General features: G+C 31.6%; 5 protein-coding genes and 1 long non-coding RNA gene across 13 annotated transcripts; 1 reads left to right on the plus strand and 5 right to left on the minus strand.

The window, feature by feature from the left end:
* Positions 1–6,063: 6,063 nt before the first annotated feature.
* Positions 6,064–17,501, minus strand: LOC134687303 (uncharacterized). Its single transcript, XR_010101760.1, has 4 exons — positions 17,362–17,501; positions 8,610–8,748; positions 7,261–7,310; positions 6,064–6,261 (listed from the first exon to the last, which is right to left on the minus strand). It is a non-coding gene; the product is annotated as an uncharacterized LOC134687303 (long non-coding RNA).
* An 8,443-nt stretch (positions 17,502–25,944) lies between these two features.
* On the plus strand, positions 25,945–77,818 carry LOC134687315 (voltage-dependent calcium channel subunit alpha-2/delta-2-like). 6 transcript variants are annotated; one of them, XM_063547506.1, is made up of 38 exons: positions 25,945–26,062; positions 33,443–33,536; positions 33,978–34,094; positions 34,806–34,865; positions 35,471–35,606; positions 36,058–36,189; positions 36,713–36,773; positions 37,061–37,111; positions 37,494–37,593; positions 38,843–38,911; positions 39,513–39,602; positions 40,399–40,518; positions 41,380–41,464; positions 41,745–41,794; positions 42,601–42,684; positions 47,716–47,781; positions 48,751–48,828; positions 49,470–49,544; positions 49,734–49,802; positions 50,503–50,523; positions 58,985–59,056; positions 59,711–59,772; positions 60,576–60,643; positions 62,221–62,278; positions 63,756–63,850; positions 64,453–64,540; positions 65,070–65,126; positions 65,631–65,740; positions 66,167–66,408; positions 67,306–67,376; positions 67,736–67,811; positions 68,517–68,578; positions 69,433–69,459; positions 69,987–70,015; positions 70,529–70,643; positions 71,391–71,530; positions 71,856–71,932; positions 73,609–77,818. In XM_063547506.1, the coding sequence occupies exons 1-38, from the start codon at positions 25,956–25,958 to the stop codon at positions 73,705–73,707; spliced, it is 3,213 nt and encodes a 1,070-aa protein (XP_063403576.1). In that variant the 5' UTR covers positions 25,945–25,955; the 3' UTR covers positions 73,708–77,818. The 6 variants fall into 6 exon arrangements, with proteins under 6 accessions (XP_063403576.1, XP_063403596.1, XP_063403587.1 ...); XM_063547526.1 differs by lacking the exon at positions 42,601–42,684 and adding an exon at positions 44,426–44,500; XM_063547517.1 differs by lacking the exon at positions 42,601–42,684 and adding an exon at positions 45,710–45,790.
* A 2,899-nt stretch (positions 77,819–80,717) lies between these two features.
* LOC134687342 (zinc finger and BTB domain-containing protein 49-like) lies at positions 80,718–92,320 on the minus strand. Of its 3 annotated transcripts, none has more exons than XM_063547581.1 (4): positions 92,261–92,320; positions 86,332–86,787; positions 84,946–85,165; positions 80,718–83,829 (listed from the first exon to the last, which is right to left on the minus strand). In XM_063547581.1, exons 2-4 carry the CDS (start codon positions 86,734–86,736, stop codon positions 82,886–82,888), a joined length of 1,569 nt encoding a protein of 522 aa, XP_063403651.1. In that variant the 5' UTR covers positions 86,737–86,787; positions 92,261–92,320; the 3' UTR covers positions 80,718–82,885. The 3 variants fall into 3 exon arrangements, with proteins under 3 accessions (XP_063403651.1, XP_063403641.1, XP_063403634.1); XM_063547571.1 differs by having other exon boundaries at positions 92,186–92,296; XM_063547564.1 differs by having other exon boundaries at positions 92,159–92,289.
* Positions 92,321–94,613: 2,293 nt separating this feature from the next.
* On the minus strand, positions 94,614–96,256 carry LOC134710520 (toll-like receptor 2). Its single transcript, XM_063570894.1, has one exon. The coding sequence runs from the start codon at positions 95,764–95,766 to the stop codon at positions 94,726–94,728; it is 1,041 nt and encodes a 346-aa protein (XP_063426964.1). The 5' UTR covers positions 95,767–96,256; the 3' UTR covers positions 94,614–94,725.
* A 14,378-nt stretch (positions 96,257–110,634) lies between these two features.
* On the minus strand, positions 110,635–115,493 carry LOC134710530 (toll-like receptor 3). Its single transcript, XM_063570904.1, has 2 exons — positions 115,397–115,493; positions 110,635–113,327 (listed from the first exon to the last, which is right to left on the minus strand). Exon 2 carries the CDS (start codon positions 113,296–113,298, stop codon positions 110,926–110,928), a length of 2,373 nt encoding a protein of 790 aa, XP_063426974.1. The 5' UTR covers positions 113,299–113,327; positions 115,397–115,493; the 3' UTR covers positions 110,635–110,925.
* A 4,881-nt stretch (positions 115,494–120,374) lies between these two features.
* LOC134687356 (toll-like receptor 2 type-1) lies at positions 120,375–124,708 on the minus strand. The gene is made up of 2 exons (XM_063547595.1): positions 124,527–124,708; positions 120,375–123,181 (listed from the first exon to the last, which is right to left on the minus strand). The coding sequence occupies exon 2, from the start codon at positions 122,415–122,417 to the stop codon at positions 120,771–120,773; it is 1,647 nt and encodes a 548-aa protein (XP_063403665.1). The 5' UTR covers positions 122,418–123,181; positions 124,527–124,708; the 3' UTR covers positions 120,375–120,770.
* Between the last annotated feature and the right edge of the window lie 19,471 nt (positions 124,709–144,179).

A 144,179-nucleotide genomic window follows, 5' to 3' on the forward strand; every position in this document is an offset into this window, starting at 1 on the left:
TGAAGTACATTAGTAAGGATCAAATCTTTCCATAAACCTTTATGCAGTAGGCTGCAAGCGTTCATATTTGAGATAGATAATCTACCATCCTTCATACACATTTTGTATTTTACTAACTACAAGACATATAAAAAAACAAATATGAAATATTTCCAGGAAAATTATAAAGCTGTGGTTTGTGCTCATAGTTGAAGGCAGTATGGTGACCTTAAGTTGTTATTTTCTGTGTCGATTTGGTCTCTTGTGGAGAGTTGTCTCATTGACAATCATACCATATCTTCTTTTTTTTTATAATTAGGAGGATGTAAGTGTTGAGAAGGAACATCTACAATCCTTCATATATAGATATAACAAGATGTGATATGAGACAAATCTCAATTCAAGTCCAAAGTTGAAGAGTAACCAATTATAACATGTTTAAGTCAAAGTTCGGGCTTCAACACAGAGTTTTGGCGCACACCGAACGGCAAGCTATATAGGGCCCAAACTCATTAGTGTGAACCATTCAAATGGGAACACAAACGAATTTATCTAAATGAAAAAACGAGAAACACTTATGAACCACGTTAACAAACAACAACCACTGAACATCAGGTACCTAATGAGGACAGGCGAATAACAAATGCAGCGGAATTATTTTTTTTGATAGGTACCAAGCTTAACCCTTAACTTAACAACAGTGTTACATCACAACATAGAAAGACTCACTATGAAATATGAATTAAAATGGGTTAACTTAATCAAAAGACATATAACCACAAACTTGAATGTATACACTGAACGAATGAGTTTGATATATGCCACAATGATAATACAAAATCATTATAATAAGGGATTATATGTTAAACAATTTCACATGGATAACCATAACCTTTATTGTAAAGGATCACTGTTGGGAGTTTACCGACTACAGGAGCTATATAGATACTTGGGTATAACTGAAATCTATCAATGTACATTTATACAGTAGGCAGTATGTGCTTGAATTCGAAAAACAACACCTACAATCCTTTGAGTACATTTGATATAATACAAATTGCAGGATAATGGTCAGAATTTGTACAGTAGGCAGTATGAGCTTGAATTCGAGAAACAACACCTATAATCCTTTGAGTACATTTGATATAATACAAATTGCAGGATTATGGTCATAATTTGTGAATCTGCACAAACTATCGTATCGTTTATGTTGGCACCACCCAAAAAACGTAAATCGTTAGTTCTTTATCTGTAATTTTATCTTCAAGTTGTCTTTGTGTTTACTTTTGTAGGACATGTATCTGCTCATTATATTACTCGTTGTAATTGTCACCATCTACTCTAAAACTCCTAACCGAAATGAAATAATCTTTTGGCATAATGTTAACTTTCTAATGGTGTAGTGCAATTTATATTGTAGTAGATTTTTCGGTCAGCATTGTATGTGGGTTCCATTACCGAAGCATGAACGTATTTTACAATTATAGGTTTATTTGAGAGATACACAGTGTTAAGGATTTGTATAGTGAGAAGGATTTTGCGGTTTATACACATTCTTGCCAATATTTATCCAAAAATTCTGAAAACCCTTTATTACAATAAGTTATACCTTCTCATAATCTTAACCATCTTACCATATAATCTTTAAGCATCTCATTCTTTTATCAGATTTTTATAGCGTATACTTTATGCACTTGGAGAAACACTTATATTCCCATGAAAAGCCTGAAATTAACAGATACGCAAGCTCAAAATATAATTGTAGTTATCTTTAAGGTAAATTCGTTTTGGCATGACTTATATCTCAATTATTATATAAATTAGGTTAAATCTTAAGTAGTTAATATACAGTTACACGAACGGCTGTTCTCTCAGTCGTATTGATTTAAATCAAGAAAGGATTTGTCTTCAGAATAACCGATATTGCTTCAATTTAATACGCCGTTTCAGACTGTGTTCCTTTTTTGAATAGCAGGTACACTTGTTCCAAGGTGGGGAGTAATTTTTAATCAATTATGCGACAGTTATATCAGTTGTCTATATAGTACTTAACCCTTTTTCACCATGGTATTGAAAAAGTCCAACATTATAGGTGTAAATCATATGTTAGCTGGTGTTCGCACATCAAACTTCAAGATCATTTAAGATCGACAGGTTATAGTTTTTAAAGTATCATCATTCATCGAAACATTTAACAGAGTGTTGTAAGCAATTAAGATATTTTCTTCATTCCATTGTAAAATATGTTATAAATCTGAACATCGGACAGACGCTAAATTTAATTTTTAGTCAAACAAATGTGTTAATGCTATACCTCCATTTCTATGATTACTGATAGAATAACTGAATGCAAACAAACAGAAAAATATATTGAAAACTTCTTCAAATCTTGTATCTTGTATGTTTTAACAAATAACAAAGTTTATTCATATATTTTTTTTAAAGTTTATTCACATGTATCATGACAAATGTACACGTATCAAGTTCAACTTCTAACTAATTTTACTACTGACTTCTGTGCGTGAAAGATTCGTCGCTGGGCGTTGACCATTTATTCTAAAAACAGTTGTTGGCATGACACGTATTGAAAATGCCTGTACCAAGTCAGGAATATGGCAGTTCTTGTCCATTCGTTTTTGATGCGTTTTGTTATTTGATTTTGCCATGTGATTATGGACTTTACTAATTGATTTTCCTCTGAGTTCAGTATTTTTGTGATTTTACTTTTTATGTTCTTCTCATATATGTTATGATGGTATGATACTAAACCCCTTACGGGAAGGATTGTGCCTGATGTTCATATGATGAAATCATAATCATTCAGTCAGTTTAATCGAAGTCTGGAACTGGGATGTCAGTTAACTGCTAGTAGTCTGTGGTTATTTATGTATTATTGTCATTTTGTTTATTTTCTTTGGTTACATCTTCTGACATCAGACTCGGACTTCTCTTGAACTGAATTTTAATGTGCGTATTGTTATGCGTTTACTTTTCTACATTGGTTACAGATATAGGGGAGGGTTGAGATCTCACAAACATGTTTAATCCCGCCGCATTTTTGCGCCTGTCCCAAGTCAGGAGCGTCTGACCTTTGTTAGTCTTGTATTACTAGTATTTTAATTTTAGTTTCTTGTGTACGATTTGGAAATTAGTATGGCGTTCATTATCACTGGACTAGTATACATTTGTTTAGGGGCCAGCTGAAGGACGCCTCCGGGTGCTGGAATTTCTCGCTACATTGAAGACCTGTTGGTGACCTTCTGGTGTTGTTTTTTATTTTGTCGGGTTGTTGTCTCTTTGACACATTCCCCATTTCCATTCTCAATTTTATGCAACAGGAATCAATCAATATATATACCATAAAAAAAATCAAGTACTCAGAAAACGTGGAAAAGTTGTTCCAGCGAATGATTTAGTAACAAACAAATATGGTAGTCGGAAGAGGTAATACTTAATTAAATTCCATAAGAGTGAAATTATCTTCATTCAATAGCAAGTTACCTCTGTTAAGTAATTTTATATCACAACCAGATCTGAGCTTAAATCATGCCTTGAACATTCAACGATCCGTGTATATGAGAGAGTCGACAATTTGCTTAAATAAAATGACTATCTTCAGTTAAAAACCAAATCCTCTAGATATTTGCGGCTTCTGGTTGGTACTCCACAACATATATATTTTTTTTATCTTTTTATCTTCATCTCTATTATTAACAAATATCAGTCTTTTTCAATAATTCTAAACCACCCACGGAGAAAGATATGTTTAGAAAAGATTTTTGGTGTGGTTTGTGTTGCTAAGTCTTTAGGTTTTTTATGTTTTTTTTAAACTGTTGTTTGTGTTTGTGATTTGGTCTTTTTCTTTTTTATCTCTGGCGTTGTCCCTTTATTTTCTACTTCTCAGTTTGTAAGTCCCTTTGGTATCGATCGCCTCTCTTAAGCTTAACTTCTGCGAGGTTTTGAATAACTGCATCTGCTGTATGTTCCCTTCAAATCGATTGATAGTTGTGACTTTTTGAATCGCTATACTACTTTTTCAATCAAATGGTAGAAGTTTGTTTTTTTATAAATAGCCATTTATTATCAGCAACTAATAATAGCATGTCCTCTTCGGTCAGGAAAATGATGAATACGGCATATATACGTGTAAAGAACTATGACGAAATCATCTTAGCTTTATATTTTCTCCATAAAACTGTATATTAATGTTCGGCAAATAAGTTAAAATGCATGACTGTAGTTTTTCGTATTTTTCGCCAGTGTCCATAGATTTGTTCGTGTGTTGTGAACAAAAGTGTATTATCAAGACATTTTCTTCATGAAAACTGTATATCAATGTTCGGCAAATAAAGTTAAAAACGCATGACTGTAGTTTTTTGTATTTTTTTCCAAATTACCCTTAGATTTGTTCGTGTACATGTGTTATGAACAAACGTGTATTATCAAAAGACAGCAAAGACCGTGTAGATTCCATTAACTACAAACAAGTTAAAAATATCTACCGGTACCTTTATGATTTTTTTGCTTTGAATAATTAAGACTTGATTTTCTCAATGCTAGTATGAAGAGATCAACTCTTTCGACTAATGTCTTTCTGGATTAGATATTTCACCTTATAATAAATTTCCAAGTATTACCCAAATCATGAAATAACGTCTTTTGAGTAACAAACAAGTTTTAACTAATTAACTGTGTAAATTCTTCAATGGTTTCAGTACATACAAATATACAAAAAAATACTGAGAACCACGGCTGATACAAACTGGTTCCTAGAATTCGGAACAATACCAACTGCCTATATCTCATAACCATAAACAAAACATATACAGACTGTATATGGGATTCACAGACAATAAAAAGACTAGATGTATCTTACAACCACAGAAATACAAAGACTGTTTTAAAAACCACAGACTATTTACATTCAGATAACTTTAAAGAACCAAAGACAATACATTCACGTACCTAACAATTAGACAATACTTAAGAATACATGCAGCGCTATAAAACCAGGTTAAATCCACCATTTTCTGCATTTGAGAATGCAGGTACGACATCAGGAATATAACCGTTGTTGTTTATTCATTTGATGTATTTCATCATTTGATTTTGCCATTTGATTGCTTTCCTTTTTGAATTTTCTTCGGAGTTCAGTATTTATTTATTTCACCTCCTATGCATTATGTTTGATGTGTTTGAGCTTTTGATTTTGCCTTTGATCAGGGACGTTCCATTTCTGCTTTTCCTAGGAGCTCTGTAATTTTTTATTTTACTTCATACAAATCAAGCATATTCTTTTTGCTCTGCATGTTCTTTTTTTGTGTCATGGAAGAATACCCATATCATGTGTTATTCTAATACATGAAGAAAATCTTGAAGTAATCTTTCAATTAAACATTGTTTCACACATGCTTAGGACTTAAAAACTTGAAATGTGGTATGATTATCAAGAAGATAACTATCCAATGGAGACTTTCAACAATGGCAAAACACACACCATATTGTATAATGTAGTTCAAAAGGAGAAAACCAACCATGTCATTAGTGTAGACAACACATTCAGAAAGTGAGTAGGTTAAAATCAATCCAGTTTAGTCTGATGTATAATCATTCTGTAATTGCCAAAAGTGCATTTGATATAAAACATGTATAAGGCAATTTCCTATAAAAATTTTATTTCCAAGGGACATTACTCATGGTGAAATAGTGGATTTGAAATGAATTTCAATCTAACCCTAATACTTGCTAAGATAAACCTTCAATATAAATTTCGTAGCAATCCTATGAAAGATGTAGATTTGAAAAGGCTTTCCATGCAATTTTTCGTATAATTTATATTTCCAAGGGGAATAGCTCCTTCAATAATAATTGTTTGGCACTGAATATGACTCCCCTATAAAAGGAATACTAAACACTAACTTTCCTAGGAGCTACATTACGTTTAAGGGTTATCAAGTATAAAGGTATATTAAAACTGCTTCTGAATTTACTAGTTGTTACAGATACACATGTTAGAAAAAGGTTAAAAAAGATATGCATGTGTCACTTTACTAAGAGTATCCCATGTTACCAAAGAACCCCAAGCATGAGAAGGAGAATTGACATAAAGTATTTTTAAAAGAACATAATATAACAGGATTTTTTGTACATAACTCTTTAATACTAATTGAATATAACTAAAACACAAATCTAAGTGCAGTACAAATAATCTCCTCTGTTCTGTAAACATTCTTGCCTCTAATTCTTTCTTAATTGTGTGGCAGGCACTAAATCTTGTTTAACCTAAAACATAACAATATGGTTCAGTTGGATAAATAATTATTCAAAACAATACAAAATTTAAAAGCCCTAAAAAGTTGTTATTTGTTTTCCATCTAAGGACAAATAGGAGTGTTTTATCCTTGCAATGGCAGAATCCCAAGACAATATCAAAATGTAAAACTTATAGAAATAAAATTCATTTGTGATACCAATCATTTAAATGAAAAGTTCAAATCATTTTTTTCTTGGGTAATTACTTTTCTTTGCTTTACAACTGTGATGATTAAAATATAATGTGTGGTGATAGACAACAATAGAGTGGTGAGAGACAAACATAGTGTGGTGATAGACAAACGTAGTGTGGTGATAGACAAAGATAGTGTGGTGATAGACAAACAGTGTGGTGATAGACAAACATAGTGTGGTGATAGACAAACATAGTGTGGTGATAGACAAACATAGTGTGGTGATAGACAATAGTGTGGTGATAAACAATAGTGTGGTGATAGACAAACATAATGTGGTGATAGATGTACACAGTATGTTGATTGATTATGTGTGGCGGTAGATATATTATATGTGGTCATAATTATGTAATGTGTGGCAGTTGATACATAATATGTGGTGGTATATACATTATGTGTGTGCCAGCAGATGTATACTGTAGACAATGCTACAAGTGCAATAACACTGAAACAATATATTTATAAGGTTTACACATTTTGAATGTCACAATCATTGACCCACAGTTAGTATATCATATTTGCTACTTTTATTGAAAAGATACCTGACATGATATTTACATAAAATATTGCATGCCATGTTGGAGCGGTTATACTTTAAAAAACATTTCTTTTAAAATATTTCATTTCAACCAGGATTGTTTAATTGCTTATTAACTCTTTACATACATATGTATAATACTTTGCTACCTAACTCTTTACATACATATGTATAATACTTTGCTAATTAACTCTTAACATACATATGTATAATACTTTAAATTTCAATGAAGATTACCTTTTCCTTTTCTCCTATTTTCTATCTATCAAAAATCTTTTTTCACTTTTCTGAAGAAAAAAAATAATAACAATGATAGGTGTCACATTGAGTCATTTTAAGTTTAAAATCTAAATTAACATAAACAGATTTCTGTACAGAAACATGGATTATTATCGTACTCATATCCATTTTCAAGTTGGAATAAATAGGCATTTGAGAGATATACCCAGTGGTGTGAAAGACATAATGTATAAATTGAGGTGAAAATATTAACAGTGAACTGATAGATATTCTGAGTGAGGTGATACATATGAAATGAGCAATTGATTTACAAAGTGAGGTTATTGGTATTTCCAGTAAGGTGATATGGTATATTGTGTGGAGATATACATAGAGAATTTTGGGTAAATATAGAGAGAATGGAGATATATATAGAGAGTATGTGGTGATTGATATATGTAGTGAGGTGATTGATAAATAAAGTAAGGTGATAGGTGTTTATAATGTGGTCATAAACATAGAAACTGTGGGGATAGATATGGAAAGTATGGGAATATATATAGAGAGTGTGTGGTGATTGATATATAAAGTGAGGTGATTGAAAAATAAAGTAAGGTGATAGTTGTTTATTGTGTGGAAATATATACAGAGAGACTTTTGAGGCAGATAAAGAGAGTTGGGGATATATATATAGAGTATGGTGATTGATACATAAAGTGAGGTGATTGATAAATAAAGTAAGGTGATAGTTGTTTATTGTGTGGAAATATATACAGAGAGACTTTTGAGGCAGATATAGAGAGTTGGGGATATATATATAGAGTGTGGTGATTGATACATAAAGTGAGGTGATTGATAAATAATGTATGGTAATCTAAGGTGTTTATTATGTGGAGATATACTGAGAGACTTTTGGGGTAGACATAGAGAGTATGGGGATATATATAGAGAGTGTGGTGATTGATATATAAAGTGAGGTGATTGATAAATAAAGTAAAGGGGAAGCTTTTGTATTATCCTGATATATATATAGAGACTATTATGATATATACATAATGACTGTTGGCATCTGAATGGAGAGTGTAGTGATAGATAATCATAGTATGGGGATAGCTATTGAGACTGTAGTGATAGATAATCATAGTATGGGTATAGCTATTGAGACTGTAGTGATAGATAATCATAGTATGGGGGTAGATATTGAGACTGTAGTGATAGATGGTCATAGTATTGGGGTACCTATTGAGACTGTTGGGATATATATGGAGAGTGTGGTGATGAATGCAGCGACTGTAGCAATGGAGGAATATATAAACCACCACACTGTATATATCTTTTTTGAGTATAATTTTATAAAAATACTTTACCATCACTATTGCTGAGTGCTGCTTGGTTGTTAATTATTCAACTATTCTTGTTATTTCATTTAAAATTAGATGTACCCATTTCCTTTCTTCCTTTTTCACTAATGACCTCTAAATCCCTGCAAAATGTTGTTTGGTATTTCTGTAAGAAGAACACAAATATAAATAATCAATTTGATAATTGCTACATGATAAGTATGCAAGCTTATACAAACATATCTCAGTGGACATTGCATATCTGCATATCTCCTTCCACTGTAAATTATACAATGACCAGTACATTTCTCTGACTTATAGGAGATACAACAAGTTATAGTATACAGTCTTGTGAAAAAAAGATAAAGAATGATGATAGATATAATCATTGTGTTACTATAAATATGATATGATGGTGATATATAGATATAGATAGGTGATAAGTGTGGACTGGGGTTATGTGTATATACAGTGAGGTAAAGGATCCACTGAATAGTATAAAGATATATTACAGTGTGATGATATATAAACCAAAGGATGATATATATATATATACATACTGTGTGGTGACATATATATCAATGGTGTTGTGATTGATTGATTTAAGCAGTGTATTTAGTTAAAAGATACATATGTGGAGGGGATACATATATAAAATATGGTGAAAAATTATCAACAGTGAGGTAAAAAAAATATTTTCAGGGATGTCATATATATATAAAATGAGGAAATAGATATATAAATTAAGGTGAAAGATATATTAAGTGAGGTGATAGATATATAAGGTGTGGTAATGTGTATAAGGTGTGGTGATGTATATATAATGTGTGGTGACAGATATAAAAAGTGAGGTGAAAATTTATATAAAGTGTGGAGACAGATATATAAAGTGGGGTGACATATATATATAAAGTATGGTGACATTTATATAAGGTTTGGTGATATAAAAAGTGTGGTGATAGATAAATAAAGTGTGGTGACAGATAAATAAGGTGTGGTGATAGATACATAAAGTCTGGTGACAGATATATAAGGTGTGGTGACAGATATATAAAGTGTAGTGACAGATAAATAAAGTGTGGTGATAGATATATAAAGTCTGGTGACAGATATATAAGGTGTGGTCACAGATATATAAAGTGTGGTGACAGATATATAAAGTGTGGTGACAGATATTTTAAATGTAGGGATAGATATTTAAAGTCTGGTGACAGATATATAAAGTGTAGTGATAGATATATAAAGTGAGGTGATAGATATATATATAGTAACGTGATGGATATATAATGTCTGGTGATGGATATATAAGGTGTGGTGACAGATATATATAGAATGGTGATAGATTTAAAAAGTCTGGTGACAGATATATAAGGTGTTGTGATAGATATAAAAAGTATGGTGACAGTTATATAAGGTGTGGTGACAGATATATAAAGTATGGTGACAGATATATAAAGTCTGATGATGAATATGTTAAGTGTGGTGACAGATATATATATAGTGAGGTGATTGATATATAAAGTCTGGTGACAGATATATACAGTAAGGTGATGGATATATAAAGTCTGGTGACAGATATATATAGTGAGGTGATTGATATATAAAGTGTGGTGATGGACATGTTAAGTGTGGTGACAGATATATTAAGTCTGGTGACAGACATATAAAGTGTGGTGATGGACATGTTAAGTGTGGTGACAGATATATTAAGTCTGGTGACAGACATATAAAGTGTGGAGATGGATATATATAGTGAGGTTATTGATATATAAAGTGTGGTGATGGATATGTTAAGTGTATTGACAAAAATATAAAGTCTGGTGACAGATATATAAAGTATGGTGGCAGATATATATAGTGAGGTGATGGATATATAAAGTATGGTGACAGATATATAGTGAGGTGATGGATAAATAAAGTGTGGGATAGATTTATAGTCTTGTGACAGATATATAAAGAGTAGTGATAGATATATAAAGTGAGGTGATAGATATATATATAGTGAGGTGATGGATATATAAAGTGTGGTGATGGATATGTGAAGTGTAATGACAGATTTTTAAAGTATAGTGACAGATATATAAAGTATGGTGACAGATATATTTAGTGAGGTGATGGATATATAAAGTGTGGTGACATATATATAAAGTATGATGACAGATATATATAGTGAGATGATTGATTTATAAAGTGATCAGGTTATAGATATATATAGTGAGGTGATTGATATATAAAGTGTGGTGATGGATTTGTTAAGTGTATTGACAGAAATATTAAGTCTGGTGAAAGATATGTTAAGTATGGTGACAGATATATATAGTGAGGTGATGGATATATAAAGTATGGTGACAGATATATAGTGAGGTGATGGATATATAAAGTGTGGGATAGATTTATAGTCTTGTGACAGATATATAAAGAGTAGTGATAGATATATAAAGTGAGGTGATAGATATATATAGTGAGGTGATGGATATATAAAGTGTGATGATGGATATGTGAAGTGTAATGACAGATTTTTAAAGTATAGTGACAGATATATAAAGTATGGTGACAGATATATAAAGTGAGGTGAGATATATATATATAGTAACGTGATGGATATATAATGTCTGGTGATGGATAAATAAGGTGTGGTGATAGATAGATATAGAATGGTGATAGATATAAAAAGTCTGGTGACAGATATATAAGGTGTGGTGATAGATATAAAAAGTATGGTGACAGTTATATAAGGTGTGGTGACAGATATATAAAGTATGGTGACAGATATATAAAGTCTGATGATGAATATGTTAAGTGTGGTGACAGATATATATAGTGAGGTGATTGATTTATAAAGTCTGGTGACAGATATATATAGTGAGGTGATTGATATATAAAGTCTGGTGACAGATATATATAGTAAGTTGATGGATATATAAAGTATGGTGACAGATATATATAGTGAGATGATTGATTTATAAAGTGATCAGGTTATAGATATATATAGTGAGGTGATTGATATATAAAGTGTGGTGATGGATTTGTTAAGTGTATTGACAGAAATATTAAGTCTGGTGAAAGATATGTTAAGTATGGTGACAGATATATATAGTGAGGTGATGGATATATAAAGTATGGTGACAGATATATAGTGAGGTGATGGATATATAAAGTGTGGGATAGATTTATAGTCTTGTGACAGATATATAAAGAGTAGTGATAGATATATAAAGTGAGGTGATAGATATATATAGTGAAGTGATGGATATATAAAGTGTGATGATGGATATGTGAAGTGTAATGACAGATTTTTAAAGTATAGTGACAGATATATAAAGTATGGTGACAGATATATAAAGTGAGGTGAGATATATATATATAGTAACGTGATGGATATATAATGTCTGGTGATGGATAAATAAGGTGTGGTGATAGATAGATATAGAATGGTGATAGATATAAAAAGTCTGGTGACAGATATATAAGGTGTGGTGATAGATATAAAAAGTATGGTGACAGTTATATAAGGTGTGGTGACAGATATATAAAGTATGGTGACAGATATATAAAGTCTGATAGTGAAGTGTGGTGACAGATATATATATAGTGAGGTGATTGATATATAAAGTCTGGTGACAGATATATATAGTAAGTTGATGGATATATAAAGTCTGGTGACAGATATATATAGTGAGGTGATTGATATATAAAGTGTGATGATGGACATGTTAAGTGTGGTGACAGATATATTAAGTCAGGTGACAGACATATAAAGTGTGGTGATGGACATGTTTAATGTGGTGTCAGATATATTAAGTCTGGTGACAGACATATAAAGTGTGGAGATGGATATATATAGTGAGGTTATTGATATATAAAGTGTGGTGATGGATATGTTAAGTGTATTGACAAAAATATAAAGTCTGGTGACAGATATATAAAGTATGGTGGCAGATATATATAGTGAGGTGATGGATATATAAAGTATGGTGACAGATATATAGTGAGGTGATGGATATATAAAGTGTGGGATAGATTTATAGTCTTGTGACAGATATATAAAGAGTAGTGATAGCTATATAAAGTGAGGTGATAGATATATATAGTGAGGTGATGGATATATAAAGTGTGGTGATGGATATGTGAAGTGTAATGACAGATTTTTAAAGTATAGTGACAGATATATAAAGTATGATGACAGATATATATAGTGAGGTGATGGATATATAAAGTGTGGTGACATATATATAAAGTATGGTGACAGATATATATAGTGAGATGATTGATTTATAAAGTGATCAGGTTATAGATATATATAGTGAGGTGATTGATATATAAAGTGTGGTGATGGATTTGTTAAGTGTATTGACAGAAATATTAAGTCTGGTGAAAGATATGTTAAGTATGGTGACAGATATATAAAGTATAGTGACAGATATATAAAGTATGGTGACAGATATATAAAGTATGGTGACAGATATATATAGTGAGGTGATGGATATATAAAGTGTTATGACAGATATATAAAGTATAGTGACAGATATATAAAGTATGGTGACAGATATATAAAGTGAGGTGATAGATATATATAGTGAGGTGATCGATATATAAAGTGTGGTGATGGACATGTAAAGTGTAGTGACAGATATATAAAGACTAGTGACAGACATATAAAGTGTGGTGATTGATATATATAGTGATTTTCCCTCTGGTTTATATGATCCGTTCATCCTATATTGACTCTTAAAATTCAAGAGTTATCAAAAAATGAGGGTACTTTTTCTAAAAATGAGGGTACTGTTGATATGGCCTTCCAAGTACCGTTTTGAAACATAACATCACTGAAGAGACATTTATTGTCGAAAACCGGATCTGGTGTACTAAGGAAATATTGACACCATATGTTTGTGGCACAACATCTTGGCCACAAGTTAACAAATTTTTTTTCTGTTTAGTATTATATTTATATTAAGATCCATTTTGTTACATCATGTGATCAATTTTATTTGGCAATCGCCAATGGCAGTCAGCAGGGTTAAAGAACATCAGTTGTTCGACCTGTTAGTCAAATGCATTTTGTTTAAATATACTTTTTCACTGTTTTGGTCTTTTGGAAAATGTTGTTTGTGCTGTTTTTAGACCCTTCTACAACGAAATTTGTTTGACATGCACACCTATAAAAATTGTGGTTTTTATCCAACGCAATCATAGGTTTGAAGGTAGCTTTCAATTTAGACTCGTTTATATTTTTTGTTTGGGCATGTATCATATTTTCCCTCCGGTTTATATGATCCGTTCATCCTATATTGACTCTTAAAATTCAAGAGTTATTAAAAAAATTAGGGTATTTTTTCTAAAAATGAGGGAACTGTTGAAATGGCCTTCCAAATACCGTTTCGATCCCCAACATCACTGAAGAGACATTTATTGTCGAAATCCGGATCTGGTGTACTAAAGAAATATTGACACCATATGTTTGTAGCACAACATCTTGGCCACAAGTTAACAAAAAAAATTTCTGTTTAGTATTAAATTTATATTAAGATCCATTTTGTTACATCTTGTGATCAATTTAATTTGACAATCGCCAATGGCAGTCAGCAGGGTAAAAGAACATCAGTTGTTCGACCTGTTAGTTAAATGCGTTTTGTTTAAATATACTTTTTCACTTTTTTGGTGTTTTTGTTTGTTGTTTGTGCTGTTTTTAGACCATTATACAACAAAATTTGTTTGACATACACACATATAAAAATTGCGGTTTGATAATGACAAAAATATAAAGTCTGGTGACAGATATATAAAGTATGGTGACAGATATATAGTGAGGTGATGGATATATAAAGTGTGGGGATAGATATATAAAGTCTGGTGACAGATATATAAAGTATAGTGATAGATATATAAAGTGAGGTGACAGTTATATATAGTGAGGTGACAGATATATAAAGTGTGGTGACAGATATATAAAGTATGGTGACAGATATATAATGTATGGTGACAGATATATAAAGTATGGTGACAGATATATAAAGTATGGTGACAGATATATAAAGTATGGTGACAGATAAATAAAGTCTGGTGACAGATATATAAAGTATGTTGACAGATATATAAAGTATGGTGACAGATAAATAAAGTCTGGTGACAGATATATATAGTTTGATGACAGTTATATATAGTGAGGTGACAGATATATAAAGTGTGGTGAAGGATATACATAGTGAGGTGACAGATATATAAATAGATATAGGAAGATGTGGTGTGAGTGCCAATGAGACAGCTCTCCATCCAAATAACAATTTAAAAAGTAAACCATTATAGGTTAAAGTACAGCCTTCAACACGGAGCCTCGGCTCACACCGAACAACAAGCTATAAAGGGCCCCAAAATTACTAGTGTAAAACCATTCAAACGGGAAAACCAACGGTCTAATCTATATAAACAAAACAAGAAAAGAGAAACACATATATATTACATAAACAAACGACAACTACTGTACATCAGATTCCTGACTTAGGACAGGTGCAAACATTTGCAGCGAGATTAAACGTTTTAATGGATCCAAACCTTCTCCCTTTTTCTGAAACAATAGCATAACATCACAACATAGAAAAACACACGATAAAATATCAATTTGCAGACTTAACTCAATAAAAAAACGTATGATTACACAATGAATATATAAAGTATTGTGACAGATATATAAAGTATGGTGACAGATATATAAAGTATAGTGACAGATAAATAAAGTCTGGTGACATATATATATAAAGTATGGTGACAGATATATAGTGAGGTGATGAATATATAAAGTGTGGGGATAGATATATAGTCTGGTGACAGATATATAAAGAGAAGTGATAGATATATAAAGTGAGGTGATAGATATATATAGTGAGGTGATGGATATATAAAGTGTGGTGATGGATATGTTAAGTGTAATGACAGATATATAAAGTATGGTGACAGATATATAAAGTATGGTGACAGATAAATAAAGTCTGGTGACATATATATAAAGTATGGTGACAGATATATAGTGAGGTGATGAATATATAAAGTGTGGGGATAGATATATAGTCTGGTGACAGATATATAAAGAGTAGTGATAGATATATAAAGTGAGGTGATAGATATATATAGTGAGGTGATGGATATATAAAGTGTGGTGAAGGATATGTTAAGTGTAATGACAGATATATAAAGTATGGTGACAGATATATAAAGTATGGTGACAGATATATATAGTGAGGTGACATATATATTAAGTGTGGTGACATATATATAAAGTATGGTGGCAGATATATATAGTGAGGTGATTGATATATAAATAGATCAGGTGATAGATATATATAGCCAAGTGATTGATATATAAAGTGTGGTGATGGATATGTTAAGTGTATTGACAGAAATACTAAGTCTGGTGACAGATATATAAAGTATGGTGACAGAATATATATACAGCCTTTTACAGAGTGGTGATAAATACAGAATGGTGATAAATATATACAGCGGTTTTAAATATAAACATATGTTGATAGATTTATAGAGTGGTGATAAACATATAGCATGGTGATAGATATATACAGTGTTGTACAAAGTGGTGATTAATACAGAATGGTGATAAATATATAGCATGGTGATAGAGATATACAGTGTTGTACAAAGTGGTGATTGATACAGAATGGTGATTATTATACAGTGTGTTGATAGATTTTTAGTGTTGATAAATATACAGAGTGATGTTAGATATATTCAGTTTCGAGATTTTAGTATATTGGTAATATATAGTGCAGTGATAAATAAAGTGAGGTGATAGATATTTATATTGGTGATATATATAAAAACAGTAGGATGATAGATATATACACTGGTGATAGATGTTTGTAATGGTGATATATATATACAATGGTGATATATGTTTACATTGGTGATAAAAAATAAATATTTTTTTTACTATGAAGATTTTTTTAACTCGTTTTATGGCATTCCCGACCTGATGATTATTTTCATTTAATCTAGGTGTGGTTAGTTTGATCTTAGTTGTTCATTGGTCAATATTTGATTATGACGTCAAATTTTCAGGCTATTATCTGAAATTCCCATTGTGACGACATGAAGACAGAGAAACAGATTTCACCACATAATCTTTTGCAATACGATATTTATCCACTCTAGACAGTGTCAAAATTAATTGATTTTGATATCACCTAAAGGAATGTGTACTTTTTTATAGTCATGCACCAAAAATTACTGTTATAAACGTCATTTGCCAATTTTTTCTAACGGTTATTTGTGATTTCCCGATTTCCCAGGGATTACAAGTATCACCCTCATACATGACCAGGGGTAGGAGGGGTCCTGATCCCTTCAACATGAAATCCCGAATTTAAATAAATTTAAATTCTGACATCCAGTACTAGTAATTCAAAAAAAGAATTCCTGTATCTCTTAATAGATCCCGAAACCCTGAGCCTAAAAACACCAGATCCTGGAGTCCTGATAAAGGCCCTATCCCCCCTCATACATGCACGATCCATAACAATATTTTTAAGACTTTCTTGACGCCGCAAGAAATCATTTGGTCACCTCCTATGCACACTGACATGATAAATACACATAAAAAGAATTTATTGTCGGACTCTTTTGAACCAAATCACATTTTTTAGTTGGAAAAGGAAAAGAAGGGGGGGGGGGGGGGGGGGGTTAGCCTCCTTTCCTAGTTTTAAATGTTATTTTGCATTTAAAGTTGATCATGTATGTTTTCATTGCTACAATGCATTATTTTGCAAACCTTTCACATGTTTTTTTTTACGTTTTAGACGTTATGTGTGCTCTGAAGTACTGGGAAGAAAGCCACTTCAACAACTGAGCACGACGTGTATTTTCTTTCGCAGATAAATGTAAATAAAAGCGTACAAATCTATCTCCACATAGGAGATTTTTTTCAAAAAGTGAAAGTGGAAATTAACGGATCCGCCCAGTACCGGTCGCGCATGCGCACAAATACAAGGTTATAGTCCGGGTTACAATATCTATAACCTTGTATATTATATACCTCGCCGGGCTTCTTATTGCCGGATGTAGCAATAGTATTAAAAACGTAAACCAAAAACGGAAGGAGACAAGTTTCCGGCGTTGTAAAAAAGGGGGTTCATATATGGCTATCAAAGGAGTTATACCAGAGTCATATAATACATAAACAAATGATAGATCACCGTGCATTTTATCAAGCTACAGGTTGTGACAAAATGACATATTTTGTATTGATTCTACAGGAAAAAACACCATTATGTGATTAGAAGCTAAACCAAATGATAGAATTATAAAATAAAATACGAGAAGATAACTTTTACAAAACTGCTTTGAAAAAATCAAAAGGATTGATATGCCACCGCCCATTTTTTTCCAGCCAAAATACAAAGCAGCAAAATTCCATGTAAGATTCCTTTAGAAAATGCACTATTTCAGAGTTATCTCCCCTCAAAATGTCCATTTAAAAACATTAAAAATTAAGCAAAAAATAAACCTAAAAATGTAAAACTTTTTTTTTGTAAGTTATAATCTTATAAATTTGTTCTTTTAAATGCAAACTCACGTTAGATTTCTGCATTTCTGCATCAAATTTTGGTAATTTGATTGATTTTTTTTTTACCTTAGATTCTCTGTTTTTTACATGGCGAAAGACACCCATACCACCTTTTTATCACAGGCATATGTTATATTAAGGTATATATATAGGATTTTTTTTTTGCCTGAGACACGTGCATGTGCTTATTATGTTTCTGATTTTAATGAACCACAAAATAATCATTCGTTTTGGTTTGTTTGTAGAAACAATCTGACAGATAAAGTTGTGCTTGCAGATTCCAATTGTACTAGTATTATAACATTTGTCAATTCGGCATTAACATGTTCAACGGAGATTAAGTGGTCTAATGAGCCTCTTTCTATTTTTGATTTTTTTCTATCGTTTGAATCCTGTTAGGAATTTTATACAGTAAGCACGATGGAGAACGGCGCCGTTGTTATTGGTGATATTCCTGTAGAGAACCTCCTCGTTGATAAGGAATAAACAGCATGTTAACAGTTATATAGATTACTGTGACCATGGAAGTAATATTTAAATATTACTTCCATGCTGTGACAAATAAAAGTTATAGTTTGTTAAAGATAATATACGATTTGAATGACGTCTACTGTTATGCGACTTGCGCTGCATACGTTTAGTTTAGCTACAATCTAAGTATGCATATATAATATTCATACCCGTATAGATATCATATTTATTTATTAATCAGCCTAGTGAAATCAATTTTATAGATAAAAATTAGCTTGGTCATATAGATATAGGAAGATGTGGTGTGAGTGCCAATGAAACAACTCTCCATCCAAATAACAATTTAAAAAGTTAAGGGCCCCAAAATTACTAGTGTAAAACCATTCAAACGGGAATATGTCTTTTTTATATTTTTTTTCTGAAAATTATATATATATATATATAACGGCTGACATATAATTAAAATGCTTGATTTTATTTTTGATTGAAACCATATGAATAAAATTGAGAAAGGAAATGGGGAATGTGTCAAAGCTACAGAGTAGACAACAGCCAAAGGCCACCAATGAGTCTTCAATGTAGCGTGAAACTCCCGCACCCGGAGGCGTCCTTCAGCTGGCCCCTTAGAAAATATGTATACTAGTACAGTGATAATGGACGTCATACTAAACTCTGAATTATACACAAGAAACTAAAACTAGAAATTATACAAGACTAACAAAGGCCAGATGCCCCTGACTTGGGACAGACGAAAAATTGTGGCGGGGTTAAACATGCTTTTGAGATCTCAACCCTCCACCTATACCTCTAGCCAATGTAGAAAAGTAAACGCGTTACAATACGGACATTACAATTCAGTTCAAGAGAAGTACGAGTCCGATGTCAGAAGATGTAACAAACGAAAATAAATAACAACAGACTACTAGATAAAGATAAGATAAAGATATTTTATTTCCTAATCATAGGGCTCATCATAACAAGCATGTAATCACATAAACGGTAAAAATAAAAAGACTTTCTCTCCCATTAGCATACACTCACGCATACAACTATCGTTCTGATTAAGGATGATTGATTTAACAGTACAACATGTAAATGAAAAAATAATATACAGATAAAAATACAGATACAAATGTATTTTTATTTTTTTATGAGGAGAGTCAGTTGCCTACATTGTATATATTGAACGAAGGATAACTCTTACTGCCTAGAAAAGAAAAATTCAGTATAATGTGACAATGAACTGGTGAAGACTATAAATAAGTTTTATAAGTTTCAGTAAAGCAAATATTTAGTTTCTTAATGTGTAAAATGATGATAGCAATTCACATAATTTATAGTTAGAATGAAGGCTATCGTTTGACATAAACCAAATAAGCAGATTACTATCGGTTATTTGGGATAAATATGGGTATTTTGTAAAGAGTTCATCCAGAAAGTTTTTTCTTTACTTATTATAAAGGATACATTTAAATAAAAAAAAATGTTCTTCGTCTTCAACCGAGTTCATTAAACAAAACTGGCATGTTCTCTCTGATCTTGGCAGTGTAATATTTTTTCCATGTTCATCAATTTTTCGTTCGTAATGGCCTCTCTCTCTATGCGGAGACAATGATTGCTTATTCTAAATCTAGTTAGAATAACTCTATTATATCTGTTCTTTTAAATATTGAAGTAATCTTATAAAGTGAAATTATGTTTAAATTTGAAGTAGTTGCTCAATTTACTGTGATCATCTTTTTTTATTAAGTCTTTTTGATGGCTCCAATATGTTAAAAAATCAGTTTTGATACATTTTCTAAGTAAAATTTTGAATTTAATTTTACTGAGTTTTTTTTTACTAAGGGCTAAATTTAAACCAAGTTTTCATTAAAAAACTTTATGTTTGCATACCACGATTGATTAGCCACAGCTTTATCAGAGGAGCTTTCAATATAAGCATCACTTGAGAGATCAGTTGGCGAGTTTACAAGGTACCAATACATAAACATTTGAATTACTATGTTTATACATAAAGGAAATCTACCTAGCTCTGATACAACTCCAATATTTGTGCAGTTTTTGGAGACACCAAGTACATACTTGCAAAATTTTAGATTTAATGTATCAGGTTCCCAATCTTTGAAGATTTCAAAAAGATGCATTGCTCTTCTTTTTGAAGTCAAATTTAACATACCCCATATTTCACAGCCATATAAAACTATTGGTTTGATGGTGTGATCAAATATATGAAGTTAAGTCTTAATAGATGGAGAACATAACTTAATGTTTTTGTAAAATTTAAAAGAAGCCTTTAGTCTTTTATCATATAGTGTTTTTTTTGCTGCATTAAAATATTTTTTCCAGTATTAGTAAGAACTAATCCTAAGTACTTAAAGAATTTCACACACTCTATTCTGTTTACACCTATAATAAATTCATCTGACAGTAGTCTCCCATTTTTATTTAAGATTATAATAATAATTATTATTATATTTATGTTTTGGGAGGCGACTTTCCTGATAAGGAACTTGCACCCTCCAATTTGAGTTTTCTTTGTGTTTATTTCAAGACACCAGTCATTACAATTTTGGTATAAAATATTAAGTTGGGTTTGTAACCCCTTTTTATTATCTGAAAATAACACCAGGTCATCCGCATAGAGAAGGCAAGGTACACATTTTATTTAATTCTTAACAGTCACATTTGTCAACTAAAGCTTTGGGCAAATCGTTTATGAAAAATTTAAACAGGTTAGGACTTAAAACATCCCCTTGTCGGACTCCAACTTTTGAACTAAAAAAACAGTTATTTTATTATCTACCCTCACACAGAGTCTGTCATTGTTGATCATTGTTATACATTCTATTTAGAATTCTAGAGAAAAAAACATCAATATTTCCCTCTAACAATTTCAACATGATGCCAACGTGAAGCACTTTATCAAAGGCTTTACCAAAGTCCACAAAACATGTATATCGTTTTTTTCTACCACGGTTTAAATATTTATCAATAATGCATTTTAGAACGAAGACATGATCTGAAGTACTGGATTTCTTAGAAAACCCAATTTGAGTTTGATGTATAATCCAGTTTTCAGACAAAAAATTATCGAGTCTGGTGTTTAAAATAATGTTAAACAGTTTGCCAATACTATTATTAATTGCTATGCCTCTATACAGGTTTATTGGGATCTTCAGATTTGTACAAAGGACATGAAAACTTTGAGACCAAGACTTCGGATAGTGACAATATCTAAATATTGCATGGAATAGTTTTAGAAAACATGGGACCATGTGGGATTGTGACACTTTCAACATTGCATAACTTATGTTGTCCAATCCAGGACTCTTTTCCAGATTTGAGCTTTTTCAAAACCTTTTGTAGTTCAGACAAAGAAATTTCAAAATAAAGTGAAATAAAGCTTCCAACATTTTTTCTAATTTCTTTAGTTTTTCTGTAATTTCGTTTACTTTGTTTGACAGATTTGGAGAAACAGATGCTTAATTAGAAAAATATTTGAACCAATTCTCTCCATCTACATTGTTTGTGTTATTATTTTGTTGTTCATCTCTTAAGGAGTTTACCAGAGACCAGTATTCTTTCGGGTTTTCGGTTTCCAAATTGTCCAAGCGATCTAAGATAAGCTGTTTGAATTCATTTTTCTTTTTTTCTCCTTAGTTTTGAGAATTGTTTATTCGTCTTAAAAATAAGCCCCGTACGATTGGGTCTTTTTGAAATTTTGACATCAAATTGCCCCTTTCTGTGACAATTTTTTTTTTAAGTTGCTACAAATCTTGATCAAACCATTTTTTTATTATTTTCTGTGAATTTTCTTTTTTTTTCTTTCTCAATGATGCTTTACATACTTTATCAAAAATCGTGTGGACTTTTAATACTGGTGTATAAATCAATGTTTTCTGGGGTGAGCTCAAGCTTTTCATTAGCAGGATTACAAAATGTTTCTTGAAATTTAATAATACTTTCATGGTCCAATATATCTCTTGTGGGAAAATCAATTGACCCCTTTTGCTTGCGTTCTATTTCAAAGTTGGCTAAGATTTTTAAAGATATTTTACAATGGCAGTCTGATAAACATGGAATGAATTCATTTACATTGATTCATATATAATAATTGTGACAACAATGATTGTGAGACTATAATATAATCGACTTCACTACATCCATTTGGCTTAAAACATGTTAAGTACTATTAACATTACACAACATCTACCATTAACAATTCTTAACTACAAGCAACGGTTAACTGATATGCCAGCTCCAGACCTCAATTAGACTGATCGAAAGATTATGTCTTCATCATATGAATATCAGGCACAATCCCTCCCGTTAGGGGTTTAGTATCATACTATCATACTGAAATATATGAGAAGAACGTAATCCCTGTCATGCCGTTTATACGTGTTTTAAGAGCTATAATAATTCGACATTCCTAACAGCTATACAAAGCCCCGAAATCACAAATGTAAAAAAATCAACCGAGTAAGTTAATGACCTGGTTTATGTACAAAATAATGAACGAAAAACAAGTAAGATATCCAGCAACAAACGAATACCACTGATTAACTGATGTACAGGCTCCTGACTTGACAGACACAAACAGATTGTGGCAGGTTAAGGTTGTTCTTCTAAGAACATTTTTAACACCGCCACCTTCTTGATGTGCCTGTCCAAGTTCATGAAGTGATTGTCGTTGATTCATATCTGTTATATCTATTTTCGTGATTATTATGTTAGAAATTAGGCCGTCTTCTTGAGCTTTCCATTTCAATGTAGTAGAATTGCATCATCGCTTGCATATGGAGTATATATGTCTTCGTTTTCCTATCACATCACGATTTCTTTATCATGAAAGAGAGTTGCTGATAACAAGGATGCCATTGAACCTATAGTTACAAGTTGTAAAATCATTTCGGATGTTTAATTTTAACTAACTTCATCAGGAGTAAGTTAGGTTGACCGTTGTGAATATCTGTATCACAGATCGGCTATCATGACCACGAAGCTCATCGGTTCCAATTGTCGTAGCCACAACTCCGTCCTCATTTGTTCCCAAATATCAAATCGCCAAGATTCATATTCAGTACCATGATCAATGCGTTTGTTTATGGAGCAGGATTTTCTTATTCTTCCAGAGAACCCGAGATGGTGTGCACAGTTTAAAATAAGCCTTTACTTTAGGCCCTTCTGATAAAGTTCATTTTGAGCATAGGAGAAAGATCCAGATGAACAAAAAGTAATGCCAAGATATTTACATTTGGTTACACATTCAACAATTTGTCCATTGTATTTAAAATCATACTTGAGATGTCTGCCTGCCTTATTGAATATAAGCACTTTGGTTTTAGATAAATTTACAGTAAGACACCACTGTTTGCAAAACTTATCTAAAATATCTAGTTATTGTTGAAGACCATGCGATGAGGAAGAGAGCAGAACAATATCATCTGCATTCATCAAACAATGTATAGGCCGAGAGTTTAGTATAATTAGATCTGATGTTTGTTTGAGTAATGAAGGAAGGTCATTAATAAAAGTTTTGAACAAGTTAGGACTTAGGTTGTCGCCTTGCTTAACTCCCAATTTACTATCAAACATTTCAGTGCGAGCAGTGTTACTTGTTTTTATACAAGATTTACTTACAGAATACATATTTTTAATAACATTATGAAATTTAGTACCAACCCCTATTTCTAAGAGTTTAAGTCTTAATCCTGTATGAATAACAGTGTCAAGTGTCATAAGCCTTTCTTAAATCAACAAAGCAGGCAAACACTCTACCATCCTTATGTGAACAATATTTATCAAAAATGCATTTTAATATAAACATATATCTGAGAGTCATCTATTAGATTATGCTTTTTAAAAAAAAATATCCAATCTAGAGTTTAATATGCAATTGAATAATTTGCCAACACCGAGCTGGTGATTGTCAGGCCTCTATAGTTACTTGGTTCATCTTTATCGCCACCTTTATGCAGCGTTTTTGTATATCCTTCCGCCCATGATTTAGGATATAAACCATATAATAAACTGGTACTAAACAATTATATTATACATTTTGTTTAGAAAATTTGGCCACTTTTCAACATGTTGTTGCTAATATGATCTAATCAGCTTTATCCCTTTTTAATCTACCATTAGCAGAATATATTTCTGAGTCCTTTATTGGAAAATCTAGATCATTGAAACATTTTTTGTTTAGCATCTTCTAGCTTTTTATCAAGTTCTCAAGTTTAAACGATCTGTAAATTCTAAATTGAAAGAGTTCAAGTCCTTAAAATGCTTTATCCATTGAGTCGGAGTTATGTTATTCTCTAGATTACATGAACTTTTATTTTGAAGATCGTTTATAAGCTTCCAATACAATTTTGGGTTATTGTCATGTTACCCTTCTAACTCTAAAAGTTAAGATTTTTTAAATTCTTTCTTTTACTTTTCTTGCTCTTGTATATTCACGGTTTAATTTATAAAAGTGATTTCGTACACATGGATCTGTTGGAAATTTGGAATACACTTTTTATAATTGAAAAGATTTATTCTCATTTTTTTAAGATCATTATCAAACCAGTTATTTTGTGGCAGTTGTTTTTTGATATTTTTTTTAAGTCTAGGTTTTATGAAAACGGAGCAGACATAGAATATATTAATCTGTTAAACTAATATATTTTAAAATAAAAATCTTAATTTCAATTTTGCAGTCCACTATACCACTGAAGCATTTGACTGTACTATTAAATAGCAGTCTACCAGTCATTATAAAAACCACCATAAAGTATATTGATGATTGTTTTTTATTGAGAACATCTATATAACCAGAGACATGTCTCTGGTATAACTTAATAATTGTATTTCGTTTAATATGCAACCTAATTTTTTGTTATTGTTTTTTTTAATTGTTCATGAACATTAATAATGTGCTAACTGATGATATTTATAGTCTTTTTCTTTTTCGCCGTGAATACCACTGTCACTCTAATATAATTATAATCAATTTAACTATTGTCAGTTTATTGTCTTAATTTTGTATGCCATAATTCCATCATTTAATCAAGGATTTGTAAAGTCTAACTATACAAATCCTTGATTTTTATATGTAAATGTGTTTGTGCTAATAAAATATTGTCTTTTGTCTATACGTGACATGTCCAGTCTAGTAACAATCTTTCGGTAAATTTATCACAATAATAATGCAAACAAACTGTTTCCACTTCCTTAATTATTAAACTAATTAGTAATTAGCGATAACGATCTGTGTATTCCTTATTTGACATTTTACGCGAAAATAGGTAAATAAAATCCAAAACGAGGTTTGTATACAGAGATCAATGGCGGACATGGGAGATTCAGGTGCCCGCATCGGAATTAAAATTGTGCTTTTCTGTATAGTAGTAATCGAAGTAGGATCCAGTTTTCAACTTCAAAATGTTAAAATGTAAGTCAATGCAAAAAGTCGCCTTTACAGCACCAAAAATATTTATACAAAACAGAAAATTTTCGACACTCAGCATCAGCAGCCAACAAAAAAAGGGGGGAGTGGAACAACACTCTCCCATTAATCTATGAGTTTAGAAACACAATCTTCTTTAATTAATATGTCTTTAGTTGAAAAGCTTTCATATTAATCTTCCTAACCTCACTTTTTCAAGAAATAATAACATAAATTTGTCACATTAGGCTAAGCCATGACACTGACTGAGTAAAATTATCGCAGTTTCGTAAGAAAATAAGTAAGTAAAGGCTTCATTTAAAGAGGGTGACTCAATTAGCTTTCGTATACATTGACATTGTTATATTCAACATGTACTCAAATGTATGATGTTGGCAGTATATTTATATTGTCTCACTCATTATTAGGACTTCTGCTAATACTGATATTGTTGTAATATCATCATGACCATGTAATTTGATATGTAATTATTCCATGTAATGTTAAAATAATCAAAATTACTATATTATAAATATATAGCCATAGGAGGAAGATATGAGTGCCAATGAGACATCTCTCCACTCAAGTTACAATATATAAAAGAAAACCATTATCCATGTACATGTAGGTCAAGGTAAGGCCTTCAACACGGAGCCTTGGCACACACTAAACAGTAAGCCTCAAAGGGCCCCAAAAATTTCTACATTGTAGTTAGGCCCAGAGCCAGGAATTTCAAAAGAGGGGGGTCGTTGGACTCACAAACTCGACTTTAAGTCACAATTTGAACAGAACATTGACTTTAATAGTGCTTATTTGTTTTCAAGGGGGGTTCGTCTGGGGGGGTTCAGACGATGGGGGGGGGGGGGGGGTCGTCCCTTGTCTGAACCCCCTGGCTACGGGTATGGTAGTTAAAAACCATTATGAACATTCAATTTTTCTTCACATCCTTGCATGTAAATTTGCCACAGCCCATTGGCAAAACTAGCAGACTATTTTAATCCAACCAAAAAGTATGTGTAAACTTTTTTTTTGTCTTGAACCTCACAGAAAAACTAATTTCTTTGAATTAGTGTTGCTTCTCATGGTTAACTGGTTAATAACAACCCTTACCTAACCATGCTAACAGAGCAATGCTAGAACAAAAACATTGTGGGAAATTAATTAGATATAATTAAATAACCATCCCTTTTATCCTGGCATCACAAGCAAGAAATAACAGATTGGCCAAAGCCATCAGTATCTATGATCAATTAAATCAATTACCGATATAGAATGATGATAAATACAATTTCACATTGTAATTGATTGATTAACATATATTAATATCAATTTGAGCTTTTCAGGTCTCCAGAAAACAATTAAGCGTTTGTATCAGCAGGCCCGTAGCCAGGAATTTCCAAAGGGGGGTTCGTTTGACTCACAAACTCGACTTTAACAGTCACAATTCGGACAGAGCATCGACTTTAACAGTGCTTATTTGTTTTCAAAGGGGGGTCGTCCGAACCCCCCGAACCCCCCCTGGCTACGGGTATGATCAGAAGACAATACTAGTGGTAAAAATTTTTAATACCATATATAAATGCTTATAAAGTCCATACCGGTTGAATTAAGGGGAAAAAATTTGCTTAAAAAAGTCTTTTGAAACTCCAGTTATTTCAAACCATGTGTGATCATTTGTGATATTTTGATAGAAAAACCTGTTTTCCATTATAAAGAAGTCAAACTCATGAATAAACATATGAGTTGAATATCTAATTTACTGGAAGTTTATATTGCGCACAAAATAAATATGTGAGAATGTGACTCCTGAGGTAATCTGCAGGGCTCACGCTACCAGGCGACTTGGCCGAAGAAGACTCTTTCCCGACCGTCACTTCGCTTTCCCCAACCCCCAAAAGCGAATACAAGTCGCCCTATTGTTTACGATACTCGCTTTCAGTCGCTTCCGTCATCGGACATTTTCAATTTTTACCAAGTTGATGAAACATCAACTTTTTATTAATAATTAAAGAAATTTAGACATAAACAATAAATTATCTTATGACATGAGGTTGAAGCATCGTTTTTGCAGTGTGTAGCAAGTTATTTGATAAAAATACAACTTTTATCACTTCGTGTCCTTCCGAAAGTTCCGGTGCTTGTTACTCGAAAACGTACATCAACCTAACTTTCTGCTGTGAAATAAGTTTGTTACTTCATTTAAACTTGATAATAGTTGCCCCCAGTAAATATTCAATCCATTTATTGCATTAAAAACATCATGATCCTTTCCAAATAACTTGTCAAACATCGTGTATTTTTGTAAATTTTCTTGCAATCGTCCGCCATTGTATGTATGTACAAAATGTATGTACGTGAGTACGAAGATCCCTCAGTGAACGGAGAACCCCTTGATTGCTGCGAGGGTAAAGTGGAATCCGTGTACACTCCCTATCAGGATTAATGGAGACGTGTCACTAACTTATATACAACCCACCACCAGGACAATCCCCAACCCAACACAGAGGGAGTGTTAGGAGACACGGGGAAGTCTTTTATTATGGTGGAGGAAGCTGAAGAACTCGGAGAGAACCACCGGGCCACTCGGTGGAAACAGACAAACCAGAGAGATATCAGAAGATTGATCTCCAGGTCAAAGCAGGGGACAACTTTGACCAACCTAGGCCCCCAAAGTACCCATTCTAGTTTAAACTCGGGTTTGGGTACCAGAGATGTGTGTGAGAGGGTGAAAATTACCCTTCTGATGTACTGATATTTTTAGCACCCCGAGTGAGAATCGAACTCGGGACCTTCAGCACTGTAGCCATCGGTCTTAACCACTAGACCACGAACTCACATTGTCCGATTTTCTTAACTACGGATCGGAAACGGACCAGCTATGACCGAAATCCGTATTTTTACAAAAATTACTACGGACGCACGGATGGAACAGCTGACAGAAGAATATTGATCCCAAAAGGAAAAATTACGCATTCCACATGAATTAAAAGAATTTTGGTTTCATCTAAATAAACTCATCATTAATTGGTGTACAATGTATATAATTCCCTATAATTTATATGGATTGTTGTAAACTATTGTAAAGTTGCTTAACTCTTAGACTATACACCTAATCGCTATTTATTCCATTCCGGATAAGTTCTAAAATTACACAACTTTTTCATCCAGTTGAAGCTATCTGGGACCCTGTTCAAACAATTCCCAATGCATGATACTTTTTAATGAGACCTGTTTAAACTACCGTAAATACTTCAAACAAAATATTTTTTTACTTCAATATCAATTTCGAAAAAAGTGGATCATACCACATCAAAGTTTCTTGATGATCTATGTCTAAAATTTTTCCTCCCTCAGCTCACTGCTGATGACCTCCATTTTCGACCCGCGTGACCTAATCAGGAAGTTGTATAATTGACTGTTTTTCCAGGAATGGACTAAATAGCGATTAGGTGTATTACACTGATATCAATATATCATGGCCCAGCTTACCTTTATATATCTTTTGATGAGAAACAGATTTCATACACAAGATAGTTTTTAATTAAATTGTAATTGATATATTGATTATTATAAATTCTTTACCTTTTAAAATTTTTTTTTTTTTTTTTAGTGCTAGACATTTAGTTGGTATAGTTTCTCACAAGGACCTTAGTAAAATTTAAACAACTTTTAATTTGAAATGTTACTTTAATTGAATACTCAGATATGAATTGAACAATATAAAAAGAACATTATTTACAAATGACGGTTTATACTACTGTAAAATCCAAATATTGTAGCGCACCGCATGAATGAGCACTTCTCTTTCAAATCTCACCACTTCTCCCTATCAGTTTCAAAAAGAAAAGTCACTTCTCCCTATAATTCTGAAGCAGTGTGAGCCCTGAATCTGTACTTAATAGGCATTCACACCACATCTTCCTATATCTTATTACTATACTATGACTAGAACGTTTCAAATTAATTAATATAGCTTAGATACAAAAAATGTATTGTTAGAGCTGCGCTCCCCCGATTGATCTGTCTTTTTTAAAACTGAATTCAGAGACACTATACAGTACATTTACATGTACAAAAACATGTATATCAATAATGAGGTTGTAAATGTTGACTGCCATGTTTCATGACATTTGTAATCAACTACTGTCGACTCTCGTTATCTCGAAGTCAGCAGGACCAGAGAAATATTTCGAGATACATGTAGTTCGACTCAAATGAAAACTAGAAGTTTGACAGAACAAGGGACACAACTCTTGCTGAGCTTGGTAAAGCTAAAATAAATCCTGGTGAATATGGGAAGGGGGTTGATATTCTGGTATCAGATCGATGTACTTATATGTCATGATCTTTACTATACTAACATTCTTTTTACTGATTCAATTGTTTCAGTTTCAATTTTTTCAAATGGCTTTTATACGAGAGAGTAATTGCCAATCAATAGTTTCGTTATTCAGGTCGTTTATAGTTGACAAAATAGTTTGTTCTCGGATACAAGAGATTTTAGAAAATCTAGATTTCTCTTCATTTTGTTTTATCTCACTCTTTCTTTTCAAAACAAAACACAACACAGTGGCGGATCCAGAAATTTTCATAAGTGGGGGCCCACTGCCTGACCTAAGAGGGGCCTGCTCCAGTCACTCTTCAGTGATTCCCTTTATAAGCAACCAATTTTTTCCCCCTTAATCCGCCTCTGCAACAAGATTAAAGACGCCAATTGAGAAGTTTTTACGTGATCATCAACCGAAGTCATAATCCTTACTTTATACACACCCAAGCTCATTAGTTTGAATAACAATTAATTGTTTTGTAAACATTTTAAATACTTTTTCAAGAAAATTAATAATGTATCACTAAATTTATAAAATTCTTTAAAAGATAATCTCAGGTAAACACTTGTGGAAATAGCATGTCATAAATCAAGAGAGTGGTCAGTGACTGGAAATTTAATTACATGTGTATTGTCAGTTAAACTCTTCAATCCATTTAAATGCTGGAGGTCATGTTTTGACATATGTGTATTGGTTCGAGATAAATAATGAATTTTGAATGCTTTTGTTAACTTTGGGATCGTAAAATTTAGTTTGACTCAAACGAAATTTCAACTCATCCAATTTCGACTCATCAGGAGTTGAATTACATACATTTATATGGAACAAAGTTTGGGACCATGTGAAAACTTTGACTCATCTGAAATTTCAAGTCAACCGAGTTTGAGACAACGAAAGTTAACTGTATTGTGTTTTGTCACTTTTCATTACCTAATCATATCAATAAGTAATATTCACAGCCGATTGTATTTTAATGCAGCGGGAAGTGTCGTTGAGCTGGTCAAAGCATGGTGACAAAATTAGTGCATAATAAGCAGAAATGTAATTCTAAAATAGCCTGAGCAGGAAAAAAAGCTGAATTGCTATTTTTTCATAGACATTTAAATTGTGGAAATTCAATCCTTGTTGAATTATGATTAGGAAATGAAAAGTGCTTGTATTTCTGGTTTATTCTCATCAGGTTTTCAGTTTAAATTGTATCATGTTTATAGATTTTTTTGTTATGGGTAATATAATGAACTGTCAAAATTTTTTTTTGTCAGTCTTTATTTTTACATGTAGTTTGTTAATACATTTCAAATTTTGAATAATATTGTTGATTTTCAAGTCTTAAAGAACAAAATGAGTAAAAGTGAGAACAAATAGTTCATAATCTTTCAGTTTGATATGGTTGAAAACACAACACAATTACTGTTTTGTTTGGCCTTAAAAACAGAGAACTTGTTTAACAGGAAAAACTTGTATATTGGAATTATTGTTATTTTGTAATGTTATAAATTATTTATAAATACATGCAATTGTATTTCATTATCCATCCAACTGTAGAGATTTTATATCAGATAAAAACCTTATCAAATTTTGTATGATAAGAAGGTTATCTAAAAAGTTTACATTAAAACCAGATTAAAAAATGACTATATGTAGAGTAAATATATGTTAATCATACACCACCAATCAAAACTCATGCATTAACTACTAAAAACCATGAAAGACAGATCTTTATTGGTAAACATTTTTACCCTGTACATGTAGATAACTGGGGTACAGGTATTGGAACATGTATGTAACCTGTGTGTTTTAATCTTCAGTCTGGCAGTTCAGTGATTTTCCTAGTGTTTAAGGGAAGGGGCCCAGGGCCCATGCAATTGGGAATAGAAGTTCCTGAAATGTTGGATTTGTGGAAAATATATTAGTTCGTTCAAGTTGGTTTCCAAGAAAATTTTGAAAAATTATTAAAGAGCAAAATTCTGCATTCTGAGAAGCTGAGACTACTATAACTGTTATAGTAGTCTCAGTGAGAAGGAATAAGTTATAATTGCATTAATTGTGAATAATTTCAAGAGATTATTTATAAACAAAATACAACATTAAGACACCAACAAAACCTTACAATGATGTCTATATAAACAATTGAGAATTTTAGAGCTGAAAATTGGGAAAAAAGAGCATATTTCTCATTGGGACAGGGGCCCACATTCAGACCCAAATAAGAGGTTGGAAAATCACTACAGTTATCCATAGGGATAACCATTTAGGAGTTTTCCATTTGTAAAAAAACACATTTGGAGACAAAACAACTAGCTACAAAGTCTGATCGGACAGTTTTTTCTCTCAAAATTAATAGAAATATATGTACAACAGAATCTCTCATAAACTCTGTCTCCTATCAATGATTAGAAAATCTCCCATCAATAATTAGTTTAAGCCATCACTGTAAATATTTTATTAATTTGATGTGTATAGCTACAAGAGTAAATTTATTTGAAATATACACATACATGTACAATGTAATAGAAATATTGTAATGGTAGAGTAGACTGCATGTACATGTATAAATCTGTCTCCCTCTCTCGTTTTGATATGTATGGTGCATCCATAAATATCGTTAACACTGGTTGACAATGTAATGGCATGGTATGCTAGGGAGGTACAGTTTATTAATTAGGTTGACTTTAAGGATTTATGCAAAACTTTCACCTAGTAATTGTTATGCACCCCAAGTAATGATGGTACATCTGTCCATCTGTAAGTCCCTAAATTGATTTCTGTTGTCTGACTCTAGTTTGCCTCAACCAAATGTTATGAAACTTATACACAATGCTTAATGCTTAATTTCACAAAACCCTGATATGTACAAATTTAGGTAGGGTCACTTTTTCAGTTCCTGAGTTTTGGGAGTGGAGGGCATCATGGATCTGTGTCCCACATATTTAGATAAGTTATAACATGTACCATCAATAAATTCATATTCTTAAGTTTAATTTATATCGGTCAATTCTTCAATAAAATAAAATATTTGTCACCCACTGTACAGTGTTTTTTTTTCGTTTTTTTTCAGGAGCCAAGCAAAAGAATGGTCAGAGAAAATCAGTATGAAGTTAAATACATCGTCAATGGGGGAATCTATGGGTTTTTCAAATTTCATTGAAGTTGTAAGTACATGTTTTGTTATATATAATTTCCAAACAATATGTCAATCATGTCAATAGTGTTGTACATGCTGTATGCTTTACAGCAAAATACATTGAGTGTGTAGAAAAAGATAATATCTTTGGTTAGCTTTCTTGCTAGCTGGAACCTGAAGTAATTATTTTGGATAGCCATTAGGTATACTACCATTCTTTCAGACTAGTCGTCCAGTTCTACAGGCAGATTGATTTGATAACTTTCAGACTTAGGTCAAACTTTTTCAGATCAGCTTGCAATGATTCATATATTCTCTATGGTTGATTTTATGTTGAAATATGCAATTAATTATTTTGTCCTGTCATGTACAATATAGTGATTTTGCATTTATTAATCAATACACATTCTTGGTTTAACATCATGTTGTGAATAAATGATTTTACATAACTTTATTTTGTTTCAAATAGGAATACAATAAGCCAGAAAGTTACATAACATTTGAAAAGAATAATGGAGTTGAACTTGTGAAAGAGATGGCCACACAACTAGAAAAAATGCTGGGGAAGAAGATGGCAGCTCTGAAGGTTTGTAATTTGGATATAACCCTTGAAGATGGTGGCAGGGTTAACAAATCATGACATAAAAAGTTAAAAAAAAAAGGAGAAATGTAAACAAGTGGAAGCATGTGGTTATTTAAAGCCTAGGGTCAGACCTATAAGTAAGTGCAAAGACAAGTTGCCTCAAAGGCAAAAAACTTTAAAAAGATGAAGAAATGAATAAATGAAAAAAGCAAAACTGATTACTTTTAGAAGTATAAAAACAAACAAACTTGAAAAATATCTGATGCATTAATTGTTATTTAGGATAATTCCTATTAATTATGTACTACATAGATACTGTCAATTCAGAAATCATGGTATACATATATATAATTGCTATCTTTCAAGAATGGAAACAAATGCGAGTTTAGTTTTTGTGATTTTGAAAAAATCTTCATGCATGTCTATGTTTTAGTTATCAGAATGCCAGATATTCACCCAATTGCATTCTTCACATAACAAAAAACTTGCAATAATTACTGAATTTACAGTATGTGTTTTTATAACAAGTCACATCTTTGACAAAACACTATTTCACATTGAATATTATGTAAATTTGTTCTTATGTTTGGATGTCTCATTTATTGTGATGGAAAATTATGTTGTGACATGTTCCTTCAAATCTTCATATGTTTCGATGTCTCATTTATTGTGATGGAAAATTATGTTTTGACATGTTCCTTTAAATCTTTACAGGATTTAGTTAATGCAGCTGAGACTGCAGTGAGAGATCACAAATGGAGGGAGGATATGAGGGTAAGTCAGTGAGAGATCACAAATGGAGGGAGGATATGAGGGTAAGTCAGTGAGAGATCACAAATGGAGGGAGGATATGAGGGTAAGTCAGTGAGAGATCACGAATGGAGGAGGGAGGATATGAGGGTAAGTCAGTGAGAGATCACAAATGGAGGGAGGATATGAGGGTAAGGTAGTGAGAGATCACAAATGGAGGGAGGATATAAGGGTAAGTCAAGTTTAACAAGATATATTTATTTTGAAGAGTAGGCCACATGTTTTGCAGTTATTATTTTACCCTTCACTAGCTATAAAGTTCATAGTTTTTTCCCAGTTTTTTCCCTGTGAAATTTGTGTCTTTCTAAATTGCCTTCTAAACATGTGATGAGCATTTGACATAACATATCCTAGATAAAAACCTTAAACGTGACTCTCATGTCTGTAAACAAGTGGAGAAGATATGTTCTAATTCTTTAAGATTTTAAGATAACCAGGTTCATTATCTAGTTAAGTTTACTGAATAGTATAATATTGAATTAAATGTTAATGTTTAAGTTAAGGTATTGGTATATTTCTACTTTAACAATTCTAATGTTTTAGTTTAGTAAATTAAATTGTAATTTTAGATTGGTGATGTGCAGTATTGGGATGCTAAGAACCACAGTCAACTACATGATATACTTTCATACAATGAAAGATTCCTACAATCTATCAACGAATCTGTATCAACTGTCCACATTCCAGTAGAAATTTACAATGGAAGTAAGTTGACAAAATCTTTAAGTTAGTACATATATATAAAAAAGAAGATGTGGTGTTAGTGCCAATGAGACAATTCTTCACAAGAGACCAAATGACAAAGAAATTTACAAATATAGGTCACCGTACGGCCTTTATCAATGAGTACTGTTTCAGATAAGAGCTCACAGCATGTTTGTAAGGATCGTAACTTTTTTACACATGGACACAGCAAAAACCAAAGTAAAATATTCAAAAGAATTTCTTTAACATGGACAATGAAACACATCATTTATTGAGTTGCCTGGCATAAAACTGAAACACTTGGAATATTGTGAAACTTGGACATAAGCTTTAAGTAGTTTAAAAAATAACATCTGAAATAAAGTTTCCAATTAAAAAAAATCTGTATTTTACTAGCAAATAGATTTAGTTTTTTTACAGTCGTCATGAATCTTACTTATGCTTTTTACAGACATTGACATATTAAATGGTCTAAAGTGGTCCAATGATTTAGACCAGGCATTCCTGAAGAACTATGAAAATGATCCTGACATCCTGTGGCAGTACTTTGGTAGTCAGACAGGGTTTATGAGAACATTTCCAGGTAAAATGCTATATACAGTTTTGTACTTGTCCAAGTTATCTAAAAGATTCCTTCACATATACAATTTGGCAGCTATTGTTACTTTATATATAAACAATTATCTCAATTGTATTGGGTAAAGGACGGTCATCTTGCCCTTTTTTGTCAGCCTCTTTTATTGTTTAGCTTTCTGTTGGTGTATCTTCAGTTTAATTAATCAAGCATCTTTTATGGTTCCTGATTATACAAATAAGAGGAGTGAAGTAAACAAAGAAAATTAGTATTGATAGTTTCATTTTACTACAGTCCTATTATTTTGTTGTTTTTACCAAAAAAATATAAAAAAGTTAATAAGACGCATTTTAGATAGTCTGTTTTATGTTTAAGATTCTTAAAAAATATGCATAATATTATGCTTAAGAATCTTATAAAATATGGATAATAACTGACCTCTGATTTAAAAATATGCTTTGAAAGATATGACTGTGTTTAGATGTCATTATAAATACACTACTAGTTGATGTTCTCATATCTATTTTCACAGGAAGTAAATGGAGTATAAAACATGATGATGTGGATTTGTTTGATGTTAGAAGAAGACCATGGTAAGTACATTATTGTCAAATCTTATATAAAAAAGTTATTATTCAGTTATAAATTCTCTTTTGGATTATTTTCAAGTTTATTGTTTTGATATGCTCTCATTAAAAAAAAAATACCCTTAACATACAGACTTATTAAAAATTTGGATTTATGAAAATGAGAAGATGTGGTATGACTGCCAATGAGACAACTTTTCACAAGACCAAATGACTAGACAGAAATTAACGGCTATAGGTTACACAATAAAACAATAGTAAAGACAAAGTCTATATAAATACTATGTTTGCAGGTATACACAAGGCTCAAGTTCACCAAAAGATATGTTAATCCTCATTGATACGTAAGTAAATCAACTTTTTATGTTGGGCTTCTTTGACTAACTAAGAGATATGTGTTTAATGTGCTACCACAATAGCCACTGAAAAAAACTGAAGAGAGTTGTATAAATAATGTTCTAAGACTTCACTTTTGTATGAACTGGTGTTAATTTCCAGAGAAGCAGTATTTTGTATTAATTTATGGTTAGGACACCATTTACAAGTCCACTATAAGTTCAAGATTGCAACAAGTTTAATTTTCAAGGATCATCAACACAATCTTTTTCCTGGAAACAGCTGTTATAATAAGAAACCTTTTGTGTTCCATGATGAAGTTAAGACTGATAATATATCTTGATAGAAACAATGTTAAATTGTAATATGTTATGTATTTTATAATTGCAGAAGTGGAAGTGTACATGGGCAAGCTTTAAGTTTAATCAAAGTGGCAGTCAAATCTATTCTTGACACACTTGGAGAAAATGATTTTGTCAATATTGCAAATGTAAGAACTGTAGGAAGTACACCACTAATTCATGGTCCCATTGCTTTCTATGTTAAATTCCTCCATTTCAAGCAGGCACACCTCTTTCATTTTAAGTTCAAATAAAGTGGCAATCATTGCATGTTAAAGCAACACTTTATTGTGGTTTGTACTGAAAAAATCAACATACCTTTAATTGCATATAAGAAAGAACTGGTTCCTGTAACTTCGGATGTACCAAAACAGGTACTTCAGATCTGACAAACAGACTAAATGTACCCTCTTTTTAAAATTTGGTGCAGTTTTTTCAATATTCAAAATTTTAAGTCCAAAAGTGTTCTACAATGATCACCAGTCCTTCAGTTTTCATTTGATGCCAAAAATACCTAAATATTCTATATATTTTGAAAGTTACACTCATGCGTAGGAACTATTTTGTGTTAAATATGTACTACTTTCTGGTATGTGCTTTCTTGCCGGGCCCGAATTAGTGGTGTTACACCTGTAACTTAATGACAGCAACAAAAAATAAAACTCACTTTGTTCTTACAACTTTCGATTAAATGTGTTTAATGGATATAAACTTTTAAATATACTATATGTATCATAAATATTTCATTTAAATGTTCTCAACAAAATCTAGAACTATATGTAATGATTAAACTGGAAGAAAATATTCATCAAAATCATCAGTATAATTACCCTTAAAAAGTGTTCTACTTCTTCTACATTAAAACAGCATAAAATCAAACAAATAGTCTTGTTTACATAAATAACAGCTCAATCAATATAAGGTTTTAAAAGGGAAATCACTTTGCAATCGTAAGCAGGCATAGATATTATAATTCCTGGTTTATCTTGTGACATTGTTTAACTGTTAAACATTCAAGTATTTATACAGAAAAAATTACCATGTCATGATTAAGCATATTTCACCATTCACATGATATTCATAACTGTTGAACTTGAATGTTGTTTAGAGTTCATTGTTGTCCTATGTGTTATACAGATTGCACACTCCTATATATATATGCAGTTCTCAGCATATCAGTCGGAAAAGGTTTATGACATATTCTTATTTGTTATCATTTGTTTTAAATATGATCTGATACACACTGATGATTAATTTCAAGATTTTTTTTTATGTATTAAGGAACGTTTGTATCTGTGCATATAAACTTTATACTCAAGACACAAAAATATATACCAGTACTGGGTATGTTATACAATTGTTCCTAATTTAATATGAAATCCAATATTTTATCTTTAGTTTTCCAAAAGTGTGACATTTGTCAGCTGTTTTGAAACATTTGTCCAGGCCAACCACAGAAATAAGAAGGTAAGTGAAAAAAAACTCTTTCATGCTCACCAATCTAGTTTAAAACATAATGTGTATATTATCTTTTTATATTTTATGGATTGTATGGATTTTCTTCCCCAAGAATAGATTACATTAGCTGTAGATTTAAAAAAAGCTATCAGTTTTTGCTATGATACTCACTCTTACATTAGTATCACCAGTTATATCACAACTATTTTGTGAAAAAATGGTAGTGTATTCACCAACTTGTTGACCTTTTTGCTAGCATGCAAAATTTATACTTAATGTTCCATCTAGTACAAAGCAGAGTATGTTCATATCTCGTTTACATTTACTCATTCTAATTATTCTAAATATTATTGAAAAACTTCAAAATCTCGAAACCTACTTTAATTTGTAAATCTTGTCCTTTCTTAGCCGCAGGGAACCACAAAATTCTCATTGGTAACCCAGAAACAATAATATTTTCACACTATTGTATATATCCTTTGTCCACCGGTCAGTCTTCTAGAATCTGTCACTGCATTTGTAGGAACTTATTACAGTTCGTTTTTTTAAAAGTGTTTTTTAGTGATACATATGAAATATTGTATGCTAAATTAATGTTTTATAATTGTAGATCTTAAAGGAAGGAGTTGATGCCTTAACAGCTAAAGATATGGCCAATTATGAGTCTGCTTTAACATTTGCATTTGATGAATTTGACAAGGTAAATATATGTCATAATTAGGGTAAAATTTTAAACCTGTGTCTATATGTCTGCCCAATGTCAGTCCTATGTACCTTTGTCTGTTCCATGAAATGTTTATCTCATTTTTCATAGGAACTGAAAATTGGAGTTTTCTGAAATTCGATGTCAGGTTTCATTTGAGAAAGCTATACTTTATGTATTACACATAAATTGGTTATCAAATCTTGTTTACCGAATACTTATCTATGTTTTCACATAGTGGCCATGTATGAAACTCCTTCTCATTTTTCTCAATCTTGGAATTAAAGAAATATGCAGATCTTACATCAATACAATTAAAGCTTATCTTGATCTTGTAATCTTGCTCTACTATTTACACATCTTTCTTTCTATTTTGATAACTGGAAAATTGTCAACAATCCATCACTCAAAAAACTGATTTACAGCTTTGTCATACCATTAAGAGGTCATTATATTTATTGGTTGACTTTATTGTACTGTAAACGTCTTTCTCAAATCGTTCTAAACAGTTTAGAAAGGAGGATTAAATTCAGGAAGTGGTGGGTTGATCCCCAACATTGTCAACCAAGGAGGGACTGTACAATTGATATTTGCTGCTTTATTAATCATGTGGCAATTAGAAGTAAGACTAACGACAGAACCACCAAGTTAGAAAAGGGGTGATATATCTTACTGTTGACATTGTGACACAGTTTAAAAAATTATACTTTGTGTTCCATCTGGTACAAAGCAGGGTACTATGTTTGTATCTCACTAACATATATTCATTCTAATTATTGATGATATTTTGTAGTTTGACAATTCTAGTGACAGTGGTGCTAAGTGTAACAGAATGATCATGTTGTTGACTGATGGAGGAACGGATGATGCAGAAAAAGTCTTTAATGAAAGGAACTTTAAAAGACCAGATGAGGTTTGTTATATTTATTATTTGAATACTGTAAATTCAGAAATTATTGCAATGTTTTAATCATTGCCAAAAATGCGACAGGATCATAATCTCAAAATTTTTAACATGCATTTTTTTGCAATATCTGTAAAATTAAAATCTCATTTTAGTCTAAAATGATAAAAATCGCATTAATAAATGCATTCAATAATTTCTGAAATTAAGAAAAAACTAAAAATTCTTGCATTTCTATTGGCTTTGGTATTTAGTATTACCCTTTTCCTTCTGTTTGTCTTTCCATCCCAAATGTATTTTCACATTTTTTTGGCAAGCTTGAGCTCAGACACATTCTTCTTTCTTTATTCTCTCACTGCTATACATAGGGGGCAATAATTGTGAAGCTTGACCATCAGTCATTCCATTGTCTTTTGTCCATCACAGAAGTATTTTGACATATTATAAGCAAGCTTGAGCAGTGGCATTTGTGTCCTCAGGCACATTCTTCTTTCTTTATTGTCCCACTGCTATACATAAGGGACAATAATTGTAAAGCTTGACCATTGTTTTTCGTTTGTCCATCACAAAAGTATTTTCATATAAGCAAGCTTGAGCAGTGGCATTTATGTCCTCAGACACATTCTTCTTTAATTTTTTGAATTGTTCAAAAATATGGATTATGAAAATAAAAATGTTCTTTAGTAAGTTGTGATGTGCTTAAAAAACATGTATTTATATTCAAAAACAAATATTTTGATATTTAATTAAATGAATATTCGTTTAAGAAAAACACTATGGGGGTAATGTTTTAAAAAAGAACTTTTAAGATTATCAAACCATAATTGAATATAAAAAGGGCTAGCTAAATAATTAGATAAAATTTTACAGGACCAAGTTAGGGTATTTACATATGCAGTTGGACAAACAGCAAATCCAAATAGAGGTATCAGATGGATGGCTTGTGCAAATCGAGGTAAGATTCACCTAACTGTGCTAAGATTTTAAACTGCTGTAAAAATGCAGATTCATGATGCTAAAGTTAATTTGATGCATGGATGTAGTAGTATCATACACCATGTGCATGTTTAAATAATACGTTAATACTCACTGGTGGTTTGAACGGTATATTGAAAATAATTAGTAGCATCAATTACAAGTTTACAGAATACTTATTTCTGGGGTGTCATTAGTTAGCAACAATTGATCTTGTTTTATTACTGCTTCACTGATAAATGTTTTCTTTTCCATTTTAGGTAAATTTTCAGAGATTCCAGCAATGGGAGCAATCAGAGCAAGAGTACAGGTAAGAATAAGTATTGAATGTTAAAAAGTTTAAACATTCATTTAAAATTTGACTAAAACACATATTAATTTAAGGTAGTATATAGATATAAGAATTTTTCAAGGATACTTTCTTTTATTAATTATAATCAGTAACCAAATCCCTTTTTGTAGAAGTTTATAGAAACTTTGATGTAAGTGGTATTGGTCATTTAGAATATAAATTTTGTTTCTATGGTTTATAAAATTATGAACTGGTTCCATCATACTTACAACTACAAGAAAAATAACTGTAAGGCAAGAAAATTTCAGTATAACTTAACTATCAATTTAAATTGTAGGATTTTTAAAGTCATAGGTTTTTCAAATCAGATGTCACAATAAAAATGAACTCCCTGTGGTGGATGATTGGATGTGCATTGCATCAATTGCTTTATTGCATTAAAATGATTTCTTTTACTTCTCAAATATTTTTGAACCAAAATTCACATTCATTAACAGATTTTTTATTCGCATCTATTATTAGAGTACATAGTACAGGGTATCAAACCTATAACTTAAAGTGAAAACATATAGGGATGCTCTTATATTTAACATAGTAATATCTTGGAACCGGTTCATTTACTTTATATAACCAAATAATTTACAAATTAACCCTGTTAATTAGAGTTTTAGTTCATATTTGTTTCGTTCTGTTCAACTTTTCAAACTTTTTGAAATGGTTATAACAGTATGACAATCAATATAAATAATACTTGTACTTGAGAAGTTTAGCAGTGTGACTATTTATCTAACAAGAGGTGAAAATTTATAAACCAATTCTTACAGGGGTATGTAGATGTAATAGCTCGCCCTGTTGTACTTTCTAATCGACATGATATGAAATGGAATAGCGTGTACCGTGATGGACTGGTACAAATATTTTTTTCAATAAGTAATCACATTAAGATGGTTCCATATTTATTGATTTTCATCATGGCTTCAAGTTTTTTTCCTCTAAAAATAGAAGTATAACAGAAATATTGGACTTCCGTCAGAATATTGATATACCAAGTCAATTCTTCTTGCATGCAAATTGATTTGATGATATTTTAATTTTGTAAAACATTTTGGGGGGTAAAGAGTTAAGTTAATTTTTTTAAACACAACATGTACATGGTACATCTGTGAGTTAGAAAACAATCATGGCATTATAGATAAAATGGGGCAAGAGGTATGCATTAACTTGATTGAATATAAGGATTTGTGAATCATGATGGAATGAAGTTTTATGGAATCACCTTTAGATTGCTTTAATTAATAATTCACATATTTGGTGAAGGATATACAGAGTTGTAATACATATTTCATGTACGACGTAGATTAGATTACGATTTTTTTACAGGTTTAATGCTACATTTATTCATAATTTTATGTCATAGCTAAGATGTGAAATATAGTCTATTAAAATAACTAAACAAAATGTTTAAAAACGGTATCTGTTATTAAACATTTTTTGGTCTACTGCACAGTGACAAATTTCAGACTATTTGAGACAAATAATTTTGCATCATACATCAGGTAATATGCAGTAAGTCTTTTATATAATGCACTAAGGAACAGTTAGTTGCATGTTAAAGTAACTGAAGTCCACTCACCACTTTTGTTAATGGGTTTTCAGAATGTGAAATTTTATTTTATTATTGGGAAATTTTAAATGAAGGGAGATAATTCAGGTCTAATAGTTTTTCATTGAGTCCATCATTTTATCATTTTTAAATCTTTTAATCTTAAAAGATTTTGACTAAATGGTAGCTTTTTAAAAGTCTTGTTTTGATATCTTAGCAATGACATTGTAGAAAATCAGCTTTTCACTGAAGCTTTATCTATTTAAAGGAAACTGAAAATTCAGTTATGCATGAAGCACGGTATAAAGTTTAAACACTTTATATTCTTGTTTTCTTGTAAATTTTTTGGGGTAGAGAAATTTATCTTGTATTCATTAATTCTTTTTTTTTGTAATTTAGCTAAAACTATTGTTGGTATAATTAAAATTTTGTTCTTTTCAGAATTTTTTCATTAAAAAATACCACAAAGCAAAAAAAGAACACCAAACAAACAAACTGCTTATCAATAAACAGAGTTACACAATATGAAAATAACATAGTGCACACTGTAATCCAGAAAAATAATGCAGAAGTTATTTATTTCTGGTGATAGCTGTTATAAATCATTTACTGCTACTGCTGAAGGCTCATTTATACTTTGAAATCAGTCATTGTTTACGAATACAAATGTAGTACAAATTATTTTGAAAGTTTATAATTTCTGAATGATAATAAAAAAGAAGGTATTTAGGATTTTAAACTTCAACTTGATATAGAGGACAAAATTTGTGTGAAAGTGACTGAAAATTTCAAAGTACGAACCAGTCTTTGTATTCTGAATAAGCCCATGTGACAGAGTCCCGACAGATACATACATCCATGTTTAATCAATATAGTTATGCTTATAGCGTGTGGCCTTATCTTAAAAAGTATGCTACATACATATTTACAATAGTACAAATGTATTATAATAAACATTATTATAAGGTAATAAATAAATAGTTGGTGTTTTGGTTCCCATCCATGCACACAACATTCTGTATTATTCTTTTCTTTACTTTTCATAGGAATATACTTTTGTACTTGCCAAAACTTTTAAGCCAGACGGTCCACTCTGGTCAAGAGTGTATCTAGATAAAACGGTATTACTTCATCCCATACATGGGACCTGGCATTAACCTTCAACCCCATGTACTACTGGGATTGTACAAACCAAACAGTCAATTAACATTAACATGAACTGCATTTTTATCTTTGGCATTAATCATATATATATTAGATATACTTAATTCATCTTTTATATAAAAAAAAAAGTTACTTTGTTATAAGCATATTAGATAGCTAACAAAAAATGTATCACAAACCATTTTAAAAACCCTTGCAGTTTTGATTCATACATGATAGGTCAGTTGACTGTTTGTTAATTAGGGACCCACTGTTGGGCTAACAAGAATGTTTCTTATTTCAGCTTTATGTCTCATCTGGTATATTTTCTGCATATCAATTGGCTCTGGGACCTTTATTATTCACAAGTCTTTCAATTTTATTCATCATATTCACTTCATTTTGATTGAAAACGCAGCTAAAAATATTGCACCAAAAATTATACTTCATTTAGATTGAAAAGAAGGGGAAGGAACTTTTGACAAACATTTTCTTGTCCATAGTATGTTTTTGTATAATGAAAGAAACATTCTTTTGCCTTGTGCATCATTTTGGTTTAGCTGTAGCCAACACAGGATTTTCCTAGAATTAATGATAATAGCTATTTATAGGACAAAAATTCACAAACTAGAAATATTGTGTAGTTAAAAATAGATGTCAAACTAACTAATTGTTCCATGTGATATATTTATCCTTTATAATATATTATCATATTAAATAACAGAAAAAATTAGATCCAATAATTATATCTTGAGAGGAGAAAATCTAATACAGAATTAAAGGGGTCATTTTACTTTTCAAATTTCCAGCATTAGTTTGTTTTTATTCAAAATTTTTTGGATGATTTTTTAAATAACCTGCTTATTTACTTTTTGTATATCTTGATTTATATTGATGTACAAATGGATAGATATTTGATTAAAGTTTATGTTAGAAAAACTGTCAGCCTCTGAACACTGCTTTTGAGGTTCAAATGAGTTCAAATCTCTCACCAACCATCTTTTCAAATTGGGAAAGGGACATCTACTACTATAAAATAAATCTTTCAACTAACAAACGTTTACTTCATTCTTTAATTTAGTCTATCACTATGATTTATAATACAATAAGAGGTTACATGTTCAAGCATTTTAAAATTTGGTTTACGATTTATATCATATTGAACAAAATTTATTACTTTTCGACAGGAATATTTGCCCCTTATTATAGAAGAAAAAGCATATCATTACGTTCAAGAATTACAATGGAGTAGTAGAGTAGACCCTTTGGTAAAGAAGCATGGGAGTTTGCAAATTTTGTTTTTACCCCAAAGATGAACTCCCTAAATAATAGCATGCTCTTCCATTTTTTGAAAATTTGCAAAAATTGTCTTTTATGTAAAATGTTTAATTGGCCACATTTGATAGTAAAAGATATTACATTGCAGAGATTAACAGATTGAAGGCATGCTGAAATAAATGTTTGTATAAACAGCAACCCAGTCTTTTTCACTTTTTTGTGTATAACAAATGACCTGAATTTGTATTACTTAACCTTTGACTAACTGGTCTTGTTTGAAGGAATATGTTCCAGTCCTGAGTAGACCCTTGGCTATACAGAATATCCAGACTTTTACATGGTCCAACATCTATTCTGACTTACTGGTATATCCAGTTGAATGGAATAAGTTCTTTGTTGAGAAATTAAGTAGATATAATTGTATCTTCTGTTGTTTACAACTGACCAGCCAAACAGAGAAGTTAAAATTTAAGCCCTTAAGTTTCCTGTTGGTAACTTGTAAAGGAGAAATTATTTTAATTAATTAGATATGCATATGATGTCTTTAAGAATAATTATTTTAAAAATTTAAGAATGAAATCAGAAAACCTTTGATTTTTAATGAAATATGGTACATACAAAGGACATTTTCAAAAGTATAAAAAAAAAATGAATAGAAATAACTTAAAAAAACAAAAGTCAGCTTTGGCAAACTCTTTAAGAAAGTTTATTACAGCAGAATACATTGAGTGTGTAGGTAATATTTTTGGTTAGCTTGCTTGTTAGCTAAATCATGAAGTCATTATTAGGCTCCTTTTGGAATAGTTTAGTCCTACAGACAAAAAGATTATTATCTGTCGGAAAAGTAAATTCTTAAAGAAGGGTAATTAACCTAACTTGATAATAACTTCAATGTTCAGCTAGCAAACAATCTGAAAAAAAATATTACCTTTACCTACACACTCAATGCATTCTGCTTTGATGATATTAAGAGTCAATTATTATAACATATGTAATGTTTGGTTGGTATTATGGTCGGTGTAATCTTTTCTTTTTACTTTTGTCAGTATAAAGAGATAAGTGTTGTATGTGATATTTTAAAATTATATTGACACAACCTTTGTGCCCATTTTGCACCTTTTGGCATACCACAGCCACACGTTTCTACTTATCTTGTTTTACACCTTCTTTACTTATATTCTCTAATTTCCTTAACCTAACCAGAACATAACATCTGATGTTAATTTTGTTTGTTTGTTTAATTCCTGAATTTATTTTTGAATTGAAGTTCTGCATGACAGCATTCGTGTTTAACTGACATTTGTTTTCTGTTGTGTTGTTAAAAATGTACTTATGTTAATTATATTTTTGCAGAACCAATATTGATTTATTATAAAGAAGAATATAAAGATAAAAATATGAAGTAATTGGAGTAATGACAACTGCACACTTGGTTTCGTAATTTATATTTTGTTCAAGTAGATAATTAAAAGCAGAAAGATTAAATTGAATTAACTTAACTATAATTATTCTATTCAGAATATATAGATCTGTAGATAAGATGTTATCATTAATTTATCAGTATCAGTAATAATTTGATAATTTATTGAATTTTTGAAAGGATTTGATAATTATTGATATGATTAATTTTTCTGTAACTTTTATAATTATGTACCTGTTGGTCACAAATAGTAAACATTTTCAATTAAATATACTTTCTTGTAATTATGATGCTCTTTATTTTAAAGAAACTTGTGATATTGAAACTTTCAAATATTGAAAAGTATTTTATGTTAACATTCAATTTATTGGTATTAAGTTAAATTATAGTTGTTAAAATGTTAAACAAAATACATTAAATGGTGCTATAAAGTCATGTTGACCTAAGACAATTATGACGTACCATTGTTACGGTTTATATGTTTTGACTTTGTAGGGTTTAGGGATGATGACAACTGTTACATTACCTGTCTACAACAAGACTGATAATGCTGATCGTCAGGTATGAATACAATTTTCCACTGAAATTTTCTTCAACTAACATGATAATGTCTTGACAAATATGATGTTTTATATTGAGGACAATTAAAAGCAAACTGTTACCGGTATGTCAAATGTTTTAGGTTATATCAACATGTTACATCATATGCTCTCTGACATTGTCAATAGCAGTTCTTCTGATGGAAACAGATAGTGTATAGGCTCCATAGCTTGCAATCAGGGTTTCCCCTGGGTCAATTATTTTTTCGCCACTTCTTTCGTCAAAACAATATATTTTTCGCCACTTTATTATTTTTTTCGCCAAATAATACAAATATATTTTTCTTTTAAAATTTTCCTTTTTTTCAGCCCCCCCTCCCCCACACACACACTAAGTAAGAAGTGGTTTTTACAACAAAACGAAGCATCTTATCACTTGGAATTGATACCTGGTGTAAGGTGTAGTCATTACATTGATGGGTTACTCTCGTGCCAACCTTTTGAATAGATTTCTTCATAACGACAGTTTTCTTTTCTAGACCATCGGAAATAAGTAAAAGTATATGCTTGAAACACGTGTATCACTGAAACGACTTTGAAGTACCCACTCAAATCAATAATCTATATGAAAGTTAAATGATAAAGTTTTAAATCAGAGACCTTTCTTGCCTTTGAACATTTTTCGTCATAACAGCAATTTTCTTTTCTGGACTATCATACAAAACATTTATATCATGATAAATGCATAAGACTGAAGCTATCCTGAAGATATATTGCTTTGGTTATTTGTGCAGAAAAGTTTGAGATAAAACGTAAAGATAAATTAAAGCAGTCACTATAGCATAATGAAATTAAAAGAAATTGGTTTTTCTTGTAAATTTATAACACAATAAAAGTAAGAAAATATTACTAAAAACTAAACAAAAAAGGTTTAACAGTGTTATATCCAGTACATTCAAGTATTCAATCTAATTAATATTTGTATTTCCAGGCTAATCAAACCATACTAGGAGTTATGGGAACTGATGTAACTACAGCTCAGATGGTGAAGTATACTCCTGAATGGAAGGTAAGAAAACTCTGCATCAAAACTTCCTTGAAAGACTTCTTTTTTGTCATACTATATTGACAGTTTGAAGACTGTTGAGCTGTTGAAGCTTTGATGTGGTTTGATTACCAATGCGACAACTATCCACATAGTTCAATTTAAGTGAGATTATCTTAAGAATTATAAGCAGACAGTAAAATGAAATTTAACGTCATTTGTAAAGATCCAAACCTGTAAACAGGACAGGGGCTTTGTACAAACCCCAAACATTTATTAAAGACAATTAAATTAAGGATTTCAGTTTACTTTTGACTTTCAAACACTGAGCATTATGCCTTCAAAAGAGCAGTCTCAGAGATGTCTTGAATATAGGTCTGAAAGCCATCTTGTAGAAATTTATTATAGAAAAAGTCAAATTATGTTAATCCATGGATAATGCTGCTACAGTTCCCGTAAACTAAATGGATTGAAGGAATTATCAAGGCAGCATATGTTTCTTTGAAAATGAGTTAGTATGGTTTTTTTTTTTACATAAAATTTGCAAATTTTGACTGTCAGACAGAAGGAACTTGCATATATTAGGTTAATTTTATTTTATTTTAAAGATATTGACAGCTCACTTTATTATAATGGTTTTGTCAGATTTTTGATTTGTATTTCAGCTTGGTCCTAATGGATACAGCTTTGCTATTAATGCCAATGGTTATGTGATGTTCCATCCTAAGTTAAGAGTTCATGTAAGTTTCATGTGTCTTTTATTTATAAAAACTAGAAATGGAATAGCATCTACATTACATAATATAGGATATAAAAAAATGTATGAATGGGAGTGTTTAGCCAGTCGTATTGTAAAAAAGATTTTGAAAAATGTTTTATTTATCATTTGTTAAATTCAATGACAGAAATCATTTTATTTAATTTTCTAGGATGATTTTAAAGACCCACCAAATATGGATTTCTTGGATATTGAAGTAGAAAATAAGGAGAAGGAAGAGGTAACAATTGTTTTACAACTGTCTAATATTAGACTTAAGTGTGTAAAGATATTTATGTAGACTTTATTAATGAATATTGACTGATACCTTACTAATCAACACAGACTGTAACTTTACCAATCAATATGGACTGAAATTTTACTGATCAATATTGAATGAAATGTTACTATTACTCAGTTACTCAGTATAAACTTGAGACCATAATTCAAGGTCGGTGTGGTTTCTAAGATTAATGAAACATATTTTGACTGATGAAAAGACTGTTTTTTTTAATCACATCAAATGAAAATTAATCAAAATAAATTCAAAAAATGTTAAGTCACATGACAGAATCCTAAAAGTAGGTGTTTGTAACACAAAAGATTTCATTTCAGATTATACAGGTACATATTCATAAGCACACACAACAATCTTAGAGATTCATTTGAGAAGAAAAGAAATCATTGTTAGAAAAACTATTTTTAAGTAAAATATTAACTGCATGTATTAAAAATAGTTCAATTATTAAAATACGTGTCTAAATGCAAAAGGTCAGTAACATATCCCAATAATTTCAAAGTACTTTACACACCTCTTTTTATTAGCTATAAAGGAACAGAGGAACAGTTTAAAAAGATATTGTGTGCATTTATTTAATCATGGTAATTTTGTACTTTAACATCTAACATGTATTATTCATAAAGTATGTCTTGTATTAAAGACTAAATCAGTTGGGAACCAGGTAAAGTTATGCATTTTAACAATAGAACATCTTCAAAAAAGAAAATGAATGAATTCAGAGCACAAATATTCAGTAAATGTTCAGCTGATTTTTAGAATCTGTCTCTACAGTCATTCAAATTAGAGCTTTTGAAGAAGTAAAAAATAGCATAACAGGTTCCAATTGGGTGCCTGTGTTACTCTCAATCAAGATTTACAAGTTTGAGTATTAAGTTTGGCTTTGCCAATTGATTAAGTTGATTATAAACTTGATAAGAGGCAAAATTAGTCGGGGATTGGTAAAAGATGAAAATTCTCAAATAAGGGTGAAAGAGTCCAGTGTCACTTCACATAAAGATTTTAATTAAATGTATTATCTACCTTTCTGTTACGCACAATTTACAAGCTCTAATTTGAAGACTAACAAACACTGACTTCAAACTTTGAAATGCACATTAAGAATTCTTTCTTCCTCTCTTCCACATTTCACAATCTCATTTTTGTCAACTTTGCTAAATACATGTTTTGATGAAATATTTAGTTAAACAAAATATAAACCAACTTTGTAATGTTAGCATTTTGGGGAAATGGGGGCTAAACATTAATATTATTTTTGTTGAGCCTGCAAATTTTGTTGCAGAAAGCTCGACATAGGGATAGTGATCTGGCGGCAGTGTTAGCTAACTTCTTAAAAGCTTTATATTTTAGAAGGTGGGCGACCTGGATGCTTCATACTTTGTATATGGATGCCTCATGTTACGAAGTTTCCGTCAGTCGCATGTCCTATGTCCTTGACCTCATTTTCATAGTTCAGTGACTGTTTGAAATAAAAGTTAAGATTTTTTGTAATGTAAAATTCTCTCTCATTAGAAGTAATAGCATAACTTTATTTGGTATGTTCATATTTTGCAAGGTCCTCATGCCCCTCAGACAGTTTTCACTTGACCTCAACCTCATTTCATGGATCTGTGAACAAGGTTAAGTTTTGGTGGTCAAGTCCATATTTCAGATACTATAAGCAATAGTTATATTCAATGTATGGAAGGACTTTAAGGTGAACATGTCCAACTGGCATGTGTCATCTGACCTTGACCTCATTTTCATGGTTCAGTGGTTATAGTTAAGTTTTTATACGACCGCAAATTTTGAAAAAATTTTCGTCGTATATTGCTATCACGTTGGCGTCGTCGTCGTCGTCGTCGTCGTCGTCGTCGTCGTCGTCGTCGTCGTCGTCCGAATACTTTTAGTTTTCGTACTCTAACTTGAGTAAAAGTGAATATAAATCTATAAAATTTTATCACAAGGTTTATGACCACAAAAGGAAGGTTGGTATTGATTTTGGGAGTTTTGGTCCCAACATTTTAGGAATGAGGGGCCAAAAAGGGCCCAAATAAGCATTTTCTTGGTTTTCGCACTATAACTTTAGTTTAAGTTAATAGAAATCTATGAAATTTTGACACAAGGTTTATGACCACAAAAGAAAGGTTGGGATTGATTTTGGGAGTTTTGGTTTCAATAGTGTAGGAATTAGGGGCCAAAAAAGGGCCCAAATAAGCATTATCCTTGGTTTTCGCACAATAACTTTAGTTTAAGTAAATAGAAAATAATGAAATTTAAACACAATGTTTATGACCACAAAAGGAAGGTTGGTATTGATTTTGGGAGTTTAGGTCCCAACAGTTTAGGAATTAGGGGCTAAAAAGGGACCCAAATAAGCATTTTTCTTGGTTTTCGCACCATAACTTTAGTATAAGTAAATAGAAATCTATGAAATTTAAACACAAGGTTTATAACCATAAAAGGAAGGTGGGTAATGATTTTGGGAGTTTTGGTCCCAACAGTTTAGGAATAAGGGGCCCAAAGGGTCCAAAATTAAACTTTGTTTGATTTCATCAAAATTGAATAATTGGGGTTCTTTGATATGCTGAATCTAACTGTGTATGTAGATTTTTAACTTTTGGTCCCGTTTTCAAATTGGTCTACTACATTAAGGTCCAAAGGGTCCAAAATTAAACTTCGTTTGATTTTGACAAAAAAATAATTGGTTGGGTTCTTTGATATGCTGAATCTAAAAATGTACTTAGATTCTTGATTATCGGCCCAGTTTTCAAGTTTGTCCAAATCGGGGTCCAAAATTAAACTTTGTTTGATTTCATCAAAAATTGAATAAATGGGGTTCTTTGATATGACAAATCTAACTGTGTATGTAGATTCCTCATTTTTGGTCTTGTTTTCAAATTGGTCTACATTAAAGACCAAAGGGTCCAAAATTAAACTTAGTTTGATTTTAACAAAAATTGAAATCTTGGGGTTCTTTGATATGCTGAATCCAAACATGTACTTAGATTTTTGATTCTGGGCCCAGTTTTCAAGTTGGTCCAAATCAGGATTTAAAATTATTATATTAAGTTTTGTGCAAAAGCAAGTCTTTTCAATTGCACAGTATTGCGCAATGGCAAGAAATATCTTATTGCAAAATATTGTGAAATAGCAATTTTGTTTTTAATTAGAGTTATCTTTCTTTGTCCAGAATAGTAAGCAAGAAATATCTAATTGTAAGAATTTTTTTTATTTGGAGTTATCTTTCTTTGTTCAGAATCAACTTAAATCTTTGTTATATATACAATATACAATGTATATTCACTTTTTACTACCAACTGATAAATTAAAATAATCTTTACCATTCAGTGATAACAAGCAGTTTTTTTACATCTTAATATTTTATGATGTATTTAAATGAGTAGTAATTGTTGCAAACTCCATTAGAAATTTTAATTGAGATTAGTTTTGGAATAAGGGAAAGGGGGATGTGATTAAAAAAATTGGGTTCAATTTTCTCATTTGAAATTTCATAAATAAAAAGAAAATTTCTTCAAACATTTTTTTGAGAGGAATAATATTCAACAGCATAGTGAATTGCTCTAAGAGAAAACAAAAATTTTAATTTAATTAGAACACATTCATTCTGTGTCAGAAACCTATGCTGTGTCAACTATTTAATCACAATCCAAATTTAGAGCTGAATCCAGCTTGAATGTTGTGTCCATACTTGCCCCAACCGTTCAGGGTTCAACCTCTGCGGTCGTATAAAGCTTCGCCCTGCGGAGCATCTGGTTGTGTTTTGGTCTGTTTTTATACGACCGCAAATTTTGAAAATTTTTTGTCGTATATTGCTATCACGTTGGCGTCGTCGTCGTCGTCGTCGTCGTCGTCGTCATCCGAATACTTTTAGTTTTCGCACTCTAACTTTAGTAAAAGTGAATAGAAATCTATGAAATTTTAACACAAGGTTTATGACCATAAAAGGAAGGCTGGTATTGATTTTGGGAGTTTTGGTCCCAACATTTTAGGAATTAGGGGCCAAAAAGGGCCCAAATAAGCATTTTCTAGGTTTTCGTACTATAACTTTAGTTTAAGTTAATAGAAATCTATGAAATTTTGACACAAGGTTTATAACCACAAAATAAAGGTTGGGATTGATTTTGGGAGTTTTATTTTCAATAGTTTAGGAATTAGGGGCCAAAAAAGGGCCCAAATAAGCATTATTCTTGGTTTTCGCACAATAACTTTAGTTAAAGTAAATAGAAATCAATGAAATTTAAACACAATGTTTATGACCACAAAAGGAAGGTTGGTATTGATTTTGGGAGTTTCGGTCCCAACAGTTTAAGAATAAGGGGCCAAAAAGGGACCCAAATAAGCATTTTTCTTGGTTTTCACACCATAGCGTTAGTATAAGTAAATAGAAATCTATGAAATTTAAACACAAGGTTTATGACTATAAAAGGAAGGTTGGTATTGATTTTGGAAGTTTTGGTCCCAACAGTTAAGGAAAAAGGGGCCCAAAGGGTCCAAAATTAAACTTTGTTTGATTTCATCAAAATTGAATAATTGGGGTTCTTTAATATGCCGAATCTAACTGTGGATGTAGATTCTTAATTTTTGGTCCCGTTTTCAAATTGGTCTACATTAAGGTCCAAAGGGTCCAAAATTAAACTTCGTTTGATTTTGACAAAAAATTAATCGGTGGGGTTCTTTGATATGCTGAATCTAAAAATGTACTTAGATTTTTGATTATTGGCCCAGTTTTCAAGTTGGCCCAAATTGGGGTCCAAAATTAAACGTTGTTTGATTTCATCAAAAATTGAATAAATGGGGTTCTTTGATATGCCAAATCTAACTGTGTATGTAGATTCTTAATTTTTGGTCCAGTTTTAAAATTGGTCTAAATTAAAGTGCAAAGGGTCCAAAATTAAACTAAGTTTGATTTTAACAAAAATTAAATTCTTAGGCCTCTTTGATATGCTGAATCTAAACATGTACTTAGATTTTTGATTATGGGCCCAGTTTTCAAGTTGATCCAAATCAGGATCTTAAATTATTATAATAAGTATTGTGCAATAGCAAGTCTTTTCAATTGCACAGTATTGTGCAATGGCAAGAAATATCTAATTTCACAATATTGTGAAATAGCAAATTTTTTTTTAATTAAGAGTTATCTTTCTTTGTCCAGTATAGTAAGCAAGAAATATCTGCAAGAATTTTTTTTAATTGGAGTTATCTTTCTTTGTCCAGAATCAACTTAAATCTTTGTTATATACAATATACAATGTATATTCACTTTTTACTACCAAATGATAAATTTAAATAATCTTTACCATTCAGTGATAACAAGCAGTTTTTTTACATCATGTATTTAAATTAGTAGTAATTTTTGCAAACTCCATTAGAATATTTTAATTGAAATTAGTTTTGGAATAAGGGAAAGGGGGATGTGAATAAAAAATTGGGTAAAATTTTTCTCATTTGAAATTTCATAAATAAAAAGAAAATTTCTTCAAACATTTTTTTGAGAGGATTAATATTCAACAGCATAGTGAATTGCTCTAAGAGAAAACAAAAATTTTAAGTTCATTTGAATACATTCATTCTGTGTCAGAAACCTATGCTGTGTCAACTATTTAATCACAATCCAAATTTAGAGCGGAATCCAGCTTGAATGTTGTGTCCATACTTGCCCCAACCGTTCAGGGTTCAACCTCTGCGGTCGTATAAAGCTACGCCCTGCGGAGCATCTGGTTCATATACTGTATGCAATAGGTCTACTATATTTGGTGTATGAAATAAATTGTAAGGTGTACATGTCTAGCTGGCAAGTGTCATCCAACCTTGACCCAGGGCTTCCAAAATTTTTCTGAGCCAGCCGGACATTTTATATCTGATCCGAATTTTAATTCCTAAGACAAAGTCACAAAAGGCAATTATGGTAATCAGATGGCCATCCCAATGATTGACATTCAATTAAAATCGATATTAAACTTTACTTTGATATGATTTGATGTTCTGACATAAACTGTTAAAGTTGGCATTGCATCATTCAAAGTGTGCACATCAGTGTGCTCATATCTGCATTAGACTCTTTATTTGTGCAAAATGAAGTTGTGTAGAACTTTATTTTCGTTTTTAAAGTCACATTTTTCAAAACCGGATGTTGACTTGACAATGGTAAAACATGGACCATAAACGGATACGTAAAATCCGTGTACGTTAACATAGAACTACTGAGCGAAGAAGCTCTTTCCACGTTATTTCTTCAACAAAATACTTGAAATGAACGTTAGATACAGGTATCAATGATAGTTTTAGCATTTTTGAAGAAATGTAGGATGCATAATTGAATTTCCCACCTGTGCACATGCGCACACGTGTTCTTGTTCACACAACGTAGTGCTGACGATTTTTCATTTAAAACCTTTTTAAATGATTTATCAAATCATGTTTATAAATGTATTTATTATATATTTTAAATCGATTAGATACAAGCTGCTGAAATGTACGAAAATAATTGGGAATGGACCGATTAATTTATACAATGTCCGGTACTGAAAATAGTTTACCTGTCACCTGAACAGGTAGTTTTCAGCTGTCCAACAACTAATTAGCCTTGATTAAAATTAGAAAGTATTGAAGTAGGGGTTGTTTTGATAGTAATTAATCATCATGTCACTTTTATGACCGGAAATGTATGGCTGTTAAAGGCAAAATGTTGGGTCAAAAAGATCGTGAATTTATATGTTAAAATGACCGAAAAAGCCTTTGAAACTAAAAAGTAGATGACCGTTTCATGCTTTGCCCAGCCGGTCTTTTACCGGACATTATACAAATGACCGGCATATATGACCGTTTTGGAATCCTTGCCTTGACCTCATTTTCATGGTTCAGTGGTCAAAGTTAAGTTTTTGAGTTTTGGTCTTTTTTTCTAACACCATATGCAATAGGTCAACAATATTTGGTGTATGGATATATTTTATGATCTATATGTCAGTTACGCACATTTTATTTGACCTTGTCTTGACCTCTTTTATACGGTTCATTGCTCAGTGTTAAGTTTTTGTGTTTTGGTCTGTTTTTCTTAAACTACAAGCAAAAGGTCAACTATATTTGTTGTATGGAAGAATTGTTAGCTGTACATGCCTGCCTGTCATGCTTCATCTGACCTTGACCTCATTTTCATGATTTATTGGTCAATGTTTAGTTTTTTTGGATAATGTTAAGTCCATGCGACAGTTGTAATAAAGTTTTATATTTAGGACTATCCACATAATATCAATGAATAGTAAAGAAGGCGAGACATTTCAGCATGTGCACTTTTGTTGTATATTTATGATAGATTGATAAATTTTTTTCTTAAAGCTAAGTACAAGTTTACAGAGAAATGGATAACATAATATGACGCTTTGTACTAGCCAATTGTTGTTAAAGTGTAAATAAAGTTAATAAAACATTTAGTTGGTATGTATTTCTTCTAATTCAATTTCTTCTGCAATGAAGTTTATTTTTACAATGTATTATAAGATTTTTACTATCCAAAATATATTCTATCTATGTTAGTGTAAGCCATGCAGTCCCTTATGTGTGTCTTTATACACAATACTCAGGTAAACGGTATGGATTTGTTTTGAATGAAGACTTGAAACAGAATCTATAAGTGAGATGGTAATAGACCTTAAAATTATACATTGTTATATAAAAATAAGATCCAGCACTTTTGAATTAATATATAGTATTTTTGTTGACAAGAATATTGAACAGCTACCACCGTACATTTATTTTAGAACAGCATATATTGGAAGGTGAATGTTTCGGTTATTTCATATCAAATTATCCGATTGTTAATATCTTATGTTATTTTACCTAATTATACAGTGGCTGATAATTTTGTTCTGCATGGCAATATCTGCATACATCAAGCATGTTCATTTTTAAACAACAACAATCTGAAGTTGCTTTTAATTGAAATTCTGTGGATTTTACAAAAGTGGTTTTAATTAATGGAGAATGTATGACAAAGCCTCTTTTTGACCTCTTGTATGTGAAAATAATATCTTATAAATTTGACTAGTCATCAGTTTGTAAGAAATAAATAATATAATATTTGAATATTTATTTCATATTGGTTTTAAGCCATCACAATTCTTTCAACATTGTAAAAAAAGTATATGAGGTAAATCTGTTGCTAATCTTTAATCTTTTCTGAAAACTATGTTCATTATTGGTTAAGTATAAAGTTAATTATTAAAATAATTGATAAAGATAGAAAAATCTCACCAATATTGCAATTTTAAGGACCTTTGTAATGGCTCTTATCATGCCTTCACTTATTTTTTTTTAGTGGAAGTGAGAGAGTAAATTTAACTTCTCTAAACAGGAAAAATTATTCAGTATAGAACAAGATTTTTCATAGAAGCTAGAAGTTCATAGATTTCAGACAATATTTATTAAAAAGATCTGCATTGTCTGAATGACTCATGGTAAAAAAACCCAGAATGCAATGCTTTAATAAAATTACATATTACCATTTGTATCAAACATGTGATCAGATGGAAAGATCAGTATTTGTATTGAAATATTGTATTCAAATCATTAGAAGAGAATAATCTTTTATTGTATGTCCTACTAGGTCAAGCAGCTTTGTTCTTAGCTAATCCATTAACATCAGTGATCATTACCATTTGACCTCATCATTAAATGGCACCTCATTTCATAGCTGAAAATTACCCATTAGAAAATATTTTGAACCAACAGAACATGTAGAAAATTTAGATTATTAGAAGAGTAGTTTTCATGGTTGGAACCCAGAGGTGATCTAGATTTCTTAGTAGTTAGATCCTTTGGAAAATGTTACCTACACAAAGTCAAGATATCCACATTTAAGGACATATTATTGGTTTTTTTTGTCAGAAAAGTTGAATTGCTATGACTTTAAGTTTGATAGAGAACTAGCAGTACATGGATTAATATACTTGTAAATATTATTTGTTTCGGTTTAAAGAAAAAAAACAATTGTTTGTTAATAAATAAAATTCAAGGGTAAAACTGTGTAATCAGCAGAAAGGAAGCAAACTAAAAATTAAAAAAAAAAAAAATTTCATTAGGGGAAGGAAGTTATTATAATGTTGAATAAAATCTTGCTTTATTTACAGTTGAGAAAGAACATGACAGATGGGATAACTGGTGATGCTTCCATGGTTACCTATGTAATATCTGCTGACAATGTAAGTTGAAACAAAAACTATATACTGTTTATCAAAAACTGATTGCAATTTTTTATGCCCCACCTACGATATGCCCAATCTACAATAGTAGAGGGGCATTATGTTTTCTGGTCTGTGCGTTTGTCCGTCTGTCTGTTTGTTCTTTCTTCTGTGCGTCCATAGTCTTTTCGTCCCGCTTCAGGTTAAAGTTTTTGGCCAAGGTAGTCTTTGATGATGCTGAAGTCCAATCAATTTGAAACTTAGTACATGTGTTCCCTATGGTATGATCTTTCTAATTTTAATGCCAATTTAGTTTTTTTACCCAATTTTACGGTCCATTGAACATAAAAAATTATAGTGTGAATATCCGTGTACTTTGTACACATTCTTGTTTGTTATTAAAAAAATTATATGTAGATTTTTTTGGCCAAAAAAAAACCCCACATTATAAATTTTGATGGCGCTGTTTATATGTAGCATTTCCTGAAAATGCAAAATAAATCTTGTATTTTTGTCCTATGTCCAACAAATAATGATATTTTTCTAGCACTTCATTCATGTGTGAGTTAAGCCTGAAATGCTCTGTCTTGTTCCCTTTAAATATGTTGTTTAGTTTGACATATTGATTTGATATAAAATAATATATAATTCATCAAAATGTTTTTCTATTTATAGAATCATACAGATCAAGAAAGAAGACATTATTTTTACAGAAACATTAAAAGCACTTCATTCAGGTAGGAACTTGTATAGGTTATGCAACACAGTAAAGCTACAATATAAAATTTATGAGACGTGGTATGATTGCGAATGAGATCAAAATTCAAATGAAGTGGAAGCAAGCAATTAACAGAAACCATATGGCCTTGAACAATGAGAAAAACCTACACTGTGGTCGGCTATAAAAGGCCTCGACATGAAAAATATGAAACAATAATATACTTCAGTCTGTTGAAGGACATGAAATGATATATTTATTTCAAGTACAAAGTGTTATTAAAGGTCATGAGATACGTCATGTTTTGCTTGTTTAAATGGATTTCAATGTAGAAGAGTGTTTTTTAATTGTCAACCTTGTATGTTACATAAAAGACTTGGCAGCCTGTTAGTATAAATTATTGAAGTATGTGCAAAATGGAATAGAAGAAATGTCTGCTTAATATATAACTTTCTTTATCGCTATTTTAGGAGGTTTTCCTTTGATCTTACTGACTGATAATTTCATTTCTCAGCACAGTAGAGTGATATGTAAAATAATAACTAGAAACTAAGGGCGCACATGCCATTTGTCAATGAAATTAACAACATCTGCATTGGTAAAATAGTGATAAACATATTATCATTGGTCATCTCAACTCTATTGCTTTTCTCACTTTTGCCGTACCAGCTCAAGAGAGAAATTAAATCTAGTTAAGATGATCAACAAAAATCTATCTATAAGTATCACTGCTCTCTGGTGAACTTGGGTCATAATAATCTACATCTTTTTAAATAACTTTGATCTAATGATTTTAACATTAATATTTGTGTTTCCTTTCAGTCTTGGATTAAGTATACCATCTTACCAGGAATATACAATGGTTTTTACATCTACACCAAAGGATATAGGTAATAATAGTTGTCGTTCAAATCAACTCATCATCCCTTAGATTTCTCAATAGCTAAAGCTGCATTATAAAGGAGAACTGATCGACTGCTTCTAATTGTTAACATTATACATTTTTTACATCAGACAATATTTTATATTTTATTGTTACTTTTATGACAATGAAAGACCAATGGTAACAAATTCCATGCTGCTAGCTACATATGCATGTATCACATAACTTCCATATTTATAGAGTACTTAAAGCAGGGGTATCGTTAGTAACCAATAGCTCACAGTTCTGCTTGCTAATTTTGTTATAGTTAATAACATATATTTTTGTCTTCCATCAGATTTAATTAAGAATTAATTCTTTCAGGTCATACTTTATGCTCCTTTTATAATGGATAGGCATTATATTTGTCTATGTCTTTACACAGAGCATTAGCTAGTTATGATATGAAAATAATTTCGAATAAGTAGGGAAACAGTTAATTTGATGAAGCAAAAGTATTTTTTAAAAATCAAGGGTTTCATGGTTTTTATACGACCCCAAAATTTTTTGGGATCGTTTAATAGTATGATGTCGTCGTCTGCGTCGTCATCGTCCGAAGACACATTGGTTTCCGGATAATTACTTTTTAGTTTAATCTAGTTTAAGTGAATAGATCTTTATGAAATTTTTTTAGAAGGTTCAATACCACAAAATGAAGGTTGGGATTATTTTTGGGGATGATGGTCCCAACCGTTTAGGAATCAGGGGCCAAAAAGGGGCCTAAAACAAGCATTTTTCTAGTTTCAGGATTATAACTTGTGTACAAATATTTCAATTGATCTGAAATTATATCACAATGTTTAAAACCACAAGCAGAAGGTTTGGATTCATTTTCAGGGATATGGGGCCAATTCAAGTTTAGGAATTAAGGCCAAAACAAGCATATTTTTAGTTTCCAGACAATAACTTGTGTAAAATTGTATGGATCTCTCTGAAATTGTACCACAACGTACCATATAACAAAGAGGAGGCTGGGATCAAGTTTTGGATTAATTGCCAGAAATATGTAGGATTTAGGGACCTAAAACAGGCCAAAAAGAAGCATGTTTCTAGTTTCTAAACAATCATGATGATAACTTGTGTTTAAGTGTATGGATTTCTCTGAAATTGTACTACAAGGTTCAATACTACAAAAGAAAGCATGGGATTGAGTTTAAGGGTTATTGCTCCAATGGGGGTTTCAAAAAGTGGTACATTTTTCATTGCTTTCAAATTTCCAATTTTGAAAAGTTTCAAGAAGAAATATTCAATTGCACAGTATTGTGCAATAGATTTGTAAGATCTTTGACCACATTATTTTGTGACAAAAACTCATATTATGTAAAAAAAAAATTGATCACAATCCAAATTCAGACAGTATCAAGCTTGAATATTGTGACCATATTTGCCCCAGCTGTTCAGTATTTGACCACTGGGGTCGTATATAGCTGCGCCCTGTGGAGCACCTGGTTAAATGTTTAAATTTTCTTGACAATAGAACAAAGTTTTCTTTACAAAGTAGAAGGACAGCATCATATTGGAATTAATGAATGTCTTTTATTCCAGTGAAGAGTGGGACACCTTTTATAGAAGATAACAAAAGTATAGTGTTGGTAGCTCCTTGGTAAGTCTTAAGCATGACAAATCTCACAATTGAACAGAATTTCTATTATATATTGAGTCAGTATTTATTATCCAAATTTACTACGTTTTTGATCATATGTAATTTAAAGTCCTATCAAAGATTAAACATGGCAATTAGGAATGTTATATGAATTTTAAGTTATATATATTTTTTTAGAAATATTATTAGTGAATTCCCTTCAGAATTACCAATTTAATTCAATTCAATTCAATATTTTATTTACGTCTCACCTTATGTATAAAATTACACAATACATTTATAAAAGATACATTTTGTATACATAAGCCAATCTACAGATTTATGAGAGACGATAATCACTTAAAAGAATATGTTTATGTACATAATAAATATTAAACCTGAATGGTAAAATTATACAACAAAAGTATTTCATTATTATTTACAATATAAAACTTCTCGGCGTCGTTTAAGAATAAAATTACAGGTTTTGGCACATAATCTTATAATATCTTGATTCGAAAATAAAAATACCATTTTCTGACAATCTGTAAAACTATTAAAATGTTCATCAATTTTAAGAGACTCAGTAAAAAGAACTTGTCTAAGATCATTATAAACAGGACAATGTAAAATAACATGATATTCATCTTCGACAGTATTAAATCAATTAAAACAACATCTCTCTTCCAGCGGCAAATTTTCATACCTCCCAGTTTCCAGTCTAATAGGAGCCACCCCACATCTAAATTTTGCAAAGGCGCTTCTTTCACAAAAAGGCATAACCAGTTTGCAGTAGTTTTCAACAACATACTCCTTCTTAAAAATAAAAATATTATAGGTTCTTAATTTATTACGCCCATTTCCCCGTCTGGAAGAGGATGAACTAACAATACACTTCCACTCTTCAATATAATTATCAATCATTCTTGACATCACTGTATCAATAAACATATTTTTATTAAAATTAGTGTTTATATCACAAAAGTCAACCAATTCAAGTTCCGTGAATTGTTTTTTAACAATAAAATTCCAATTTTTCACAATTTTATGTTTCAGACCGACCTCATCTGCCCATATGAATATTTTCCTATTAATACGATCTGGCTCCATATTTACTAGCCTGTGCCAGTGTCTTGCAATTACTTTCCATTGAGTATGGTAAATTGGAATCCACCCCATGTCTCCCATAATAGCTGGATTAGGTGTATATTTACCAACACCAAGGAAGAACCTACACGCTCTCATTTGAATCGCATTAATAAATGAGAAATTCTTGCAGCCCCAATTCGCGGCACCATATTCAACAATAGGACTTACAAGTGCATCAAATAGTTTTTTTTATAGACGTCATATGACATGCCACCAATAGCTATACACTTAGCTATATCCAGACCTAGAGCTCTGTTTACCAAGATAATTGCAATTTAGGGAAATCCCCCAAGCTTATTTCTCAACCATCACTTGATTTGTATCAGTGTTTATTTTCATTGTTTTACAGGAAGTATGTCATGAATGGGTCAGTAGCCAGTAATCTTTCAGATATTTACAGTTCTTACAAGAAATGGGAGAAGTCAGGCAAAGATGATGGTTTCTGTAAGTAAATGGTCATTTAGTTATGTTTCCTTTATAACTACAAAGATTAGATTTTACCTTTAAAATTAATATTTTTAATTACACTCTGGCTATAATAAGGTTTTGGACAGGTATTCTCTTTAACCTTTTCTGTCCATCTTGGGCTTTCCCATGATAGTTTTATCACATTTTACCAAGACAATATTAATTAGGGCTGACTGAAATTTGGTAGCAAGCTTCATGTAAGCATGAGATATTATGCATTTTTATGTTTAATGCTAATCAACTTTCTTTACACATGTACTTATACATTCTGACACATAAAGACTTATATGTAATTCTAGTCACACTTTTTTTCAGATTTCATGTGAGCATGCAATACTGTTTTCCTTTTGTTTTCATTTTCATTGCTAATCAACATTCTGTTTACTAAATACATATAGCTGGGTTATCAATAGTGAGCAATCACAGTTCAACTTGTTTTCCGCTAAAAATAAAGGTAAACATTTATAACAAACTTGTACTTTCATGCTTAACTTTACTTTTCAATAAATGGAAATATATATATAATTTCATTCTATTAGTTATGTGCATGTATAACTTGTAATCTTTTATTTCTGCAGGGGACAATGAGAAGCTATTAACCTTACACTTGGATCTAGAAAAGACTGAACATATGCATGAATTTTTCAATAAGTTTATGCTTAATAGGTAACACACTTTATTTACATATTAAAGACTCAGCACAATAAAATGACATTTGTTTTGCTTCGAAAAAAAAAAATATCAATGGAAGATATAGGTTAAGAGTGGAAAAAGCCTGTTGGTTTTAGGATCAAAGTGTAAAAAAAATGACTTGTTATCTCTCTGGATATTATCTTGATGTCCATCAATCAAAGTGCAGTTAGGTGACCGTATGTTGCCTGTGTCAACTTTCAATTTGAGTTATCATAAAGATTGGATGTATCTTTTTTCAATTCCTTTTGAGTAAAACATTTTTGACAGGGACACATGAAATAGACAACAGTAGGTTTAACCTTTAAATTAAATATGGTGAGTTGGACATGTATTTGCTGTAGCATCATTCTAATCTTAAACTTAAAATGACAATTTGACTGACATGAGAAAAAAATTCAAACTAACCTTTACCATTGTAAACTTCTATATTTCTTTATTGTCTGGCTCTTACTTTTCATGAATCATTTTAATGTGAACTTTTGTCTTTTTTTTTACTTTGCAGGACAGAAGCAATATTTGTAGCCACATATGGAGGTCTGACCAGAATTTGTCCAACTGGGTTAGTACATGTATTTTCATAAAAAAAATCCAATAATTGTTGTTCTATTTAGAGAGTATTTTTGGGAAGCGATTTGAAAATTCGATATATCCAATGCTCCTGCATTTTCATTTGAAAATGTATTTTCAGTGTCTTCTATATAGAAGCAGTTGCGTTGTGTGTTTTAAATGAACAATCCTTTTTTTTCCCGTAATGGTTGAAAAAGAAAAGTTGAAAGTTGAATATATGTCTATTCAATCGTATTGATATTTTATTCTTGGAAAACAATAAGTTACTTAACTCTTTATATGTATTCCATTTCATTTAGAAAATATCACTGCTGCTTATGCGATGTTGTAGCTGTTAAAACAAAAAAGTGATCCAAAGATGACAGAATAGCATATACTTTGTTTTGTATATGAAATATGAACAGAGATGTTTAATTAAAACAAAATACATGTGAAATGCAATCATGTTTGATGCCTTTAATTGGTACATGAGTTATGAATTTGTGTATTTTTGTAGATCAAAGTACAAAGAAAAAATAGAGAAAGACCGAGATACATGGAAGGCCTCATATTTTAAGAGGGCTCTAGATTATGATGGACTTGTATTCAGTGCTCCTTATACTCTCAGTAAGTATTATTTTGTTGTTTTCATTGATTATATGATTGACCTGATTAAATTTAGGAATGGGAAAAGCATAGATAATTTCTGTATGAAATGTCTGTATTTATCATATCCAGTTCTAATGAAACTATGCAGAGTCAGAGTTATAATGACAATATTTTGTTGGAGTTTCCGATGTGAAAAGGTCATGGCTTGTGAGTTTGTGCATTTAGTTAAGTAGACAGCAGTTATTTTTTTATAACAGTCAATTTTATAAAGATAACAACTTGATTATGAATGAACAATATTTCTGCTAACCAGAAGCTGTTCGGAAGCTATTTTAGAAGTTATCTAAAAAAAAACATTCTTTGCAGAATAAAACCAAATATTTTCGTAAGTTCAATTTTGTTTTAAAAAACATTTTTCTAACAACAACTTATAAAATTTTACAGAGGAAAGAACAGAGAATGATACAGAACCTATTCCTGATATAATGATAACTAAGAGTGTGACTGTAACACAATATAACTACAAACCTGCTGTCATTGGATCGTTCGTCAAACATGAGAAGATTGTAGAGATCTTAGGGACAGAGACTGATCAGAATTGTGGAGTAGACTCCAGTATTGATTGCTATTTACTTGATGACGGGGCTTTCCTCATTTCTAGTAATAGGGAAGAACACTTTGATGAGGTATTATTTTCTATATGAAACTCCTTATAAATTTTGCAACTGATAAAGGGCCCTGTAAACTTTCAGAAGTTACCTGATAGCTAATACTCTGTCAATATGTACAAATTCAACATTTTTATGGTATCAAGCTTGTCTTTTTATGGATTGTTAAAAATTTTATAATTCTGTTGTAAGTGCACACATAAAGTTTCCATTTAGTTCAAAGAAATTGAGTGTGTTGTTCAAGGGTTATAAGATTTGAAAAATTCCTAAATTAATCTTCCATTTCATCTTGATGATTTTTATTATTATGCCCCATTTATGGGCATTATGTTTTCTGGTCTGTGCGCCCTTCTGTCTGTCCGTCCGTCCATTCGTTCGTCCCGCTTCAGGTTAAATTTTTCGGTTGAGGTAGTTTTTGATGAAGTTGAAGTCCAGTCAATTTGAAACTTAGTAAACATATTCCCTATGATATGATCTTTCTAATTTTAATGGCAAATTAGAGATTTTATCCTATTTTCATGGTCCACTGAACATAGAAAATGATAGTGCAGATGGGGCATCCGTGTACTTGGGACACATTCTTGTTTGATTTTAATTTCCAGAATAGTAGGATTTTAATTTAGGCATCAGCCTTCTGTTCATTGTGTCACATGCAGACAACTTAAAAACATAGAATATTTTAGGACAAAACCTTCTTCATGATCAACAAAAGCATCAGGGCGAAAAGTTGGATTTTCTTCTCTGTATTTTATCAAAAAAAAATGTTTTTGGCATTGCAATTTTATACTGACATCAACTATCAGAGTCAAGATTCATGGTTCTACATAAGTCTTTACAATTAAAAAAAAATATATATAAAATTATGATGAATTTTTTATGAAAAATCATGTACATCATAACAATTTGTTTTTTTAGGTTGGAAGATTTTTTGGTAAAGTAGATCCTCTTTTGATGCATGAGCTGTACAATATGTCAGTGTACCAAAGGTTAGTTATATTTAGGAACAATTTGATTTTCTAATGAGACATTAAGTTCACATGCTTTTGAAGAAAAAAAATTACTTCATTCTTTAAATGTTAAACATCATATGCATCCATATTTTTCTAGTCTTAATTTCTGAAAGTTGTATTCTAAAATTTTACTAAACACTAAGGTTGTAATTAAAAATTGAAAAATTATATACTTAGATTGTAATCTAAAATTTAATTATATACATTTGTATGAGAAAAATATTAATGAAAATGACATTTTCCAATGTTAATGGGTTAGTTGTAGAATTTTTATGATGATTTTATGATGGAAAAGTCAGCAAAAATTATTGTATTTCCCTTCATTTATTTTTCAGGTTAGAAGATTTTGATTACCAGGCCACATGCTCTTTAAATGACAGCACAACAAGCAGTGCTATTCGACTACGTATTGTAAGTACCTGTCAAGTTGAGAAAAAAAAATAATGTCAGATGAGAACTGTCTGTGTTTAAGGAATCTGTCATGTCTGGTTTCTGAATACCATAACAAGAAATTTTGACAAAATACTTAGTAGATTAAAAATAGGAGTGATTGCTCTTGATAAATAAACTCAACGTAGATGCACCAATTGAAAATTTGAATTTTAGCCAAAGCGTGTTTCATCTACAAAAGAATCGTCAGTAAAGCTTGATTAAAAAAAAGTTAAAAAGGCCAAATAAAGTATGATTTGTTAAATCTCTTTTTTGTCTTGAGCTTAAACTGAATAAGATATAGAGAAACTAAAAACAGAAAATATGATCAGCAATACAAGATCAACAAGAAAGAGATTTTTGTCATGAATTCTATCATATTCTACAATGTTGGAGAAAGTGTCAGATGTAGACTTAGTCGAGTGACACAAGTGCTGTAGAGCCAGTAAGATTGAGAATGGAAATGGGTAATATGTCAAATGGGTCTTCAACGCAGCAAGAAAATCCTACACCCTAATGTGGTCCTCAGTTGCCGCCTAAATAAAGATGTGTACTAGTTCAGTGAAAATTGACTTCATACTAAACTCCAAAACATATAAATGAAATAAAATTAAAGAACATACAAGACAAAGGCCAGAGTCGGATGCTTTTGAGTTATTATGACAGTAATTTATAATTATTTTACAGCCATCCATTAACATACTGTTTGAGTTACTGACAGTCAACTGGTGGTCATCTATTTGGACATGGTAAATATTTTATTTTAATTATTAGAATAAATATTAATAATTGTATATCAGAAATTACAGCCCAACTACTGTAAAATCTTTTGATTTATTATTCAAGTAATAAACTCGCTCTTTGAGTGGATCTTGGTACCATGACAGTGTATAAATGTAAATAAAGTAGTTTTGAACTTGGTCAAATAAATATTTATTTACCACTTCAAGTTTCATACAATATTTTCTCTATTTGAGGCAGTGAAATATTTAAAGTTAGGCTTTTGAGAGTGGAAACTAATTTTCAGGTAATTTTATAATGGAAACATTGAAATATCAAGATTAACAGCAAAATATAAAAGAAGCTTGAAAAACTCTTTGGTACCTTTTATATTATTAAACATGGAATAACCATCTTTAATTCTTACAACTATTTCAAATTAAATATTTTAAGTTAAAACCATCAATTTATTCTACAAATTTATTACTGACAATGCAAGTGGACTTTGCCACTGGCCCTGACAGTTGCAGTAAAACTGTATGCAAAGTAATCTAATAACTTATTGGAAAACTTCATCTACTGTGAACTCATTTATTTTCGTGGGTACCAATTTTTATAAATTCAGGAAATCTTGTATATTCATGGATATTTATATTAGTTGTTATGGCAAAGTCTGCATACATTCCTATAGACAATTTGTAATTTGTTGAACATTTAAATTCATGGTTCCCCTGAACCAACGAAATCAATGTAAATAGGTATCCAACGAATATTAATCAATCCACAGTATTCTGTACACACATTGTTATCCCTAATTTACACAGTGACAGAAACATTTTTTTTGCATAGCAATCTTGTAACAGATTTTATCTTTCTGTTTTAGGTGGGTGTCGAACTTGAGTTTTTACAGGTATGTTTCTGTTAAACAATCTGTAATAAATTTATGTGAAATAGTTTAATTTTTTTTTTAAATAATTGTAGTTTTTAATGAATTTGTAAAGTCGCAAAGGTCACTTTGACAGAAAAAAAAATTAAAACGAATTTGAATAATGCGTTTGACCTATAGTGATTAAATTGAGAATGTAATTGGGAATATGTCAAAGAAACAACAATTTGACCAAAGAGCAGACATCAAGCAAAGGACACCAATGGGTCTTTAACGCAACAAGAAATTCCTGCACCCAGAGGTGGTCTTCAGCTGGCCCTTAAGATTGTGTAGTGGTTCAGTGAAAATGGAAGTCACACTAAACTCCCAAACATATAGATGAACTAAAATTAAAAAACATACAAGACTAACAAAAGCCAGAGGCTCCTGACTTGGGACAGGCACAGAAATGTGGCAGTTTAACATGTTTTGGGAGATCTCAACCTTCCTCTTATACATCTGTTTTGAAAATAATATCATATAATGCATTAGTTAATATGTTTCTTTTTCAGCTGGTTGAATGCTCCAGTTGTAGAGACGGGTAAGTTAAACACTACTTATTTACAACCATATTTTCCCTGATGATAAAACTCTCCCCTAAAAAAGAGGCATGGTTGTTTTTTGGAGGAAGAAGTGTTTTTTTCTTTAATTAAAGTCAGAGAATTTTCTCAATTTCAACTTATGTTGTCAGAGACTGACAATCATCTAAACTTATGGTTATTTGAGATAGAAGCAGGGTTGTATAAATATATAGCCAATTTTAACATATTTTGCAATGTTGTATAAGAGAGGCATAAAAATATTCACAGAAAATATATTTATAGCAGTTTGAAAACAATTCATGAATCCATAGTTGGGGCATTAAGGTAAAGACAAATAGAAACTGGTTGTTTTTTCTGTCGCTATTAACTTTCATCTAAGGGCAGTAATTCTTATAACATTGTAATGGTAGTGGAATATCTATATAATCATGATGCATTTAGGTATGTTTTCTGCTTGAAGTTAGAAAAGAGCTTTGTAGATAAGTTGAAAGGATTTTTTTACTTTTTTTCAGCCAATGCACCAGAAGTTAATAAAAACTGTATAAAACAACAAGCTCAGTATTATATACCTACAGATTTTAGTGAAATAGAGGGTGTAATTGAATGTATTAATGTTAACTGTACAAGGTAGAGTATAACATGGATTTTTTGTATTTCTCTCTTCCGAGTAATGCTAATATGAAAAAAAAGATGACGATTAAAATTTAGCATTGACCAGATATCTGATGTCAAAATGGACATAATTGAAGCTTTGTATTTTATCAGGTAGAAGACCTGGATGTTTTATAACTTGTATATAGATGTCTTATGATACAAAGTATTTACTTGTCAGATATCTATTATCCTGCTACTTATTTCCATGGTTAATCAGCCCCCTATCAAAGATGTGTGACTTTCTCACTCATGAACCTTGACCTCATTTCATGATCAAGTTTTTGTAATAAGGTATTTTCTTAGATGCTGTAACTGAATGGTCCGCTTGTTTGGCGTATGGAATGATTGTACGGTGGGATGTCCATCTGATATGTAACATCTGACCTTGACCTCATTTTCTTGGTTTATCGGTGAATGTTAAAAAAAATTGTGGTATAGTCTGTTTCTCAGATACTTAAAGCAATGATATCTAGTGTATGAAATGATTGTAAGATGTACATGTCTGTCTGGCATGCTTTTTCTGATCTTCACCAGATTTTCATGGTTCATCATTAATTAGTTTGTTTAATAATAGCTATTCAAAAAGGTTTAGGGTGCAATGAACTTGACAGTCCTAAATGGGGCTTCCAACATTTCACTATTTATCATTTGTCAATGATTTGTAAAGAGATTTTCCTCATTGAATAGTATCTTTATGATTGTTTTCCATATTTATTGTAGGAACTATAAAGCTATTAAACTGAACAACAGCAAACTAAAGAGCAACTTGATGTTTGTGATGGTTGATGCCAAATGTGATGGTTGTTTAGAAGAGAAGAGTGGTGACATAGATCTTCTACAAGAACCAAAAGTTTTTGAAAGTAAGTGGCTAGCAATAATGGGTTATATCTGTAGTAACATATCAATTGTTAGGGAAATAATTTTAGTGTGTTTTTTTTAATGAGAGTGTAAACTATTTTGATGCACACTTTTACCAAAACATTTAAGATGAATCAAATTATTTTAGTGGGTTTTTATATGTATATTGCCCCTGAAGTTGAAAAAGATTTTGGTCAATTGGTATTTCCATGAATATTACTAATTTAAGAAAATAAATGTGTTAATATTATGTTGTGTTGTATTATAACTGTAAATTTACAAGGTATCATATTCAATCTAAACAATTCAGATATTTTATTTTGACAGAGGAAAGTGAGCATTTTTGTAATAAGCAGGCAAGATACAGAAGGGTGACAGAGCCATGTTATGATTATCATGAAAAGGTTTGTATATGCATAAGCTGTTGTAAAATGATTATAATTTTCTAAGAGGTTTTTTTTGTGCAGAAATCCAGTTGTTGATTTGGTTAAAACTCAGTTGTCTGGGCCAATTGGGAAGTTCCTGTTGTTTCCATGCAAAAATCTATGATCTTTTCAACCAATGCTTTCAAATTTGTATGTTTTACTACTAAAGACAAGATAACGTGACGGTACCCAAATTGCACCTATTTTGACAGTTTTTTTAACTACATATTTTTATGATCACAACAAACATTTCCATTTTGTGTTTAATTTGTAGCTGTATCCTTCTTTATTATATAGGTACGCCAATTTGATTTTCAATTCATATGGAATCATAGAAAAGTTAGTCTGAACTAACCTCCAAACCATCAATGATTCTGTAATGAGGAGTACTCAAATTGCATCCATGCTTAAATTCCCATCATCAAAAGTCGAATAACAGATGTTTTGTTTAATTTTTTTCAAATATTTTGAACAATTGGATATTTGTCCATGCTTACTCTTCTTTTTGTGAGAAATGGATACTTGAAACATATTGTATTTACTAATTTTAAAAAGATGAAGTTTTGATGACGTCGCATGTCGACGTTTTGGTACATTTTGCTTTTTCAGTAAACACTTCATCTGTTGATAAATACTGTGAACTTTTTGTGAAAATATAAATATATTTACCTATTTTGAAAGACATGCATAGTATTAAATCATAAAAATACAAATTGTTCATTCTCTAGGAGATCTTGTAAGATTTCCATTGCTATTTTTGCTAAATAGGTGCAATTTGGGTACCGTTACGTTAGAGGTCAAGTTTGATATTGACTATTTTCCCTTTTGCTTTTCAAAAGTTATTATTATTGATTGATTAGAAAATGACTCTTTACGTAATTTCTGTTCAACACTTTAAGAAACCTCTCAACCAGTTCAATGCTTAAACAATGACATTGATAAATGTACTAAAATCCTGGTTTGCTGTCTTTAGCTTTCATTATTGTTGCCATGTCTACTAAAACATGTTGAATGCATTTTAAAAACAAGACTTAACAATAATTTCACATAAAGATGATGTAAATGAGATCTAGGAAATGTGGATGCTTCACAAAGAAATGTGTATACAATTAAATTTGCAGTTGTATGCAGACATTGATGGATGTTATTTATTTTATCTAACAGTCAATCTGTAATTAAAAGTTGGCACAAATTATATAGACACCTTTTTATTATGCCCAACTTACGATAGTAGAGGGGCATTATGTTTTCTGGTCTGTTCGTCTGCTCATCCCACTTCAGGTTAAAGTTTTTGGTCAAGGTAGTTTTTGATGAAGTTGAAGTCCAATCAACTTGAAACTTAGTACACATGTTCCCTATGATATGATCTTTCTAATTTTAATGCCAAATTAGAGTTTTGACCGCAACTTCACTAAACATAGAAAATGATAGTGCGAGTGGAGCATCCATGTACTATGGACACATTCTTGCTTGTACTTATTTGTGCAGAATTATGAATTTAGAAATATTTAGCACCACTGATCCTAAACTAGTTTATCATTGATTTAAATGGACTATTTATTGAAACTACGTATACTAAATAGGTAAAAATGCACAAATTAAAAAAATATATATTAGAATGAGTTGACTTAATATTTTTCTGTTTATGTTTGTAGGAAGAAAGTGATTGTAGTGGACCATTATCAACGCCAGTGTCAGTAGCAGTCATTGTCATAGCAACAATTGTAACTGTTTTGTGCACATGGATTAGATAATAGAAGCATGAATTGATAAACAATTGCATACATGTAAATGCCGCTTAACATAAGATTATGCAATTAATGGTGGATTATTTGAGAGAGAGAAAAGACGGAGCTGTGCTGAAAAAAAATACCGCTGTAATCATGTGTACATATATCATTGATAGTGTTTAAAGTTGCCAAGAACATTATACATTATATCATCTATCCATGTTGTTTTGTTTTTTCATATTTAACAGATGTTTTTGTATGATAAATCTAGTGCTGTAGGAAAATTGTGATTCCTCAATTAGGGTACTTTGCAGAAGCATAAAATAAGTTTTTACCAAATTATAAAGAGAACAGCATTTAAGAAATTATTTCATTTAGGATCAGATTTTTTTTTGTATTAAAAAGTGTATGTTATTATGTTCTTAAAGATTATATGATGTACTATACATTGAAATAAAGGATAACTGTTCCAACCAATGTTGAGACAAGAGTGCTGCTTGATCCAATGCAAAATATAACGTGAGATTACTTCCCCTTTTTTTGGTCATTCATACTTACTTACTGCAGTATTGAAGTAATACAGGTCACATACAAATTCATATCTAACTTGGCATAGATAAATAATTGTCTTAATAAAAAAATCTAACAAATACTTACAAAGTTTTGTGTAAAACAAAGATGCTTGCATCTCATATGTATTTACCGTATTATACAATTTTGAAGAAAAGAATAATCTGAAATTCAGTTTTAAAATAATACTATATTTTCAGTAATATTGTAACTAATGACAATTAATGGAAATTGATATTTCAGGTTGAATGTATGAGATTTATTAAAGATATGGCTTGATAAAAGTGTTTTCTCTAGGGCCTTTTAACATCCTGGTAAAGTGATGCAAATTGCTACAATGTGATACTACTCAAAATGAACTTCAAATCTTGTTGATTGTGTTCTTGTTGTGAAGCCATAATTTTTAGAAAAAATATGGTATTTTAAATTCTTTCTTTACCAGGATGCGATGTAAAATTTGTGCAGATTTCATTGATAAAGTGTATTTATCAAACTCCTGAACACATTTTTGTGCCAAACTTTTGTATATACATTGATCTGAATGCTATGTAATAACATAATGATTTTCAGATATAGAAAATATAATAATTTTAAGATGATTATATGTGAAAATGATTTGATATATCATATAACAGCCTCTTTGAATTTATACATATAATAATTCTTACGGATTGTAATATAGGAATTAAATCTCATTTAATTTGAAAGGTAATGGTGTATAAAAAAAAATTGTGTATTATTTATGACCCTACAACAATTCCAAATAACATTCCCTGATATTTATACATAAGGTATTATAGATATTGTTTTTTATTTGGAATGTTTCATGTGTGATGAAATAACTATTAACGAATGTTGTGTGATATTTTAGAATGTTATTGTGTTCAACACTTAAAACTCAAAGCCTAAGAACAGCATGTTTATTTACATATATATTATATGAAAATATTATAAAGAGTTGAATTGATTTTTGCATATTTGTCTTTCCATAATGGCACATTAATCAAATTATTGTATATAAGAGTGCTATACATGTTTATTGTATGTTTAAATCTTTTGTGTGATTTTATAAGAAATCATAAACATGATGCTTTGGTTGGAATTATTTAACTGCTTTGTAGAGTTTAAAGTTTTTACATATTTGAAAATTCCCTAAAAAAAATATTTAAAAAGAAAAAAGAAAATCATTCAAAATTTGATCGAATTTGAAATAATCCAATGTGAGGAGAGGGTATTATTTTGTATCAAATTGGCCCTCAATTCAAAAGGATTTTAGATATCTCCTGAAACATAATATTACAAATTTGGAATCTGATATTTGATATAACATAACAGTTTGGGTTAGGGTAAAATCTTATTTTTTTATGGATCAATCATTCATGAAATAGCAGTTAATTCATTAAGATGGAAAAGTACAAATAATCTTTGTTTTGTTATACTTTTAAATGTGAAAAATACACTACCTTTATTCTTTAAGGTATTGAAGTATCTTGCTTTTATCCATTTTCTGCCAAAGTATTATTTTTATAAATAACACATATGCATGCTATATTGTGTAAAATGTATTCAAATTGTTCCTGAATTTTGCTTTTTTTGCTTTAATATGACTAATTTCTGTTAAGACAATACTATTATGATGCTCAAGTTAAATAGTGTCATCAAGCCAAAACTTAATATTTTTTTTATGCAGTTTCTGCTATTATTGCTGTTATGAAATTCTTTGGATTTAAACCTTTATTAGCTATAAATATGATCTTCTTCTGCATTAACTGTGCATTCATGTATTTTTGTGGATTTGAGATAAATTGTATTTTCATAGATATTTGATTTTGTAGAAGTGCCAAAGTCTCCTGCATGCATATAAAAATGTGTACTTCGTTGAACATTATGATTAATAATTTTTCTTTACAAACGATATCCTTGAAAATGGTATTCCACGAAACAGTATGAATCTATAATACAGTTATTGCTTGTATGTGTGCATCAGTAATTGTTGTGGTGTTTCCTATTAATTTTTAGGTAAGAGTTTTGATCTTACCTTTGACCTAATCATACATGACTCTTTAGAGATAGTTTGTATTGGAATTCATTTATACTTAAATGATTGTTGTGCATTAGTGAATTTTAAGTTTTCACCAGTTTGAGAATGTATTGACCTGTTGAAGAATATAAAATACCGGTTTGATATTGCAATAAGTAAGACTATTAAGTGTGTCAACTCTTGTTAATATAAACATTATTGAGATATATTTTTGTTGGGTTGTGACCTTGTTGTGTATAGATATTCTTTTTTTGCTACAATCTATTCTTGTCTTTCCTGTTTTATGTGCCTTTTACATCTCATATTGTGCAATACTTTCTTTTTTATAATTAAGTTTAAAAATAAATAAAATAGCTTTAATTTTGGAGTGTTCAAATTTTGATACATCTAGTGGAAATTTGATAAAACTCCCCTTTATGGAATGAATTAACATTTAAAATTGACCGACTTTTGAAAGCACTTTGTGTAAATCATGACAATATTTCTGCAACTACAGGTTTTAGTATCAATCTATTTTATTTCATTTAATCATTCCTCTTGACTCTCTAAAGATTTTGATCATATTTAAGATCAGGTATATATCATTCGTTATAAAACATGTAGTCCCAGTTTATATTTTTCTTTATATTTTCTTTATTTTCCTCATTGGTTGTTTTATAGGCGTTTTATTAGTTTACACATTTTGAGTTGTATTTGCAATATGTTTTTGAATATATATCCAGCATAATATCATGTGTTTATTACTTTGTAAACAATATTATTGAATTTATTTTATACTGTACAATCAATGTTACATACTTTTCCAAGTATAGTTTGTGTTCAGTGCATATATTTAAGCATTAATAGAAATCCAAACAACCTTTACATGTATTCTGTATAAGACTAAAGACTCAAATTCTATTTCTTAATGAAAACACTTGGTTCCAGTCAAATAAGAACTACATTTGTGCATATTGTGCTTTAGCATATTTTTGTTTCTTATTCCATTATTATCCTTTTTCATTAATTGTGTCTCTATCAGTTAGATTTTTTTTTATTGACAAGTTAGATATATGTGGTATTTCAACAGTCTGTAGTATTTTTTGAAACCTTAAAAATGAAGAAATCCATATATTACTTTTTTTTTCAATTTCCTATATATATCATTTTTACTCAGAATTAAAATATTTTGATTATGATAACAAATTATTTTAGGAGATTTCTTTTTAATTAAAGCCCTTATTATTCTGAACTCAAAAGTATTTTTCTATATATTTGATTTAATTAGATGTACAAAAATTTGTACCTCTGAACTTGCCAGTGCTTGGTTAGCACGTTTAATTACAGTTCAAACTTATTTGTTTATATATATATTGTTGGTATGTGAATCTCCAGATGTGTTGTGAATTACTATTCCTTGAATCTCATTAGATGTATTAATATGAATCCTTATTTATTTCTAGTCAATGTAGGGTTGTTGATTTTTAAAACTTTAAGACAATATCATTTGTTTACTTTTTATTAATAAAACCATGAGATATCCTTTGTACTTTCTTATTATTAATCTATTGAAATAGTATACAAATTTCAGACTTGTGTATTCAACAAATCACAACTTAATGCTTCATGTTCAAAGGAAATCATGCAAAGTACCAAATTTCTCTAATCAATCAACCTTGCCCAAAGCATTGAAGTTGTTATGGAACATAAATCTTATTGGTTGTGAGTGAAAGTTGTGGAAGTTCTGAAAACGCATCACACGGTATAGCTGACTTATATAAATCCTGAAACCAAATTTCAGAAATCCTTGTATTGTAGTTCCTGAGAAAAATGTGATGAAAATTTTCAACTTGGCTGTCATGTGTAAAATCATACAAGTGATCGGTAAACAGGAAGTTGTCAAGTGATGAATCTGAAAACGCATCACACGGTATGGCTGAAATATATAAATGTTGATACCAAATTACAGAAAGGGTGGATGTGTAGTTCCTGAGAAAAATGTGACGAAAGTTTCATGGGACGGACTGACTGACGGACTGACAGAAAAAAGTAAAACAGTATACCCCCCTTTTTTTAAAGCGGGGGTATAAAAACAACACTTCAAATATCAGCTTGTCCTGTCGATAAACGTCGTATTATTTTAAAAACGATCTCAATTTAAACCGAGGAATGTGTACGGAAAGGAATCATGATCACTGACCAAAAGGAAATTAAATATTTAAAGAGTTAGGAATGGGGTTCCTCCTAGAATTAACGTAGGAAAATAGGTGATAAGATACGAAGTGGAATACCTTCTCTCACTCTGAGTCTCCGTGCCTGCTGTAAAAAGTAAACTTGGAATTGATAGTACAAAAATAAAACAAAATAGGCCTAAGTACATTGTTCAAACACTTTTATCCGGGATAGGCTATTTTGATATTATTCAGATTACATTAATTACATTTTTCATGTGCAGTTGAATTAGTTTTGAAAATAATATTATCCAGCTACATGTATATATGTGTCATTGAAACAATGGCAATCGTATCCCTGAGGGCAATCTGCTCTTTGATTACTACAGGTATCACTAACAATGATCTATCATTCCATACACCAAATATAGTTGACCTTTTGCTTATAGTATCAGATATACAGACTTGACCTCAAAAACTTAACCCTTATCACTGATCCATAAAATAAGGCCAAGGTCAAGAATATAGTTATCCAATAACACATAATTAGTGATTTTTTTCACAGGACAATAAAACATATTGAGAAGTTTTTAAACCATTAAAATGAGGTCAATGACAATGGACATACGACAGACAGAAACTTCTTAACATGAAGCATCTTCATACAAGGCAAGAAGGTATCCAGGTTATCGTCCTTTGGAAATATATTGCTTTATATAAATAGTTTATGCTTTTAAAGCCAGATTGTTATCCTCGTGTCTAGCAGGCTAGACAAAAAAAAATATATTTTCAATATCGTTGACAAGCTGATTAGTGAAAGCTTATGGAGAGAAATAATTGACAAAGTGTAATTCTTATTGTTTATTTCTGATTATTGTAATGAATTTTGTATATACATAATTCATTATTATATAAATCAACTCATTCCCATACCATTTAAGTACAATATCAAGTATATAATGTAATATACACTATTATATAAAATATATTACTTTACAAACAACTCACTTGTAAAATGCCTTTCATGATAAATGTGTATTTTGTCTATCACAACTACTCTTATCCCACACCAGTAAAATATACAAAATAAACATGCATTAAAATGAATAGACTAGATACAATTCTGTACATAATGGGGAAATAAAAATAAAAATGATTAAATCATGATTTATGTACAACACAACTGCAAACCTGACCATTTTCCACATGATATACATCTAAGAATCTAAATATTTACAATGTACACCCAATGGTGTTAAACAGTTAAAGGCATATGCTAGCTAGTTCAATACAAATTTAAAGAGTGAACCTTCTACTTTAGTACTAAGTGTGTCTAACAGCTTTAGTAGAGCATCTGATAATCTGATTAGTATTTTTACCCTAATACTGGTTGTGGGTATGGTACCTTGTACTGTTAATCAACAGGTAGATTTTTGCAAAGTTACATAAATTGGTCAGAGGGCTGAAGTTCTCTAAAATTTCAGAAGAAATAAATAGCACCCGTATATTAATATTTTCATACCTACATTACAACTAGATTTATGGATATTGAACCACTTATAATACCAAAAGTATGAATGAAAAGAGAGTGCATGGTAATTGTTTCAGAATAACAACCTAACAACAACAATTCACAAAAATAATCACTATGTCAAAATATGGTCTTTATTGCTATATTCTACTCAAAACACATTCATTCTGATCAGGTTTACATTTAGTAATGTTTTAAATGGATATGAATGAACACACAACTCATAAGTAAATAAATATACAACCAAAACAAATCATTCAAAACTTAATGAGATTAATAATAAAATGTCCATCCTTTGGTTAGTACTGGCTACTATGTTACAAATTTCTTATCATGATTATGATGCAGTCTGTGCCAAACTGATTGAGGGTTTGACCGATCAAAAAAGAAATTTGAATTTTCTACAATATATTCAACCAAAAAATCCTAAAAATTGTGTCTGTCCAAATGATTTTTGTCTGACATTTTGTCAGTCAGACAGAGTTTGGGATACACTGATTGTGGGTTCAATTATTTGATGAGGTCTAATTATGTTGCTTAAGATTTGATTTGTTGCTCTTCTTTTTATTCAATATATTTCTATGATTATATGTTTGTATAGTTCATTGGACTTCTATTTATCTTGAAAGTTTCCCGAAATATTTTTTTCTTTCATAATACATGTTTATCACTGCTAATTCTATGAATCTTAATATTTTCTGATTTTTTTCTACATTTGAAGGATGCTAATTAACTTTATCTTAATGCTTGAACACAACATAGATTTGTGTACACCAGTACCATAACTGGTTTTCTAAAACAATAATTTATCTCAATACAATGACAGTCCTTCTAAATTATCAAATGAGGTCATTGTTTGGTATCTTAAAAATTGAATAAAGGGATTGCTAAACAATATTAAACAGGATTCTTTTTATAAATACATGCAAAACAATGAAAATAATTCATGAAAAAACATTGTACATGTAAAAATCAATTAGACCTCAAATAATATTTTTATATATAAAACTACTTTATACTTTGTATCATGAAAGCACTTGTTATAACAGGAGGGAATAAAATCAATATGACTTTAAAACACACACATTAAAATACAAACAGTTTGAAAATCACACATTTGTATTCCTATAATAAGGTTATTTATTTAAATTTGTAACTTACATACTTAAGAATGCACTAATAACTTTTACATAAAAAATATGATAATGCTTATTTTACACTGTATGAATGCATATACATATCATGTAAAAATTAAATATCACCATTGGACATTTTCAAATGATGTTTTAGGTGGGAATTTCTATAGATTCAGACTATTGTACACATGTCAGAACGCAAATGCCTGTAGAAGACACAGTAAATCTGTGACAAGTAGGTCATTTGACATGAAAGTATAACTAACTGTAAATCTGTTACTCATCACTATCACCTCAAAGACCAATGCAATAACAACAAGCATTAAGAAAATAAACAACTGTTTGGTTAAAAATGATGGACATTGGTAATTCTATATAACCTCTGTTCAGAGTTTTCATTTTCAATTCATTTCAATCACCTTGTATTAACAAAACCAGTATTTCACGATGATAATATAAACCACTGGTTCAATAACAACAATAACTTCCTATTATATCACAATAGTCGTACTGTTTTTGTATTCTTATTAAAAATAAAAACACAAATTAAAAAGATTATTAAAAATAATGATAAGCCTATTTCAATTTCCACCGTGGAAAAATATGTTTCAGTATTTCCTTATCATTTCAAAATATATGATTGTTCCTCAAAAGAGTTATGAAATCTGTGAATTAGATCCAAAAATTATCTAACTTGTCAGCCTATGATCACCATTAAACACTTGATTTTGTGTTATCCAATTACCACTTTTACATTGGAGTTTTGAAATTTAGTTGGAAATTCATTAAGTACATGTATGCAAAGATATTAAAAAACATTTTGGTGCAAAATAACAAAAAATAAAAGATGAGTGAAATCATGTATATATAGCATCAAAGTATGATGAAGCAATATTTGATTTTATTTCTAAAGCTCGAAACCTATTCTTTCCATTCCGACAGGAAATGAATTAAAACAGTAAGTACAAAACTTTAAGATAAGAAAGATTCAAAATGATATAAAAACTCTTTCCTATTGTACAATAATAAGTGTAAATTTCGTGATAACAATATTAAAAATAATTTTTAAAATATAAATATATATTTGAACATACTGACATTGTATGACTTATAACTTTGATGAAAGGTTTTTGAATAAATTGGAATTTAGTTTGGTTTAGAAGAAAAAGCTTCAAAAGAGTTCCATTTGCTGATAGCAAAACACCTCATTCATGAAATGTAATGGGTTGTTTAGTACATTTGTAAGTATTAATTCTCTCCTCCAACTATGCTCAATATAAAAGCTCATATCTTACAGTGAACAGTACATTGATAAACATACTTATACAACGACCCTTATATGTTTAAAACTTTCTTTTGACAAAATAAAAAGTCTTAAATGTCTATTGTTTCCAAAATGTGTAGCAAAAATTAAAAAAAAACAAACTTTTATTCTGGCAAAATATGGCATACATTTGCATAAAATAATTTTGAAATATGACAGAAAAAGAATATGTCTGCATCAACTGATAGATATATAAATAGCCAAGTTGTTTTTGACTGAATTCCTACAAGAACATTCCTAATAAACTTTCATTAGTTATTAATGAAACATAATTCAGGTGTTTGGAAAATTTCTCTTAAATAGAAAATTTCCTATAGTGATAAATGTTCAGCTTTGTAAACTAACATAAATAAGTCATATATGGCATTGAAAATGATGATAACATTCTTTTGCACACATTAAGAAAGCTTTTCCTAAGTACATACAGGTTTTCTAATTAAAAAAAAATGCTTATTTTGGTGATTCTTCTACTTCCTCCAAAGCTGATTCTTTTTCTTCTAATGCAGATTCTTCAATTTCTTCCACTTTCTCTTCATCTTTTTTCTCCTCTTCCCCTTTTTCACTAGGTATATCTTGTGATGTATTCATAGAAGATAGAGAAGAATCGGCATCATCTTCTACGTTACTGGTCAGATCCACCATTTCCGAGCTGATTTCATCCACATACTCTGTGGACATATTCTCCATCATGCTGTCATCTTCCCCACTATCCAAGATGACTTCCCCATAACGCACATGAGTCTTCCTGTGTCGATGTAAATTCCAACTTCTCGAAAACCTTTTCCCACATACATTACAGGAAAATCTAAGTATGTGGTTGTACTTGTGGAATTTCAAAGATTGTGCATCTCTGAAATACTTTCCGCAAGTATCACACTGCATTCCTCCTACAAAATCTGGGCTTACCTCCCCTGGGGAAACACGCTGTCGCTTCTTCATCTGCTGATGATTCAGAAGATTAGAAAAACCATGTATACCCACCATATGCATTTCTAACAAATGCTTAGCAACAAACATTTGTTTACAAATCTGACATTCAAACATAGCTTCTAATGTTCCGGGAAATGGATCTGAATCCAGCTGACTGGCATCAGCGCTACCCTCTTCACTAGATTGATATTGCTGGTTTTTAGCTGAGGTGCTAGATGAATTGTTTGGCTCGGACATTTCTGCATCATTTGACTTTTCTGAATCTCTGTGAGGTGCCATCATCTGTAAGGTGGGTGGTGGGGGTGGTTGAGAGGGTCTAACAAACATGTATTGTTGGGAATAGTTAACTGATTGACCTGTCAATTTTGGTTGAATGTGTGACATGTCAACAACTGTCTTTGTTAGTTTTATTTTTCCTTCACTGTCTTTCTTTCTTCCTTCTCTATAATACTCTCTGTAGTCATCTAAAAAGTCAAGGTCATACTGATTACATATAGTCACAAAAAAATGATTTGAAGATATTGCTCTGAATAATAATAAGAATAGAATATTTATTAGACTTGTATAGATTCACATAATATTGATGTGAATTAATTGTCAGATTTTGTTCTTTTACTAATTAGATTTAAAAGCAAACTTAAGTTTTCGTTGTCAAGTTCATCATGATGCTATGTGACTATCTAATTTTTGTAAGTAGTAATGGTAATTTTATTTTAGAAAATGAATGAAAAAACTTCTATATATGTTAGTTCTTTAACAACCACATATCACCTTTAACCCTTTCCTCCATTGAATTTTTTTTTTTGCATACCTGATTCGCATAGGATTTTTTTAATAAAATGCTGAACATACGCTTTTAAGTATTAAGGCATTGCGAAAAACAACTATTTCATCAAATGAATTTAACTCAGATATTCCTATGATATTCCTTTTCATATTGGATACAAATTTTATTAAGTCTACTGCAGACACTTTGTAGTCAAAGTGTTTCAACTGAGGTACTACACAGGCGTCAAAAGGCGTCATTATGGAGGAAAGGGTTAATTAATTTGAGAATAAGGAAAAGGGGAATGCGTAAAAGAGACAACACCTTGACCAAAGAGCAAAAAATAGCCGACGGCTACGGATTGGTTTCAACATAGCGAGAAAACCTCCCACCTTGAGGCAGATTTCAACTGGCTCCTTAACAAAAATGTGGGCTTGTTCAGGGAAAATGGATGTCAAACTAAACTCTGACTGACATATTTAGTGGTTGTTGATGAATATCAATAGCATTAGCAATGCTTAGGTCTGGACTACCCATCTTCTGGACCACAAAATAAGGTACACACTTTATTTCTGTGATCAGTTAAGTGTGGAATAGGGGTCAAAACCATAGTTTCATGTATAATGTAAAAAGTTCTCATCATAGTGAACATGTGAACTAAGTTTCATGTTCATGTGACCACAACTTCATGGTATATTCCATACCCAAACATTTGTAATGCAGGACAAAGACATGCTGACCAGAAAATATAATGTCCCCTACTATACATTTGTAGTTCATGTAGTCTGGATTTGTTCAGAAATATATATCATACCTTGTAGTGCTTCATAAGAGAAATCTTGCACTTCTGTTTTGATATTAACAACATCACTGTCCACTGTCTCTATAGATCCAGAATCTGACAGTGGTCTTCCTGAGGTAGATACACTTGGACTAGTTCTAGGACTTGAACGACTAGAACTCTCAACTTTAGAAGGCTCAACAATGCTGTAACGTCCAATCTCTGAGTCAAAATGTGGTTTTCTGTCTTCAATCTGCAAAAATTGTGAATGAATTGTTTACGTCTACTGACATTTTACCGACCAGTTCGTTTCTGGCATACATGTACATGTATTATATTTTTTAAGTTACTTCCTTGTCTTTCCAAATATCCTTTTACTGATTTTTAATTTGTTGAAAATTACTATCAATACATCAACCATTATTTCAGCTTTTACGTACCGGTAAATACATGTAAAATACGAGTATACATGCAGGAACATGTATGTACTAACTTTTTTTATATAGATTAGACCATTGGTTTTCCCATTTGAATGGTTTTACAATAGTAATTTTGGGGCCATTGATAGCTTGTTGTTCGGTGTGAGCCAAGGCTCCGTGTTGAAGGCCGTACATTGACCTATAATGGTTTACTTTTTTTTTAAATTGTTATTTGGATGGAGAGTTGTCTCATTGGCACTCACACCACATCTTTCTATATCTATGTGATTTTTGAAGAGAGAAAAAAAAACCATGTGACAGTGTATGATGATAATAATCCACTAAAATTCATTACAGGCTATAAGTTTCAGATCCAATGTTTCGCTGTGAAGATGCTCATTATCACAAGCATTTATTATTAACCTAAGGAATAACAGAACAACCTTATATTTTCCCCCTCGCAAAGCACATATCTTTCATGTATTTGTCCAAGAGTAGTACACTACATTGTATAAAGCCCATTATATTTTCTTTTTTTTAAATTTAGGTGCGAGATTTAAGATAAATTCAAAAAGTTCTAAGAAATGAATATACAAATTCTAGTCTTAATCAAATCTCTACAAGTGAATGAAAGCACTAGTTTTACGCTGAGCTCATTTCAACATTTTTTATTTTCACTTCATCAAATTTTCATGCCTATATTATACATCCCCATAATTTTCAAACTGGAAACAAAGGAAAACTAACTCCATGATTATGGCGGTACTTTGACGTACATGTATAATGGTTTACTTTTACAAATTGTGACTTGGATTGAGAGTTGTCTCACTGGCACTAATACCACATCTTTTTATTCAATGTATCTAGACCATGTAGACTATTAAAATTAAACCTACATGTATTCTTATTCTTATCTTCCTTTATCTGCACTGATTCTACTTTTAAAAAAAAACTCCATCAAAATTAGTGTTCTTTACATTGTAACAGCACATTTTCTTACCTCAGAAGCAAAAGACTGTTGTGCATTTAAAAAGGTTAAGCACAACTTCTCTACCTCTTTCACTTGAAGAGTATTGGCAAGAGAGAAAATTTGTTCTGCAGAATCAGAATCAACAGTTATCACTCCATTGTAGAAAAAATCTACGATAGATTTGACTATTCGATCATCATAACTTCTAAGCTGAATTTCTGCTACATTTCTCCTATCTGTATTTCTATGTATACAATGGTAAAAATAAGGGCTAAATGCTGCTAGAATGAGTCGATGGGCATGAATCTGTGAACTTTTGGAGTATAATATAACATCACAGAATTCACCACAGCTATAGAAATGTTTCAGCTGTTGGGAAAGTTTGGATGTCTGTTTATCACACCTATAAACCATTGATAACGGAGCTGAATTCATCTTCTTAAGAACTTCTGTAGTGATTTAACACTGCTACATCATCCGTGGTTCCTGAAAAAATCAAAAAAAAGATTTAATAATCCACATTTCTCTCAACTAGAGAACCACAACATACATTTTAGAATGAACTGTGATGTTCCTCTAGCACCGCAGTATGGTGTTTATATATTCCAACTTATAAGCTACATGTATGCTGGTTTGCCGGAGCCTACATATACATTTGTACATGTATAGTGATGTTTAAGATTTTGATGTTTTAGATTTTAATGAAAGTAATCTATTTACAATGTATTACAGGTAAATTTTTAGTCAGGTATTTAGTTACCACAAATTACTTAAAACCTTTACTAACTTCCATCATACATGTCATAGATCCACAAAAATTGGTCTGCAAGTTTGGCTGTACATAGTACATGTTCCTGTAGAAAACTTATTTGGATCAGAATAGCACATCCTTAATATTACGGCAAAGGTGTAAACCAAACCGTAAATTCATAAATGGAGATGTTGTAAACCAAGTCCAGAAATTTATATAAATGTACATGTAATATCTGGGTACACAGCTACTTTTGCATAGGTATTATTTCTGTACTAAAAAAATGCAGTGCTGGAAATTTACTTTTAATATTTTGTACTATTCCTTTACTTTAAAACTATTGTAATTTAGGTACTTGTATTTTACAGTACTTGATTTGTACTAAATATTTTGGTACAGAAATAATACAATATTCCATGTTTGAAAATCATAATTTTAAGAGATTTGAAATTGAAAAACTTTCATAATGCTGAAAATGTAACGGTAGTAACAAAAAATTTGTAGTATATGTACCTAAATTTCAAGTACAAATTAAGTACTGTAAAACACAGGTACCTAAATATTACAATAATTCTAGAGTAACAAAATAGTACTGAATATTAAAAGTAGATTTCCAGTACTACAAATTTTTAGTACAGAAATAGTACCTATGCAAAAGTAGATGTGTAAACCTATAAATCCTTTAAAAAACCTTATTCTAAATGGTTACCTGTTCAACATTGCAATTAAATCTTTGAATAGTGGTTCTATTTGTAAAAATATTGATTTTGTTATCAGTGTATCAAAAGTTAGTTGTTTCAATTTATAAGTTAAAGTTGCTCAACTCTGAGACTATTACCATGATAACACTAATATAATTATATTATGTCCAAGCTTAACTGTTAAATTTATATATCTTTTTAATGAGAAATACTTAATTTCATGAACATGATATAACAGAGTAGTTTTTCAATTGAAGTTTAATTGATATAGCAACTTTCTTTTCCTTTTTGATATAAAAAAAGCTATTCTATATTTTGACTTTGACATATTCCTAATTTCCATTCTCAATTTTAAATATTACACATACATTGTATGTACTTTAATGGTACAACAATCTGTTGATACCTATAGTTTGGCTTTGCACAAGGTCATGTTTTTCTGTTACTGTTAATGGCATCTTTACACTAAATCCATTGGATATTGGATATGTACTAATTGATATTTTAGTCTTAGATTCTGCACAATCTTCTGTGTACACAATGTATGCGCATTTAACTGTTCAAATTGTATCCATAATGCATTTTGTACTGGTTTGCCTTTAAAGCTATTTTGTCCTTCACTTTGTTTTACAACACGATAAAATTTGCTTCACTTTCAAATATTCTTATTGGGTTGTAACTTCATTGGAAGAATGTATCCAAAGTCGAGATGAAATTTGAAAACATGCATGTACAGGACGTTTCTGAATTCGTTTTTAACAATGCATAACCCGTTGAGTCTGTTATAATATACATGTAAGTGTAAAGATAGGATAGCTTCTGCCTCACTGTCAGTATGAACTTTTGGTAAGAAATGGTCTGATAGTCAAGGTGCATAAACATACATATAGAAAATTTTAAGTCCATCTAAATGTGCATTATATATATTTTAGATGGACTTAAAATTTTGTCATGTTTGTGGGGAAGAAGGGTCTATATTAATATAGCAAATGGCAAGGCTATCCACTTGCCAGACCGTGCAATTTGTCTACATGCTGGTGATAAGTTTTACAAATTACTTTACATGATTGTGCTGTTAGAAGTTGTTTTGTTTTAAGTATATGTATGAATGTTCTTATTTAAAAATCCAGGTACTCCACTATTTAATGCTTTACTCTGGCATATTACTAAATAACTATTTTTCAAATTAATAAGTTCTACATGTTCTATTTTCAAACTCATGTGCATCTAAGGTCACAATAAATCAAGAGAACAAATCCAACTAATATATTATACAAATACCAAATACAATCCGCAATTCGAATAACCCCATTACTGGTTAAGGAGAGATAACTCTCTTAAAAATATACTAACTTCACCAAACGTCTTACCCATACCAAACTGACACTGAATAAAATATTATTTTGTCCATAAAATTATTAAAGATGTGTTAAAATTTAAAAAAAAAAAATCGTTTCTGCAAGCCTTAGGCCAAATAAAAATGTATGTGTGATTCCAGTTACATTTAAGAATAGGGTCGGCAATTTAAAAAAAAAAATTACAATTTTTAAATTTGAATTGTCAAATTTGAAAATCAAAAAAAGATTGTGTGTTTACCGAAATTGATTCAGGTATTTCATATATAGAAGCCCCTACCAGAAGTTCATCATTTCTACATGAGTTTGGTTGTAAAATAAACAGTCATGTCACATTTTTAGTTAATTTTGTGGCATTCTGTTATGAATTGTAGTATTTTAGCCATATTGCAGTCAGAGCTCAGACATAAATAAGTCTGAATCTGCTTTTGACTCATAGAGGTCTAAATTTGTAAGTTTTAGGATTTGTCTTCCTTTAATGTAAGACAAAATACGACTTGAATAAGTCCAATATTGATAAACAAGAAATAATTGGCCAGAATCAAAAAGTTGCAAATATCGACTCCTACAAGTCGATAAGTGATCAAAATTGGTTAACTTCAAGACCCACGCATATTTATAAGGAGGTCATGCATCTAAATCAAATAATGATAACATTGAAAGCCAATGCTTTGTCTTTTAAAGAAAAATATGAATGAGAGTCTAAAAAATCGGAGATAATGTTAATTGACCTTACAATGCTACCACCTGGAATCACACTTAATGAGGTAAAACATCTGTGTTTAGTAAGGATGTCCAATTAGATAATTAAATATAGATAGCTCAAGTCCTTGTGAACTCTCATACAGGTTTTTGCTGACATAGGTGGTGTAGTTTGGCCACAAACAGGGTTTCCGCTGGCGGTCGCCATTTTCACAATTTGCGAAAAAATAATAATTGTGGCGATTAAAATTCGTCATTGGCGAAAGAATTTGGCGAAAGAAATATATATAACGATTTATTTCAGCCATCATATTTATTTACTTTTTTTGGGTTTCTCTGACTTTTCCGATCAGACAATATTCGGAATTCACCTTGAACTCGTTAAGATTTTGACAGAAAATCAATAATCAGCTGATTGCATTCATAGCTATCGACATCAAAGGACGAATTAATAAAGGTGTTGATTGTAAGATGTGACAAAATGATATGATTAAATGGCTTCTGTCACATGTCACAAAAGGGATTTATTGACCACTTTGCGACGCACATGTTTGAAGCAAAATTTTTACGCTTCCTCTCCTTCTTTTAATGATAGTGCAGAAAAGAAAATTGTTGTTATGACGAAACATTTCCAAAAGCAAGAAAGGTCTCTGATTTAAAACTTCATCATTTAACTTTCATGTGGATCATTGATTTGAGTGGGTACTTCAAAGTCGTTTCAGTTACACACTTGTTGCAAAGCATATAGTTTTACTTATGTACGATGGTCTAGAAAAGAAAACTGTCGTTATGAAGAAATCTATTCAAAAGGTTGGCATGAGAGTAACCCTTCAATGTAATGACTACACCTTACTCGAGGGATCAATTCCAAGTGATAAGATGCATCGTTTTGTTGTAAAAACACTTCTTATTTAGGGGGGGCTGGAAAAAAGGAAAATTTTAAATGAAAAATATATTTGTGTTACTTGGCGAAAAAAATAATAAAGTGGCGAAAAATATATTGTTTTGGCGAAAGAGGTGGCGAAAAAAAATAATTGACCCAGGGGAAACCCTGGCCACAAAGTAACATTAAGTTTTTTCACCAACATAAATAGACCTAAACAAGTCTGTCATTTTCTGACTTAAATAAGTCTAAAATTGAAACTACATTTTATAATAAATACATGTTTCGACTTATTTAAGTCAAAAACAAAAATAGACTTGTTTGTGTCTGAGCTCTGACTGTATTGGATATATGTACTTCTGATGGAAATTTAGATGATAGAAATCTATTAATTTAAATCACAATCCTCAAAATTTGATTGCTTAAAAATCTATTTTTCAGAATGGAAAAAAAGTTCTAGGGTCAGTGGTTTATACTATGGATGGTCAGGTAGCTGGAACCAGACATATATCTTTATTTGGCCTTAGTTTAGATATGGTCAGATCATATGTTTTTCAAAGACTTTAAGTCATATGAATTCAAACTATGCATGCTTTCTCAATGGCAATAGTGACCTCACAATGCATTCTTAATATGGGGACGAAGTCCACAATAACAGTAGAAAAATCAATAATAAAAAAAAAAATCGGGAAAATTTCCTGAATTTTTCATTCTACTAATGAACTCAAAATCGTTAACTTTTTTTCAGATCTACTTCTGTTTCTGGTTGTGTTCGCATGAAATTTTGAATAAAATGTATATTTATCAACAAATATAGGAAGGAATTCAACACCCAATCATTTTTATTAATTGTTTGATATGAAAAAAACATTACCTTGATAACAGCGTTTCTTTATTTAAATTGAATATGAAGTCATAACTTGAATAACGCAACAACTAAATCCCTAACAACAGAACCCCCATCGGAAACGTTATGGTATTTCCGTTTCTTTATCAACATGTTTGATTAAAAGGAAAATAATACAGACTTCGTCCCCATTCACAGGTAAATCCGGGTCCGTTCACGTTCGCACCCTACATGTTCGCACCCAATTTTAATTGGTTTTGTGTTGAATAACTCTGTAATAAAGTTTTGGCAAGTGTATTCTTATAAGTATAATTGTTGTCATTGTCTCAAAATAAAGTGAGAAAGCATTTTTTTTGTGTTGAATACAATACAATTTGAGTGCAAAACTAGTATTATTCATATAATATGTGGGGGTGTTTTGATAAGTCAGGAAACTTGACACTTGAAACTATCTTGGTGATAGATGCTATTTAAATTGGCGAATAACAACCAAATGTCGTTGACTGGCCATAAACAAATAAATCCTATCTGTGAAGTCATTGGAAGTGTTTCATTTTGTTTGCAACTTCTAAACTTGCAGTTACTAAATTATTCAATAGCAATTATTATAAAGCTCACCAAATATATTTCAAATATTAATTTCACCTCTAGTTTATTGTAGTTGCATTCAATTTGGGCATTAAAAAAGCAGAGAAATATGGAGAAAATATTTCGTCTCACCCAACAGCTGTTTGTTTCCGGTTAGAGTTGTCCCCCTTCTCTTGTTTGGAAAAGAAAAAATGTCCTTTGATCCCGATATCAAAAATAAATGAAATGAAATGCTATGAAATGGAATGATTGATTGATTGATTGTTGGTTGCTTGAAATGGAATGAAATTTTAAATTGAAATAAAATAAGATAGGATAAAATAAAAAATAAAATAAAATAAAATAAAATGAAAATAATTTAAATTAAATAAAATTAAATAAAATTAAATAAAATTAAATTAAATAAAATACATATTAATAAAAACAAGTGAACATACACTGCACGAATAAATTTGACCTATGATACAATGTAAATACAAGATCAATAAAATAAGGGGTGAGATGATAAACAATATCAGAAAGACAACCATAATAGACAAAATACTGCTAAACAAAATAATGTACACAGGTTGATATCATTAAAACAATTTTATTGCAAGGTATACATTCATGGCCTGAGTACAAAAATATTTTAAACCAAATTAATAATTTTGTTGTTCATAGTAAGAGAACAGAAGTGAAAATCTATAGTCATAATGAACACTTATCGAAGCTGGTTACATTAAAAATAATGAGAGGATATATATAACAATTAAAAGGTAAAACAAAAATGCATTACAAATTGTATCAACGGGCAAAATTAACACGAAAGGACGATTCCAGAGTTCTCGCAGTTACTTAGAGCTAGTTAAAAATTTAAAAAAAAGTCATGCATCAGAGAAAACTTATTATTCTCAGATCAAAACAAACAGAGAGCTTATGAACTGTATCACCTACTGATAATGTGTAGTTTATTTGATAAAAAAACAACATTTAACTGTGTTACAATTAATCTGTTGAGTATGAATCTTGGTGGATATATAAGGACATGTTTGCTGTGCTTTGTATGCTATTGTTGTCTGTTTGACCCCGTTTGACCCCTTTCTTGTTTTGGCCATGTCGTTGTCGGTTTATTTTCGACTTATGAGTTTAAATGTCTCTTCGGTATATTTTGTCTCTTTTTAAAAGTGCTTTGCAAAGGACAATATTTAAAGACAGAAAATATCAACACCTACGGGACTTTACGAAATTTACTGGATTGGAACAGTCGCAACAAAGAATGCAGTAGTGTCATACATGTTTGTCAGCTCTCAAACCTTCCTCTTACTATAAACGTGCAGAAACGAAAGACACAACATCAGAAAAAAACCAATAATAAATAAAAAAAATAACAATTGGATAGAACTTACTTGTTAATTTGATACTTACATAATTGGTCCGCAAAATAAAAAAAATATCCACAATCACCAAAAGAGCTACTTTTCCGTAATAATTCAAAGCACACACAAAAAATGAAAGAAAAAAAGTAGATAAAAAAAAACCAAGCAAAATGACAAAAGACGCAAAAAGACTGCTTTTTAAGACTAAGATATCAATCAACCCCCCTCTAAAAATAATTTGTGCGATGTCAAAATAAAAGTATTGAAAGGACTCCTAAAACAGACTCGAAGAGTTATCAACATACGTTCATATCACATGATTTCGGAAAATAGGTCTCCAATAAACAACGTTTCAGATTCGACCAAGACAAATACGGAATCATTAATTCGTACATGAACCCATCATAGAAACGAACACAGAATATCACAAAGTACGAATGTAGACCTGCAAGATACCATCCAATGACAAAACTGTTTCGTTTCTGTTCCGTAAAGGCAACAGTAGTATATTGCTGTTTAAAAGTCAACAATCGATTGAGAGCAAACATTTCCGGGTAACAAACTAAAACCGAGGAAAACACATCAACCACAAGAGGAAAACAACAAAACTACAGAACACAGAAGTGAAACAAAAAGCAAACTACAATACAAAATTCATAGAAACAAACAACTACCAATTTCTGACTTGATACAGGACATTTTAAGAAAAAAATGGTGGGTTGAACCTTGTTTTTAGTGGCCGTAGTCAGAGTCGGACAATTCACCTTACAAAAAAACATTCGGATATTGGCCTTTGAGATATGAAATATAAACTAATAACTGAAAAAGAACAACAAATATCACAAAGTGTGAATGTCGAACTGTAAGATAACACCCAATGACAGGAATGATCCGATTCTGTTCCATATTTCGGAAGTTGAAACGTGAGAACCTTCAATGGTAGGATCAGACCACAAAAATGCATCAGAAAAATAAACAACTCTATGTCAGGCAAAAAAACAACACACGTTTGTTAATATATCTTATAATATATATCATTGTGCAATTCTAAATTATGAAAATATAAATATAATGAAATCTTATTTAGAAAAAAAACCCATATTATGTATTATCTAAATCGCCTTATAACTAAATGTATGAAGAATACTAGTATATAACACTAGCCATTTGATGGATGAAAACATCAGGTGTGGTCTGATGTGAAAAAAAACCCTTAAAATCACATCATATGAAAACAGATTACAATTCTGAAATATTACCTTGTAGTGAATCAATACTCGTTTCTAATTTGTGAACTTTGTTTTTCAGATAGGTAATATCACTTTTTAATGACTCTTCGAGGGAGTCCATACGTCTACAAAGTGTTTTGTTCATATGTTCAACACTGCTACACATTTTGGATAACATACATCGAATTTCATTTTGTTCAAAACGTTGAGGTTCATTCATCTGAATTTTCTTTCCCTCTGTATTTTTCTTTGTATAACTCGATGAGTTTTGAGGCTGGCCCCTACTGCTAATGTTTCTATCAATGTTATCATTTTTTTCTTGAAAGCAATCTAGTATTCGTACATAAAATTCCTCTTTGTTTTTCTCTGACCAAACTGCATGCGTGGTAAATTTAATCAGCATTTTTAATGTGTTTTCCATTAAAGGTGTTCTTATTTCTTCTAGTTTAATACTGATCAAAGAATCTGGACCAGATTCCAAAAATCGTTCATTGGCCAAACGAACTTCATACTTGCACCATGGGCTCTCTACAAAACTATTTGAGAGGATAAGAACTATTTTTCTACTGTTATCCATATTTTCTACAATATTGTCTACAATAGGTCTTCCAATTTGAAAATCTCTATCATGAATACACAATTTATATCCGTGCTGATTTTCAAGAAACGGTAAAAGATTATTTAACAACCAGTACTTATCTGGTTCGCTATAAATAACAAAACCGTCAAATACAGGTGCTTGACTTGTCTTTTTACGATTTTTCCAAGAACGGCGTGAATTCGAAATATGAATTAAATATCGAATGCGAAATCTGGACTTATATGCAATTATGACAAAAGCACATCCGAATAGAACAGTAATTATAACTGTAAAGACTATAGTTTCTAATTGTTGGGTGCATTTAACATCGGCGACCGACTTGCCAGCCATGTTTCTCGGACCTGTACAGATATATGCCTCAGGATAATTTTTGATCGTCACATTATTTGATGCTAGTTCTTCAAAAAACGAAAGACTATCACAAGTACAGAATATGCTATTGTTTGACATATCTAAAGATTTCAAAGAAAAAACTGAAGACGGGACTTTAATTTTACCGTCTAGAAAAATTCTATTGTTGCTGAAGTTGATTTATTTGAGATACTTAGGATATGTAAAATGACTCCAATTTAAATACTTTATTTCGTTGTTGCTTAGATCTAGAGTTTCTAAATATGGAAGCATGTGAAATATATTATAAGGCATACTTTTCCATCCTACGTTTTGTAATGTCAACTTTGTTAAATTTGACAACGGTTTGAAGAGTATTTTAGATGCCATAGGACTAAACGGCAGATTGGAATATGACAGGTCGAGACTCCTTAACTGATGTAGTCCCTTAAAAATTTCTAGATCTGTGGGAACTATTCTGAATGATAGATTCTGTAACATTAGATGTTCGATAGATGCAGTCAAAATTTTTGACTGTGAACGAGGTTTAATAATTTGGTAATATCTGAAAATACTAGACAGCTCAAGAGTATGCAATTGATAGAAACTTTGGAGTTCAATCTCATGAAATGAGTTTGTTGTAATAAACAATTCACGTAAGTCGTCCATACATTTCAATACATTTGGTGGCATTTCTTTTAACATGTTATTGCTAGCTGAAAAACTTATTAAATTGGGAACAGATGTTTTATTAAAATCAGTGGAGTTATCGCCATCAAGACAAAAATTTGGGAAAGTAACTAAGTTGTTGAAGTCTGCGTGAATGATTTCGACTTTCGTTTGACATTTAAATGTGATATTCCTTAGTTCATTTCCGGTTATATTTAAAGTTTTCAAAGTCGGAAAATTTACCCAATCGCAACTATCGATGTACATTAGATTATTAAAGGCTAAAGACAGTGTTTGTATTCGTTTTTTATCAAGATAACGAAATAGTTCATTCATTTTCGTTTCTGTTATGTTCATGTGATTAAGTATCAATGAACCATTCTCCACAAAACGCAAATTACTGAAGGCAATTTCTACATCAACTGGAATTACATTATTACTCAGATCCAGATAGGCGAGGGAGGTAAATTCTCTAAAAGTATTCCTTGAGATGTACCGTATGTCATTCCCAGCAAGAATAAGATGCGTTATCTTACTTCTTGTCATATTATGAAAAGTCTTTTCAGTCACGTTATTCAATGTATTGTTTGTAAATTTAAGCATTTTAATATTTTTCGGAACCATCGGAATGTAATCAAGTTTGTCGCCATGATTCGAACAAATCATTTGATGATGGTCGCATGAACATATTAATTTAGAATATTCAGAATAACAATTTCTCAAATCAGCACCGATCACATCTAACAGCAAAAACAACGAGCAGCACCAAAGTATTATCATTTTTACATTCAGAAGATGTCTGGTTTAGCCTGAAAAAGAAGAAAGAAACACATATTTAGAAAAGAACATTCTTTACTAGAAGTAAAATAACAAAAAAAAAAAACGAACTTCGAGGAAAGTTGAAAACGGAAAATCCCTAATCAAATGGCAAACTCAAAAACTCAAATACATCAAATGAATTGATTATAACTGTCCTATTGCTGACATGGAACGGCATTTTCTGATGTAGAAACCGATGACTTAAACATGGTTTCATATAGCTAATTATACCAATGGGGACTTCTGCAATGCTTCCTAAACATATATATGGATTTAATGAAAATTGACACAGACTATCCTTACTTGAAGAAAATAATAAAAATTAACTAAATATTAACTAGACTAGAAAGTCTAATATGGTAAAATCTCCAATGAATCAAATTATATGCATTAGAGAATCTGTCGCTCCCTATTTTTCTATGTAATAACCCAGTAAAATATGCACATAAATTGGACAATACTGTATGCATTCAACCTCTGTATTTTTAGTGCTTGTTTTTCATATGCTAAGAATTTTCCTTCGTCATTGCTGTTCTTTGTGTAAAGTTTGTATAGGTTGGGAATTTTCACACACATCATACAGTATCTTCTATTCGTATAATCAACGTAAGGTTTTATAGCATGTTGAGCCTTTCTTGAAATTAACTGGTATAATTATATATGTATACATAAACTAAAATTCTGTTAAAGGCTTCAGTGATTCACAATCAAAATACTCTACTATTTTTAAACTGGTGTCATGCTGAAATGTTCTATAGTTTTGATCAATAAGTTTTTAATCACTCGGATCAAGAACATGTAGAGCAAGAGCTTGGCAATAATTCAAAACCTTGTTATTTTACTAGGTCCTTGTGATTTTTACATTATATTTTTAAAAGAAGAATTGAAATCCTATTTTCCGAAAAACAAAACACATAAAAAAATTAAATAATGCTCTATCAAGAGTTAATTTTCTTTTCCATATTTTATACCATTACATTCATACTATCTGAAAACAAAACAAAAGATAAATTTAATAAGTCATAACAACATTATTTCCTCGAAAAAAGAAAAAAAAAGTAGAGTAAAAATAAGTCTGTAACTGAAAAACTTGTTTGAAAACTAATGAAAGTTGAATAACATTATTATATGGTCATTAAATGAAGCTGCTAGTCTCCTGAATTATATTCTTTGATTTGATATATAATATTTCCTACCTTGAATAAGGTACCAGTAATCTTGTAAATACCGAGCACTTGCCATAATGGATTCTTCCTGTTAAAGTGTTTATCTACTTCCTGATTATACACAATGTTTAAATCAATTTCCAATATAGTTCAGCAAAGGTTAGCGTTTCGCTTAATTGGAGACGATAGCTGGATTCATTTCTGTACAGTGTCATACGTAAATTATCAACATAAGTTAAAAATGATTTAAAAAAACTAACGACCCCTCCCCTCATGAAACAACTAACGACTCCTCCTCTCATGAATAAAATCAATTTGGCACACATTATGCAAATATAGTTTGTTCAATTAATGGAAATGTTGTTAACGGACAAAAACTAGAACCAAACGATCTTAAAATGTTCTGCTGATTACCTAAAAATAAAAAACAGAAATGTTATGGCGATATTTTACAAGACAAAAGGCACGATAAGCCTTCCATAATATTGTCTTAATATGTAAAAGCCATTTTTAGCAATGTCACACAATAGAGCCTGGAACAAACAGCACAATTAGTAATCCTATATATACTTAAACATCATTTTCAACGGATGAAATTTTACAAAATCATCAATCTGTCTTTCTTTCTTTTGGTATTAACATCAAAGAAAACAAAGAAAATTTCCCGTCATTGTACTGGATACCAAAACTTCACAAAACTCCATATGAAGAACGATACATAGCTGGATCATCAAATGTTCGAATATACATCTTTCTAAAGTACTGACTACTATCATCTCTACAGTAAAAGATGGCCTTCAAAAGTATAGTGATGATATATTATCTACCAGTGGTGTTTATCAGATGTGGATTCTCCAAAAATCGAGAGATCTACCGACGAATCTTAGATCACAATCTCTTCAATTTTGCAACAAAATTAAGACTTTTGATTTTTCTACGCTTTAAACAACTATTCCCCATCTCGATTGAAAGATCGACTTTACCATCTCACCAAACAGAGTTTTTTAATTTATTTTTTAATATAAAAATGGGAATCGTAGATACAAATTTGTTTTGGGTTATAGTAATACTTATTTTGTGGAGAACCACACTGAAACTTCAGGAAAATATACTGAAGATGATATTATCATAATGCTGGACTTTTTGAGCGACAATATATTTGTTTTGAGTTTGGAGGGTTGATAAAATTAATGCTGCGCAAGCAAATGTTGATTTTTCCGAAGATGTTTTGATTGAAGAGTTTCAGTTATTTTCATGCATCTAAGTGAACGAATATTGAAGGTACAATACAGAAGTTGGACACATATGCTATTGAAACTTATTTATGTGACAAATCAACATTAGCTTGTACTGCATTACACGTAACAGTATTTGTCCATGCCAATTTTAAACAAATTATGTCGTCTAGCAGGCCTTCAGATGTTTAGAAAATTTAGTGTTTACCCCAAGAACCGGTTTGGCCACAACATAACATGCACTTTCATGTTTATTTACAATGAATAAATTGCGTATAGGTTTAGTATGTTTAAATGAACATATGTTCCCATAGTTTAGCACTTTATTCGTTATAGGTTGAAAAATACAGGCATAGTTTAGATGTTTATGAAGTGTCCTCTATTTTTACTTTAGTGGAACTTTAACAACATTTAAACAGACAAAAAATGTAAAAAATGTGGTATAATTTCATCACAAACAACAATAACAAAAACTAATGCGAAAATTTAGAAAATGTCAAATTTAAAGCTGAAAGAAAATCTTTCCTCAGTTGAAATATTTATGATTCTGATAAGACCAAAAGGACAAATAACTCGGACAATTTTGAAATGACCCCTATTAATCAAATACATTCCTTTTAAAGCCCTGATCTTACCTGAGGAACAAAGAAATTTGCAATTTTCTTTTAGCACACAAATAACATTTGAACAGATCGGAAAGGAGAAATGACTCAACTAACGAAATTTTCGGGCCAAAAATCAGTTTTGCATCGTATGTCTATCAAGGCGATTTACTTTGGGAGAGTACTATTGATTCACAACTATTTGTTGGTTAGCAACTGTTGTTGATATAAATGAATCTCAATTTAAATGTTCAACGACGTATACATTTTATGACGTCAATGGCTTCGCAGGATTTTACTTCGTCAGCTTCAAATTTAGCTCAAAATTTTCCAATCGGAACAGAAGTAAGAGTTGCAGTATACAGAGAGATATTATACATTGTATCAAAATAAATTCCTGATGATTATTGTGTGATTACATTTATTTATTGGCAATTCGCACGGTAACATTTGCAAGTATATTGTGATACGGCTTTATATAAGTGTTTCCAAACTTGTTTCCGAATTCGATATTTGAACTTCATGATACATTGTAATATTTTATCTTGTAATTGTTCATTAATAAATACTGTTTAAACTAAGTATTTTGCCCCCCCCCCCCTCGACAGCTTCGAGTCTGGAAATAGTTGGTTTATCGGAAAACAATACGCTTGCTATTTTTCTCATAGCATGTAAGAAAGTGGTGATAACTCGACATGATGTTACTAGATAAAAACCAGAACTGTCTGCATAGTTTAATAGTTGCCATTCAGTATATCTGCATACCATGTTTGGTCAATATTATGTCTATGGTACAAAAGTCATTCGATAAACATGACAAGGATTTTTAAAACAACATATGGGCCAAAAGTCAGAGTGGCCTGCATTTAGTATATTATACACATAATTCCCATGATACATTTTCATACCAAGTTAAGTTAACCAAAATATATGAGCTGGAAACGAACTGGATAAAGATTTACCATCATAGTGGTCAACGGTGAGTCAAGGTCAGAGTGACTAGACAAACCTCAGCATATGATGCAACTGCATACCTATTTTTTTCTGTACATAATTTATGTGCTAAACACGAAGCAGAACGGATGGACAGACAGACAAACGAACGAACATGATGCGGGAATTGTGTGGGAATTTCTCGTTACATTGAAGACCTGTTGGTGACCTTCTGCTGTTGTTTTTTTCTATTGTCGGGTTGTTGTCTCTTTGATACATTCCCATTTCCCTTCTCAATTTTATGATGATTTTTAATTGTAAAAGCAACCATTTTGGTATTAACTGGATGGAATTCAAATGACTGCTTGTAATGTTTTAAAGATTGTGTGGATTATAGGGTAACAAAAAGTTCATGCCATTTTGGTACTATTTTGGGTGAAAATGGTGTAAAAATAATTGCTCTTTTTGCAGAACCAATTGCTTCAAGTACGTTACTTTATGACTTTTATTTAATTATTTAAATGTTTTGCTTCCTCTAGAATGTATGTAACAGTTGAATTTTGGGCTTCAAATAAAACTCAAGTCGCTTTGCCAGGGTTCAGGATAGTTATTAATCAGCAACGTAAAACACCCAACTTGTGGAGCAACTTGGTCTGCTTAAAATGATTCCGACAACAAAGGTATGCGTGTTATACACCATTGTGTAAATAAATCAATTTAGATTATGGCATGGCAAGTTTTATTAGGAAACGTTTCTGAGACGCGCGCCTGTGCATTATATGTAAACATGTTTAGTAGTAGAGCAGTACACGATAGAAATATTTCCACAACAAATTACAAAATAATTTCTGTAATTGCACTGAAGCAATAATCGTTTTCTTATAGTGAACTTTGTGTTTCAAAAAGGTAATATCCTTTTGAACTGCCTCTTCGGGAAGCCTAAACGTCTACAAAGAGTTTCAATTATATGATTAAAACGCCCATTAAATTCAAATAACATATATCGAGTTTCTTCTTGTGCATTTTGCTTTCCAGTTACTTTATTAACAATCTTTTATTTTCTTTGCAATACTCACTGAGTTTTGAAGTTTGCACCTTCTATAATATTATTACTGTTTCTGTCAATTTAATCGTTAATTCTTGAAAAAAAAATAGTATTCGTGCATACAATTCTTCCTTGTTGTGCTCTGATCAATCTGCATGTGAGGAAAATTTAATCAGCATTTCTTCTGTGTTTGTCAATCGAAATGTACTTATTTTTGTTTCTAGTTTTATACAGATAAAAGAATCAGGACAGTGTTCAAATAATTTTTCGTATGCCAAAAGAACTCCAAATTGGCACCATTTGTTCTCTGAAAAACTCTCTGAAAGGATAAGCGTTATTTCCCCACTGTTCTTCACATTTTCTACAATATTGTCTACAATGAGTCTTCCATTTTCAAAGTCTCTATCATGCATACATAATTTATTACCATGCTGGTTTTCAAGAAACGGTAAAAGATGATTATATAGCCATTTCTTATCTGGTTCACTATAAATAACATAACCATCAAATACTAGTGGTGGTCCGGTAATTTTTCGAATTTTAGAAGAACGTCGTGATCTTGAAATATGAATCAAATATCGAATGCGATCTATGGACTTATATGCAATAAAAGCCAAAATATAACCAAATAAAAATGTCACTATAATTGTGAAGACTGTTGTTTTGAATTGTTGTTTGCATTCAATATCATCAGCAATGCCCTCGGACCTGTACACATATTATATTCTCCAAGATAATATTTAATGATCAATACGAAAAACGAAAGACTACCACAACTACAGTATATGTTATCGTTCGAAATATCCAAAGAGTTAAAAGATAAAACCGAAAATGGGATTGTTGTTTTACTGTTTAGAAAAACTATATTGTTGCGTAACTCCTTTGAAATGTTTACAATATCCAAAGAGAATCCTGTTTATTTCGTTATTGCTTAGATCTAGCAGTTTCTAAGTACGGAAGGATGTGAAAGATATTATAGAGAATATCTTTCAATCCTAAATTCTGTAAAGGTGACTTTGTTATATTTGACAAAAACTTGTAGATGATTTTTGATGCCAAAAGGGTAAACGTCAGGTCGAAATATGATTGGTCAAGACTCCTTAGACGATGAAGTCCTTTAAATGTTCTTATAGCTGCTCTAAACGGTATATTATGTAAAATTAAATGCTCAATGATATTCGGAACCAGGGAGATAAAATCAAGTTTGTCACAATGATTAGTACATATCAACTGGTGATGGTCACCGGAGCATATTACTTTAGGATATCATAAAAATAGCACGTACTTAAATCTGCAGCGATTACATCTCACAATAAAAACAACGAACAGCACCAACCGAAATATTATCATTTTTACATTCAGTCAAAGTGTAGTTCAATCTGAAAACAAGGAAGAAGCAAATATTCAGAAAAGCATGCTCTGAAACACATTGAACAACCATGCAAAGTCTGTTTATTTGCAACGATTATGTGTTCCTTTTTTAATTATATTTTCATTGTTATTATTCGTAATAAAAAGGTGTTCATTACTATGATCCTTCTCGTGCACCTCTGATATTAATTTAAACAGTATTTAATAATGAAAAATGACGTAAAGCCTTACAATATAACAAGACAACAAAATATGGGATTCGGAAACAAAAAATAAAATAAAAACAAAAACCTTTATGAACCAGTTTTATATTATTAGAATAAGTATCGACTATACGTGCTCAACCTCTTTATATATTGTGCTTTTTTTCTCTCTTCGTATGTAAGGAAGTTTCTCTCGTCATTGGGATAATGCAATTCTTTGTGTTAAGTATATATAGTTTGAGTGTTTTCAATCACAACAATTCATATCATTAGTTAAAAATAATCAATGCTATGTTTAGTATGTTAGTCTTTGCCCGAAATTTACTGAAATAATTATACCTGCATGTATTGTTTAACGAAACAAATCAACATTCAATTAAAGGCTTCAGTAATTTAAAAAAAATCTCCCGACTCTGTTTTAAGACTGGTGTCAACCTATTGAAAATTTTTCTAAAGTATCGACCAAGACGTTTTTAATCATTTAGATCATAGACATTATATAACAAGAGGTTGGCAATAATGCAAAACATCATGATTTCACGTTGTCCTTGTGATTGTATTCATTAAGGCTGAGTACTTTTTAAAATTAAAAAAAAATTAAATTAAAATAATACTTCTAATAATCATTGAAAAAATATTTATTTTCCCGTATTCTATAACACAGTTCTATCTTAAACAATAATAATAGAAGCATTCGCCGTTACACAATCGCTCCTTTTGTAGGAAATTTATTCATAATGGCGATTCAAAATCTTTAAAAAAAAAAAAATCTACTTTCAGTATGCATTTAAAAATAATTTAGTTTCCCGTATTTAAGGTGGTACCTAACACTACAGGGAGATAACTCTGTAAAATCAGCAGAACGTTTTTATGACGTTGTGTTCATAAGGGAATATTAAGCTTCTCAATGACCAAAATAAGTGTTTGTCAAACTGCCACATAACTAGTGTAATTTTTCTGAATAAACGGTTGGTTCAAATTTTTTGAAATTTTTATGTTTTTGTCAAAGGGTCAAAGTAAATACTTTGTAAAAAATTTAAGAAAATTAAACGAGCCAAATTAATTTTAGTTAAAGTGTTAGGTACCACCTTAATAAGAACACAGTTATACTATCAAAAATTTTAAATTTGAAAAAAAATCGTAGCAACAACATCTCTCCTTTTGGTGGAATTTAGTATATCATGATGTCAATTTTTTTTTTACCATACGTGTTGATAAAATCTTTATTCAAAAAATAAATAAATGCATTTGTTTTATTTTAAGAAATGTAGAAAATAAATACGACTGTACATGTGAAAGTAGTTTGTGATATTTGATTTGCTTATATGGCCATTAAATGGTGCTGCCTGTCTCCTGAATTATTTTCTTTGATAAAATGGTAAATGGTTTCGGTCTTACCTTTATGCCCGTGTCACACTGTCCCGATTTGATATACGATGGACACCCGAATGCGAAAATTGTAAGTTCGTACGAAGTTGGTCCCGATCTCGTTAAAATACCAAAAAGTGACCGGAGCAAGTACGATGAATAACGAAGTCTATTCGATGGTGCCGAAACTATATACGATAGCAAAAGATGGACATACGAAGACGGATATTTAAGCTTCATATCTCAGCCGAAGCCTACACGATGGATCACGAAGGCTACCAGATGGATTACGAAGGCTACACGATGGATTACGATGATGGCGCGATGGCCATACGATGTCTAAAAGACGTCGTGTACAGCTTATGACCTTTTCTTCATGTGTCATATACAAATAAAGTGTCCATATTTGTCCCCAATATGTTACATACGAGGGGATGCCACGCTCGGCATTGCCTTGTCTTAACTGTAAAATGTGTGCACTAGTCTGAATAATCACCCATAAGTATGCCCATGTTTACTGATCTATCTTAAAGGTAAGGTAATGGGTTCGTTGATCTCTTTTATTCAAAAAGAGCTCTTTCCAGGAGAATATCATAATGATATAGATGAAAGGAAGGATGTGAGGGAAAGCAACAATTGCGGCAAAGTATGACATATAGAAAACAGAATGGTTATGGAGTAAACATTCGTATGACAACAACTCAGACGATACATAAAAAATCAGAATAATGAAGAAATATATACGTGTACCTGCAGTTTTGGTGTACGAAGCGCGTTTATGAATTTCATTATGTTACTTGATATGAAAAATTGACAAAGAATAATATTTTACTTGTAAAAGTAAATCCTGAGCCTTCCATTTGAATTAATAGAAACAACGCTGTCGCCTTTCTTGTTCTCATAGAATCATATGATATGAGCTCCATTTTTTGTGAACATCTTTCTTAACTGTCGTATTAGAATGACCAGTGCATATCGCGCATGGCACTTTAAATGTATTTTAGCACGAAATTTAACTTACATTTAGCTGGATTTATTGCCGTCGTAGTTCCATCTTGTCGCCTTCGTACTTTTATTCGATGGCAACACGGCGAGATTACGAGGTATTCACGATGTCGTGTTGCCATCGTAAGACCTTCGGGTAGCTTCGTGATTCATTCGTGTATTCGTGTAGACATCATAATGTCAAAACTGCCCGATGATAATGATGGAAACACGAATGCAATACGATGTTCAAAGATGCATTCCCGGTGACATTACGATGATGAAGAACTCAATACGAACCCTCAACATTAGACGATCCTTCGGGGATTTTTTTAACATATTCACAAATTTAGAAGCCTTCCCGAAGTTGTCCCCGAAGGCTAGAAAAAGTGGCCGATGGTTCTACGATGGTTAAAGATGGCACTACGAATAGCCCGATCTGGATACGATAAGTCCCGATTTTAAAAATTTCCTTAATCGTGTTGCCATCGGCGTAAAAATCGGGACAGTGTGACGCGGGCATTATGCCCGTGTCACACTGTCCCGATTTTTATATACGATGGACACCCGAATGCGAAAATTGTAAGTTCGTACGAAGTTGGTGCCGATCTCGTTAAAATACCAAAAAAGTGACCGAAGCAAGTACGATGAATAACGAAGTCTATACGATGGTGCCGAAATTATGTACGATAGCAAAAGATGGACATACGAAGGTTAACCGAAGACGGGTATTTAAGCTTCATGTCTCAGCCGAAGCCTACACGATGGATCAGGAAGGATATACGATGGATTACGGAGGCTACACGATGGATTACGATGATGGCGCGATCGCCATACGATGTCTAAAAAATAGCACAATACACAGGAAATTGGTTGCCCATTTTTTTACATGCAGATTATAAAGACAATTTAAAGGCATGTCCAGTTACTGAATGTTCTGGTTGATTTCTAAAAAAATAGTTTATGTATCAAATATGCATATTCAATTTCTGCATGTGTCATATACAAATATAGTGTCCATATTTGTCCCCAATATGTTACATACGAGGGGATGCCACGCTCGGCATTTATAAAAAAAAAAGATGTGGTATGATTGCCAATGAAACAACTATCCACAAAAGACCAAAATGACGCAGATATTAACATATATAGGTCACCGTACGGCCTTCAACAATGAGCAAAGCCCATACCGCAAAGTCAGCTATAAAAGGCCAATTTGACTTGTTTGAACTGTAAAATGTGTGCACTAGTCTGAATAATCACCCATAATTATGCCCATGTTTACTGATCTATCTTAAAGGTTGGGTAAGGGTTTCGTTGATCCCTTTTATTCAAAAAGAGCTCTATCCAGGACAATATCATAATAATATATACAAAAGGAAGGATGTGAGGAAAGCAACAAATGCGGCAAAATATGACATATAGAAAACAAAACGGTTATGGCCAAGTCAGGAGCCTGTAATTCAGTGGTTGTCATCGGGAAGGGTTCTTAATTTTTTTACATGTTAAATAATCCTCGAAGGTACGTCCGATGTTGAGGGTTCGTATTGAGTTCATATCACCATCCTCACCATCGTAATGTCACCGGGAATGCATCTTTGAATATCGTATTGCATTCGTGTTTCCATCGTTTCCATCGGGCAGTTTTGACATTACGATGTCTACACGAATGAATCACGAAGCTACCCGAAGGTCTTACGATGGCAACACGACTTCGTGAATACCTCGTTATCCCGTCGTGTTGCCATCTTATAAAGTACAAAGGCGACAAGATGGAACTACGACAGAAATAATTAAGCTTAATGTAAGTTAATTTTCGCGCTAAAATACATTTAAAGTGCCATGCGCGATATGCATTTGTCAGACTAATACGACAGTTAAGAAAGACGTTCACAAAACATGGAGCTCATATCATATGAATCTATGAGAACAAGAAAGGCGACAAACTTTAACTGCCACTAGTGAAACAGATAGGGTCAGAAATAAATCCACCTGCTGACCATAAAAGAGTCGTTGCAAGGGTTCTTTGTGTGATCTTAAAAAAATAACTTTTCGACTCTACTATTCGGGTTAGCAGTTCCTTCACTAACCTGTAGTGTGACATTTTTTAAAATTCTTCAAATGCATCTCTTGACAACCGCTCCTCATTTCCTATGCTGTCTTGCATATTTATGTTTGTTGTGCACGAATCGTCATGTTTATCAACTTTAATAGTATGATTTCACTTGTCTGAACAAGGTTTTGATTTTGGTAAACTGTTTTAATGGTATATTTGTAAGTCTTACTTTCTGCTACAGTATATGCACACTGGGATGCTAGCTGAAACGTGGTCTTCTAGTGTAAGACTATATAGGATTATTACATACACAGACAGCTTCAATGTTAAATTCATTAGAGTATTCCCCGAGTACTTATTAAATCCTTTCCATTCTTTATCTTTGTCGATTCAAACTATCATGTTTTCTGTAGAAGACTGAAGTGAGGGAAATGTTATACAGAGTTTAAGTATAAGTTTTAACTCGTTCGAGGCAATCAAATGTTGAAAATATGCCGTACAGCCCTATGGTTTGATGTTGAGACGAAAAAAATAGTGCAAAGGAACTTTTCATCCTAGGAAATATTTTATTACACAGTTTCAAAGAAAAATGGTACAGTTTCAGACGTAAAAGGGGTTCATATGGGAATACCATTGTCTATATTTAAAGATTCTTTATGGTTATATAGCTCATCCATTGTTTATTTTATTTTACTTTCTTGGCTTTCAAATATCCGACTTTGAGCGTTACTGATGGGGGTAAATCCATAAAAGTGCTTCGGACACGTGTTGCTTTTATTTTCTACATAAATGCAACCTAAAACATTTGAATTATGTACCCTTCACCAATGATATTGTTGAAGAAATGTTGATGTTTAATATTTTCTATTGCCTACTATATAAAGTTTCGTAAATAATCTTAATTGAAAGTATAATCTTACGCAGTCTTATTTTCATTCGCTGCACACTTTTTATTTATCAATATAATTTAAGAAACATACCAGTAAGAAGAAGCGACATGATTGCCAATGAGACAAATCTTCACAAGTGACTTAATAATACAGAAATTAAAAACTATAGGTAATCGTACGACCTTGAACAATGAGCAAAGTTCATACATCACAGTCAGCTATAAAAAGGGTCATAAAAGATCGAAAGATCCCGAAATGACAAATGATAAACGATTCAAACGAGAAAACTAACGGCCTCATTTTTGTACAACTAAATGAACGAAAAACAATTATGATTCAATAAAAAAACATAAAATCACAAAAATACAGAACTGCGAGGAAAATTCAAAACGACAACCACTGAATTACAGGCTCGTGAAAGTTAAAATTTACACATGTAAAAGTGTTATAAATCTAATTGAATAAATGGCAGATTATTAACTGAATGTTACTCCAACTATGATTGTTTTAAACCAAAGGTAGATAATCTTGAGTTTTCCCGTTAGACCATTAATGAAGAGAACGTTTTTTATTTATTTGCAAAGCTAATGCATTTTTTTGAACTCCCATCTTGTCTGTTCTTCTGTCGAGTAGTTGCCTCTTTGACATATTCCCTTTCCATTCACAATTTTATAATAATTGTATAAATATAATTTTAATTTTAAGTTTGTACGTTTGAATTTTACTTCTGTAGTAACATAAAGATTTACATTTTGAAACTGTATGTTTGTTCGTTATTTACACATAATTTAACAAAAAAGACATGACGACACTATACTATACTATTTGACACAATAGATATACATATATGTATATATAAAAAAATACATTTTGAGACACCCGTCTATCAATAAATTGATACACTTGTTATTTGTACAAAATAATTACAATTGAGTATTTACCGGATTTGTTATCACATAAGCAACACGACGGATACCACAGCAGCATCTGCTTATCCTTCCAGGGCACCTGAGATCACCCTTAGTTTTTGGTAGGGTTCGTGTTGCTTATTCTTTAGTTTTCTATATTTTGTGTCTGTTTGTCTTTTTCTTTGTTAGCCATGGCGTTGTCAGTTTAGTTTTCAATTTATGAGTTTGATTGTCCCTCTGGTGTCTTTTGTCCCTCTTTTACATATTTGAAACATCTGAATCTGTAATCTTTATGAGCTGAGCAAAACATCTCAATATCATATGTTATTTCAATATACAATAGTTAACAGCTATGACTACATAAGTTATCTGTGATAATGTTAAAACAATGCAGATAAAAACGACCATAATGCATTATATAGCTCTTTGTTTCTTGTTTGTAGAATAAATTGTATTTGAAGGGTTGTAAAAGAGTTGATCATGTACATACTTTTTTATTTGGCCTTTTTGAAATTTTTGGATTCGAGCGTCACTGATGAGTCTTTTGTAGACGAAACGCGCGTCTGGCGTATATACTAAATTTAGTCCTGGTATCTATGATGAGTTTATTAAGTATGAAGAGTTTCTGCGCTTCATACAAAATTTGGTTAGGTCAAAATTTTGTAATCAATTCTCAATCAAAGAACTAAAAAACCATGACAAACATTTAAATTGACTGAGATACTACGTGTATACAATTATTCGGATAATTTTGAACAATTACACATATGTCACACCTATTAGTCGTTTACATATACATCAAAATACTATTTAACAATCTGCGATGTGATAAATTCCATTATGAAATATGAAAATACTATGATATCATTATTATTTCTATTCTGGCCTTATTATTGGCCATTAGTGAAACTAAATAGTCCCAACTTAATGTAACCAAGTCCGTTAAACACTGGTTATTTTACGGACAATACCTCTTGAGTTGTTTGTTTTGTCCTAATATAAAACTATCAACATTACATTAATTACATTATTAAGAAGTACTTTGAGAATCTATGATAGCATCTTGCAGTGAAGTGAAATTTGTTTCTAATTTGTCTACTTTGTTTTTCAGGAAGGTAATATCACTTTTTACTGTCTTTTCGAGGGAGTCCATACGTTTACAAAGCGTTTCGCTCATAAGATCGACACGGCTACACATTTCATTAAACAGATGTTCGAATTTATCACTGAATATTTGATTTCTATCCTCTTCCACGTTCACTTTCTGCGCATGACTATGTGAGTATCGATGTTTGCTCCTATTTGAATTATTTCTATCACTATTATCCGTTTTTACTTGAAAACAATCTAGTATTCGCACAGAAAATTCTTCCTTGTTTTGCTCTGACCAAACAGCATGCGTTGCAAATTTGATCAGCGTTTCTAATGTGTTTGTCATTCTGAATGTAGTAATTTCCTCTAGTTTAATACTAATTAAAGAGTCTGGACCATGTTCTAAAAACCTTTCGTGGGCCAAGAGAACTTCAAATTGGCACCATTTACTCTCTGCAAAACTCTCTGAAAGGATAAGCACTATTTTTCTACTGTTCTTCATATTTTCTACAATATTGTCTACAATAAGTCTTCCATATTGAAAGTCTCTATCATGAATACATAATTTATATCCATGTTGTTTTTCAAGAAATGGTAAAAAATTATCATACAACCAGTTCTTATCTGGTTCGCTATAGATTACAAAACCATCAAATAAAAGTGGTTGTGCAGTCTTTTTTCGAATTTTCCAAGAATGTCGTGATCTCGAAATATGAATGAAATATCGAATGCGATATCTGGATTTATATGCAAAAATGGCAAAAACACTTACGAATAGAACAGTTATCAAAATTGTATAGACTATAGTTTCCAAATGTTGCTTGCATTCAACATCGGTGACCGTCTTTTCAGCCATACTTCTCGGACTTGTACAGATATATGCTTCCGGATAATGTTTGATCGTCACATTATTTAATGACAATTCTTCGAAAAATGAGAGAATTTCACATGTACAGTAATAGGTATTGTTGGACATATCTAAAGATATCAAACTTAAAATCGAGGACGGAACTGATAATTTACCAGATAGAAAAATTCTATTGTTACTTAAGTCAATTTCTTCGAGATATTTTAAATATCTAAATCGACTCCAACTTAAATAGGCTATTTCGTTATTGCTAAGATCTAGAGTTTTTAAGTTTGGAAGCAAGTGAAATATATTATAAGGCATACTCTTCCAACCTACAAACTGTAATGTCAACTTAGTCAAATTTGACAACGATCTGAACACTATTTTTGATGCCATTGGACTAAACGGAAGATTGGAATATGACAGGTCAAGACTTTTTAGATGATGAAGTCCTTCAAACATTCCTAGATCCGTGGGAAACATTCCAAACGATAGATTCTGCAACATCAGATGTTCGATAGAGGCCGTTAAAATTTTTGAATGTGAATGGGGTTTGATACCATGGTAATATCTGAATATACTAGAGAGCTTCAGAGTATGTAATTTATAAAAAAATTGGAGATTGATCTCATGAAATGAGTTCTCTGTAAGACATAATTCACGTAAACCGTCCGTACATCTTAAAACATTTGAAGGCATTTCCCCTATTATGTTACTGGTAGCAGAAAACACTCTTAAACTTGGAACAGATGTCTCGAATTTCCAGTGATTAGTTGAATTGTTGTTATCCAGACAAAAATTTGGAAAAGACACTAAGTTGTTGAAGTCTGCGTGTAGGATTTCGATCTCCGTATGACATTTGAAGGTCATATTCTTCAATTTATTCCCGGTTATATTTAGAATTTTCAAAGATTGAAAATTCATCCAGTCACAACTGTCGATGTCCTCTAAATTGTTGTAGGCTAAAGAAAGTGTTTCGATTCCGTTTGTATCAAGATAACGAAACAGTTCATTTATGTTGGTTTCTGTAATGTTCATGTGATTTAATATTAATGAACCATTCGCTCTAAAATGCAAATTACTGAAGGCAATTTCCACATTAACTGGAATAACATTATAACTTAGATCCAGAAAAGTAAGAGAGGTAAATTCTCTAAATGTATGCTTCGAGATGTACCGTATACCATTCCCAGCCAGACTAAGATATGACATCGTACTCCTAGTCAAATTTCGAAAAGTAGTTTCAGTCACTTGATTCAGGCTATTTTTCGTAAATATCAGTATTTCGATATTATTCGAAACCTTTGGAATAAAATCAAGTTTGTCACCATGATTTGAACAACTCATCTGATTATGATCGCAGGAGCATATAATTTTTTGATTTTCCGAATAACAAGTCGTAAAATTGATGGCTATCACATCTGATATCAGAAACAAAAAACAACACCAAAATAGGATCATTTTTACATTCAGTGGATGTCTGGTTTAATCTGAAAACGAAAATAAAAAAATATTTAGAACAGCCTGTTCTGAGACTCGCATTAATGAACAAAGTTTTGGACGAGCTATTTTCCTTTTTAATAGTCATTTTATTGTTGTTCTTTCGATACTTTTTTTTCAAGCAGAAGTCCAGTACTAGGACCCTAATAATCAAATGGACTTCTGTTATCAGATAGTTAATAGACTATGTTATATCATTCCTTGTCACAATATTATTGGTATAATGATAATAATAGAAATAATAATAAGATTGTTTAACGAAAAAAAAAACAATCTTAGATAAAAGGCTTCAGTTATTCACAGAAAAATCACTGTTTTTTTTCTAAATTGGTTTCAACTTCTAATAAAGTTTTCTGCATTATTAAAAGTTTTAATCAATTATTGCAGATAAATATTACACAAGAAATAGGCAAAAATGCGAAATCTCAATATTTCATTCACAAATTAAATCCTATTTTTCCCAAATTTACCTGAAATTATTTAAATAATACTTGTAATACCCTATCAAAAATTCATTTTGTTTTCAATATAATATAATATCACAGTTATTTATGTAAAAAAAAACAAATCTGAAATATCAGCCAAAGCAACACTACCAACCGTCGTCCATTTGATTTGAATACATCTATGGCAAAGTGTTAACTTGGTTGTATAATCTTAGTTTTAATAGAACTAAGTAATGTTTTTTATATATATATATATATCAGAAAAAAATAATTAAAACAAAGGTACTATTAATACGTCTTTGCATGGAAAGGTAGTTTAAAAACTAATGGTAATGAAGATGTATTGGAAAATACTGAACTCGGAGGAAAATTCAAAAAAGAAAGTACCAAATCAAAATTTAATGGCAAAATCAAAAACTTAAACGTCAAACGAATAGATAACAACTGTCATATTCCTGACTTGGAACAGACATTTTTTTTGGTAAAAAATGGTGGATAAAACCTGGTTCTATAGCTAGCTAAACCTCTCAAATGTATATATAGGATGAGAACACGTTAATGTCATATGAACCTTAAACCGGTTTTGTGACAGACCGACACGCTAAGCCGGATTTTTTTCAGTAAAAGTTTTTACCAGATTAACATACCACAGGAAGACATGTTACTCTATCCTGTAGTTGTATTCTGAGTAGACCAGTCTTTGTTGTTTATCCTAACTACTCCGTGTTTAGTGGGACAGAAAATACAAATATTAAAGCGACTAAGTGCGCTCGAGTAGTGCATGTCATATCGAGACCAACGACGCGCTGCCTCTGCTGGTGGACTATAAGTCCCCGCGGGTAACACCAGCCTAGTAGCCAGTACTTCGGTACTAGCTTAGAAAATACGAATTTTTTGTGTTATTAAAATTTGCTGTTACAAAATATTAGAAATTATCATAAATTAAGGAATGTATCTCCCTCATGCAAAGCTCTGATTCCTTTCATGGATTTGGCTATACTTTTTGGACCTTTTAAATTATAGCTCTTCATCTTTTATATAAGCTTTGGATTACAAATATTTTGGCCACGAGCATCACTGAAGGGACATGTATTGTCGAAATGCGCATCTGGTGCACGAAAATTGGTACCGTTAATTTTATTTCTACCACTGGGTCGATGCCTCTGTTGGTGGACTATTAGTCCTCGAGGGTATCACCAGCCCAGTAGCCAGTACTTCGGTACTGGCATAAAAATACGGTTTTTTTTGTGTTATTAAAATTTGCTGTTACAAAATATTAGAAATTATTATAAATTAAGGAATGTATCTCCCTCATGCAAAGCTCTGATTTCTTTCACGGATTTGGCTATACTTTTTGGACCTTTTGGATTATAGCTTTTTATCTTTTATATAAGCTTTGGATTACAAATATTTTAGCCACGAGCATCACTGAAGAGACATGTATTGTCGAAATGCGCATCTGGTGCAAGAAAATTGGTACCGTTAATTTTATTACTTGAAAATGTATGGGAGAGCCGATTGATATTTGAAAAGAATGTATTGTTATTAATTGATTTGCCAGTCTCTTGCATTATATTTTCTAATAATTTGATGTAAAATATTTTATGCCTTACCTAAAATGTTATACTGGTTATCATATGAATACTGCGGATTTGGCCTAATATTTATATCGATACAAATACTTCCCGTAGGTATGTGTTTTACTTCCTGATTATAAACAAATAGTTAAATCATTTTCAAATCTTGATCAATAAAAGTTTGATTTACCTGGACAAAAGAGTCGGTTTTACTTGTTTACACACATTGTCGCACATTGTTAAATATTTTCTAACTTTACTTATTCTTTGTAATCCTACCAAAGAGACTTGAATATTCTAAATACATTGTAGATCTGCTTTTAAAAATTTAAATTTAAAACAGCTTTTACCAACGCGTTGGCCGTCCATGATTAAAACGTTTATCCGCATAAAATTTGGATTTAAATAATAAAATTAAAAAAAATCCCCTCCCACCTAAAAAAAAAGAAGAAATCGAACAAATAATGATAGTGAAAAAAAAAGACTCTGCGACTAAAATAAATGCAAGTAAACACAAAGCTAGCTCTCTCACTAAACATAGAAATGGTAAACGAATTCGTGTAAGATGTTTTTTTTTTTTTTATAATATTAGAATTACTAATGTAGCAACCATTATGCAAATTTTCTTTTTAACGAACGAAATACAGAACCAAATCACCATCTTATGTTCCGATGTTTTTCTAAAATTTAAGAAACCGAAATTCAAGAGGGAAAAAAACGGATTGATATGCCGTTTTTTGCAAAACATTATCACTGAACTAGTATATATTTTTTAAGGGGCCAGCTGAAGGACGCCTCCGGGTGCGGGAATTTCTCGCTACATTGAAGACCTGTAGGTGACCTTCTGCTGTTGTTTTTTATATGGTCGGGTTGTTGTCTCTTTGACATATTCCCCATTTCCATTTTCAATTTTATTCGTTTTTCGCGATAGAGGACCTGACAAACCAGCAAAGTTCTAGCTTTTTATACCTAGACTATAACCTGTAAGACGGTATTAAACTACAGTTAAAAAGTAGTTTATATATTGTTTCTTTCAAAAATTCTTTACCCAGTTGAAACGATTAAAATTATGATAGGAAAAATATGAAGAATTCGGACAGTGTTGATGTAAGTATGGAATAACCCCTTAAAAAATCTAACGCATACCATTTTCCACTTATCCTCCAACAGTCATGTTTACATCATAGAAGAAAAACTCTGTGAATTATTCTTATAGCAAATAAATAATAATTCAAAAGAAATCTTAAAGTTTTGCATTGCAACGAAATAAAGTATCTACGAACATACATTTTTTCTCCAAACCAAGAAAATGAATGAATACATGCAAAGTATTTCAGGATTTGGAAACAAAAGACAACTTTCGAGGTCGATGCATTTCTGTCAAAAACTGTGGATTTAGTGAACATCATTCGTGCGTTTAGGGGCATCGTCACACCAGAGAAAAAAAATATTTCTAGTTCATCCTGCACAATGACGATCACCAAGACTCTTGATGAACGTTAAAAGTGCAGAGATACAGGAGATTCCCTCTATCTGGTATATGACGCCATGAATGCGCGTATAATTGACGAGTTTTCGGGTGAAGGACAAACTCGAAACTGATCTCATGAGCGACCTAAGCTTATTAAGTTATTTTGACCATAGGGGGATCCAGGGGGGGGGGGGGCTGTCCCCCCTTTCGTCGGAAAAAATTGTTGATTATGAAGGGAATCACTGAGGCATGACTGGAGCCCCCACCCCCTTAGGTCAGTCAGTGGGTCCCCTTTAGGAAAAGTTCTGGATTCGCCAATATCAGGACCTTTAGAACATTTTTTGTTAAATTGGGGAAACAAATGACAAAGCATTATCAGAAGATTCTCGGTTTCGTATTTTGTCTTACAGTATATTTACGACTATGCAATAAGTAGGCTAATACAACACATCAATACATAACCAAAGTTGTCACGTGTCATGTGAGGATTTGTCAGAAGTGAACGAACAATTTAGTTTAAAAACAAACATAAAGTGTTTTAGTTATGAGTGTATAGAGCGTTATTGAAATGATTGAGGAACTCATTTATGATACTACCAGTCTACTTCCTGTATGTCAATTATGCTATTGAAAAACGTAAAAGTGCAAATTCCTCATGATTATCAATAAAAAATAGTCACGTCATCAGAAACAAAATATCGAATCTATACGTTTTACCACAGATGCTAGTTTGTGAAATTAAATAAAAGAGGGGCGAAAGATATCACAGGGACAGTCAAACTCATAGATCGAAAATAAATGTAGCAAGATGTTACTCTCATGAAATAGTTCACTAATATAAATGTTCTTTTAAAAGATATTATTTCAATTTGTCGATGAACTGAGACCTAATTTTCTCCAAGGGTTTACATTTGACGATCTTCATGTTCGGGTTGACAAATTGGACTTATGGTGAAACTACTGAATTTTGCTCTTGCCTTATTGAAGAGTGCGTGTTATACGATGATGACTGATTCAGATTTGGTAAAAAGTCACTATTGTCTGAGTAGAAAGTCAAATAAAGTCTCGTAATTTTTCTAAACAAAGTTCATCTGAAGGTTCCAACACCTTGTTGATAAATATTCCGTATCAACTTCAAAATAATACACGATGGTCTTGAATTAAAGGTTTTGGGCACTGACGTTGTTGATCATCGTATTCTAACGTCTCTTTTATTGGTTTTTATGAATATTACTTTTACTTTTTATTCTGTTTTGATAATATTTATTAGGCGTGGCTCGGTACTTATACATCTTGTCATTGTTTATTGTTCTATTATAATTTTCATAGTCTTGTCTTGTATTTTTTTCTTTTCTTTTTGCTAATGTGCTTTGTCGTCTATTTGCCTTTTATTGTTTCATGGAAACATTTGACGCGGCTCTGCATTTTTACATCCCGTTGTGGTGTTAAATGTGTGTATTATTTTCTTTGATAATGCGCTTTGTGTCTTTTAGCGCTTCTTTGTTACATATTCGCTTGTTTTTATAGTGATTATGATTATAACATAATGTTGACTGTCAAACCGCTATTTTTGACATTTTTACCAATTATAGATATAAGAAAATGTTGTATGATTGCAAATGGGACAACTCTCCATCCAAGTCACGATTTGTTAAAGTAAACCATAATAGGTCAAAGTACGGTCTTCAACGAGGAGCATTGGCCCACACCGAACAGCAAGCTAAAAAGGAGCAGAAAAATTACTAGTGTATAACCATTCAAACGGGAAACCCAGCGATGTAATCTATATAAAAAAACGAGAAACACGTATGAACCACATCAACAAACGACCATTACTGAACATCAGATACCTGACTTATGACAGGTGCAAGCAAATGCAGTGGGTTTAAACGTTTTAAAAGGAACCAACCTTCATCCTTATCTGAAACAATAGTGTAACATCACAACAAAGAAAGACATTATTTCTGTTTGTTTTGTTTACACATCGTTGACAATATAATAGAATTTAATGCGCATGTCATACAAGTGAGAGGTTTGGCTAGCTATAAAACAGGTTTAATCCACCATTTCAGCATAAGAAAATGCCTGTACCAAGTCAGAAATATAACAGTTGTTTTCCATTCGTTTGGTGTGTTTGGGCTTTTGATTTTGCCATTTGATTAAGGACTTCCTATTTGTATTTTCCCGGAGTTCGGATTTTTTTGTGATTTTACTTTTTAATAGCCTTCTAGACCAGTTTTCTCTATTTATTGTTGCAATTAGATTTGAATAATATATTATTAGGGAATGATAGTTCAAACTTGTCAATAAGTTCCACAATTTTTATAAACCAGCTTTTAGAGTCCAGAAGATGTTGTTAAGGTTGCAGCATCACTGAAGAGACATGTATTGTCGAAATGCGAATCTGGTGCAAGAAAATAGGTACCGTTAATTTTATTCCACTTAAGTCAAAATAGTTAAAAAAAAACATCTAAGGATTGCCTGTATTTTAAACCAACGAATAAAGTGCTAAACAATGGGAATATATGTTTATTTAAACATACTGAACAGAGGACCCCAAAAATGAACTGGTTTGCGAAAAGAAAATTTCAAATTTCCCCGTGCTCAACATGGAAGCGGGGTGACAGGTGACTTTATTGGTACATGTACAAATAAAGCAAATATTCATTTGTATACCTGTTAATTGGACAATAGATGGCTGATTTCAGGATAAAACGGTGTATGGACAAGGATCGACACCTTCATGGATTAACAATTAAATCATCACAAGCCGTAAAAATTTAGCATAGTTTGTAAATCAGACTTCTATAGAAACATGATTGGTATGAGATGTAAATTTGAATTAATTTACTCTGTATTTGAAACTTAACTATTATTGTTTAATTTTTACAATTTAAAGATAGGAGAAAGTACGAGAGTGACATTCATGACGTTGTCCGTTTATTTTCGACTTTTGAATGTTTGAATGTCACTCTCGTACTTTCTCCTATCTTTAAATTGTAAAAATTAAACAATAATAGTTAAGTTTCAAATGCAGAGTATATTAATTCAAATGTACATATCATACCAATCACGTTTACATAGAAGTCTGATTAACAAACAATGGTAATTTTTTACGGCTTGTGATGAGTTAATTATTCAAAGTATAAAACATATTTGTACTCGCTACGAAACAGGAGAAAATCTCGACGGAGCCTCGCTTTTCGTCCTGTTTCTAAAGCTCATACAAATAAATTTTATATTTTCCAACAATGTACATCTAATCAGCTGCATAGGGTTCACAACAGGTCACTTTGGTTTTATTCTTGTTTAGAAATATGATCTGGTGAACAATTTCAGACGAAAGACTGTTTGACTTTCTTTTTTTTTGTTACAAGTAATGCAAATGAAAACATTCCCTCGGAAGGAAAGGACGTTGCTGAAATACTATAAAAAATAGTAGCATCAGGATAAACATATTTTTGTTTTTAACTGATTTTATTTAGTATTAAAAGGGGATATTTCAACGGAACTAAAGTGAGTGAAAATGTGAAGAGAAATGTCTCAAGATGTATAACAGGCAAACCAGTATCCGAGTACTAAAACTGGACTCGAGTACTCGGCCTTCCGATCGAGTACCCGAATACTCGAGTACTCGTTGCCATCCCTTTATTTAACAATCTGCGATGTGATAAATTCCTTTATGGAATATGAAAATGCTATGATATCATTATTATTTATGTTCTGGCCTTATTATTGGTCCGTAGCTTGCTGCATTGACCTGTGACGAAGCTTGCTGTATTGGCCTTTGGCGAAGCTTGCTGTATTGGTCTGGGGCGAAGCTAAATAGTCCCAACTAAATGTAATCAAGTCCGTTAAACATTTGCCTTTTTACGGACAATACCTCTTGAGCTGTTAGTTTTGTTCTAATATAAAACTATCAAAGTTACATTAATTATATTATTTAGCAGTACTTTGAGAGTCTATAATAGAATCTTGCAGTGAAGTGAGATTTGTTTCTAATTTGTCTACTTTGTTTTTAAGGAAGGTAATATCACTTTTTACTGTCTTTTCGAGGGAGTCCATACGTTTACAAAGATTTTCGCTCATAAGATCGACACGGCTACACATTTCATTGAACAGATGTTCGAATTTATCACTGAATATTTTATTTCTATCCTTTTCCACTTTCATTTTCTGCGCATGACTATGTGAGTATCGATGTTTGTTCCTGTTTGTCTTATATTTATCAATATTATCCGTTTTTACTTGAAAGCAATCTAGTATTCGCACAGAAAATTCTTCCTTATTTTGATTTGACCAAACCGCATGCGTTGCAAATTTGATCAGCGTTTCTAATGTGTTTGTCATTCTAAATGCAGTAATTTCTTCTAGTTTAATACTAATTAAAGAATCTGGACCATGTTCCAAAAATCTTTCGTGGGCCAAGAGAACTTCAAATTGGCACCATTTACTCTCTGCAAAACTCTCTGAAAGAATAAGCACTATTTTTCTACTGTTCTTCATATTTTCTACAATATTGTCTACAATAAGTCTTCCATATTGAAAATCCCTATCATGAATACATAATTTATATCCATGCTGTGTTTCTAGAAATGGTAAAAAATTATCATACAACCAGGTCTTATCTGGTTCGCTATAAACTACAAATCCATCAAATAGAAATGGTTGTGTAGTCTTTTTTCTAACTTTCCAAGAATGTCGTGATCTTGAAATATGAATCAAATATCGAATGCGATATCTGGACTTATATGCAATAATGGCAAACGCACACCCGAATAAAACCGTAATTAAAATTGTATAAACTATAGTTTTCAAATGTTGCTTGCATTCAACATCGGCGACCGACTTGCCAGCCATGCTTTTCGGACTTGTACAGATATATGCTTCTGGATAATGTTTGATCGTCAAATTTTTAAATGACAATTCTTTGAAAAATGAGAAAATTTCACAAGTACAGTAATAGGTATTGTTTGAGATATCTAAATATTTCAAACTTAAAATCGAGGTCGGGACTGATAATTTACCAGATATTAAAACTCTATTGTTACTAAAGTCAATTTGTTCCAGATATTTTAAATATCTAAAGCGACTCCAACTTAAATAGGTTATTTCGTTATTGCTTAAATCTAGAGCTTTAAAGTTTGGAAGCAAATGGAATATATTATGAGGCATACTCTTCCATCCTACAAACTGTAATGTTAATTTTGTCAAATTTGACAACGATTTGAACACTATTTTGGACGCTATAGGGCTAAACGGAAGATTGGAATATGACAGGTTAAGACTTTTAAGATGATGAAGTCCTTCAAACATTCCAAGATTTGTGGGAAACATTCCAAACGATATATTCTGCAACATCAGATGTTTGATAGAGGCCGTAAAAAGTTCTGAATGTGAATGGGGTTTGATTCCATGGTAATATCTGAACATACTAGACATCTTCAGAGTTTGTAATTTATAAAAAGTTTGAAGATCAATCTCATGGAATGAATTCTTTGTAATAACTAGTTCCCGTAATTCGTTCGTACATCTCAATGCAGTTGAAGGCATTTCTCTTATTCTGTTACTGAAAGCAGAAAACATTCTTAAACTTGGAACAGCTGTTTTGAATTTATCATGCCAGTAATTAGTTGAATTGTCGTTATCCAGACAAAAATTTGGAAAAGACACTAAGTTGTTGGAGTCTGCGTGTATGATTTCAATCTTCGTATGTCATTTGAATGTCATATTCTTCAATTTATTACCGGTTATATTTAGAATTTTCAAAGATTGAAATTTCATCCAGTCGCAACTGTCAATGTCCTCTAAATTGTTGTAGGCTAAAGAAAGTGTTTCGATTCCGTTTGTATCAAGATAACGAAACAGTTCATTTGTGTTGGTTTCTGTAATGTTCATATGATTTCATATCAATGAATCATTCGTTCTAAACTGCAAATTACTGAAGGCAATTTCTACATTTACTGGAATTACATTATAACTTAGATCCAGAAAAGTAAGAGCGGTAAATTCTCTAAATGTATGCTTCGATATGTACCGTATAGCATTCCCAACCAGACTAAGATGTGCCATCTTACTCCTAGTCATATTAAGAAAAGTGATTTCAGTCACTTGATTCAGGTTATTGTTCGTAAATATCAGCATTTCGATATTATTCGGAACCTTTGGAATAAAATCAAGTTTGTCACCATGATTTGAACAACTCGTCTGATTATGATCGCAGGAGCATATATTTTTTTGATTTTCCGAATAACAAGTCGTAAAATTGATGGCTATCACATCTGATATCAAAAGCAAAGAATAACACCAAAAAAGGATCATTTTTACTGTCAGTGGTTATCTGGTTTAATCTGGAAACGAAAATAAAAAATATTTAGAACAGCCTGTTCTGAGACATTAAATAACAAAGTTTTGGACGGGCTATTTTCCTTTTTAATAGTATTTTTACTGTTGTTCTTTTGATACTTTTTTCAAGCAGACGTCCAGTACTAGGACCCTAATAATTGACTTCTGTAATTTGATAGTTAATAGACTATGTCATGCCATTCCTTGTCACAACATTATTGGTATAATGATAAAAAGATTGTTTAACGAAAAAAAAAACCAATCTTAGATGAAAGGCTTCCGTTTTTTACAGAAAAATCACTCTACTGTTAATTTTTAATTGGTGTCAACTTCTTATAAAGTTTTCTATATTATTAAAGATAAATACCGGTATTACACAAGAGATAGGCAATTATGCGAAATATCAATATTTCATTCACAATGGCTAAGTACGAATAAATCCTATGTTTTTCCAAATTCACCTGAAAATATTTAAATAATACTTGTAATACCCTATCAAAAGTTCATTTTGTTTTCAATATAATATGACATCACAGTTGTTTATCAAGAACAAAATATCAGCCATAGCAACACTACCTACCGTCCATTTGATTTGTAATACATCAATGGCAAAGTTTTAACTTTCTTGGTTGAATAATATTTGTTTTAATAGTACTTAGTTATTATTTAAAAAAAAATATATATCAGAAAAAATAAATAAAACAGGGGTACTAGTAATAATGTCTACGTCTTTGCATGGAAAAGCAGTTTAAAATTTAATGATAATGATGATGTATTATAAAAAATACTGAACTCCGATGAAAATTCAAAAATAGGAAAGTCAAAATTTAATGTGATAATCAAAAACTCAAACACGTCAAACGAATGGATGACAACTATCATATTCCTGACTTGGTATAGACATTTTTATGTAGAAAATTGTGGATAAGACCTGGTTTTATAGCTAGCTAAACCTCTCAAATGTATATAATGGATGAGAACATATTAATGTAATATGAATATTAAACCTGTTTTGTGACAGACCGACACGCTAAGCCGGATTTTTTAGTACAAGTTCACCAAATAACATACATCAGGAAGACATGTTACTATATCCTGTAGTTTTATTCCGAGTCGACCAGTCTTTGCTCTTATTCCTAACTGCTGCGTGCTTACTGGAGAAGCAAATGCCAATTTAAAAGGACTCCCCTTAATCGTGGAGTACATAACATCACGAGAATAACGAGGCGGTTACTTGAAAATGAATGGGAGAGCCGATTGATGTTTCAAACGAATGTATTGCTATTGAATTTATTTGCCAGTCTCTTGTATTAAATTCTCAAATTTGATGTAAAATATTTTATGTCTTACCTAAATGAGATACTGATATTCTAATAAATACTACGGACTTGGCCTAATATTTATATCGATACAAAGGGTGCTATAAACAGTTTCGTACTAAAAACTAGGGGTTATTCCCCGTCTAAAAATAACCATGGAGGAAAACCCCTGTTTATCTACTTACTTGGTGAAAAAGTATCATGTTTTTTGTATTTGATTGTAAAAATTAGTTAATTAGCTTTCAATTAAAACAGGTTGAATGATTGAAATAATTTTAAAATTTATATTAAATAAACATGTTTCGAGGGTAGACAACACTGTAAACAGTCTGTTTTTTTAGCAGTGAAAATTGAAAACTTATTTGCAGCCACTGTAGCTCTTTTCGGAGCAGGAAACCGTACCCTGAAACAAGTTTTTTTTGAAAGGCCAGGTAAAAACCTACAAAATTCATACAGTTTTGATTATGAAAAATGTGCATGGATCATGTCTTCATGGGTGTGCACTTGACCTGATTTCAAGTTTTTTAGGTTAACATTATACCTATTTTCCCCCATGTTCCTTGGATGAAATTTTTATAATATATTAAAGTACACATTATTTCTATTTCATTATAAACTAGAGAACATTCTGATTCCAGTGATATCTAGTTTTATACAATTATCTTTATTAATCAGTCCACCAGTAAGGGTCACATATGCATGGTCCCTCAAAACATGACGTCATAGAAAAAAACTGTTGATTGCACCCAAAGACTTCCCTTTGAAATGTTTATTTACTTCCTGATCATATACAATATTTAAATCAGTTTCTTATATCCACAAGGAAACTTTAGCTTATGACCTACATGGACAAAAGAGCTGGTTTCACCTGTAGACACTCATTGTCCCACATCGTTAAATATTTTCTAAATTTACTTATTCTTTTTAATCCTACCAAAAAGACTTGAATATTCTAAATACACTGTAGATCTGCTTTTAAAAATTAAAATCAAAAACAGCTTTTATCAACGCGATGGCCATCCATGATAAAAAGTTTATCCGCATAAAATTCGGATTTAAATAATAAAATAAAAAAATCCACTCCCACCTCAAAAAAAGAAGAAATCGGACAAATAATGATAGTGAAATAAAGACTCTTCAACTAAAATAAATTCAAGAAAACACAAAGCTAGCACTCTCACTAAAGAGAGAAATGGTAAACGAATTCGTGTAACGTGTTAACGAACGAAATACAGAACCAAATCAACACCTTATGTTCCGATGTTTTTCTAAAATTTAAGTAACCGAAATTTAGGAGAAAAAAAAGCGGAGTGATATGCCGTTTTTCGCAAAAGAGGACCTGGCAAACCAGCAAAATTCTAGCTTTTTATACCTAGCCTATAACCTATAAGACGGTATTAAACTACAGTTAAAAAGTAGTTTATATATTGTTCCTTTCATAAATTCTTTACCCAGTTGAAACGATTAAAATTATGATAGGAAAAATATGAAGAATTCGGACAGTGTTGATGTAAGTATGGAATAACCCCTTAAAAAATCTAACGCATACCATTTTCCACTTATCCTCTAACAGTCGTGTTTACATCATAGAAGAAAAACTCTGTGAATTATTATTTTTATAGCAAATAAATAATAATTCAAAAGAAATCTTAAAGCAAAAAATTATCAAAAAGGCAATATGGGGAGACTTTAAAATATCAAGTCGGTATGTAGCGAATTCATTATCATTTGTTAGTAAGCTACTTTTGTTGATTTTGTGGATACAGATGAATCCAAATCTAAATGTTCAACGAAGACAACATAAATAAATGTAAAGTTTAGCATTGCAACGAAATAAAGTATCTACGAACATACATTTTTCTCCAAACCAATTCAGGATTTGGAAACAAAAGACAACTTTCGAGGTCGATGCATTTCTGTCAAAAACTTTGGATTTAGTGAACATCATTCGTGCGTTTAGGGGCATCGTCACACCAGAGAAAAAAAATATTTCTAGTTCATCCTGCACAATGACGATCACCAAGACTCTTGATGAACGTTAAAAGTGCAGAGATACAGGAGATTCCCTCTATCTGGTATATGACGCCATGAATGCGCGTATAATTGACGAGTTTTTCCGGTGAAGGACAAACTCGAAACTGGTCTCATGAGTGACCTAGGCTTATTAAGTTATTTTGACTATAGGCGGATCCAGGGGGGGGGGCTGGGTGCCCCCCCCCTTTTCGTGGGAAAAAATTGTTGATTTTAAAGGGAATCACTGCGGCATGACTGGAGCCCCCCCCCACCCCCACCCACCCCTTAGGTCAGTCAGTGGGTCCCCCTTAGGAAAAGTTCTGGATCCGCCAATATCAGGACCTTTAATACATTTTTTGTTAAATTGGGGAAACAAATGACAAAACATTGTCAGAAGATTCTCGGTTTCGTATTTTGTCTTACAATGTATTTACGACTATGCAATAAGTAATAATGGCTAATACAACAAATCCATACATAACCAAAGTTGTCACGTGTCATATGAGGATTTGTCAGAAGTGAACGAACAGTTTAGTTTAAAAACAAAGATAAAGGGTTTTAGTTATGAGTGTATAGAGCGTTATTGAAATGATTGAGGAACTCATTTATGATACTACCAGTCTACTTCCTGTATGTCAATTATGCTATTGAAAAACGTAAAAGTGCAAATTCCTCATGATTATCAATAAAAAAAAGTCACATCAACAGAAAAAAAATGTAGAATCTATACGTTTTACCACAGATGCTAGTTTGTGAAATTTTAAAAATAAAAGAGGGACGAAAGATATCACAGGGACAGTCAAACTCATAGATCGAAAATAAAATGTAGCAAGATGTTACTCTCATGAAATAGTGCACTAATAATGTTCTTTTAAAAGATATTATTTCAATTTGTCGATGAACTGAGAACTAATTTTTTCCAAGGGTTTTCATTTGACAATCTTCATGTTCGGGTTGACAAATTAGGCGAGTGACATTTTCAGAAAAGACGCTTAGTTAGTGACTTTAATCACCCTGTATAACCCCGATACAGATGAAACCGGACGTTGACGCGTTCGAGTCTTGCACACCGCATAGCACTGAGTTCAGACAGTAAGGAATTCATACTTTTAAAGACAATCCAATATTTATTCTTCGTATATTTTGCGCCAATATATTCTTTGCCATAATACTCATGAGTTACTAAAAGATTTTTCAAAAATGTGACATTTTTTTATACAAACATAAAAAAACGCACGACGATATTAATGATAAAACGTGCTTGGTATTTTTAAACATTCAAAACTTAATGTTTCTCGTACCTCATAGTTTTTAAAACATACATTTTTGAAAACTTCATAGTATAAATTAACAAACTTATAAAGATCGTTTGTTTATGTTGTATCTAGAAACAAAAAAATACACGTTTAAAAATGTCTCTATTTTCATGTTGTGTACGCTTCGTTGTCATTACACCTTTTTATACTGTACGCTTCGTTGACAAAATATTGCGTTTGTCAATGAATTTTGCATGTATTAGATTATGCTTTGATATGATTATAACCAATATGCATGTTTGAAAATAATATTTTACCATTATAACATGCAGGCAGCAACCCATAATGTCAGTTTTATTGTCGAAAAACACTTGGAGGAAATTTTTACATTTAAAAAAATCCTCATGTATACAAAGTGTGAATTGGTAGGAAAATACAATAATTCAACAGATGCAACTATGACAAAGCATACAGATACACACGTCCGATTTCTAATTTCATAGCATATTTGAAAGTGTTTACCATACAACAGTCAATGTACGGTTAGGTGGTGGGTTGGGTGCCCGCTAACATGTTTAATCCCGCCATATTCTGTATGTGCCTGTCCAAAGCCAGGAGCCTGTAATTCAGTGGTTGTATATATTTTTTTGTTCACATTTTTGTGCAAAAATTGAGCCGTCAGTTTTGTCGTATGCACTGACTACATTTGTTATTTCGGTGTGCTTAATAGCGGTGTGGGCTTTTTCATTGTTAAAGGCCGTACGGTGACCTATAGTTGTTCATTTTTGTTTCGTTTGGTCTCTTGCGAAGAGCTGATTCAATACCGCATCTTCTACTTGATATAGAAAGTTATCAAATATAATCAATGGATTATAGGTTAAGCCTTTTGGCCTGAATCTCAAAGGCGGGTCCAAGGGAGTCATGGATTACCATATAGTTACATTAAGACTCAAGAATAGGTGTATGCAAGGAAAATGTAACTGATAGCCATCAATAGTAATACAGTTACTTTAATGTGAAGATATAAAGATGAAGAGACAACACTCAATATTAACTGGTTTGCTTTCTTTAATTATGTTTTTGTGTTTGTTTAATTTTTATGGTATAAAGATTATGCTTAAATTCCTCGAACATTAGTCTTTCTACTGTGGTGCAAAAATCTAAATGATTGGTCAGGTCGTTCTGGTTATTATAAACACCTTTAAAGTCTTTACTCACCCATATGCATTTCATTCAAATTTTGATTTATTTCACAGAAGACCACAGGGAACATATTTATATTCCCCAGTTACCCTTGGCGTCATTGGTAAATTATGGGTTAGCAAAGCATCAATCACCAACCTAACCTTAGACATTTGCTGTGTTTCTTCTTTACTGTTGGTACTTAACAATATATGGACCCTTTTATTTGTTTATGACACGCGTACGTAATGGCTGATTGTTGGTTGCTTAACGATCACTTGCAAATATGCCATGCATGTTCAGGATAAGCACAAAGTAGCAACACATACATGTAAGTCATGTGAGGACACCCTCCGGAATTACGTCAGGGACGTTTGGATTGCCACTGGATAAAATGATGTATATTTTATAAGGACACAAATGGTGCCTTTCAACAGGCTATTTATAGACCTCTCTTGAAGTTTTTGCAGGGGTTCGTACTGTGTAGTTAGCGTGGTACTCTCTTTACACGAGACATTGGATTTTATATTCCCTTTCGGACAGGACGTGACTGTGTACTGTTACATCCCACACAACTAAATGGGTGGCCAACTTCAGTCAGTTTTTACTGCCGATCGGAAAAAGACCAAAGTGATCATAACTTATAGTATATCTCCCAGTCACCCTTCCCCAAATTCTTTCATAAATAAAAAAAAAACAATTGGCCACAATATAGAAAGTTTTGCTCTACCTGTTAAATCAAAACATCACTTAACATTATTACAATTTATGCACACTTATGAGAACTCATAATACCGCACATCCTCTTGATACTGTTCATATTTGGCATTGCACAAGTTCGTGCGTTTTATTACGTCTTTACCTCAAAGCGTAGGATATACTGATTAAAACACTTTTGATACACGATTTACTTCTTAGTTGTAATTCGCTTTGAAATAACTATCAGTTACTACAATTACTCCTTTGTCGATATTTTATGTATATGGTTTTGTGCCTTGTACCGACATTTTGAGTTAAGCCAATTGCAACTGAACTTTTTTATCATGTTGTGCTGTTACACCAGTGTTCTATGTTAAGGAGAGGGTTGGGGGCTCACATGTTTAAACCTGCCGCACTTTGTTTTGTCGGTCAAACGTCAGAATCCTGCAGTACATTGGTTATATAGATCTGTCATTTCATAAGTTATAAATTATTAACCGTTAGTTTAATCGTTTTTTTTTCATATTTTTTTTTCATATCGGGGCCTTTTTTAGGCGACTGTATGGTATAGGTTTTACTCATTGTTAAATGTTGTACATTCAATTTGGACTATAATAGTTTATACGCCAACTTCATTTAAACTTTGATGGACAGTTGTCTCACTGGCCATCACACCACATCTACAAAGCTCCGCATGTAAAAAAAAAGTAATAAAAAATTAAAGCAGTTGAAATGTCATCTATGGCATTCGGCAAATTAAGTTCAACAAGCTCCTTCATATATGTCTGCTTTCGTCTAGGCGAATTTGAACCAACATCGGCATTTGGAAGAGCCTCAAATTGTGAAAAGGAAGTCATTAAAGTTTTAATGACTGTACTATACTTTTTGAAACTTTCTTTCCTCTGGAATATATTTATTAACTGTTCATTTCATCTGGAAAAACATTGAAAGTCTCAATTTTCAATAGAAACATTCCAAGCAGATGTACGCGAGTTACATATTTCAATTTTGGCTTTGTATGACAGATATTTTAAGTTCAACTACTTTGACTAAGTTAACAGATAAACATTTACAATAAAATACAAAAAAAGGGTCGCCGACACCATCTCGAAAACCTTGACAAGAAAGTGTTTGTCACGGTTTTTGTCAACGAACTGTACAGTTATTATTTCAAAACGCACAACGAACGCGACACATTTGGTGGAACGAACAATACAGTCAGAGAAAATTAATTTTGTATGATATTGCGTTTATTCTAAGTTCTAGGGCACATTTGAAGGTACGTAATAATTCAATGTATAGTTATTTAATATTGCTTAAGGTATTAATACTCAAAGGTGTATGCACGAAAAGATATTCAGCATTGTTTACATCGTAAACCGTATGAAATTGCACCAGGTCTGTGCGTTTTGCATCTAGCAGTTTAATCAAACGTTTTATACAATATCTAAAACTTACAACAACTGTATAATTGAATAAAGATACTAACATGCTCATTGACATATTTATATATACTTAAATAAGTTCTAGAGAGGCATTCAAAGTTATTGTCATCCCAAATGTTGTCCTGATTATCGCTTCGAACGCGTCAACGTCCGGATTCATTTGTATCGGGGTTATACGGGGTGTTAATGCACCCACCTAACACACAGCTGATTTTTTTTATATGTTATAGTAAACAAGTGTGGACACAGATGAGTGTGGATAGTATGTTTGGATGTTTGACAGTGTCTTATGACAATAAAGTTCTATGTTTTTCCTATATGGTGTTAATAACTGTGTTGCACGGTGACAACCGATCTGAGCATTAGGAGTGTTATTTATTTGATATTTTTTTATGTTCAATACAGACATGGGGAGACAGTAATTACATTAGTTACCAAATGATTATTATAGAACATGTTCTACATCTTTGGTTTTGATTACATTTTGTAGCTGGGAGAGCAATTGTTAATTTCTGTGTCGATTTGGTCTCTTGTGGAGAATTGTGTCATTGGCAATCATACCTCGTCTTTTTTATATGTATTTGCTTACTATTGGTATGGTTCTATTTACATTCATGTTGTACTTTGTGGTGGATCGTCAGTATCATTAGTAATTTTTTTTGTTAAAATGTTGAATTTTTTCCTCAGATTAGAATACATTTATTGGTCTTAAGTAATGACAATGGCTTACATCTGACATGATTATTGGGACTAAATAAGATAGGAAGTAAACCTCTGTGCTGATTTATATCAATTCTTTATATCTCCTCCAAAGCTGGTCGAAGCAAAGACAAATTTTGACCAATATAAAAATGATTTCACCAAAAGAACCTTTGTGAGCATGCTTCAAAGACTCATAACTGCTCCAAAAGTAATCTGATCGAATTTGAAGCATGTCAAGCAGATATCATCAACATCTACTTAATAGGTCTTAATATGTCTAAATACATAAAAAGCTCTTGATTACTCAAAGGTATTGCAAAATTATTCCTTTTCATTTTTTGTTTTGTTATATGGATACAAATATAAGTGATACATGTATCAATACAGTATTTGTTGTGGTATGCTAGTGTAGTAATTAACATTTACTGTAACAATGTTAATTCACGCAAATTAAGAAATAACAAATGAATGGAACAGATACTCCGCAGGGTGCTGCTTTATACGACTGCAGAGGTGGAAACCTGAATGATTGGGGCTAGTATGGACACAACATTCAAGCTGGATACAGCTCTGAATTTGGATTGTGGTTAAATAGTTGACACAACATAGGTTTCTGACACAGATTGAATGTGGTCTAAGGCCTAAATTAAAATATTGTTTGTTTCCCCAATCCCGACATCCACAGTATGTTATAATTTTAAGGCTTCCTTTTTACTTATACTGAAGTTATTATCTGGAAACCATCCGTCTTGGGAAGACGACGACAGGATACCTACATGTATTTCAACTGCAAAAATTTCTGTGGTTGTTTAAAAATTTTAAACATGTACAATGAAATATTGTTTTAGAAATTGATAAGCCTAGATATGCCTTATAATTTTTCCCCGCATAGTTGAAGGACCATTTACACTCAGAACTGAGTCATCAGTAGGCAGCTAGTACAGATGTATTAAAACAACCTAGCATCATATTGCTAGTTGTGGTAGTAGCATTCTCGGGTAAATTTGTTCTTTTTTTTTATAATATGTTTGGTTCAAATCAAAATAGAATGCTTTTATCTCCCTAATACTTACATTGTAAATAGAGGTGATACTACTTTGACAAATCCTTTTACATGAGCGTTTTCTGTCAAATCTTTATTTCACAAAGAATGATTTGCATAACAATGAACTGAGCTCAAAGCAAAGTATTCAATAATACACTTAGACAAAGAGCTAAATTCAGTGATATACTTTGTACTACAGGTCCTTCATTAACATCCATCGACCAAAACCACATCTCAAAAACATTCCATACTACATGGTTGGATTCAGAAGTCCTGAAAAAGACATGATTTTTTTTATCATATTTTAAGTATATATACACAGGTTAAAACTTTCTTGTGGTACAATCATTCCGTATCTAGCAACTATCAAATTGCTTCATGCACATATTGATATGTGTTGAGTTTACCTCTGTTGGAAATAAGAACACACAAACCTCCACCTAATTTTAGTCAACGGACAAAACATTCAAAAGTATAAAATATTATCTAAGACTTGTCAGTGTCTATTTACCATTGGCACTGAATCAGTGATATATGTACACATAATTATGTACATGTAAGACTAAAATTATAAAGTACATATATAAGACTAAAACTGACATTCAGTCTTTACGATATCTTCATTCCCAAAGTCATTTTCAAATCTGACTTCATAGTAAAATAAGATTCCATATCTACAACCAATGAAAAGGAAATATCCCTCTAATAGACTAGCATTTAAATCCAGTTTTCGAAAATGGAAGCTAGGTCACCGTGGAACCTAGAACTAAAAAAATCGAAACAATATATCTTGAATATTTCAAATGCATGTACATGAAATAATATTAATCTCTAAAATTCACCATATTGTTCCCTTTTTTATCTTCTGTTCGATACTGTATATCCAGTGGCGGATCCAGAAATTTTCTAAAGTGGGGGCCCACTGACTGACCTAAGAGGGGGCTCGCTCCAGTCAAGATTCAGTGATTCCCTATATAAGCAACCAAATTTTTTCTCAAAAAGCAGGCCCCCCCCCCCGCCTTAATCCGCTTCTGATATCAACCTCTAGATGTCTTTCAATTACATTCAGTTTAGTGTGGGTTGATGTTTGATTGTTGTACATGTTACAATGAGCAAAGCCCATACCGCAGTCAGCTATAAAAGGCCCTGATAAGACAATGTAAAACAATTCAAATGAGAAAACTAACATGTTTGTTTAAGGTTACATCATCAAAATATGTAGGGTAGGTAGGTAGGTCGGTATTTTTTTTTTATTATTTTGTCCATTTCATTTTATGCGCCATGATTTTGAATTGTGTGGTCCGTCTTGCATGGTCCGAGTTGTCCATGGGGCGAGAGTTCCCCTATTTATAATGATTGGATTATTTCTTACGAAGGCAATAAAATGGCTTACGGTGGGTGCTCAAAATAGGATCGGTCAGGTTCCCGTAAACAAACATATATTTTTTTGGCCTTACCGATAGCACCATTGAAATATATACAAATCACGGATGGGATACGCATCAACTATGTAAGACTTAATTTTAACACCCCTAAACAGTGAATATTTGTATCGCAAACAGTAGAATTTTATTACATAATCTGAAAGATGAAACCTTGAACTTCACAGGAAAAATCATTTAAAAAAGTATCTGTTCAATATGTAAAGCCATTATTATAGATTTTTTTCAACTAAAATAGAATTTTCACCTAAATGATAGCATCAAAGGCATACATGTACAACTTGCTACTTAAAAGTAGCAAAAAGTGTTTTTTTTTTTTTTTTAAATGTACATGTACTAAATAAAAGATATCATTTAAATCTATTTGTTTTAAGTTTTGAAAAACTACAAAATCCCAATTTGTGACTAAACCTTGCAAATTGAATTTTCTACTAAAAAAAGTGATTTAATAATCACTTATTTCAGTAAGTCCCCTGCATGACTGAACATGGCAATTTATGAGCTGCCATTTTATCACACCAAAACATCGGACCATATGAATATGAATACTCGTTTGGTTATTAACGGGCCGGACCATATGAGTATTTGGACCTTATAGGTATATTTTTTTAAATTACATTATACAAATTTCAATAATACAAAAACTTTATATAAAAAACAATGATGGTTACATGACAATGTAATATTTTTATAATTCAAATACTACGTAAAATTTAAATATTGATACCATAGCCAGTTTTCATCGCTAATTACATTCTTGAATGTAGGCTTGGGGTGACATTTACTTCCACACGGTATCATAGCCTTTTTTGTACAATCTGCAACTTTTGGTTGTGCAAGATCCTTTTCATTTTCATTTTCATCTTTCGTTTGCAAGTGAAAAGCTAGCCTTTTTGTAGCTGCGTACAGTGATACCGAGGTCTTGGGCCATTCCGATATGTCTACGGTGTTTTTAAGAGGCTCTAGATCTCAAATATCTTAACATGACTGCAATACACCATATTCACAAGACAACTTAAATAAACTTTGTTACTTCCAGTGACTTCTTGTGTAACAGTTCATAATAAGAAACTTTTGGAATTTCTTTTTATAAGTCGACATATGCCAATCACTCGTTATACCAAATCAGTAATGACCATCGGTAATGACCATCGGTATAAAATGTGTTTATTATAGTATTGACAAGTAAGTAAAATTAACTATGTAAAACTTCTAATTTTTATTAAGCTAACCTTGTTATTATAATATTATAATAAAAATTACCTATATGATAGCGTCTTTTTAATGAACGAACGATCATACAATGAAGAGTCTAGGAGTATTAAAGTAAACTGTAACAGAGTGTTAATTACCCCGACCATACGCGTATGGTTGGACCATATGAGTATATACCCATATGGTCATGACCATACACGTATGGTCCATATGGTCCAAATACTCATATGGTCCGGAACATATACACAATCATTGCTAAACTATACATTTCATACTCTATGCATTTATAAATAAATATTGGTTTAAAAAAAGAAATATTGATGTGTATGACAGTCATGACTATCATGCTTATTCCAAATTGATGGTAAATTCCACGTCAGCATTGTATTTTGGGAATTCCCAGGTAAATGCCATGTCTAAATACAGCTGCTTCATCTATACTATAGCTGTCTGTAAATATTCTTCCAATCAAGGCAAACTCAGCTGAGTACGGTGTATAAAAATACACTGAATATCCTCCACCAGTATTTACATGCGTACAATAAATCCGTTAAAGAGTAAACCCCTCCTATCCCCCCTCATTAAATGCACCAAGAATTTCAGGGCTGTAATGTAGGTCATTTATACACACCAAAATTGTACAAAAAACTTATGTCATGTTTCTGTATACCAAATTATCATGAAATTGAGCTGTTTCCTTCAACCTATACAAATATGTAGAAATAATGAACATCGTTTTCATTAAGATACCAGATACGACCAGAGACATATATATGTCTCTGATACGACTAAACATGTAAACAACCCCTGAACTACAATGTTATATGGAATCGTCCATAATGTAAACCCCTATATAATATACAATGTTGTATGGAATCGTCCATAGCAGGCGAAAGACAGAATTCGCGAATACACGGTTTCCGCTGTTAATGCCAGTGTTATCATGACTGACATTAGGGGATGAAATGCATATAGATGTCTATAAACAGCCGATTCAATAGTAACTTTTTTGTTCGTTGAAATGTGTGGGATTGTGCAGCACGTGTCATCATGACATGTGCCCCTTCGCGGCCTTCAGTTTAGATTATAGACTAGAGAAGAGACTATATGCGTACAAACCTGATGTCAAATGAAAATATACGGAATTTAAATAACGTTGATCCTTTAAATGTACGAAACACAAACACATATGACAATTATTCACATAAAATAGATAGTAAAATTTTCCAAATGAACGTCCATTAAAATTAAGTCTCTGATGAATGTTTCCCGCGCAAATGTCATGGAATAGACCAAAACGAATTTTAGGTGTGTGTTGTTATTAAAACATTCGGGTCAATGAACACAGTTAGATTAAATATATAAATATGTGAACTATATTTATATTGGTTTTTCAGAAAAGTGACTTTACCAGATTTTTTTTGTGGCAAACAACGGTAAATAGCCTATATCATCTTGACATGACATATGAAAACCCCTAAAGCATAATGATGTGTGTATGGAATAGTCCATGGAATTGTCCAAACCAATACAGGTGAAATACGTAGAATAATATAGATGTGTCTATTGTGGACACAGCAATAAAACCAGATTTAAGATTCTATGAGCCCGAAGTAAAGTAAAAAAACCTGTAAAAAGCCTTATTTAATAAAATTTGCTCGATTAACCTTGAAGTGAAGACTAAAAAAAAATTGCGTGTATAGTGAACCCCCTAAATAAAATAATACTGTGTTCTAGACCACTTCCCCTTTCGGTGATCTACAGAAATGATTTTTTACTATATAGTATGTTAACTATCTGAACTTCCTTATTTGGTCGGTCGTAAAAAAATCGTACGGTGCAATTTTTGTAAAAATTGAATTAAAATCAAAAAATAATTCCAAATTGAAAAATGACCAACAGTATTGAAGCGTAAAAAAATAGCATGTAGTTTTATTTTCTGTTGTCAATATGCAAAAATTATGTAGGTTTAATATGTCGATGTATAAAAAAATACTTTTCAAAAATTGAAAAAGTATTTTTTGCGAGAAAAAACAGATTTTTGTAACATTTTTGGATTTTTTGGTAAAATTGGTGCCAATTTTCATATTTTTTGTCATTTCATAGATCTTTTCGGCTTAAAACCCCCCAAAAAACGATGTTCGTATTATTCATTAGCTTATTACTTGTTTAATACATATCATTTTCACTGTATTTTTCTGGATTTTATACACTTTTATACACTCCCCCTTTTCAGTCAAATTTCCGAAATCACTTTCTCTGTTAATTCAACGGACCTAAACGCTTCGAATAAATTGTATGAATAACCCTGAAGGCATTTTTTTTGGTACGAATATTACGCAAATTATAAAAAAACATTCAAAGGACCAATGTCAACGTTGAGAGCCGTGGTGTAGTGGTTAGTGCATCGGACTACCAACACAAAGGTTCCTGGTTCCATTCCCGTTTGGGATGAAAATTTCAGGAACTCAAAACTCAACTCTCCGTTGACAACATTTGCGAGTATGGTCTTAAGGAAACGATGATAGGGTACAATAAATGGCTGACCCGTGTTAAAAGAGAGCCATATCTCGTGCACGTTAAAAACACCCTTGTAGATTCCGAAAAAGAGTAGGCTAATGCCGCTACAAGGCAGCACTCGCACCCGCAAAGTGGAAAGGGATTAATATAAGTTGCAAAACTTGTTTCCCAATCCACTATAAATAAATATGTTCAAACCTAATGTCAACGTTTTTTCTTGGTAGATAACCAATATCTTATTATTCTTAGTCATTTTGCACTTACAAAAGGCAAAGATTATGAATAACTCTTGAAAACTACTTTTTTCTCAATTGTATCAATGCACATTTTAGTAAAAGAACGCAAAAATGTGTCAAATCTGATATTTTCCCCATGAACTTGAACGTATGATATGTCTACCTTTTGAATTTCCTACCGTTTTAACCAACGCATACAGTCAGTATTTCAGAGGAAGCGTAATATATGTGCTAGGACAACGTCAAGAGTCTGTATGTTGACATGCTATTATAAGTTATATGGTTCGCTACTGACCCCATACGGATCCATAGAGGGTTAGTAAAATCCATAGGGGGTGAGGCCGGAGGCCGAGTCCCCTATGAATTTTATTCACCCTCTATGGATCCGTAGGGGGTCAGTAGTTAACCGTATAACGAATTTATCGGACGCTGGACTTTTCTGCGTCGTTTTGTTGAAAAATAAACAACGAAACGCAACAACATTTATAGATGACGTCGCCATTAACGCGTCATGAACCCCCTATGAAACCTACTAACCCCCTACGGTCTCATAGGGGGTCACCACGTGACGGCGTTTAACCAATCACAACGTGATATTTTATCAATGGTCCGATAAAGATACTTTAATATATACGTGTTTTTATAAATAATCTTCGAAGTTTTACTTGGTTCGAGCGTCACCGATGAGTCTTATGTAGACGAAACGCGTGACTAACGTAAAAACTCGATCATATGCCAGATATCTTTCAAATTGATTTGTTATTTATTATGGTTGTCGTTATAGATTGCTTTTTACAACTTTTGCTTTTGTATGTAGTTTTGAGCGTGAATCAAGCTTTTGCGTATCTAATTAAAATTGTGTAAGAACCTTTATGGCTTATTATACAGTGTTGGCTATTGCTTTTTGTTTTAGTCCATTCGATAAGCTATAGTTGTTTACCTCAAAAGCATTTAGTCTCTGGTATACTGGATCAAAGGTACCGGGCTTATAATATGATATCTTCAGGCTTCTTATTCTAAATACGGATTAACAATTTAAGAGGAGTAATGTCAGAGGGCCAACGATGACCTGACACTTCGTTGTATTCTAGACATGGAACAACTGTGTGCTGTTTACGAGTTCTATAACCAGTAGGAATTATGGTTGACAATGCACCATGTTTATTGTGCAAGTATAGTTTTTTTTCATTAAATATATGTACCATTACCAGCAGTTCATGCTCTTACAGGTTCTAATAGCTCATATCATCTATCTTCATTCTTAAGAAAAATCTCTTTTAACGCTTTCGAAATCATCAATAGATGACGGGTCTATCACAAATTAAACAAAATTCATATTGACATGTAGATCGGTGCTGCAAAAAACCTCTAAAGTGTGCGAAACAAAAAATAAGAATGCACAAGTATAATCAAGACGATTTGAGCGAGCTTATTATCAGACTTCCAACCAAAAAGATTGCCATCGTGTCACGCCTACCACCAAGTGCATCATCATTCAACCTACATGTTCTGGAAGCTAGCAAACAAAGGACACGTGGCGTAATAACAAACAAATACGACAGTAGGTTTACCCAAGTATGAGTACGGATGACAAAAGTGGTCTAAATACTTTCTTCAGGATTTGATAAATTTGTCCTTGTGAAGGAAAATGTATGTACTAAGGAACTCGTGCATGTACTGAAATCATTGTAAGTCTCTGTTACACTGTTATGTCAGTAACAGCGTTGTATCAGGAATTGTTCCAGTAAAGCTAAAGCTTCACAGGCTCAGTTTTAAAACACGAATTTCGACTGCCTATATTGTTAAAAATCACAAAATTGAAAATTAAATTATTGGTTATAAATTAGATTTATTTCGTTTCTTTTAAAGAAAAAGATAATTCACAGAAACTCCTCCAGAATAACAAAATAACTATTCATAGTTTAAGCCGAACAAAATCCTGCAAATTCATATTAGTTGATAAATATCTATTATATATATCAAAGTTTTGATTACTGGTAAGAAATTAATGCTTGCATTTTTAACTGCAAACCTTTTGACTGCACAAATGTGAGTGAAACTATATGCAGTCGTAATAAAAATAAAATATGTCAAGAAATTAAAGTGTTTGTAAAGTATATAATCCCAAATGTCAAAATAAAGGTCACCGTGGGACCTAACTTTTAGTTTGTAAATCACCGCATTCTAATTTTTGCATCAAGGGTTAGTTTCACAACAAATCTTTCGACTAAAGCTGGTCGTAAGTCATGAAAAGTTCACTTTACTTACGATTAATCTTGTCTTAAGTTTATTTGTGAAACCGACTTCTGTATCTGAAGTTTGGCAATCCTTAGCTTGCAGCTATACATGTCGCGGGCATGATTCCATTACGATTGGATCCATATTACAGTGACCTGATTTTAGTATATGGCCATCCCCTATTATATCGCCGCGATATAGCCTTTCTGTGCTAATGCAGCATAAAGCAACAAACAATCAATCAATCCCCTATTATATGATGTATATATGCATACTTAGTTTGAAAAACCCAGGTTCAACGGTTCAAAAGATATGGACCGGACACAAACCAGACAAGCACGAAGCAAACAATGTTTGAAAACTTGACGGCTCTAATGTCAATGTCAATGTTAAAATGAACTGATTGAATTCATGAAGAACCACGTGCCTTCCAATAATACATCTCTGATTTAAGTATGTTTAACATCATTTCTATAGTTTAAAGCAATGCATTTTATATTTGAAATCATTGGTTTTAATTCGACACGGGCCGCACACAAGTGGGGACTGACGGACGGACAGACTTGAAATGTGATTCATATGTCCTCTTTTACTTTGCTTGTTTAAGATAGTGATTTCCGATCTTGACACGGTTTGTAGGCTGTTAATAAACAGGAGCCTATTGTCACTGTTGATGTGACAAAGACGTCTACTTTTTACTCTCTTCATTGCGTTGCTTTCTCTCCCTTTTACTCGTCCAACTTACAAATATTTCATCATATTTTTTTTATTTTGCATGGCACACCATCAGTTATAGTAAATATTAACACATTTAAGGTCAAATATTTGTTGATTATACGTCGTTTTTGTAAAAATTACCGTTTTACCTCTAACAGAATGAAAACGTCAAAATGACGTTATTATCGCCAAACCATGAACGATATGCAACTAAGAATCAGAGCGACGTTATCATAGTATCGTGTAAAGTAAAATTTGAATTTACTTTATTACCAGCTGCTTCAAATAAGACAATAATACTACAGAAGTGTTATTCTTTCAATTTTTTATGGATGACCTTTGACCCCAATTTAAAAAAAAATCCACCATATTTCACTTTTACGACCGGGAAAAATGGAAACTACACAAGTTTTCCTTTCGAATGATATATAATATAGCTGTGTGTTAGATAGGTGCATTAAAAATATTTTTTAGATCTGAATGTCACTCGCCTAAATTGGACTTATGGTGAAACTACTGAATTTTGCTCTTGTCTTATTGAAGAGTGCGTGTTATACGATGATGACTGATGTACCCATATTTTGACTATTTTATTTATTGTGTCTGTTTATTTAACGCATCAATGTAAATATAACGGAATTTGATGAGACTGTCATAAAAGTGAGAGGGTTAGCGCTATAGAACCAGGTTTAATCCAAGTCAGGGATATGACAGTTCTTGTCCATTCGTTTTTGATGCGTTTTGTTATTTGATTTTACCATGTGATTATGGATTCCGAGTTGATTTTCCTCTGAGTTCAGTATTTTTGTGATTTTAATTTTTTCCACAAGCAAGATTTGATGTTACATCAATTGACAGCAAAAGGCTCTGCGCTCTTTTTTAAATTTCGCCAATAAGTGTGTCATCAATATTAAGTAGTTTTAACGTTGAATTTTATTTGGCATCATCATTTAGTTAATCAAGCCAATAAAAGTGAATACAATCTCGATCTCTTTCTGAAATTACTTCTATCAAAACTTTTGATTTCTAAACCCTGTATACCACCATTCCCAATGTGAATTTGGAAAAAAACGCATATAAGAAACAATCCACAATGATGTTCAACATAAAAACGTTAGCATACGCTAATAAAGGGCTGCGCTTTAGCGCATGATACGCCCTTTGCTCTTTTAACTTGTCTTTTATGCTTTAAATGAATTTATATGATCATCTGAAATTTATAAAAATTGAAAGGGAGCTTACATCAATAGATATGAACAATTCACCAAAGTTTCATGGACATTGGTGAAATAGATATAGGAAGATGTGGTGTGGGTGCCAATGAGACAACTCTCCATCCAAATAACAATTTAAAAATTAAACCATTATAGGTTAAAGTACGGCCTTCAACACGGAGCCTTGGCTCACACCGAACAACAAGCTATAAAGGGCCCCAAAATTACTAGTGTAAAACCATTCAAACGGGAAAACCAACGGTCTAATCTATATAAACAAAACGAGAAACGAGAAACACGTATATATTACATAAACAAACGACAACTACTGTACATCAGATTCCTGACTTAGGACAGGTGCAAACATTTGCAGAAAGCCTTTTTGAGTTATGTCCGAAGTGTTAAAAATCCCCCTTTTTTATGAATAAAGCCCCATAAATCCAAAACTGAAAATCTGAAATTTATAAAAATTGAAAGGGAGCTTACATCAATAGATATAAACAATTCACCAAAGTTTCATGGACATTGGTGAAAGCCTTTTTGAGTTATTGTCCGAAAATCCCCCCTTTTTTATGAATACAGCCCCATAAATCCAAAACTTAAAATCTGAAATTAAAAAAAACCAAAAGGGAGCTTATGTCAATAGATATAAACAATTCACTTAAGTTTATGGAAATTGGTGAAAGTGTTTGTGAGTTATTGTCCGAAGTGTTGAAAATCCCCCCTTTTTTATGAATAAAGCCCCATAAATCCAAAACTTAAAATATGAAATTAAAAAAACCCGAAAGGGAGCTTACGTCAATAGATATAAACAATTCAGTGAAAGCGTTTTTGAGTTATTAACCGAAGTGTGGACGACGGACGGACGGACACAACGGTATACCATAATACGTCCCGTTCCGTCTTGTATTTGTTTCTTTCATTTTTGCTAATGTGCTTTGTCGTCTATTTGCCTTTTATTGTTTCATGGAAACATTTGACGCGGCTCTGCACTTTTACATCCCGTTGTGGTGTTAAATGTGTGTATTATTGTCTTTGATAATGCGCTTTGTGTCTTTTAGCGCTTCTTTGTTACATATTCGCTTGTTTTTATAGTAATTATGATTATAACACAATTTTGACTGTCATACCGCTATTTTTGACATTTTGACCAATTATAGATATAAGAAACTGTGGTATGATTGCAAATGGGACAACTCTCCATCCAAGTCACAATTTGTTAAAGTAAACCATAATAGGTCAAAGTACGGTCTTCCGCCGCATTTTTGCGCCTGTCCCAAGTCAGGAGCCTCTGGCCTTTGTTAGTCTTGTATTATTTTTATATTAGTTTCTTGTGTACAATTTGGAAATTAGTATGGCGTTCATTATCACTGAACTAGTATATATTTGTTTAGGGGCCAGCTGAAGGACGCCTCCGGGTGCGGGAATTTCTCGCTACATTGAAGACCTGTTGGTGACCTTCTGCTGTTGTTTTTTATTTGGTCGGGTTGTTGTCTCTTTGACACATTCCCAATTTCCATTCTCAATTTTATTCAACGAGGAGCCTTGGCCCACACCGAACAGCAAGCTAAAAAGGAGCACAAAAATTACTAGTGTATAACCATTCAAACGGAAAACCCAGCGATGTAATCTATATAAAAAAACGAGAAACACGTATGAACCACATCAACAAACGACCACTACTGAACATCAGATACCTGACTTATGACAGGTGCAAACAAATGCAGTGGGTTTAAACGTTTTAAAAGGTACCAACCTTC

This window comes from Mytilus trossulus, chromosome 1 (assembly GCF_036588685.1).
Source record: "Mytilus trossulus isolate FHL-02 chromosome 1, PNRI_Mtr1.1.1.hap1, whole genome shotgun sequence".
Taxonomy (NCBI): Eukaryota; Metazoa; Mollusca; class Bivalvia; order Mytilida; family Mytilidae; genus Mytilus; species Mytilus trossulus.

Bases quoted from the DNA above. Each gene is read 5' to 3' on its own strand.
- LOC134687342 (XM_063547581.1), bottom strand. From the start codon at position 86,736: ATGAATTCAGCTCCGTTATCAATGGTTTATAGGTGTGATAAACAGACA. The intron at 85,166-86,331 runs GTAAGAAAATGT...CAATTTTTGCAG, and splicing joins AACAGTCTTTTGCTTCTGAG to ATTGAAGACAGAAAACCACA. The intron at 83,830-84,945 runs GTATGATATATA...TTGACTTTTTAG, and splicing joins CTCTTATGAAGCACTACAAG to ATGACTACAGAGAGTATTAT.
- LOC134687356 (XM_063547595.1), bottom strand. From the start codon at position 122,417: ATGTTTTCTGCTTTCAGTAACAGAATAAGAGAAATGCCTTCAACTGCA.
- LOC134710530 (XM_063570904.1), bottom strand. From the start codon at position 113,298: ATGATCCTATTTTGGTGTTGTTTTTTGTTTCTGATATCAGATGTGATA.
- LOC134710520 (XM_063570894.1), bottom strand. From the start codon at position 95,766: ATGTCAAACAATAGCATATTCTGTACTTGTGATAGTCTTTCGTTTTTT.
- LOC134687315 (XM_063547506.1), top strand. From the start codon at position 25,956: ATGGCGGACATGGGAGATTCAGGTGCCCGCATCGGAATTAAAATTGTG. The intron at 34,866-35,470 runs GTAAGTCAGTGA...TTGTAATTTTAG, and splicing joins AATGGAGGGAGGATATGAGG to ATTGGTGATGTGCAGTATTG. The intron at 48,829-49,469 runs GTAAGAAAACTC...TTTGTATTTCAG, and splicing joins AGTATACTCCTGAATGGAAG to CTTGGTCCTAATGGATACAG.